Genomic DNA, 122,207 nt, shown 5'->3' on the forward strand with positions numbered 1-122,207 from the left:
TATTCATCATTGTCGTTTTCCAGTCACTTTAACTTTTTGCAATCAGATTTGTCCTGACACAACCACAAGTTGTTTGTCAATCTGTATTCATTCATCTGACAACAAACTGAGTTTACAAAATTTACAGTCACAGTCGCACCTGTGATTGGATGGTGACCAGTTCACGGTGTACCCTGCCTCTTGCCTGATGATAGATGGGAGAGGCTGCAATAAGTCTGCAACCCTAGTGAAGATAAGCAGTTCAGAAAAGAGATGGATGGATGGATGTTATGGCGTTAGCACTTAAAATGCACGAGCAGATGCATGCATAGCTATGTGGCTCCTTTGAAAATGGTGCCTGACTGGCTGACTCGTTTCCCCAACACCCACCAGTGGCTTCTTCATGACTTTTATTTACATATTTTGCAAAACAAAGAAAAAAAAAACAACTTGTTGTTTTGCCATAGCCGTCCACATAAATAATATAAAGACCTGCAGAACAGATATGTTGACTTACCTGTAAATCCAACTCTTGGTGAGTACTGTATGGTTGATTCAAATCAGAAGACACTGCTCATGGAATTACATGCACATTTGGCTGATGGCGCTGTGTGGGCCAATGTCGTGCTGACTTCAAATTGATCCCTCTGGCCAGACAAAATTGCTGCGGGGGCCGGGAGCTTGACATGTCTGTGTTATGACTGGATCAGACCACAAGACAAATTTGGTCTTTCACGATTGCACTATATCAGACTACGGCCATAAAATCTTGCCGTGTCTCAGGCAGACAATGGCAACACTACATGACTTGTATTCCAATACCAATGTAGCCTGTCTTTTTTAATCACTGGGCTTTATCTTGTCAAATAAAACACTGTTGGGGAGATATGACCAGAAAAAGTGTCATCTCTCACCCTATCTGAATACAACCATGGCCATGGTGACAAGTTTTTTTCAAATAATCAATTCCAACAGGAATGGTGGGGGGTGGGGACAAAAAACAAAAAGGGAAAAAACATGCTCAGGAGAGGACGCTCTGCCCTGTCCATTCAAGAAGGGCTTGAGCTATTTTTACATACTTTTAATACGTTACGGCTCACAAGCAGGCAAAAAAATGTTATGTAGCCAAACCCTAACGATTATCACCACCAACTAAAATAAGGTGATGTCTCAAGGAAGGGGTAATCTTTTTTCAAAACTTGAATATTTCATTCATTAAAATGTCTGATTTAAGGATTGTATATCATTTGCTGAGGATGCATGAATAGGAATAAGCGTTTATAGATCAGAGATAACTGATTCTGGGTGGTGTTATGTACCTAGTGTGCTTGCTGTAGAGTAGTGGTTTCACTTCTCCCTTCCAAATTTATAAGAAAAGGGGAGCCAAGTGTGTAGTCTTCCTCTGCGAGTACATAACCTATCCACCACAAGACCTATGTTTCAGTGACTCCACTGAACCATCCCCTGGGGAATTGTGTACCTCGCGGACTCAGACAGAACTGGTAAGGACCCGGGGGAGGTTTGGCTCCCAGGCATACGGGCCCATCGGCGTGTGGATATGCCATGGTGCCTCACGAACCAAACCCCCAGCCATGCAAAAATAGCTCTACTACTTCTTGGAATCCCAGGAGAGAGGAAGGCTAAGGAAGTAAACCTTGACAGAAAATCTGGAGCTGGAGTCCCTAAGGCGGTTCGACGCTGTACTCAGCCCAACTTCTGCAATGGCACAGGGCCCATGTGTACAGGCATATGCCTTTCCAAAGGATCATTCTGGCAAAGCGGAGAGGGGGGACCTATGCGTGTGTAACAGTCAGTTTTCCATACACTTCTACGCAGGTACTTGCACACTGGAGCGGACACGCCAACTTCACTGTATAGGGTTGACCAAGCACAGGAAGCAGCAGTCTACCAGTTATAAGTCCTCTTCTCGATTGGTGTAGAGTTGGACCCTAGGGTTGCTTCCGACAGTAGGAGAGGCCATCGTGCCTTATTGGGTAGCTATTGCCTACCTCAAGCCGGGCAGCCCCCAGCCAGGAAGATGCTGTCTTGCCGCAGTCCGTTAACCTCACTGGGTGGATTGGGTTTAGGGGGCAAACTGATGAGTGGATCGTCACCTGTGCACCAAGCAATAAGAAGACCAACAGAAAGACAAAAGCAAATGCATTTGCTGTCCTGAACCTTGCCACATAGAACATTTGAACAAAGACATCGGGTTTCTCAGACAATCTCCAAGACATTAGTGACACCTGCAAAACCGCCGTCATCGACTGGGAGGTAAGCAGACTGCAGATGGACATTGTTGTGCTCCAAGAAAATAGACTCCCTAGATCAGGCTCCGTGTGAGTAAAGGACTTCACTTTCTTCTGGCAGGGTAAGTCACCAGTCGAGACGAGGGAGCACCTTGTTAGCTTTGCAATCGGAAAGAGCCTGCTGGGATCCATCATCCCACCGACATAGGGAACAGAGAAAATCCTGTTCCTTCAGCTCATAACTGGAGCCGGACCAGTCACTCTCATGAGTGCTTATGTCCTAACCCTCACTTCCTCCACAAACGCAAACGACACATTACATGATGACTTCAGCTCTGTCATCAGAGGCGTTCCTGACATATACTCACTCTTTGTTATTGGAGATTTCAACGACAGAGAGGGCCTCAACCACACGACATGGCCCTCCTGTCTGGTTTACTTTGGTGTTGGATGCATGGATGCAAACAGACAGCATTTGCTCAAACTCTGGTGCCATGAAGACCGCTGCATCACGAACACCTTTTCCAACACCAAGCCACAACATTGATTCTCCTGGAGACACCTCAGGTCCAAGCACTGGCAGTACCTTGATCTTGTTCTCATCAGACATCACAGCCTACCATACATCAAGGTCACCTGCAGCTACCAGAGCGCTGACTGTGATATGGATCACTCTTTAGTGTGCAGCAAGGTGAAACTGCAGACCAGAAGAATCTGTCACTCAAAAAATTCTGGCAGACCACGCATTAACACCAGAAGCACACAATAGCCAACTAACGTCGGAGAGTTTGGCACTGCCCTGATAAAGTATCTACCAGGCCAGCAGAGCAACACAGCCTAGGAAAGATGGGAATGCCTGAGGGACGTAGTACATATGGAGGATGGAAGAATTCCAAAGGACTTACTCTATGGAGAACTGACACAGGAACCCATCCCACAGGCAGATCTAAACTTCGGTTTAAGGATGTTTGCAAGAGAGACCTGAAAACCCTTCAAATTAATGTGGACATTTGGGAGGCTATTGCCTCTGACTGACTGGTCTGGAGACGGCAAGTGAAAGAGGCCCTGCCAGTCATTGAGGTGACCCTTCCTCAACTGTTGGAGGCAAAGAGACGAAGAAGAGACCCGCTTCAACCCAGGCAGATAGAGCAGCAACACCACTCATCTGTCCTGGATGCAAGAGAGACTGCCATTCTCGCATCGGCCTGATCAGGCACACCAGATGACGTCTTCAACTCCAGCGTGCAAGCCCATATAGTCTCCCGAGACTCGGATGCCGAAGAGAGATTCTAATGTGGGAATGAGCACATGAATATCATTCCTTCATTCATGTTGATGGATAGCAATCACACAAATGATGATCTTTAAAATAGATTTTATTTATCAATGTAATTTAACAGTTTTACAATATACAGTTGACAGGACTAAGACATTTCAATGCATTTTGGCCCTAAAGGGTGAAGGGAGAAGAAGAACAGACAGTTAGATAGAGATATTTCAGAAGGTATAGAACAACTGTGCTCTTTTGACCTGTGCATTTTCTCTTGAATCCTACCATGTAACATTTCCCACACGGTAAGAACACAGCAATTCAACAACTACGTGGACCATTTCTTTCAGTAGGACCACCGCAAATGTTTTTCATTATTTTTTTTCAACATGGAAATGTGCATTCATAGTCAAAGCACACTTCCTCTTGTTGCTTGTAAAAAAAAAAGTGCATTTAAAATAATACGAGATAAATATTGGATAAGTGGTCATTTCAAGAGGCAATACTACAAGCAGGGGAATTGATTTTGTACAATATGAGCAACTTTTTGTAGCTCAGTGTGCTTTTTTTGTTCTTTTTGCATTAAAGTCTGCAGCGCTAACCATATTAAAAATACCTCATGCAGAATATACCACAGACTGCGAAATGAAAAATGGGTCCTGAAATCTGTGGAATCATTCTTCAACACTCAACTATTATTGTTATCATTGATATTAATAGTTATTATTATTTGGTGTTTGTTTTGCTCCGGTTTTGAAATCTTGAATGTTTGGGATTAGTGTGATAGTTAGTGACCACTGTTGGTAAAAAAAAAAAAAAAATAGAAACGGAAACAAAGTTATGTTGCTGCAACCACTGTCCATGCACGAGACTGCTCACTATGAAAAGAGATCATTTTTCTTTAGTTCAAGTTTCAATCCAAAGATTTTTGTTTGGCAATAATCATATAATACAACTGGATATATCTTATGTATTCTGCTAATATACTCCAGAAAAAAAAATAGTATCATGGAACGAAAATAAACAATGACTGAAATCATAAGATAAAAAGGTTAATTTCTTTCTCTTCTCGTAGGACAAAATAGTTTTAGAAGACGGGGTTGATATGATTAGCAGAATAAGACTCAAGATTAGAGGTACATTGATATTAACTCAACATCTGCTCTACGTGCAGACTCAAAGCTAATCCACTACATGCAGTACACAATACATGACATCTTCTACATTACACAACTAGAAATGACAACTCCAAAGGAAATTACTTTGTAACCCATAACTCCCATACTCGCCACCCTCAGATACACTTACACAGTCATTTATATAATTTGTACATTTTCTATACAAAGGTCAGAAGAGTTGTGGGGCAGCAGATTGAGCAGGGGTCGGGGCAGGGTGGGATAAAGAGCTAATGTGACATGATCTTACTTATAACTGCATTAACAAAGAAATCATTTGAGCTCAAACAAACACTGAAAAATGAAAAATATATCTTTAGAGAATATAACACATTCCCACAAAAAGATGTTCCAAAGAGTACTTTGTTATCAAGGATTTAATTAAAATACTCACCAAAACAAATAGACATTGACTGGAAGAGCTTAAAATAAAGGCATCCTTCTCATCATTGATAGACATAATGTTACTTATTTGTTTCTATCTTCCATGAAGCGTCTGGTTTGTGAAAAATATATGTGTATAGATATTTTTTTTAAGTTTTAGGAAGAATTTTGTGCTTGTTTTATACCCAGGCACCCCGTATTTCGGCAAGTCTATCTTTGGCCACATTGGGACCATTATTGTGACTTAACTGCTGTGCATGTCAACATGAGTCCATCTTGTGGGAAAATGGAGCAACTACACTAACACGTGCCAACCACAAAAAGAGGATACTGAAAGTGTTTTCATTGCCTTTTTTCAACAGAAGAATTGGATAATAGCTGGCTTGATGGGGTCAAATAAATGTGGCAAAAACCTTTCAGTAATCACTATTATTATTACTTCGTACTCATTGGCTAAGGACTCAAGTTCACACTTTTCATTGTACAATAATAAACAATGCACTGTTGCACGATTCCATAATGTCTAGATTGCAATTAACTGTATAAAATACCATATCACATACTGTTATAGTGTTCTTGCTCTGAAAATAGCTTGGACATATGAAGATTCATCACAATACACACAAGAAAGTAGTCAAATCTGCACTCGTGGACTTTCAGGTGTCCGCAAAACATACCAAAGATGGAAATACAGAACAATCATGTGAAACACATACTTAACAGTAATGTAGTTTTGTGCAGGATTGTAGCAGGACAAACCTCATTTTTTTTTTTACATTTAAAAATAACATCAATTATTCTCTCTTACAAGAAATCAATCAGAACTGAAAGAGTAAACATGAATATTTAGTAGTCTGATTCAAGTTTTTATTTTTGTACAAAATAAAACAACTGTCTTAATCATGATTTGCTACACTATTACAACAGTGAGATGTTTAAATGATACTTCTAGTCCAAAATGATCTAACTACATTTCACATTTATGATCAAAACTAAAAAAAAAAAAAAAAAAAGCCAGTGATGTACTGGAAATAAGCTGCCCGTATATTTTTTATTTATTTATTTTGTTGCTTTAAAGATCACATCACGGCCGAACTCACAGCCTCAGAACACGATAAAAACTTGTGCAGACCTGAACACAGGACACAGCACATTGGGTGGACTGCTACAACCACACAAATTAAGACATGATGAAAACCAATGATGCCTTCACTGGTTACCTTCTTATAAAATTCTCCCTCGTGCACATCCCAAAATTTTATTTCACGCAAAAAGGATTGCTGGAAGACAAGAGAGGCAATCTCACTTCTTAACACATCAAGTACTGTACACAGATACACCCAATGTGTGAGTGTGTGTTGGGTAATATTATATACTGTAGAATGTATCATTTCTCATGTCTCCCCAGGCACACCACCTGAGAATGGCCCTGGAATTTCTTTTAAAAAATTTACCTGTTTGTGCAAGGACTGTGCGGTATACAGTGTGTGCATGTACAGTATGTGGGAAAGGGAGACAGTGACTAATGTTTTCAATTCAAGCAGCAGCTCAAGTGGTGAAAAACACTTTTCACAGTCACTCACCAAATTGGAAGCTTCGGTTTGTCTCAACAACGCCGTAAAAAAATGACGACGACGACGACTCATCTTTCAGATCAACTTTGTGTGATGTGACTGGATTGTAAAATATGCTTTTTGAATGACCATTTTAAATTAGTGTTTGACCAGTGTACATGAGCATTTGTAATTATAAACCTAGCAAGCTGTATTAATTTGAATCAGCAGGTCCAGGATAAGATGACAGGCGTGTTTCTGTGCTGCTGCAAGCCCAAAACAATCAACTTTACAATCTAATCGTACCATACCCTAACCTGCATCTGAATATGGCATAAATGTTTTTACAGATAAATGTAAGGAAAAACAAACAAAATTATTAAATTATCTGCAACACAAAAAATGCACGCACACACACACACACACACATAAAAACGTCCAAACTAAATCTTTTGGACAGTGGCCCAATTTATTCTTTTTCTTTGTATTTTTTGCCTTGATTTTTTTTTTAACGTAAAGATGACGCGCAGGTAGCTAGCAGAGGTTAGAATGAATATAATAAGCCTTTACAATATGTAAAGGTCTCCAGCAAAAAAAGGAATCTTCCCCACAGAGGACTGTAGGAAAGTGCGGTGCAGATCGTGGAAAAGGGAGATATGGCGTCACTAGTGGGTGGCAGAGGGGGCGCCATCTATGCACTCGGGTTTGGGGTATTGTGTGTGTTGGTGGAGCCGTTGCTTCCCTGGAGGGTGAGGCATATTTCTTCCTTTCTCTCATTTTCCTCCTCCCGCTGCTCCTCCCTCAACTCATCCTTCTCCTTGAAGGGATGAGCTTCCACATTGTCTTCAGAGGCCGTGGTGGCGTAGCGACCCGTGCGGTGCTCTTGCAGGGCTGGGCCCCACTTTGGATGTGCCTGGCAGGCATTCTTCAACCGCTGAGCACCAATGGAAGAGGACAGGTGATTTAGAGGATGATGCGGTGAATAAATGGACACGGCACGGTGGAGCAGCTGCAGAGTATTGATCTCACAGTTCTGAGGACTGGGGTTCAAATCCTGGCCCCGCCTGCGTGGCGTTTGCATGTTCTCCCTGTGCCTGCGTGGGTTTTCTCCAGGTAATACAGTTTCCTCTCACATCCCAAAATTGCCCCTTGGTGTGATTGTGAGTGAGACAGTTGTGTGTCTCCATGTGCCCTGCGATGGGCTGGCGACCAGTTCAGGGTGTACACTGCCTTCTATCCAGCACTCCTGTGATGCTCGTGAGGCGGCTAAGAAAATGGATGGATGGATGGATGGATGGATGAACAATATGAAGCCCTATAGACCAAGTTCAGCATTGACATGATAGGGAACCCCAAAATAAATCCATCCATATTGCATACTGCTTATACTCTCACTAGGGTCAGGAATGTGTTGGAACTTATCCCAGCTACCTTCAAGAGAGAGGTGAGGTCCACCCTTAACTGGTCGCCAGGCAATCTTAAGGGGGCAACCATTGACATTCACATTCATACCTACGGGCAATTTAGAGTCTTCAATCAACCGACCTCGCATACTTTAGGGATTTGGGAGGAAATCAGAGTGCCCAAAGAAAACCCACACAAGCACTGAGAGAACATGCAAACTCCACACATGTGAGACTGGGATTTGAACCCTGGTCCTCAGAACCGCGAGGCAGATGTTGTCCACCATGTCGTACCAAAAATAAATATACAATCAAAATCTCGGGAAGTAGAGGGGAGGACTGTAGTAATACAGTATTATTGAACTGAATGACAGGTTTTATGCAGTTTGTTTTATAAATCCATATATATTATTATTTGTATTATCAGAGCCTCTGCACTGGGAACCTTGTGGGGCCGTGCCTCTTGGGGTCCTCAGTGGCCATTTGTGGCTCTCCCAACGCTACTACACTAAAACTCCACGCCAGGACTCTGTAGCCGCTTTCTGTTATCTGCTCCTGGTGCACACGGCTTCTTGAGATGACCTTCCTCACTAGGTTAGGTCATAGGTCATTATTTTCTTACTTTTATTTAAGTATGTGTGTGCATGTGTGTACACATGTGCATATGTATCTGTGTAAGTGTATTTATAAATTTTTGGGGGTGAGCCTTGTCCTTTATTTGTTAAAAAAACAACACCACACACCAAGACCAAAGCCATGTTTATTATGGCTTCTCTATTTACAAAATTATAAAGCCATCTGTCTATCCATTTTCTGAGCCACTTATCCTCGCGATTGTGCCAGAAGTGCTGCAGCCAATCCCAGTTGTCATCGGGCAGGAACCAGGGTACACCCTGAACCATGTTTATTCTAAAAGGTATGACTTAAGTGTCATTTAGGTACCAGGCAGCTCTGTTGAATTGACAGGACGCCTTCATTTAGTCAGGCCGTAGCTTTGTCTATCAAAAAAGAAGTGCTATGCTGCCATCTTGTGACTTTCATAAGCAATGAAGTCTGCTAAATAAACCCTAAAGCTCAAATTCTCCATGTCCCCTAATGAGTATAGTTAATGAACAATTAAAATAATGACCAACTTTTATGGATGCCATCATTAGCTCACATATTTTCACTGTTTATGGCAGGGTTTAGTCTCGTCATAGTGCGGGTTTCCTCTAAAGAATACTATTTCAATATGATATATCTTGCCAAAGTCTTTGTAGCTTTGTGAAGAAGCATTATGGGGTATTGTCACATTGTGAGTGTTGTACATGAACAAGCACACAACCACCACACATTCAAACGATTTCTTTTTCCTTTGCCAATTTTCATACATTTGAGTAGGATCACCTTGCTATAATGTTGCACACTGCACTTGCACGCTCACTTCTTTGTAAATTTGTGTCTCTAACTTTGTTTTTGTGGAACGTGAGGGTGACACTGACTCGGTTACAAGTTACTTGTGTGTTTCAACATTGTGACGATTAAAGAACAAATTGGGCCTAATTAATTGATGTAAAACATTAAAACAATTACATTGTAGTGTAGCTCTTTAAAGGGCAAGTAAAAATGTTTAAATTAAACTGAAGTCAAAATGAAAGCCACAGGCCTAACAATAATGTGATTTGCCCCAGTCACTCAACAAAGTTATGGACAATATTTAAAACGTCATTGTTGTGTCTAGTTTTCATCTGAGATAGTCCTGCTATTGGAATTTTCTTTTTTTTTTTTTTTTTTTTTTTTTTTTTTTCAAAAACTGTCACAGCATCAAAAACCATGGGGTTTTTGGTCCACAGTGGGTGGCTATTCGTACATTATTTGGACAATAGTGTACGTTATAACATACCTAGATATGACTTTGCCACACACGTTTTCTGGGATTTTAAAAAAATCCTTCTTTGTAATTCATTGAGTCTCCAATCACTGGTTGGCTTTACCCTACAATAAACCTATTTGCCAAAGGATTTATACAAACAATATCTTGAACTTTGCACTGCAGTGTGTTGAGATCAATAAGTAAATATCAAAGCTTGTGTTACCTCTCTGAAGGTGGCCCCCGGGGACCTTGAGATCTTGTAGAAGGCATAGATGGGTATGCAGACCACCGAAGACAGCGCCATCGAGAAGCCAATGGCCAGAGACCAACCGGGATACACGTAGTCATTATAGGTGATAGGTTTGTACTGGATCACAGTGAAGATCAGGATGAACTGTGGGGACAAAAGTGGAGCAAGTGAAGAAGTGAGTGTCGCAGAAAATGTGACAAATATACAATCACTGACCAAATGTAGTAGATCTAATTCAACCAGCCTTTTCAAAGAAAATCATGCATTGTGGATTGTCCCAAACCAGAGTGGGGTCAAGTTATTAATTTTCATTCACTTTTCTAATTTTACAGTTTTAGTTTTATCATTATTTTGTATTACATGGTGCTCATGAGTATGTCTGGATTAATGTATTAGTTGTAAACAGAAAAGTAATTAAACATTTCTGGAGTGACGTAACATAAAACCCCAGTTAGATACAACACTGACACTAATTCACTAATAAGTGAAATTTTAAAAGCACAACATTCAGCAATTGGTTTGATTCAATAGAGCTCTGGAGAACTTTTTTTTTTTTTTTGTCGTTATGGAGAGGGTAAAAATGGCAAGAATCTGACCAGTAATCCACAACAATGAATTTATTGGTTCGCCTAGCAGCTTAGTGGACAAATGCTGCATGTGTGGTTGGAAAATTCTACTGATAGCAGCTGCTTTTGATTTGGACTCCGAAGTTAGAATTGCAAACAAAGCCCAACAGATTAGCTCAAAATGTAGGTCATATTCCTAAAATGTGCCAGCGGGATGCAGACGCTGGTTTGTTGTGAGCGTTAACTTACAGAGATAATAACAGGGGAGATGAACCTCCAGCAGACTTTGAAGAAGAGCGGCGGAGGGAAACCCAACATCATCTCAACATCTTTAAAGTACTTCCGGTGACCTGAATGAAAGAAAATAAAAAACAACGACGAAGTGATTTCGGATGATAAAAATTGAACTACTGTACATTAAAATGACAGAAATAAAGCAACAATGTGAATGAACTGAAATGTTAAATGGCAAATATGAAATTATGTCTGAGGTGTGGGCATGTAATGAGTAGACTACTGTGCAACCTCAGATCACCTGCAGAAGTGACAGTACATACCAGTGTCAGGTCTGAAAGCTATTTTAGATGCTATTGCTACAGTTCACATTTCTCTTCAGTGGCTTTCAGCGAATGCATGTTTATCACAATTGGTATTATCCTGTTATCCTGGATAAGGTGAAGTAAATTAAGTAGGACAAAAAGAAAACAACTACCCCCTTCCCCCTTGCCTCTCTTTGGATATACATGATTGCAAGAAGAAAAAAACTGTGATTGTCTCACAAAGATATTAAAGGAGGTTTAGTATCTTCCTCAATGATATACAAATTTGAGGGAAAAGTCAGGAAACAGACTACTGATCCTGGAATCTATACTTCCAACTTTGTTTTTCCAATCTACTGTAATTAGAGCATCCATCCATCCATTTTCTTTCCCACTTATCCTCACAAGGGTCGCGGGGAGTGCTGGAGCCTATCCCAGCTGTCAACGGGCACGAGGCAGGGTACACCCTGAACTAGTTGCCAGCGAATCGCAGGGCACATGGAGACAAACAGCCACACTCACAATCACACCTAGGGGCAATTTAGAGTATCCAATTAATGTTGCATATTTTTGGGATGTGGGAGGAAACCGGAGTGCCCAGAGAAAACCCACGCAGGCACGAGGAGAACACACAAACTCCACACACGAAAACTGTGAGGCCAACGCTTTTACCAGCTGAGCCACCGTGCCACTAATTAGAACATGTAGCGACTTAAAAGTTCAAGTGACAGAAATGGTAAAATGTAACGTAAAATGGCACACCACTGACAAAGATAAGAAAACTAGGCCAAAATAAATAAATAAATAAAAATTAATTTAATAAATAAATAAATCTGAAATAAAAAAGCATGTCTTTTTGTTTCCAATCAAAACAGTAATTCCCAATTCCGCAAGAACAATGAATAGTTTAAAAATACTTCCAATGAGCGTTCAGGCCATACTACTTACCATAAACATACATGACGCAGATACACATGATGCAAGAGATGATAACCAGAGAGAAACTAGCAGCGTAGTTATCCATCAGTAGCAACCAATAGATTCCTGCCTGCAGACAGACATAAATAAAATAATTGAATTAAAACAACTCTTCATTGCAAGACAAGAAATGTATGGCCGTGTATGATCACATATTCTTGGTACATTTCATAAAAGTTGGTTAAAAAAAAAAAATCAGGTTGCAATGACAATGTCAGACAAAATAAAAAAACATTTCAAATAAGAAACACAAAACTTTTGAATGACATTGACTCAACAGTATTATAGGGCTGTCCTAACCCAATCAATACTCAAGACATGGATAGCATTTTTGGCCCATGTTGAGACTTCAAATACTATTGCAAACACAACAACACTGAAGTGAATTCAAATAAAACAACCAACCAATGTTTTCGATGGAGGATGTGTCTAAAATATACTACAAATTCCACAGTGGGACGCAAAAATGTTTCCATCCATGGTGTGCATGTGACTTGGACTTACCTGAGTTGTTAGTGGAACTCCCAGGAGAAATCCAACAATAGCCACAGACAGCGTAACTACAGTCTTGTTCCTAATGATCCAGTCAGTGCCAATCTCATCAACAATGGCCGTCACCAATGTCTCCAATAAACAGAACTAAAGGGAAAAATAAAGAGTGAAAATCAGAAAGCGTCCAGGTAGCTTTACACAAGTTTAGTATAATGAAAGCAGTTTATCTGTACAGGTCTGTATATTAAGTTTTGGTCTCACTAGCACATGATTATGTTGTACTTTTTTTTTTTAAGGTAAAGCATGACCATGGCATACCATTGTTTCATATGATGTAAATCTTGACATTGACTCAAAATATATTTGGAAAATATTTAACTGTGAAGAAAAAGTTTCTTTGTAACAGACAACAGATACATCTGGTCAAAAAGGGTTCACTTTCATTTAATCATTTGTTTGACACAGAGGGGCCAGGAGCCAGCTCTCACAGTGAGGCCTCCTAACCCTTTTTCCTTGGGAAAACCACTTATTTTTTATCATTACTTCAACCATATGATAGGCGTATGTTTAAAAATTATTGCACAAGTTTCCCACCACCATATAAAAGTACCACTTATGATTATTCACACTATTTACCAGCAAAACAAACCACTTGACCTACTTAAAATCATAATAGCAATTGTTAGTGTGACTTGTCTATCTCCATGCCACTTCAGGGTGTATGCTGCCCCGCAACCTCGTGAGGATAAGCAGCTAAGAAAATGGATGGATGAATGGATGGATAACGCTCTTACCAAAACAACTTTGGTCTTTATTACCTTGAGCAGTCTACTGCATGTGCGCTCGCGCTACATAATATATTTAAATTACACATCATGTGGTGTATGGAAAAAAAATTACAATGGCTGAACTTGTGTTCAAGCATTACCTGCGTTCCTAGTCCCAGAAGGATTAACATGAAGAAGAAGAGTAGTGACCACAGGGGTGAAATGGGCAGCAGAGTGAGGGCTTCTGGGTAGGCTACAAAGGCAAGTCCTGGGCCATGGTCCGCTACCTCTGACACGGGCACGTTGAGGTGGTGTGCCATGAAGCCCAGGATGGAGAAAATAACAAAACCAGCATACACACTGGTTGCACAGTTGGTGATGCTGATGATGATGCTGTCTCTGTGCATAGAAACACAAATTAGACAGCAATTACACACCTGCTGAGGCACATTATTGCACACATAACCACACTTTTATAGACCTTATTCTATTCTCTGGGTCGGAGACATGCTGGCACAAAGAACAACATTCCATAAAACGTTAACTTTATATCCACATACTGTGAATATAAAAAGTCTGCACACCACTATTTAAACACCAGGTTTTTCTGATGGTCAAAAAGATGACACCGTGTGAAAATAAAATAATCCAACTGATGTCATGGTCTTTGTTTTGGTTTAGTCAGTTTTTGCACATTTTTTTTTAGTGTTCCATGTCTTGTGTTCAGGCGGCACAGTGGGGCAACTGGTGAGTGCAACTGTTTTCTGTCTCCAAGATGCCTGCGATTGGGTGGCAACCAGTTCAGAGTGCACCCTGCCTCCTGCCTAATGACTACTGGGATAAGTTCCAGCACTCCTATAACGCTTATGAGGACAATTGGCTCAGAAAATGGATGGAAGGGTGTCTTGTGTTCATTATTTGTGTCCGCCTCTTCTCGTGAACCTCTCAGCTCCCTCCGCCCACTCGCGTCTTATCCAGGTGTTCCTCATTGTCTAGTTATTGTGTGTATTTAGCTCCCTAGTTTCTTTGAGTTCTTGTCGCATCCTTGTCTATGTCTGTTAATATTTGTTTGTGTTTCCCTGTTTTTTATTTTATTTCATTCATTTTTTTAGGTTCTTGGATTCCTGCCTTTCCTCCCTGCTCCCCTGCACTTGGGTCCTCCTTTTCTCACGTTCTCAAATCTGTACCGTGACACGATCGTGACATTTAACCTGTGCAACTAATCTACAACCTAAAAACCTACGATAACCTTATTGAGTGAATGTGCCCACCCATAAACTATTACTTTGGCTTTTATAGAGCACTCTTTTTGGGTAGGGGTCAACCAGAGTGGCACTACAAGACGTGACATTATTTGGCCAGTCTTGGCAGAAAAGCTCACAATCTGTCAGATTGTGAGGGCGCAGATGCTGGAGCTGATTCTGTTATCAGGTTTTTTCTACACTGTGGCTGGGCCATTCTTAAACATCCAGTGAGGAAGGGCTTCCATTGTGGACTTTGATATATGCTTTGGGTCATTGGCATGTTGAAAGATGTTCTTCTTTATTTTCAGCTTTCTATGAGATGGGTGATGGTTATGTGCTATCACTGACTCATATTTGGAACTGTTCATAAATCCCTCTACCTTAACAAAGACCCAAATTCAAGTTCATGTAAAGCATCATGCCACTACTATGCTTCACTGTTCTTTTGGTGATGAGCAGTGTTGTGTTTGTGCAAAATATACCTTTTGGAATTATGGCCAAAATTTTCAACATTGGTTTGATCAGATGCTAATCATTTTTCCATCATATAATGCATAAGTGTTTTTATAGAATGGAGCCAAAGTTGGATGTTTTTCTTTGTAATGTAAGCCTTCTGTTTTGCAACCAAACCACATAACCCAGACACATAAAGAAAACTGGAGATTGCTGCCACATATACTAAATATATTGCCACTACTTGCTGAACATTTTTGTAACTCCTTAAACGCTGCAGCTTGGCAGCATCCCTGAGCTTTTTTCTCCTTTTTCTTTCTTATTATTTCTATCGATTTTGGTGGGTCATCCAGTTCTTGGTGATGTGCCATACATATTTTCTTCTCTTGATGATAACTGTCTATACACTCTTCCATGGTAGATTTAATCCCTCGGAAATTCTTTTGTACCATTCATTGTACCAGAGCCCTCTGACTGCCGTGGAAGCTTTATTTGGAGCATGGGTTGTACTATAGGTTGTGATGAGAAAAGCTTACTAGAACAGTTGAAGTTTATTTGGGGTTCATCAACGGTGCTTAAAATGGTGGCAGTTGGCTGGTTGCATTTGTATGTGATTTGTTAATTCTGGATAGAGCCATATCCCGAGTTAGTGAAGGTGGTGGACACTGTTCAAATGATTTCAGTTGTTCATGTTCACGCCCGTTCTCTAAAAGAACTCTTTTTTTTTTCAGCTGAGTTGCACAAGATAGGGTTAGATCACACCACTTATTGGTATTCCATGAATTGAAAAGATTTATCTTGGTCTCTATTTTAATCACAAAAATCAAGTTTTTGAAGAGGCGAGTGTAGACTTTTTAAATGGACTTACTGTAAGGAATAGCAGTACTTAGAGGCCTTAACCTATTGTGAGACAAATTTTCTTGTTTGCAAACAATAAACATCAGCAGAGATTCTTGCCCTGCCTTCCACCTGCTGGTCCAATTGATGTGCACCAATCTGTGACGTTGCAGACGAGTCCACGGGGACCACACCGCTGAAGCAGATTAGTCTAGAGTGCAGCTGTGCGCACAGATAACTTCAAGTCAGTTCACATTTTCAGCCTTTCTCCCCCTGATGCCCCTGCTCTGTCAGCAAGTGTGGACGAGCTCAGGAGAGTAAATGAAGTCCTTTGTTTCCTTATCGCCCTTCATTGCCCACTCCCTTGGTGTTCAGGGCAGTTACAAGTTTGCAACAATCTGTGATTCTCCTCCTGTTGTGACCCATCTCATGTCGCATTGTTTTAGATACAAATCACTTTTTAAGCATTCAGCCTTCAACTTGGCTCGGTGGACAAATGTCATATATTCCTGTCCAGTTGTCTCGAGTAGTTTTACGTTTTCTTCCTAAAATTGCCTTTTCTTTTTTGCCTCTTTATCATTTTAAGCCTCGCTAGCCTCACAGCCTATTTGCAAATAATATGATGTGTCGAGGTCAGCCCAGTCCACAAATAACCTGGAAAAGGATATTCACAAATGCAAGACACATACTTCTTTTCTTCTTCTTTTCCTTTCGGCTTGTCCCGTTAGGGGTCGCCACAGTGTGTCATCTTTTGCCATCTTAGCCTATCTCCTGCATCTTCCTCTCTAACCCCAACTGCCCTCATGTCTTCCCTCACCACATCCATAAACCTTCTCTTTGGTCTTCCTCTCGCTCTTTTGCCTGGGAGCTCCATCCTCAGCATCCTTCTACCAATATACTCACTCTCTCGCCTCTGAACATGTCCAAACCATCGAAGTCTGCTCTCTCGAATCTTGTCTCCAAAACATCCAGCTTTGGCTGTCCCTCTAATGAGCTCATTTCTAATCCTATCCAACCTGGTCACTCCGAGCGAGAACCTCAACATCTTCATTTCTGCCACCTCCAGTTCAGCTTCCTGTTGTTTCTTCAGTGCCACCGTCTCTAATCCGTACATCATGGCCAGCCTCACCACTGTTTTGTAAACTTTGCCCTTCATCCTAGCAGAGACTCTTCTGTCACATAACACACCAGACACCTTTCGCCAGCTGTTACAACCTGCTTGGACCCGTTTCTTCACTTCCTGACCACACTCTCCATTGCTCTGTATTGCTGACCCCAAGTATTTGAAGTCCTCCACCCTCGCTATCTCTTCTCCCTGTAGCCTCACTCTTCCTCCTCCACCTTTCTCATTTACGCACATATATTCTGTTTTACTTCGGCTAATCTTCATTCCTCTCCTTTCCAGTGCATGTCTCCATCTTTCTAATTGTTCCTCTGCATGCTCCCTGCTTTCACTGCATATGACAATATCATCTGCGAACATCATGGTCCAAGGGGATTCCAGTCTAACCTCATCTGTCAGCCTATCCATTACCACTGCAAACAGGAAGGGGCTCAGAGCTGATCCCTGATGCAGTCCCACCTCCACCTTAAATTCCTCTGTCACACCTAAGGCACACCTCACCATTGTTCTGCTGCCATCATACATGTCCTGTACTATTTTAACATACTTCTCTGCCACACCAGACTTACACATGCAGTACCACAATTCCTCTCTTGGTACTCTGTCATAGGCTTTCTCTAGATCCACAAAGACACAATGTAGCTCCTTCTGACTTTCTCTGTACTTTTCCACGAGCATCCTCAAGACAAATAATGCATCTGTGGTACTCTTTCTAGGCATGAAACCATACTGTTGCTCGCAGATACTTACTTCTGTCCTGAGTCTAGTCTCCACTACTCTTTCCCATAACTTCATTGTGTGGCTCATCAACTTTATTCCTCTATAGTTCCCACAGCTCTGAACATCCCCTTTGTTCTTAAAAATGGGAACTAGAACACTTTTCCTCCATTCTTCAGGCATCTTTTCGCCCGCTAGTATTCTGTTGAATAAGTTAGTCAAAAACTCCACAGCCATCTCTCCAAATTGCTTCCATACCTCTACCGGTATGTCATCAGGACCAACTGCCTTTCCATTTTTCATCCTTTGTAGTGTCTTTCTGACTTCCCCCTTAGTAATCATTTCCACTTCCTGGTCCTTCACTCTTGCCTCTTCAACTCTTCCTTCTCTCTCATTTTCTTCATTCATCAACTTCTCAAAGTATTCTTTCCATCTATTTAGCATACTACCAGCACCAGTCAACACATTTCCATCTCTATCCTTAATCACCCTAACCTTCTGCACATCCTTCCCATCTCTATCCCTCTGTCTGGCCAACCTGTAGAGATCCTTTTCTCCTTCTTTCGTGTCCAACCTAGTGTACATGTCTTCATATGCCTCTTGTTTAGCCTTTGCCACCAATACCTTTGCCCTACGTCGCATCTCGATGTACTCCTTTCGCCTCTCCTCAGTCCTCTCAGTATCCCACTTCTTCTTCGCTAATCTCTTTCCTTGTATGACTCCCTGTATTTTGGGGTTCCACCACCAAGTCTCCTTCTCCCCTTTCCTACCAGATGACACACCAAGTACTCTCCTGCCTGTCTCTCTGATCACCTTGGCTGTCGTCGTCCAGTCTTCCGGGAGCTTCGGTTGTCCATCGAGAGCCTGTCTCACCTCTTTCCGGAAGGCCGCACAACATTCTTCCTTTCTCAGCTTCCACCACATGGTTCTCTGCTCTACCTTTGTCTTCTTAATCTTCCTACCCACCACCAGAGTCATCCTACATACTACCATCCTATGCTGTCGAGCTACACTCTCCCCTACCACTACTTTACAGTTAGTAACCTCCTTCAGATTACATGGTCTGCATAAAATATAATCTACCTGCGTGGTTCTACCTCCGCTCTTGTAGGTCACTATATGTTCCTCCCTCTTCTGGAAATAAGTGTTCACTACAGCCATCTCCATCCTTTTTGGAAAGTCCACCACCATCTGTCCCTCAAAGTTCCTTTCCTGGATGCCGTACTTACCCATCACTTCTTCATCGCCCGTGTTTCCTTTACCAATATGTCCATTACAATCTGCACCAATCACAACTCTCTCGCTGTCTGGGATGCTCAGAACTACTTCATCTAGTTCCTTCCAGAATTTCTCTTTCAACTCTAGGTCACATCCTACCTGTGGGGCATAGCTGCTAACCACATTATACATAACACGCTCAATTTCAAATTTTAGTCTCATCACTCGATCTGATACTCTTTCGTCTCATCACTCGATCTGATACTCTGAAATGCAAGACACATACATATGCCAATATTGCAACGCTTGATCACCACATCTGTTTCGGCAAACACTGTCATGGTCTCTACTTTAGTATGTGTTTGGGTTACTTTCATGTTTTCCTGGTTTCAGTTTTTCATATCGTGTGCACACTTAATTGTGTCCACTTATTCCCATTAACCCTCTACCTTGTGTTGACCAATCAGCTCCATCCAGCCACACCTGTCTAGGTGTTCTTCATTGTCTCGTCAATCTGTTTGTTCTATATGTAGTCCCCTGTTTCCTTCAATTCTTGTTGCTTCGTTGTTCATGCAACTGATAATGTCAATGTCCTTGTCCATGTCATTAATTGTTAATATCAGTTTCTCTGTCTCTCTATGCCACATCGTGTCTTGTTTCCAGTTTAGGTTTATTCGAGATCTTCTTTATTATTTAGTTTTTTGGTTTTAGGACTAAGTTTAGTTTGCCTCCCCTGCACTTGGGTCCTCCACGTCTTTGCTTTGTCTTCCTCACCTTCGCAAACACTAACTGTGACAAACATTTTAGTAGCACCATGTGAGACATGACATGAGATGATATAAATAAATGACATTTTTATTTGCTTATCATTAGTTTAGGAAATATATACGGTACTCTACCATGTGATCGTTGGTCACATTTTGATTACTTCCATTCTGTAATGAGGTCAAGATTTTAATACTGCTTGATGATTATTAAAAAAATCTATTTTATTGACACTTGCATAAAATTTATTGAACAATTACCTTATTTTCCTGCTTGTAGTTAATAAATATTCTTCCCCTTTTATTATAACCAAATAAGGCGACACAAGTTCAGAATAGTATACACGCTACTTACATGGTGTAGGTCAAAATCAAAACCACAGAGACTAAAAAACCACTAATGCTGTTTCTAACTAAGGTTATTTTTGCAAAAGAAAATGAAGCAAATAAAAGTAAAATTAAAAAAACGGAAACTACATTATATGGTAACAAAATAAACCAAAACTAATGATAATTATAGCAAAAATATCCTTAGTTCTCATCTTTAAATTAATGCAATTAATTGATTTAATTTAGACAAATCATCAAAAGCTTTTGGAGTTTAGTTTAAATGTATTTATTTCGGCACGGCCAAACAGAACGTGTAAGATCAGAGAGGGATTCAGGGATCTTTTTTCTTTTACTGTGAGTTGCCTAGAGACATTGATTTAAAAGTAGTTCAAAATACCTGAAACAATTGTTGTGGAACTTGTTATACGAAGCCATGGTAATAAGACCACCCCAAGCACATCCCAGGGAGTAGAAGATCTGTGATGCAGCATCTCCCCACACCTAGAAAAATAACAACAAATTAATGACAGTGTGTGGAAAGGTTAGTGCAAAGACAAATTGTTCTTTCTATCTGTATAATTGACCCCTCGGTGGATATTGCGCAATCCGCGTCACTGACCAATCAGAGGCCAGAGATCTGCATAAACCAAAGCCCGTTTTTGCTCCCGCCATTTTCTCAGACAATATTGCATGGTCCAGTATAGGTTTAGTGAGCGTTTTATCGCGTATTTGGGTTATTTAACAAAAAAAATGGTTAAGAGGTGTAGTCACGGACTTTGTAATAGTGACGACGGGTATCCTGAAAGGCTAGTTGGTGGAGTTCCATTCGTACCCTTTCCAAAACCGAAGACCCAGTACGAAAAATGCCTTCGATGGATCAAACTTTGTGGAAGACCGCATCATCAACTAACTCCATCTAATATCAACTGGAACAGATATGTTTGCACGAAGGTATGCCCTAAATTAGATTTTTAATACACGTCTCGATTAAATGAATGAGACGTTCTCCGCTAGCATAACACCGCTACGTGTGAACGATTGACACACTTATTCTTTGTTGAGCGATATTTAGCGATGATCGGACTGCACAAACATATTGATTTCGTGCTGGCTCGCGACCGAAGCTTAACCAGACTGTGTTTGCACGAAGATATGCCCTAAATTTGATTTTTAATACATGTCTCGTATAAATGAATGAGACGTTCTCCGCTAGCATAACACCGCTAAGTGTGAACGATTGACACACTTATTCTTTGTTGAACGATATTTAGCGATGATCGGACTGCACAAACGTATTGATTTCGTGCTGGCTCGCGACCGAAGCTTAACCAGACTGTGTTTGCACGAAGATATGCCCTAAATTTGATTTTTAATACACGTCTCGTATAAATGAATGAGACGTTCTCCGCTCGCATAACATTGCTACATGTGAATGATTGAATGAAATCAGAAGCATGGCGTCTCTCTCAGTTAAGAATGTATTGTATTTAGAATCTATAATATTTCGTTGATTTGAATGAAATCAAAAGCATGGAGTCTGTCTCAGTTCAGAATGTATTGTATTGTATTTGCCATTTTTACTGTTTGTCTTACGTGTGACGTCACTTCAGGGGGGCGTGGTTAAGTGCCCCTGTACGGAGGGGTCAATTGCGAGCCAGCAAGAAATCAATACGTTTGTGCAGTCCGATCATCGCTAAATATCGCTCAACAAAGAATAAGTGTGTCAATCGTTCACACGTAGCGGTGTTATGCTAGCGGAGAACGTCTCATTCATTTATACGAGACGTGTATTGAAAATCAAATATAAGGCATACCTTCGTGCAAACATATGTGTTCCGGTTGATATTAGATGGATTTAGTTGATTATGCGGTCTTCCACAAAGTTTGATCCACCGAAGGCATTTTTCGTACTGGGTCTTCGGTTTTGGAAAGGGTACAAATCGAACTCCACCAACGAGCCTTTCAGGATACCTGTCGTCACTATTACAAAGTCCGTGACTACACCTCTTAACGATATTTTTTGTTAAATAACCCAAATACGCGATAAAACGCTCACTAAACCTATACTGGACCATTCAATGTTGTCAGAGAAAATGGCGGGAGCAAAAACGGGCTTTGGTCTATGCAGATCTCTGGCCTCTGATTGGTCAGTGACGCGGATTGCGCACTATCCACGGAGAGGTCAATTACAAGAGGAGGGGATGGGGGGGTTCTCCCTGGATTTTTCAAAGCTGTTGATAGATCAGCATATAGATCAATGTTGTGATCACGCTTCATCACAACCACAACAAAGCATGATGTGCTTCTCATTTTGTTAATTTTTAATTATTCTCAATTATAATTCATCCTTGATGCTTAAGTATATTTAGGTTTAAGATGTTATTGTTTCTATTTTAAACCAAACAGACTGCTTCATGCCAAATGTATTTGTATATCTTTGAAAACAAAGCAACTTTGTCTTCAGACATGCAGATGACAATCACCAACCTATTCATATTTAAATAATATTGAATACAAAAGCTGTATCAAATGTTTGGCTTTTGTGAGGGTAGCTATTCTTTTGGAAACTGGATTCTTGTTTGCAGGTACACAATTACACCGCTTTGTATATACAGTATACTGTATATACAGTGCTAAACAAATTCATACCCCCACCCCCTTTTTGTCTCATAGACTATCGATCATCATGAAGTGCTTTAATACTGACATTTTTACCAAGTTCTCTGTCATTTTATTACAACTTCAAACTGAAATCACCTCTTTATACTCAAATTTGAGATGGTTTACTGGGCTTCTCTGAGGAGCCAGAAAAGAATCAAGCATATCATTGAACTATCCATCCATCCATCCATCTAAGGGTCAAGGGTCGCGGGAATGCTAGGCCTATCCCAGCTGTCAACCGGGAGGAGGCTACACCCTGAACTGGTTGCCAGCCAATCCCGGGGCAAATGGAGACAAACAGTCACACTCACAATAACACTTCGGATCAATTTAGAGTGTCTAATTAATGTTGCACATTTTTGGGATGTGGGATTAAACCCGAGTGCCCAGAGAAAACCCATGCAGGCACGGGGAGAACATGCAAACTCCACACAGGCGGGTCCGGTATTAAACCCGGGACCTCAGAACTATGAGCCCAATGCTTTCCAGCTGATACACCGTGCCGCCATCAGTGTACTACTACTACTACTACAAAAAAAGTTACATTGAGAAATACAAATTTTAAAAAAATGTTTGACACACTCAATAGATATGAATATTATTTTTAAAATGGTAAATCTTTGAATAACTATCTTCCAGTATTAAAAATCTCATTTCACTTAATGAGGCTGTCAAATTGTACTGTGTATTAAATATGAAAGAAATATGTAATGTACATAATTCATACAAACATCCATCCATCCATCTTCTTAGCCACCTATCCTCACAAGGGTCGGAAGAATGCTAGAGTCTATCGCACCTGTCAACAGGCAGGAGTCAGGGTACACCCTGAACTGGTTGCCAGCTAATCGCAGTCATACAAACATAAAAGCCCATCACAAAACCTGTGTCATCAAATTCTACTGGTGTGTTAACACACACACACACACACACACACACACACACACACAGTACTGTATATGATATAGTCAATTTAAAAATAAAAGAATACCTTTGCATCAAGCACCTTTTCCCACTGTGGAGTCAAGTAATACATGATACCATTGATGGCTCCATCTAGAGTAATCCCACGAATGAACAGGATGGTCAAAACAACATATGGGAATGTGGCTGTAAAGTACACCACCTGTAAATGCAAACAAGTACACAACCACTGAATGAATTCTGCAAAACCCAATAACGAGGTAAGAGGAAATCTACTTGCTTGGTGTGTTTCCATCATGTCTATGGAAGGAAATACAGTGAAGAAAATGAGTATTAGAATACCCTGCCATATTGCAAGCTCTCCCACTTAGAAAACATGGAGGGGTCTGAAATTTTCATTGTAGGCGCATGACACCTATGAGAGAGATAATTTAAAAAGAAAAATCCAGAAATCACAATGTATGACTTTTTAACTATTTATTTGTGTGATACAGCTGCAAATAAGTGTTTGAACACGTCTATCAGCTAGAATTCTGACCCTCAAAGACTTGTTAGTCAACCTTTAAAAGTCCTCCACCACTCCATGTATTATCCTGAATCAGATGCACCTTTTGTGAGGTTGTTAACTGCATAAAGACAACTCTCCACCCCATAAAATCAGTAAGACTCAAACTTGTAACATGGCCAAGACCAAAAAGCTGTCCAAAGACACCAGAGACAAAATTGTACAACTCTACAATCACGCATGGCACGGAAGGTTCCCCTGCTTTAACCAGCACAAGTCAAGGGCTGTCTTAAGTTTGCCGATGACCATTTGGATGATACAGAGGAGTCATGGGAGAAAGTTGAAGACGAATGATGAGTTCCATCCCAAGAACACCATCCCTACTGTGAAGCATGGGGTGGTAGCATCATGCTTTGAGGGTGTTTTTCTGCTCATGGGACAGGACGACTGCACTGTATTAAGGAGAGAATGACCGCGGCCATGTATTGGGAGATTTTGGGGAACAACCTCTTTCCCTCAGTCAGAGCATTGAAGATGGGTTGTTGCTGGGTCTTTCAACATAACAATGACCCAAAGCACACAGCCAGGAAAACCAAGGAGTGGCTCCGTAAGAAGCATATCAAGGTTCTGGCCAGTCTCCAGACCTAAACCCAATAGAAAATCTTTGGAGGGAGCTGAAACTCCGTGTTTCTTAGTAACAGCCCAGAAACCTGTCTGATCTAAAGAAGATCTGTGTGGAGGAGTGGGGCAAAATCCCTCCTGCAATGTCCAAACCTGGTGAACAACTACAGGAAATGTTTGACCTCTGTAATTGCAAACAAAGGCTACTGTACCAAATATTAACATTGTTTTTCTCAGGTATTCAAATACTAATTTGCAGCTGTATTACACAAATAAATCATTAAGATATCATACATTGTGATTTCTGGATTTTTCTTTACAGATTATTTCTCTCACAGTGGACATGCACCTACGATGACAATTTCAGACCCCTCTATGTTTTCTTAGTGGGAGAACTTGCAATATAGCAAGGTGTTCAAATACTTATTTTCTTCACTGAATGTGCCACCAGGATTTGAATTAAAAATCCCACTCAAAGACACGTGACGTCACATACTAAGAAGGCGTAACTGCATTGGCTGGGTGTTGGGTTCTGACCTGAAGTTACCCTGCCTTCTTAATACTGAATTTAGACAGTGAATTTCAGGAAGCGAATTGTCGCCAGTTGAATCTCAGGAGACTAAAAATATTGCGTTTGAATTTTAAAGGTTGAATTTTTTTACATGGTGAATTTGTTAACATTGAAAACTTAAACTGAAATACACTTATTGAAAATGTGATCACTTTGAAATACTGTGAATTTTACAGCATAACATTTTCTGTGGCATTTTTATTTCAAATCCTGGTGGCACATATTTATTTCCATACAGGTCCAAAAACTCTCAAGCTCTCCATATTCACAAATGTTTGACTGACCTTTCCAGAGGATTTGACGCCCCTGATGAGGCAGAGAAAGACGACCACCCAGGACACAGCCAGGCACCCCAGGATTGGGAGACGTACTTCTCCAAAGTTCCCAATGTCATCAGAGATGTCCAAAACATAGTGTCTAAAATAAAAACATGTACCTTTTTTCAAGCATGTCAGGAATCTTTTTTTTTTTTTTTTACCTACTAGGTTGCTGCATTCAAAACTGCTTTCTCAACTTCAACCTCCTCCATTAATTTCCACACCATGACTGAGTAACACCAGCTCACATTTGCATAACACCAAAATGAATTGGATTTACAGTTGTGCATTTCATGCATGTTTTTGGTGCACTAAACATAGGTCATTGTTTTATTTGATTCAAATTCATAAACTGGGTTCATACTGTTCACAGAGTGCTTTTGAAAACAAATCACACCAACAGGAATACAAAGGAAAATAGATATAATGTGTAAAGAGGACTGGTCATTAACATTTTTGCTTACCAGTCAGTGTGTTTAGTAGTTTCAAAGATTTACTACCAACTAAGCATTTTTGCTTCACACTTTCTCTTGGATAATAAGATTTATAGATAACCAACGTTTAGGAAAACAAGTCAAAACATTTGATGAATCTGCATGTTGACAGTTATTCTCCTTTCTCAGTGGTTTATATCGAAGTGTGCTGCCAAACACCACTTGATGCTGACTCAAAGAAGGCATCACAATAAATGCCCATAGACAGATGTGTGGCTTTTCCGCCTTTATTTTTTTCCCTATTCAATTTACACTCCTCTCTTTGTCTATAAACATACGTGTGTGTGTGTGTGTGTGTGGAGGAGGGGGTGGTTTTCTAAGACACAAGGACAAACGAGTACCAATAGTCAAGTGCACAAAACATAGGATATGCAGTGCTTTACAAGGTAGATTTAGCAAAACACTGTTCAGGCAACATGAACCCAGAGTCACAGTAGTTCCAGTACACTACTTAGCAGACTGACGCTAACTCACGGCAACAAGCTTGACTAAAGAACATCACATCAAAGAGTCTTACAAACCACACTGATAAAATGGTCGATGACAATACAAGCACATCTATATGAATGATACCAGTGTTTCCCCTAAATTGACAATTGACTTGGGGACATAAAAACAAAAATAAAAATGGGCACAATAATTTCTTTTTGCATACAGAGCACAAACGTACACATGATGTCACCTCTGCATTGAAAAAGGTGCGAGTTGATTGATTTGTGTGTGCTTACAACCGAAGGGATGACGTTCATTATTGGTGAGTTTGGCAAAATACTATTCATAGATGATGTACACATTATGGCAGTCGCTTGTGAGGGCTGCAAAAGAAACAAGATTGCTTTGTCTGTGTGGTTTCTTTTTTTTTTTTAATGTACTGTATTTTATTTTAACCTTCTTGGATGGCGATCAGTATACATAGGTAGACGCTTGAGTCAAGCTTATGTCAGGGAACACTGCATACTACAGGTACTTACAGATCATTGTGGCACACTGATGAACAAACTCATAATACTGTGCACGTTATCCTCAAATACTCAGCTTCTCAAGGCACACATGCCACAGTGCCATCCATGTGACTGAAACTTTTCAAACATTATCCAAATGTTTACAAAATTAATGTGTGTTAAGTAATGTATATTTAACCAAGGAGGGGATGGTGAATACTGGTTAGCACAAATCTCTCACAGTTCTGTGGACCGGGTTCAAATCTGGTCTCCTCTGTGTAGAGTTTGCATGGGGAGCTGGAGCCTGTTCCTGCAGGCTTTGGGGAAGAACCTGGGTACACCCTGAACAGGGTGATTGTGAATCAGGGCACATACAAACAACCATTAAACTATACATTCGCACTCAAATCGTCAGCTTAGAGTCTTCAGTAAACCTAAAAAAGTTTTTAAAATGATGCGGTAAATCAACATAAGTAATGGCAATATCATGCGCCACACAGAGAACCAATCTACCATATATTAAATTTAGTAATTAATTATTTGTTTAAAAACTCATTAGATATTAACTAAACTGACCAGAAGGGCCATTTCTGTGAACAGCCAGAAATGTTTACACACTCAAAACATCTTCAACAGTCCTCATCTTAACACAGGTATAGATTTATGCTCCTAATATTACAATTGTATTCTTTTTTTAGGTTTGGAAATCATTGGTTTAGAGCAGGGGTGCCCACAATTTTTGGCTCCAAGATCTACTTTTGAAGCAGCCAGCCTCTCGCGATTTACTAACGAGGAGGGCGGGGGGTTTTGAGTGATGAGTGTCTCGTCGCAGCGATGTCGGGGGGCGGGGGCACATCACTGCAAGTGCTATGTAGATAGCAAGAGACAGACGATAAATAAGAATGGGAAGCCGGCTTGGTAGAACCCGCTTTTATGTGCACATATGCAGTGACACGTCAGAAGAGGCCAGGATTGGTCAAACCGAATGTCCAGCAATCTACCTGTGCCACCTCTGAATCAAGCAACGAGATGGATCAGATGACATCTTTTTTTTTTTTTTTTGGCATGTTGTCGACCATAACTGCCTCGGAGATCCACTGAAACATCACGATTGATGCTTTGGGGATACCTGGTTTAGAGGTTGATGTTCTTTTAGTTTGGTTCCGAAATAGTTACTAGTTTAACTACTATTTTATTTGAGGAAATACTAAACAGGACAATTTTGAATTTTGGTTAAGTCTATTCAGTTATTGCCAAAACCACATTAAAATAAAAAAACATGTCATCTAAATGAATATGAATCATAAAAAAGAAAAACACAGCAGTTAAAATTGAAAAGAGGGAATCAGAGTACAAATTAAGATAGGCACAGTAATTACCATCATATTTCATTAATTAGTGAATAACACACTGATGGAACTAGCTGTGCTGAAGACAATATTTTGAAAATACAGCAATCCTGTTTCACACAGTGCTGTCTTTCGCATATCATGCCGGTACCAAGCACGTGTATCATCTGCTTGTCTGGACCCAAGAGTCATTTTGTTTGGGTGCTTGGAACATTTATGGATTGACCTGAGATATGGAACAATGTCCGTGTTTGTATCAACTTTATTCAGTATGAAGGCAAAGTGGATGTAAATGCTGAAAGAGCAGTAATGTTCTTCAATTGAGACAAGTTTTGCATTTTTTACTTGCGTTTTTACTTGTAAAAAATGCTCTCTAAAACATTTTTGTATCAACAAGTGGCCAAAATTATCAGTTTTTACAGACAACTTTTGATATTTTTTTTAATTTCAAAGCAAAGTGGCTGTTATAATACAGTAATGGGGCTGTTAAAAATTGATGAAAGCATCTTGTCCAAATATTTGAAACAAGTCCGCTGACGGAAAGTACGTGTGAGCCAACATTATCTAACAGGTGCATGTTGGACCTTGAACACAACAAACCAGAGTTCGAATAATTGCATAATGGTTTCGTTGTATGGCCTCCAATGGCATCCTTTTCCCGAAACACGCTGGTCTTGTCACCAATCAGGCAGTATGGACACGAACTAGCTAACCTGAGCACGTTTTTAGAATGTTGGCGCACACCTACGCAAGCACAGGGAGAAACATGCACACTAAAAACACGTTGCTCCCACCTGCAGTTCAAACCTACAATTCTTTAACAGCGGTGTAGATAAGTTAACCACTCGACAACCGTCTTGCCCAGGATTCAAGATATTCACAGTGTTCTGAGACTTACTTCCAGTATTCCTCACTGGGGCTGGTTCTCTTGGTGCGGTTGACGAACTCAGTGACTCCATCCACCATGCTACGAGTGATGTTAGCCATACTGCCATTGCTTTGCAGCACCACTCCGCTGCAGTCAGGCGTATTCCAGGGGTTGTTGCAGTACGTCCATGGCAGTACGTTTGTCATGGATGTGAAAAAGTAGTAGAAGGCAATGCAAATAACCACATTGTAATAGATCCCAATATATGTGGAGACCACCATCATGCCATAGCCCACACCTGCATGGAAGAAGAGAAAATTACTTTGTGCTAAATATGCTTGGAAAAACAACATTAAACAGTAATACGTAATTGCAATAATAAAAATGAATCATTCTCACTTTTGTACCTCAGACTGTATGTATTAGATTTACTTTTTAAACTTTTTTTTGTTTTATCTTAACTTTTTGAATAAAGTGCATTTTGATTTCTGTTTGTGGTTTTCACATGCAACTGAAAGGATTGAGACCAGGTTCAAGTGGAGAGGTGGCCAACCCTCAACTTAAAACACTGCAGTTGTGTTGACCCAGGTCAATACAACTCTGAACTTTGGACATAGCTGCGCCTTCCTTATTTGAATTCCATGAGTCACATTTTGGAGAAACTTTGATAAACTCTGTGAGATTGTTTACTGTTCGAAAAAAAAATAGTTTGTTTTTGAAAAAAACAGTGATATTTTCTAGCAAAAAAAAAAAAAAAAGATAAAATGAAATAGATGGGCAGCACAGTGACTCAGCTGGAAAGCGTTGGTCTCACAATTCTGAGGTCCCGGGTTCAATCCCAGACCCACCTGTATGGAGTTTGCATGTTCTCCCCATGCCAGCGTGGGTTTCCTCTGGGCACTCTGGTGTCCTCCCACATCCCAAAAACATGCAACATTAATTGGACAGTCGAAAATGCCCCTAGGTGTGATTGTGAGTGCGGCTGTCTTGATGTGGCCTGCGATTGGCTGGCAACCAGTTTATTGTGTACTAGGCCTCCTGCACGTTGACATCTGGGATATGCTCCAGCACAGCCGCATCCCTAGTGAGGATAAGCTGTACAGGAAATGGATGGATGAATGAAATTTAAGCCACAACACCTGCCTTCCCCTGAGATGCATAACCATAGTTTGTTTTTTTTTGTTTTTTTTTAATCAGAATCAGCTTTATTGGCCAAGTGTGTAAAAACACACAATGGTGGGGCTTCAGGCTTAATTCTAGCGAACAGCTCTTGGGCGAAGGCAATTGTGTTACGTGTAAAATTCATGACAAGACAAGAGCTAACAACACTGCTATAGTGTTTTTTAGAACAGTATTTCCGTGGCAGCTGAAAAGTTGGCTCATGTTGAAAGGTTGAAGTGCTTCAGAGGTAATAGAGCTCAATTTTGCACAATTTGTACAAAACCACGTTTATCGAGGCTTGTATTGTGTTTTTTTTTTTTTTTTATGCTAGCAATGCTGTTTCATCCAACTTTTCCATTTTGGAAGACGAGCTCTGACATTTGGGTCAGTGTAACTGGGGAACCTGGGAAACATGCAATCACAAAGGCTCCACATTGGTCAGAACACAAAATGCGATTAAAATCTGTTACAATTTTATGAATTCATTTGTTGTAATAAATTGATCATAATTAATATGTTAATATTAATCACTGATTAATATTATTGTACTGTATAGATTAATATTAGTTGGTGGTACCACCACTGATTAAAAAAAATGTTTTAACTAATTATCAGGTTACAATAAATCATAAAAACTTTTACTTCATTGAAATAGGAAAGAATGCAGTAACATTATAACATGGATGTGGCAAAATGCTATTTCTACCAGTCTGCGACTACTTTAGCAATGATCAGTTTATTAAAACAAACAAACGAACTAACTAACTAACTAACTACTAAAACAAATTTTATTTGAATAACAACTGATAATACTTTATATAACAGTACAGTTGTTAGCGCTTGTCTTGTCATGAATATTACACGTAACACAATCACCTTCGCCCAAGAGCTGTTGACTAGAATTAAGCCTGATGCCCCACCATTGTGTGTTTTTACACATTTGGCCAATAAAGTTGATTCTGATTCTGATTAAAAAAACTATGGCTATGCATGTCGGGGGAAGGCAGGTGTTGTGGCTTAAATCTCCTTCATCCATCGATTTTCTGTACCGTATATCCTCACTAGGGATTCGGCTGTGCTGGAGCCCATCCCAGCTTTCTTCGGGTGAAAGGCAACGTACAACCTGAACTGGTCACCAGCCAATCCCAGGGCACATATAAACAAACAACCATTCACACTCACATTCAAACTTATGGGCAAATTTGAGTCCTCAATCAACCTACCATGCATGATTTTGGGATGTGGAAGGAAACCAGAGTACACCCACGCCGGCACAGTTAGAACACGTAAACTCCACACAATTGGGGCCGGGACGAGGAAACCCAGGCTTCAGAACTGTGAAGCGGATATGCTAACCAGTTGTACACTCCACCATGCTTAGATTTCAATGTTATGGAAGTAACATACCCTCATCCCACTCTTTTTCCTTGTTTTCGAACAAAAATGTTGTTTCCACTGCCCTTGTTTGTGGAGTATATTGCGACTAGACGTATCATTTGTTAAGAAATTTGTTGCTGGAACGATTCACAGTGATGCTCGTGGTGCTGAACAAAGTCTGGTTCAACTCTTACGATGTCCGGTGCCAAACTGTTAGCTCTACAAGTTACAGTAGCTCAACAATGACATTCATGAGACTCACATAAAAAGACACAAACCTTTGAACATTGGGCTAATCTTCCAGACCCCAAGACACCCTTGGCTGGCGAACTGCCCGAAGGACAACTCAAGAAAGAAGAGTGGAATGCCACAGAAGACCAACATGATGAAGTACGGGAGCATGAAGGCACCTGGAGGGGGAGACAAAACAGTCACAATTCAGTCAACACAAACTTGTAAAGAAAAGAAGATTGCTGATTATATTGATCCAACTTGGAACCAAACTTATATTATGTACAAAAAGAATAATGAAATGTGTGTGGGCGTGGGGGGGAGACATGGCTATGTTGTACATAAACATCTTGTTGGTAGCAGAGGAAGAACTGAAGTAGTAAGTGATCTGTAATCATCTGTAATGTAACTTCATCATGGAAAACAAAAGTTATACTAGTCTAATGTTGTCTACTCTATGATGGTGGCATAAACAAAATCTTTGACCATAAGATAATGACTATTGAGGGAATTGACTAGTTCCACTTTTGTAGAAATTCCTCAAAAAATTACGAGGGCTGGCTATTGAACACCATCATCAGTATTAACAATCTAAGGAGACGGTGTAAGCATTTGTGTTTGTTTCTATTAAAGTTATAGTCCACAAATTAATTTCTGTATTCAGTGAAAACCCTAGTAATGTCTGGTGCTGGCCGGCTTGGTGGCACCCTGCAAATAACGGCAAGGAAATGAGACGTCCTTCAAAGAAAAAAACTCTTAAAATATCACATTCAAGGATCATAACTGCACTGCTTGCAGTTAATGTACATGTCGACTCTAATGACATAAACCAACAACAATCATAGCTTTGTGACCTCTAAAAGTCTACATTCATCTTTCACCCAGTTCCACTGCTGTCCAACGCTACTGGATGATTAAGTTGAAGCCTCGGTTTCAATGCTTGGCTCCAGTCAACATGCACTGAACAAAGCATCAGCTTCATTGACAACTGGACCCACCTTTCTTTCTGCAGCCCAGCAGACATAACCCCAGCAAACTTGGCAATGGTATGGTAGCCTTAATCTCGAGGGTAATACCCAGACCATTGCTTCTGGATAACTACCTGCAATCACAGCCACATTCTGTCACCATAGTTGACTATGCTTTGCCCCCATCTCCACAACCATCCCACAACTCTTTAACCTCCTTCTTCAGCCCCTCTTCTTTTCTCCCCCTCCAATCTCTAGCATCAGACCCTGCCAGACTTAGACTGGCACCCACTCTTCCCCATAAAAAACATTTCCTATTCTATCATCCTTCCGTTAAGATAAAGTCATGTCCATTTGAACAATTTGTCAGAATCCTCCTCGCACAAATCAACTTAAACAAGTCCTTTTAGACACACGAATAAAACAATGAATAAATATAAAACCAACATAATCACTACTGCATAAAAATTAAGAAATTAAACATGGACTGTTAATATTATATCCCAATCAAACAAAGTAGTCATGGAGAATGGTCTGATCTCAAACTTTCACATAGATCTCTTCTGTTTGATTGAAATTTGGTTTAGTCAAGATTAATATCTTAGACCAATTGCCTCTACCCCTCTGTAAAATAATAAACTTACCTTGAACTCTTTTGAAAGTCTTGTTTTCAACTTTCCCCATTGTTGACGGGGCCCAAAAACATTGCCATTATTTGTCATTTACCACCGTGACTAAGTTCTTAACGGAATTCTCAGAGATTCAATCAAGCCCAATTACTACTATTGATAAGATGTTCTAAAAGAAAGCTCATCATTTATTCGAAGCAGTTGAGGTTGCCTTGTTGAGCAAAACAAACCAAATTGATTTATATAGCACTTTTCATTTTTCAACCTTGTAACTGAATGTGCTACATGTGATTAAAAGCATTAAAAAACAAAGAAAAACAACAAAAAAAACATTTTAAAGCAAAGACAACAATTTTCAATAAAAACAGCACGCAATGCTGAAAAGAATAAAAAACATTTATCCCTGGGACTGATGCAACTTCTGTTAGCAACTTTTTCCATTTGTGTGCAGAATAACAGCTGGATGCTCAAATTCACCATTTTTCTTTTGGACTCTGTGCTCCATTATTTCAACTAAGTCTGTTGATCTCAGAGTCATAATTAGTTTATATTCAATTAGCATTTCTTTCATGTGTTCAGGACTTAACCATTTATTGGTTCATAGACCAGTAGCAGAACTTTAAAATGTGTCCTAAGCTGACTGGGAGCTAGTGTTGAAACTTGAGAATTGTAACATGTTCTGAAGTCTTTGCTCTGGTTCGAACCTGAGTGCCGCCATTCTGAATGAACTGAGACTGTCTAATGCGCTTTCGGAAGAATCCACTAAGAAGACCATTACAGTAGTCAAGTTGACATGAGACACGCAAGAACGGGTTTGTATTGAATGTCAGGTTGGAACCTATCAGTACATTAAGCTTTCAGACTTGGTATTTGGTTTACAGAGTGACTCCAGTATTTACTAACAGCAATCCTCTGTCATATCCTATCAAAAACACTTGTCTCATTTTTGTTTTGGTTTAATTGAAGAAGGTTATTGATATCCAGTTATGTTTGAGACAGTAACAAAACACATCAATTGAACTGGGGTTATCTGCTAGATACAACTGTGTGTCATCTAGTTAACTATGATTGTCAACATTAAAGTTATGAAGAATTTGACCCAAGGGTAGCATACGCAATACAGGCAAAAGAATAGGGGTCTAAGAACTGACCCTTACGGGACCCCATAGGTCATTGTCATTCAATGAGATTTCACACTTCTAATTCTTATGAAACACCTCTTTTATCCAGGTAGGGGCTGAACCATTTCAAGATTGTTCCATTTAGTCCGACTCACATTTCCAAACTGTTAAGATGAATGTTATGATCTATGGTATCAAAAGCAGCACTGAGACCCAACGAGACCAGAATTGACACCTTTACTGAGTCAGAATCATTTAGGACTTCGATAAGAGCAGATTCTATACCAATATGGGTTTGGAACATAGCTTACTACATAGCTTACTAACATGAAAGCATGCAGTGTTGTATTTTTTAGGAGGCTTGATTGCAGCTCCTTTAAAAGCTTCAAAATACTGCCTGACTAAACTGAGCAAGTAATGTTTTGCTGCAAATCAGCTAGCACGTCACAATAGTTTTAAAAAAGTAGAGACCTACTGTATGACTTTAACATTGATAATTTAACAATACAGTATTCCCACAAAAACAATACTATGCATCACCGAAAAAGACAATATCAACACCAGTTTCAGCCCAGCTAAAATGGATGAGCTTGTAGATGATGTAGCGAGTTCACTGTGGGTAAATGTCACACCTCTAAGTCATAAGAAAAGAGACTAAAAGAAAGGAATCCCTGAACTGCCAAACCTGCAAACTAAAAACAAAATAATAATAATAAATTAAAAAATTATCAATGAAAGAAAGTCCCTCCGTGACATCTATAGCCTATTATTCAGCCACAATCGAAAACAATAACATACAATTACAATTATTTTATTTGGACAAACAATTACAACCATTTTTTGGTGCTATGTCGGGGGGGCGGGGCACGTGTGACCCTGAGGAACATGCTTTTTTTGCCGTACTAGAATAAAGTGTAAATGCACACCCACTACAGTAGTTGGCAGTGACGCTCTCTTTGTCAGTGTGCGCAGGGAGTATTAGCTCTGTAGGTTGTTTTTTTTTTTTTAATTGCACCAAGCAGGGAATCTGATGTACAGTAAGTGAACCCATAACATACACATACCCCATAGACAACATGAAAAAACTTTTTAACATTGATGAAAAGCAAGGCTGGGAGAGGCGAAGATAATAAGACAAAAGAAAGTCACCCGAAAACTAAGACGAGGAAATATGACGAAGCGTATGTAGCAAGAAACGAGGAAAGACGGCTGCGTTTACTATGTCTAAAAATGTTGGCAACCGACAGCATGAAACCAAATAAATTAATGCACCACTTAAAGAAATTACACCACAGTCATGCTGATAAGCCGCTGGATTTTCAGCGAAAATGTGCCGAACATTGCCAACAATCATCCCACTATGTGAAAGATCCTTCAGTAAACCAGCGAAAAATGTTAGTGCCATATCAGGTAGTGTACCAAATTGCTCAATTTTATTCAGTTTTGTTTTGTAAGTTGAAGTGTTTTATGTATCGTGCTCCTGAGCTAATCTTGCTGAACTGAATTTGTAGTTATTTATTGATTTTATTTATTTCTAAGTTTGACTATCAAATGGTGCAATAAATGGGTCATAAATGTTTACAGTTTAAACGAGGAGGCAAAGTGATAGTCGTAAAATCTTTTCTGTTACAGACTAAAAAGCACTATATGATCAGGCACTGCAATGCCTTAAACAGCTTGTGATGTCTACCAGAGCACTATAGTAAACAAAGCGCACATTAACTTAGGGTCCCAGAATCTAAAAGGGAAAAAAAAGAAGAAATGGGAAATGGAACTTTCAGTTATTAGGCTCCTGTCCTACAGAACTGTCTTATAGGGTTGGTCCACAAGGCTGACACTATTTCACTTTTCAATAGAAAAACCTTTGCTCACTGCAGGTTTATCATATATTTCATAGACTACTGAGTAAATAAATACACGAGTACATTAAAACGAGATTGTCATAATTTCAGATTTCATTTCATCTGTGACATTTTTGTTTGGTGGTCTGCCATGAGAATATTCTCGAGAAAAATGGGTGCCTGTACACCATAAAATTGGGGAACACTGAAGGAATACAGTCAAGAAAATAAATATTTGAATACCATGCAACATTGCAAGTTCTCCCACCTAGAAATCATGGAGGGGTCTGAAATTCTCATCATAGATGCATGTCCACTGTGAGAGAGATAATCTAAGAAGAAAAATCCAGAAACCACAATGTATGATTTTTTTAACGATTTATTTGTGTGATACAGCTGCAATTAAGTATTTGAACACCAGAGAAAACCCATGTTAATATTTGGTACAGTAGCCTTTGTTTGCAATTACAGAAGTCAAACGTTTCCTGTAGTTGTTCACGAAGTTTGCACACACTGCAGGAGGGATTTTGACTCACTCTTACACACAGATCTTCTCTAGATCAGACAGGTTTATGGGGTGTCGCTGAGAAATACGGAGTTTCAGCTCCCTCCAAAGATTTTCTATTGGGTTTAGGTCTGGAGACAGGCTAGGCCACGCCAGAACCTTGATATGCTTCTTAAAGAGCCACTCCTTGGTTTTCCTGGCTGTGTGATTCGGGTCATTGTCATGTTGAAAGACCCAGCCACGACCCTTCTTCAATGCTCTGACTGAGGGAAAGAGGTTGTTCCCCAAAATCTCACAATACATGGCCATGGTCATCCTCTCCTTAATACAGTGCAGTCGTCCTGTCCCATGTGCAGAAAAACATCCCCAAAGCATGGTGCTACAACCCCCATGTTTCACAATCGGGATGGTGTTCTTGGGATGGAACTCATCAGTCGCCTTCCTCCAAACAGGGTTAGTGGAAAAAAGTTCCATTTTGGTCTCATCTGACCACAAAACCTTCTCCCATGACTCCTCTGTATCATCCAAATGGTCTTGGGCAATCTTAAAGGTCAGGTTTCATCCCTATAAACATTCTAAAATAGTGAAAGGAAAAATACGTAACATTATTCACTTCAATGTCAACACGAAAAAATAATTGACCCCTCCGTGGATAGTGCGCAATCCGCGTCACTGACCAATCAGAGGCCAGAGATCTGCATAAACCAAAGCCCGTTTTTGCTCCCGCCATTTTCTCAGACAACATTGCATGGTCCAGTATAGGGTTAGTTAGCGGTTTATCGCGTATTCGGGTTATTTAACAAAAAATATGGTTAAGAGGTGTAGTCACGGACTTTGTAATAGTGACGACAGGTATCCTGAAAGGCTAGTTGGTGGAGTTCGATTCGTATCCTTTCCAAAACCGAAGACCCAGTACGAAAAATGCCTTCGGTGGATCAAACTTTGTGGAAGACCGCATAATCAACTAAATCCATCTAATATCAACCGGAACACATATGTTTGCACGAAGGTATGCCTTATATTTGATTTTCAATACACGTCTCGTATAAATGAATGAGACGTTCTCCGCTAGCATAACACCGCTACGTGTGAACGATTGACACACTTATTCTTTGTTGAGCGATATTTAGTGATGATCGGACTGCACAAACGTATTGATTTCTTGCTGGCTCACGGCCAGAAGCTTAACCAGACTGTGTTTGCACGAAGATATGCCCTAAATTTGATTTTTAATACACGTCTCGTAAAAATGAATGAGACGTTCTCCGCTAGCATAACATTGCTACGTGTGAATGACTGAATGAAATCAGAAGCATGGCGTCTCTCTCAGTTAAGAATGTATTGTAATTAGAATCTATAATATATCGTTGATTTGAATGAAATCAGAACCATGGAGTCTGTCTCAGTTCAGAATGTATTGTATTGTATTTGCCATTTTTACTGTTTGTCTTACGTGAGCGCGCGTGGCGTGACGTCACTTCAGGAGGCGTGGTTAAGAGCCCTGTACGGAGGGGTCAATTATGAGCGGAGAGCAGGTCATCCATGCGGAAATTTGCGGAAGTCTCATTCGACATCCAAGTGGTCACCATATTGGCTGCATTTACTGTCCGTGACGTCACCCCGGATATACGCCTTTGAAAACACGCTGTGGCCCCTACTGTGGGACACGCCCCTTCAGACACGGAAGCTTTTTTCGAAGAAGAGAACATCTCACAATCGAGTCAAGTATCCGGGGCAATATTATCCTATCGTTTCGAGTTATATTTTGATTATATGCGGATCACTTCTAACTAACAACAGACTCCCCGACAGTATGACAGAATGTAGCGTACTTAGCTGCGAGCGATCACAATGCCACGGCCTGGGTGCGATGAGCCGAACCACAGCGCCGAACCGGGCTGCTTTACGGTGTTGTCGTCGCTCGTGGCTCAGTGCGCCATAAACAATTGCTTATCGCTGCCGCCATCGTCGGTGTTGTTCATCACGGACGACGGCGGCAGCTATGAACAACCCTGCCGGCAATGGCGCACTCAGCCGCGTGTGATGATAACACCGTAAAGCGGCCCGGCTCGACACCGTGATAAGCCACCTCAGCGCCAAAGATGAGCCACCCAAGCCGAAACTGTGACCGGCAGACACGGCACCGAAGCCGTGACCGGCGGCGACAGAGTCCCAGAGAGTATGTATGAACCAGCCCGGCCAAAGCCGTGGTCGTCCGCGAGGCACGATGCGGCAGCCTTCACTGGCGAGCCGTCTTGGCAGCCTTCGCGGGCAAGCCGACACAAAGCCTTCGCGGGCAAGCCTGACGCGGAAGCCGTCCGACGCATACATCGACACATTTAGCATCACTGTCATACGTACGCGGATCTTTTATTACATTATGAGAAACTGATTACGTGGTCCACCCCAAAAAAAAAAAAAAAATATATATATATATATATATATATATATATATATATATATATATATATATATATATTTTTAGTAGCTGTATACACACCTACCTGTCATTTGGAAACCATGGAGCTTTCGTCCTTTGCACCCGTGAAATTAATTTTTCATGACGAACCGGGTCTCTTGCAAACTTATAAAGGATAAATCCACCCCCCGAGTGTTCAAGCAATGTCCAGCAACCCAACGAGCCAGCATTGTGGCTAACATGAAGGAACAACGAGCTACCATCCCAGAGATAAAACTAACAGAAACAAACGAGTCCACTTGAGGGTGGTCCTGCCATGTATGTCACTTCCTGCTCTTTCTCGAAAACAAATCCCTCGAGTGGACTTTCATGGCGGGAGTTACAAAAAGCTCTATACGTCAAAATGATGTTTTGTGGTGAAAAAACGCATGGGTCCATGTCGGCTGCCATTTTTTCATTGACAACATACTAAAAATCTTGCATTTCATGACAATGGCCTTTTAAGATGGGCCTTGACATGTGCTGGTTTAAGCAGGGGGAACCTTCCATGCCATGCATGATTTCAAACCATGACGTCTTAATGTATTACCAACAGTCAACTTGGAAATGGTGGTCCCAGCTCTTTTCAGGTCATTGACAAAGTCCTGTCGTGTAGTCCTTGGCGGATACCTCACCTTTCTCGGGATCATTGAGACCCCACGAGGTGATATTTTGCATGGGACGCCACTCCAATTGAGATTAACTGTCATGTTTAGCTTCATCCATTTTCTAATGATTGCTCCAACAGTGGACCTTTTTTCACCAAGCTGCTTGGCAATTTCTCCTTAGCCCTTTCCAGCCGTTTGGAGTTGTACAATTTTGTCTCTTGTGTCTTTGGACACCTCTTTGGTCTTGGCCACGTTACAAGTTTGCGTCTGACTGATTGCATGGGGTGGACAGGTGTCTTTATGGAGCTAACGACATCACACAGGTGCATCTGATTCAGGATAATACATGGAATGGAGGTGCACTTCTCAAGGTGGACTAACAGGTCTTTGAGGGTCAGAACTCTAGCTGATAGGTGTTCAAATACTTATTTGCAGCTGTAGCACACAAAGAAATTGTTAAAAAAAAAATCATACATTGTGATTTCTGGATTTTTCTTTTTAGATTATCTCTCTCTCTCAGTGGACATGCATCTCCGATGAACATTTCAGACCCCTCTTTGATTTCTAAGTGGGAGAACTTGCAATATAGCAGGGTGTTCAAATACTTATTTTCTTCAATGTACACGGGCTGTACTCTGCCCTATAAAAGACAAAACTTGCGGCTCTGTTTTCATCACTTGCACAAATCCAGTGTGATGTCACTCTGTGAAAGGGTGGAATAGACTGGGTTGATGTAATCCCTCAGATGCGCACATCCGGGGTATTTAGCAAAAGTAGGTGTGCCAATCAGCCGTATTTGTTCGGGTTGAAGCTGTGCAGCCTAGACTAGCCTAGACTAGCTCCTTAAAATCAAGTCGCATATGTAATCAGATATTTGCTGAGGAGGTAAACATCAAACGCTAGTACTTACACGACCAACAAAACCTATATATCGTAAACAACGAAGACCGTGAGTACTTATTAGGAAGTTGGCGAGTGGAAACGTAAACTTAAAAGTATCTTTTAGGCCCAGACCACTGTAGCTTAGCAGGCTAACAACGAGACAAATTTGTGATCACTCCATGCTGTGGAAGAAGCATCAAACGTGAGTAACTTCATAACTTGTACAATGAGAGTCGTGAGTACTTATGGGAAATTTAACAAGTCTTACCTTGGTACCCAAATTGGAGCCATATCGTTCCCACTGAAGCTGCTCGGCCTAAGTTAGCCTATCTTAGCGCACTGACAACATTACTTTCACTGCGCATACAACGAGGGCCAAACATTGAACGTGGACCCAACCCAGCCTTCTGCAACTAGAGCAGTGATTCCCAAACAGTGTGCCAGGGTACATTAGTGTGCCGTGAGCGCTCTTCAGGTGTGCCGTAAGAAGTTATCCAATTTAATGTAATTGCTAAAAAAAACATTTATTCCAAGAAATAACGTATCTTTATTCATCTATTTATGCCAGTGAGGGACAATGGCTGACAGAACAAAAAATCCTCTTCTATTCGATGGCAGGAAGTACATACAGTATTTAATCAATTCATTTTTGGTGACATTTACTTTTGTTGGTGTGGTGTAGGATTTTTCAAGTGTAAAATATGTGCCTTAGCTCTATAAAGATTGGAAATCACTGTACTAGAGTGAGGGCCATTGTGGTTTGAATCCCTTCTATCCACATATCCTTTAAATCGCTATTTCCTTTATATTTTCACACAGGTAGTACGTGATTTGCGTACCTTAGGGGCTGACTGTGTTTATGTGATTGCTTTCATTTGACCTTAACTTCAACATAGATTAGGTAGTATGTGAATTGTGTGTCTTATGTGATGACTTTGTTTATTTGATTGCTTCTTCTTTTTGACTATCTGCAGCCCATTGGCCAGCACAATCTTGTGCTACCTGTCCCAAGACCAGATAAATGCAGAGGGTTGCGTCAGGAAGGGTGGCACGGTGGATCAAGTTGTAAAGCGTTGGCCTCGCAGTTCTGAGGTCCCGGGTTCAATCCCGGACCCGCCTGTGCGGCGTTTGCATGTTCTCCCCGTGCCTGCATGGGTTTCCTCCAGGCACTCCGGTTTCCTCCCACATCCCAAAAACATGCAACATTAATTGGACACTCTAAATTGCCCCTAGGTGTGGTTGTGAGTGTGGCTGTTTGTCTCTATGTGCCCTGCGATTGGCTGGCAACCAGTTCAGGGTGTACCCCGCCTCCAGCCTGTTGACACCTGGGATAGGCTGCAGCACTTGGGGTCAACAATAAAGACCAATGGTGAGTGTTGTAAAGAAGTGAAGAAAAAGGTCCAAGCGGGATGGAACAGTTGGCGGAAGGTGTCTGTTGTTCTATGTGAGAGAAGAGTGTCTGCTGGGTTTGAAGGGCAGAGTTTATAAAACAGTGTTGAGGCCGGCCATGATGTACGGATTAGAGACGGTGGCTCTGAAGAAACAAAAGAAAGCAGAACTGGAGGTAGCAGAAATGAAGATGTTGAGGTTCTCGCTTGGCGTGAACAGGTTGGATAGGATTAGAAATGAGCTCCTTAGAGGGACAGCCAAACTTGCCCCCAGGTGTGATTGTGAGTGCGGTTGTTTGTCTTGATGTGCCCTGCAATTGTCTGGCAACCACTTCAGGATGTACCCCGCCATCTGCCCGTTGACAGCTGGGATAGGCTTCAGCACTCCCGTGACCCTCGTAAGGATAAGTGGCGAGATAAAATGGATGGATGATAAGAATGCATAAAATTATTAATTTGTAGAATACTTAAAGCGGTTCGGATGCCCACTGTTGAAATCATTTGTCCTCCACCACATACGTCTGAGGATCTCAAATAGATGCCAAAGCCACAACTTATGTTTTTGGTCTTCCCAGGCCTCGGTTCTTACAGACTTTCTGTGGAGCAAAATCTCACTCCGCTTACTGTACGAGGGCACACCCGCGCTGCGCCAAAGCCAGCTCAGCGCAGACCCGTCTGGAAAGTTGGCAAACACGCACAACAAGCCTTGCGTGGGCATGAATGTCAAGATGTGCACCATTTGCTGCGGTTCACACTGCACAGTCTACAAATATGGAGCCCCTGATGTTTAAACATAGCTTTGAGCTGAATTGATAGAGCTACTGGAATGTCACTCATCTCACGACATTAATTACAACTGAGAAATGAAGCAAAAAGCCAGGTGAACGCAGAAATGTAGTGTGTCATAACTATCTGAATCCATGTGTGGTTCTGTGTTTCTTCACCATCGCTATGAAACCCTTTTTTTTTTTTACATAATCTTATTTGTTTTGTGGAAGCATTCATGCTCTAGTGAACTAAAAAATTACATTTGATTCAGGCATCATGTCAAAAAACATTGCTAAATGGAGCTCTAAATGCCTGATTTGCATCCAAATGATGGGTTCCTAATTCAATTTCATCCAATATACTGAGGTAAATAGACATTGCACTGTAAGCATGAGTAGATACAAGACTTTACTGTTCAAGAAACGAAACAAAAATATAAAATGTAAATATTTTCTTTTCGTCTTAATTCAGTTAATTATTCAATCTGTCCTGTGTAAAGTTCATTATACAGCTTTTCATGCAATATGTTTCTGATAAAATGCGTACCTCCTCCATTTCTGTAGCAGAGGTAGGGAAATCTCCAAACATTGCCTAGGCCCACAGCGTAGCCAACACTCGTAAGGACAAACTCAATTTGGTTCCCCCAGTTCCCTCTCCGGGAGTTTTCATCCTTCTTCACTGGCTCACCTGGAACTGCTCCATTCTAAAACAAAAACACAGTGAAGGTGAACTCATGTGACAGCCAGTCGATGTGTTACACGTGTCAGCGCTGCAACAAGACATTCCTTTTACATGGATATGGCCACCCAGGGGACCATTATGCCAATCTATCTATCTATCTATCTATCTATCTATCTATCTATTCTATCTATCTATCTAATCTCTGTTTTTCTCCAAATGTACATCCATCCTTCCACCCATTTTCTCAGCCGCTTATCCACACGAGGGTCACGGAAGTGCTGGAGCCTATCCAAGCTGCCATCGGGCAGGAGGCAGGGTACCCTCTGAACTGAATGCCAGCCAATCGCAGGGCACATCGAAACAGACAACAGTCACACTCACAGTCACACCTCGGGGCAATTTAGAGTGTCCAATTGATGCATGTTTTGGGGATGTGGGAGGAAACTGGAGTGCCCGGAGAAAACCCACGCAGGCACGGGGAGAACATGCAAACTCCACGCAGGGGGCGGCAGCAGTTTGAACCCCAGTCCTCAGAACTGTGAAACCAACACTCTACAGCTGTGTCACCTTGCAGAAAATACTGCACTAGTTTGTGTGAGTTTTGTTAAATATAAATTAAATTGGTTTACAGCCAGCGTACTCAAAAAAACATCTACTATGGCATGTCTTCAGTTTCGTTTTATACAGGTACTCAGGTTCAATAGATCTAATATGGGAATAAATAATATAAAGGACTTTCATTTGCAAGGTTAGCATGAAGTGAATTCAGTGGAGCAAACAGGATCTAAAGTGAAATTATCGCCTTAAGAAGAGTTCAGAAGCATTTGGTCTTGTCGTCCTGATTTTAAGCTTCCATCTGCTGCCATCAGATGTTGGTCGGTCAGTCTTCTCTCTCGGCTGATCTCCTATAGAGAGAGAGAGAGCTCGAGAAGATCTAGAGAGAGAGAGAGGAGAGAGCGAGAGAGAGCGAGAGAGAGAGAGAGAGAGCTCGAGAGGAGAGAGCGAGAGAGAGCGAGATAGAGAAGAGAGCGCGCTCTCTACTCTATAGCGCTCGATCTCAGAGAGCTCTAGAGAGGAGCTCTCCTATCTCTCTCTCTCTCTCTCTATCTCTCCTCTCTCTCTCTCTCTCTCTCTCATCTCTCTCTCTCTCTCTCTCTCTCTCTCTCTCTACTCTCTCTCTCTCCCCCCCACCCCCTGCTCTTAAACCTCAGCTCCCGTGCTGTGAAAGAGTATTTACTTCCGGCTTTCTGATATCGTTTGCATGTTTATCACGCTTCAATATTTCAGATCAAACAAATTTTAACATCTTACAAAGATATTGCAAGTAAATATGAAGTCTAAAAATTTGATGATTTAGAGAAAACATTCTGTAGTCCGCCGGCAAGGTGGATCAGCTGGTAAAGCGTTGGCCTCACAGTTCTGAGATCCTGGGTTCAATCCTGGACCCACCTGTGTGGAGTTTGCATGTTCTCCCCGCGCCTGCGTGGGTTTCCTCCAGGCACTCTGGTTTCCTCCCACATTCCAAAATCATGCAACATTAATTGCAGACTCTAAATTGCCCGTAGGTGAGGATAAGCAGTGAAGGATTCTGTAGCCCCTGAAACTAATACCTGATTGAACCACCCTTACCAGTAATAAATAAAATCAAACATTTGTGATAACTGTCAATAAGAATTTCTCATCAGGGTCGAGGAATGTTGGCCCACTCTTATTTGCAGAATTATTTGAAGTCAGTCATATTGGAAGGTTTTCGAGGAAGGACCACCCATTTGAGGTCATAATATTGCTTCTCAATTAATTTAAGTTCGATCTTTGGCAGGGAGAGTTAAAACTCTTTGTTAGTTTTTTTTCCCCCTGCCATTCAGAGGTCAACCTCCTAGTATGTTACAGTTTAGTCCTGCTGCATAACCCAATACAAATTGAGGTTGAGGGCACAAACTGATGACTGGACATTTGCCTTCAAGATTTTCTGGTAAAAAAAAAAAAAAACTGCAGAAGATGCTCAGTTTGAGCATTCTCCTCTGAAAATAGGAATGAGATGAATGTCCAGCAAAAAGTAAATATGGTAATACAGAAAGTAGGTTAAATCCTTGGCTATGAGTTCCTTCAATTAATTAAACAGGTACAAATTGTTTATGACTAAAAAAGGACTTCACATGAAAAGCTCAGCATGAGCATTACTTATCTACATATTGTCATACAGCAAAGGGTAAAAGGCTTTTTATAAGTATGGTGAACTTTGACATTTAAACTACTGAAACCCCTCAATCCTCATTGAAGCAATAATGACTCAGCATCAGGTATACTGTAAATGACATTTTCAAAGGGAGCTGAGGATCAAACCCACATCCTGCAGTTTGGGTGTTTGGCCACTGTAACCTGTGAGACACGAACCTCGCTGTGGCTGAGAGAAGTTGGTTTCTATTAGGAGTCTTCTTCTTTTCCTTTCGGCTTGTCCCGTTAGGGGTCGCCACAGCGTGTCATCTTTTGCCATCTTAGCCTATCTCCTGCATCTTCCTCTCTAACCCCAACTGCCCTCATGTCTTCCCTCACCACATCCATAAACCTTCTCTTTGGTCTTCCTCTCGCTCTTTTGCCTGGGAGCTCCATCCTCAGCATCCTTCTACCAATATACTCACTCTCTCGCCTCTGAACATGTCCAAACCATCGAAGTCTGCTCTCTCGAATCTGTCTCCAAAACATCCAGCTTTGGCTGTCCCTCTAATGAGCTCATTTCTAATCCTATATCCAACCTGCTCACTCCGAGCGAGAACCTCAACATCTTCATTTCTGCCACCTCCAGTTCAGCTTCCTGTTGTTTCTTCAGTGCCACCGTCTCTAATCGTACATCATGGCCGGCCTCACCACTGTTTGTAAACTTTGCCCTTCATCCTAGCAGAGACGCTTCTGTCACATAACACACCAGACAGCCTTCGCCAGCTGTTCCAACCTGCTTGGACCCGTTTCTTCACTTCTGACCACACTCTCCATTGCTCTGTATTGTTGACCCCAAGTATTTGAAGTCATTCACTCTCGCTATCTCTTCTCCCTGTAGCCTCACTCTTCCCCCTCTACTTTTTCATTCACGCACATATATTCTGTTTTACTTCGGCTAATCTTCATTCCTCTCCTTTCCAGTGCATGTCTCCATCTTTCCAATTGTTCCTCTGCATGCTCCCTGCTTTCACTGCATATGACAATATCATCTGCGAACATCATGGTCCAAGGGGATTCCAGTCTAACCTCATCTGTCAGCCTATCCATTACCACTGCAAACAGGAAGGGGCTCAGAGCTGATCCTGATGCAGTCCCACCTCCACCTTAATTCCTCACACCTAAGGCAACCTCACCATTGTTCTGCTGCCATCATACATGTCCTGTACTATTTTAACATACTTCCTGCCACACCAGACTTACGCATGCAGTACCACAGTTCCTCTCTTGGTACTCTGTCATAGGCTTTCTCTAGATCCACAAAGACACAATGTAGCTCCTCTGACCTTCTCTGTACTTTTCCACGAGCATCCTCAAGGCAAATAATGCATCTGTGGTACTCTTTCTAGGCATGAAACCATACTGTTGCTCGCAGATACTTACTTCTGTCCTGAGTCTAGCCTCCACTACTCTTTCCCATAACTTCATTGTGTGGCTCATCAACTTTATTCCTCTATAGTTCCCACAGCTCTGAACATCCCCTTTGTTCTTAAAAATGGGAACTAGAACACTTTTCCTCCATTCTTCAGGCATCTTTTCGCCCGCTAGTATTCTGTTGAATAAGTTGGTCAAAAAGTCCACAGCCATCTCTCCAAATTGCTTCCATACCTCTACCGGTATGTCATCAGGACCAACTGCCTTTCCATTTTTCATCCTTTGTAGTGCCTTCTGACTTCCCCCTTAGTAATCATTTCCACTTCCTGGTCCTTCACTCTTGCCTTCAACTCTTCCTTCTCTCTCATTTTCTTCATTCATCAACTTCTCAAAGTATTCTTTCCATCTATTTAGTACACTACCGGCACCAGTCAACACATTTCCATCTCTATCCTTAATCACCCTTACCTGCTGCACATCCTTCCCATCTCTATCCCTCTGTCTGGCCAACCTGTAGAGATCCTTTTCTCCTTCTTTCGTGTCCAACCTGGTGTACATGTCTCATATGCCTCTTGTTTAGCCTTTGCCACCTCTACCTTTGCCCTACGTCGCATCTCGATGTACTCCTTTCGCCTCTCCTCAGTCCTCTCAGTATCCCACTTCTTCTTCGCTAATCTCTTTCCTTGTATGACTCCCTGTATTTTGGGTTTCCACCACCAAGTCTCCTTCTCCCCTTTCCTACCAGATGACACACCAAGTACTCTCCTGCCTGTCTCTCTGATCACCTTGGCTGTCGTCGTCCAGTCTTCCGGGAGCTTCGGTTGTCCATCGAGAGCCTGTCTCACCTCTTTCCGGAAAGGCCGCCACAACATTCTTCCTTTCTCAGCTTCCACCACATGGTTCTCTGCTCTACCTTTGTCTTCTTAATCTTCCTACCCACCACCAGAATCATCCTACATACTACATCCTATGCTGTCGAGCTACACTCTCCCCTACCACTACTTTACAGTCAGTAACCTCCTTCAGATTACATCGTCTGCACAAAATATAATCTACCTGCGTGGTTCTACCTCCGCTCTTGTAGGTCACTATATGTTCCTCCCTCTTCTGGAAATAAGTGTTCACTACAGCCATCTCCATCCTTTTTGCAAAGTCCACCACCATCTGCCCTTCAAAGTTCCTTTCATGGATGCCGTACTTACCCATCACTTCTTCATCGCCCCTGTTTCCTTTACCAATATGTCCATTACAATCTGCACCAATCACAACTCTCTCGCTGTCTGGGATGCTCAGAACTACTTCATTTAGTTCCTTCCAGAATTTCTCTTTCAACTCTAGGTCACTTCATACCTGTGGTGCATAGCCGCTAACCACATTATACATAACACCCTCAATTTAAAATTTTAGTCTCATCACTCGATCTGATACTCTTTTCACCTCCAAGACATTCTTAGCCAGCTCTTCCTTTTAAAATAACCCCTACTCCATTTCTCTTCCCATCTACTCCGTGGTAGAATAATTTAAACCCTGCTCCCAAACTTCTAGCCTTACTACCTTTCCACCTGCTCTCTTGGATGCACAGAATATCAACCTTTCTAATCATCATCATGTCAACCAACTCCTGGGCTTTTCCTGTCATAGTCCCAACATTCAAAGTCCCTACACTCAGTTGTAGGCTCTGTGCATTCCTCTTTTTCTTCTGACGCTGGATCCGGTTTCCTCCTCTTCTTTGTCTTCGACCCACAGTAGCTGAATTTCCACCGACGCCCTGCAGGTTAGCAGTGCCGGGGGCGGGCGTTGTTAACCCGGGCCACGACCGATCCGGTATGGGATTCTTTAGATGAACGCTCATATTTGTTTGGCACAGTTTTTACGCCGGATGCCCTTCCTGACGCAACCCTCTGCATTTATCCGGGCTTGGGACCGGCCTACAGATTGCACTGGTTTGTGCCCCCATAGGGCTGCATTTTGGTTTGTATTAGGAGTAAAGCCTTCATTTAGAGGAAGGCCTTTCTTTCAATCAAATCTATTTAACCAAAATAATTCAAGCATCAAGCATCCATTTATTTTCTGTGCTTTTTATCCCGTTCAGAGTCAAAGGGATCTAGAATCTATCCCAGCCAACTAGAGCAAAAAGGCATAATGCACCCTAGATTGGTGACCAGTCAAATAGAGGGCACAGAGAGACAGACATCCATTTACAGAAATGCACACAATCACTGAGTGACTGCAGTCCCCATATGAGATACACAAATGTACCACTATGTCTGTGTCTTGGTAAATAAAGTCATAATTTTCAGCCAATGTGCACCTCACTTAATTACTTCCAGCTGCTTTGTGGCATAAGCTTTTCTCTGAGGGAAAAAAAAGACAGTGTTGTAGTAACCCACAAGAGGTGTGGATCTCCACGGAAGGGGCAAGATATCAAAATACAATGGGGATGTTGACTTCAAAGGGAGTGGTAGGCTGTTTAATGTGAAAACACGACGTAGAGAGTAAAGTAACGTGACTGATTTTCATTATGTACTCCATAGACAATGTCATCGTACATTTATTTATTCAATTTATTTTTATAAAGGATCTATTGCAATAGTTTAGGTTGAATGATAATGAAGCCACTTTATTTATGTATTTATTTTTTTGGGAGAGCATTGGATGAAACCAAGTTCTGATGAATAGGTAAATGTGTTTTGGTGCATACAAAGGAAAGGACTAAAGAAAATATTGTAATTGAAAGACAACCACAAGAGCAAATTGTACACTTTACCTAGTAGAACTGCAGAGAGGCATGAGTAAGGAAAGAGAGAGCTGGACACCCACATATCAAAAACAAGTTCAAAAAGTAAACAGGAGACATTTTTCTCTCAGAAAGTCTTTTAAGTCTGGATGTGGTGTAATGTCAGAAAAGTCAAATAAAGGGCTTGTATTTAGCATCCCAAGATCTTCGAGCAGGTGGAACAAACACACATAGAGCAGAGGAAACAAGTGTTGTTGAGGAGATTGCTTAGAATGAAACTTGTCCCAGCAGTCTGGATGTGCCCTCGCAGCGGTCGGAGGTTGATTTTGGAAGGACACAAAAAGCTCGAGACAGACTGCAGCTGCATGTTTCTTGTTACAAATGAGACATATTGTAATTCTGACTTGGCTGTCAGCAACTAGGTGTGCCTTCATAAAATATACACACACAGATGCATAAACACAATATCTAATATGTTGCCTCGTGCAAAAGTCTCTAACTAAAAAAAATACTGTAAACACTGGGAATGGTATTGGAAGGCTTACAGAGTACATAATTTGGTATAAACTTTCACAATACCGATGATATCCTACCATTAACTAAAATGAATCATTATTAAAAGTTAATTGTTGTTAGTTAGATGTTAAGATGTGTTGCATTGAGATGGATTTCAGTTTCAATACAATTTTGTTGTGGTCAAACTGAAATTATACTTTTTCTATTCAAAGTAACACCAGCAACTTTCAAAAAGGAATATACTATACCACGGTGCTTTGTTTTCAACTTCCAATGTTAGCATGATAACACTAACTAGTTTGGAATTCTGTTCATTTTATAATTAGTAAATAACAAGTAAACAAATTACTGAGATAGATTAAACTGCCCTGTAGTATGCTGGGTAATAGGTGTTGGCGCAAACCTTCCATGGGAAGTTTTTGGGGAACTATTAAAAACTGAATGTTTTGAATATCAGGTCATTTGAAGGTACTATTTGATATCATTTTGTTTTGGTTTTTTTTGCCAAAAGCAGGTGATCATATGAAAACAAAAACAGGCATGTTTATGTTTGTTTTATCTTTACCGCTTCTCCTCATTCGGATCGCGGGCATGCTAGAGCCTATCCCAGCTGTCTTTGACCAGGAGGCGGGTACACCCTGAAGTGGTTGTCAACCAATCGCAGGGCACATGGAAACAACAAATCATTTGCACTCAAAATCACACTTACGGACAATTTAGAGTCTCCAATTGATCCCTCCGTAGAAATTGCATCATCCGCGTCGCTGACCAATCAGAGGCCAGAGATCTGCATAAACCACGCCCCTTTTGGACCCGCCATTCCCTCAGACAACGTTGCATGGTCCAGTATAGCTTTTGTTAGCGTTTTATCGCGTATTTGGGTTCTTTAACAATAGATTTGGTTAAGAGGTGTAGTCACGGACTTTATAATAGTGACAACAGGTATCCTGAAAGGCTAGTTGGTGGAGTTCAATTCGTAGCCTTTCCAAAACAGAAGACCGAGTACGAAAAATGTCTTCGATGGATCAAACTTTGTGGAAGACCGCATGATCAACTGAATCCATCAACCGGAACAGTTATGTTTGCACGAAGGTAAGCCCTATATTTGATTTTCAATACATGTCTCATATAAATGAATTAGCAGCTCTTCGCTTGCATAACATAGCTAAGTGTGAATGATTGACACACTTGATCTGTGTTGAGCGATATTTTGCGATGATCTGACTGCACAAACGTGTCTCTGTTCGGCGGTCCCGAGCTAAGCTAAACCGGACTTTGTTTGCACGAAGGTATGCCCTATATTTGATTTTCAATACATGTCTCATATAAATGAATTAGCAGTTCTTCGCTTGCATTACATAGCTACGTGTGAATGATTGACACACTTGATCTGTGTTGAGCGATACTTTGCGATGATCTGACTGCACAAACGTGTCTCTTTGTTGGCGGCTAGCGAGCTAAGCTAAACCGGACTAGCGAGTACTAAAAGCCTTCGACGTGCACCGAGACACCAAGACTGAAGGAAGGATGTTTGAGGACACTAAAGTAGTGATTGTCGTATTCGGTCGGGACTTACGTAGGTTCGGCACTAATTCAAGAATAATTATTGAGGGGAGTGTGTGACGTTACACAAAGAAAATGAGAGAAACAACTCGTAAATCAAGCCTCGCCTTCTTTTCCTTCATACGGCGGTTCACAAACGGCTATACAGATACACATACAGATTCTGCACACAAGTGTGATAGGTAACACGAAAATAGGAAACTGTCAATGACGAATTCGTCTTTGGGTTATAATATATTATGTGGCTTCTCTGTCTTCCTCTGACTCTGGAAAGATCTTGCACTAATATCAATGGTTTCTCCGTCGATATGCATGTAAATACCATTGAAATACCCCTCGCTGAAATACTTGAAGCCCTGCTGTCTGCTTTTCAACGATATTTCACTGTTAGCTAAGAATCCGAGTGAGAAATCAGTTGGTAAATCGGACAGTTTCGCTCTGGCCTTGTCTTCCTGCGCTGCCATTTTTGCTAATTGTTTGTCTGAGGTTAGCACACGTGGGGTGATGTAACTTCAGGAGGCGTGGTTAAGTGCCCTGTACGGAGGGGTCAATTAATGCATGTTTTTATGATGTGGGAGGAAACTGGAGTGCCCAGAAAAAAACATGCAAACTCCACACAGGCGGGGCCAGGATTTGAAGATGCTCTAACCCAGTGATCGGGAACCTTTTTGACTGAGAGAGCCATAAATGCCAAATATTTTAAAACATAATTTCAAAAGAGCCATGCAATATTTAAAAAACGAAATACAGGTGTATTTGCACATTTATGTCAAACCAATACTTTTAGAGTACAATACAGTCTTTGAATTCTTTTAAATAACATTATTATGTTGGTAACCAATGATGACAAAAGCACTTCTTACCATTAATGCGACTTCAGGTGCTTCCTGGTTTTGCTAATGCTTGACAGTATGTTTCATACACTGTCAGATTAATCTTCATGCAGGCGTTGAGATTTCCATCCGTTAATCGTGAACGTAATTCAATTTGATTTTCTGTCATCCTGGTAGGATGGTGAACAGTTCTTGCCAACAAAGGCGTGTCTTTTATTCGTTTGATTATTTTCTCTTGATGCGAACTTGGCAAAATGTTGATTGGCAACGTCGAATACGAACGCGTTGGCATACTCCACATCTGTGGATTTAAACACACAGCAGAACCCTCCATCTCCACAATGGCTGTTCATACTTGTTAAAAACTTCGGTGGTTCTCGTATTCTTTTCTTTGAGCGACGTTTGTCAAAAGCGTTTCCATAAATAGTTGTTCCGATAAAAACAGTATTAGACCCTTCTGCACCACTGGACTTCGACTACCACGCAAAAACTACGGCAACTCACTATGGCAGACACCTAACTACGGCAACGCCACTAGGACAAACCTTTTCTGCACGACAAATATCACATGGACAGCATGTCGTTATGAGGGCTCGGCGAGCCATATGCAACCACCAAAAGAGCCAGGTATGGCTCGTGAGCCATAGGTTCCCGACCCCTGCACTAACCAGTTGATCCACCATGCTGCCCTTTACAAACCAGTGAATTCCAATTTTGAAAATATACCAATTCTTTAAAAGCCTACAATGCTAAACGTAAGTTGTGTAATGTAAAAGTACTCGATTTGCCAGCTTATATTCAGAGAACTGCTTTCTCAGCTTTAACTGTTCTATATTAATTGTCTTACTTTTGTCATGTGGTTGAGTAGGCATTCCCTTTGTGTACTACGTGTTGTTTTTTTCATTGAACTACAATACCTATTCTACTGGTTGATTACCATAAAATGAAAGTGTGCATTTGAATTCTCATTTCGGCGTAAAAAAAAGATTAATACCAACTTCACAATTACTCATCTGTGATGTTTGGGGGGGAGTCAAGGTATTCCAGAAAACCATATGATATCTTCTGTATGTGCAATAACGTTTTTTTTTGTTTTTTTTTCAAATTGAAGTCATGTTGAAATGTTTAGAATGGGTTCTAAAATCTACCAAAATGTTTTTTTCCTGGCTAAGAGCCAACATAAATTAGAGAAGAGTAACCTTTGCTTAATTGCTGGACCCCCTGGGCAAAACTTGAACTTTGAGTTTGTCATTACATGTTTTCTTACTATATGACCCCCGATGTCTCGACCCAGGTGTTGTGGCCCATGGTGTTTGCTCCTGTGAGCTGTGTGGTCAGTCAGACAGTCAATACTCCATTTCGCTGTCACGTTTTTTTTTGTTTGGTTTTTTTTTTTTGAGAGGGGGGGGACCATCTGGGGTTTATATAAGACCACACATGGTCTTTGCCTCCTTTGAGCAACTTTCCTCTATTTTCAAGGTCAGTTTTGAGACCGTGTTTAGTTTTATGAAGCACATGTAGATCTGTCACTGTCATTTTGATGCCCTATGCTTTGTGACACCATAAAATAAATACTGAAAGAGTTATCTTGAGAGTGAAACAGCAATGCTCCCCTAAAATGTTAAGTCAACTATGCATGCTCAACTGAGAAATGTATATTTTGCCATAATTTCATAGTGGTTAGGACACACAAAAACATTTAACTGAAGAAAAATCCAATGTTAAGATTCAAGCTGCTATCACCAAAAAAGTACATTGGAAATCCTGAAGTAAATTTGAAAATGCTCCAACACTTCTGATAAACTAAAACATAATGCGATGATCACCTCCCTTGTCTGTCAACTCAACTCAAAGTCTGTCAACAAAGTTCCAATGTTGGAATCAAATCCGAGGCCAGCAACGTGACAGGACAAGAGGAGAGTTGAAAGACCGCACCTGAGCCCCGTGCATCATTTTTGAGCAATTATGTGCCTCCCTCAAGTCGAACGTATTACGCAAGGTTTGGCTTTATAACATTAAAGCATTTCATTCACATGAACAAGAGTGAGGAAAAAAGGGTCCTATTGCACTACAAGGGAATAAATGAAGTTATAATGCCCATGATGGAGATTTAGATGACTGAGACATTTTACACAATATATTTGTGTATTACATGAGGTGAGTTCCCAATTTAAACTAGATTTGAAAAAATAAATAAAATAAAATGGGATTAAACCCGTAAGCACGGTGGTGCAGCTGTAAAGCCTCACAGTTCTGGGGACCGGGGTTCAAATCCTGGCCCCGCCTGAGTGGAGTTTGAATGTTCTCCCGTGCCTGTGCAGGTTTTGTCCAGGCACTCCGGTTTCCTCCCACATCCCAAAAGCTTGCATCATTAATTGGACACTCTAAATTGTCCCTTGGTGTAATTGTGAGTGCTGTTGTTTGTCTCAATGTGCCCTGCAATTGGCTGGCAACCAGTTCAGGGTGTACCCTGCCTCCTGCCCGTTGACAGCTGGGAAAGGTTCCAGCACTGCCGTGACCTTCGTGAGGATAACCAGCTCAAAAATGGATGGGTGGATGGGACTAAATGTTCTGATTCTTCGGCATATCAAGCACTTTATCACAGTTCAAGTACCATTCATTTTTTCCTTTCATATTCATTTGCTCCCTCAAATATTCGTTTGACAAATAAAATTTTGAATATCTTTAAGTACAATCGGAACAAGGGACAATAGTTGTTTTCAATAAGCCTTCAACCCTTTGGTTGAACAAATCCACATGTTATTTCCCATTGAAAGATCATGCCTCAATAATTCAATATGCCCACTGGATTCCCCAAAAAAGACACTGTTCAAAGCTTTCTTTATGAGCGAGCTGTGAGGTGAGAGTGATAGGCCTAAAGACAGTGTTGACTGTGCCCTCTCAACCTGCTACCATTGGGACCACATACCAAAAGATCCTCTTGGACAGAGACTGAATTAATCCTCCTGCATGCTTGAATAATATCAATCAATGGGTGCGTTGCCAGGCATAGAAAGGTTAAAATGATGTCTATGAAGGATTGCTCATCCAAACGTTTAAGGTCCACAAGATTTCATCAGTCCATACACTCCAAATCTGACTCGGTATCTTATTATCAAACTGACGATCATCTGCAAACACGAGCAACACTTTAACATTGTGAGTTATTTTTATTTTTTATCAATTTATGACACAATTAAAATTAATTAAACATTCAGTGGTCAAATACCATATTTAAAGAGAAAACAAAATGGAAAAAAAAGATAAGTGACAACTGGAGTTTCTTGCCATGTTGTGATTCTACTGCATGTATATTATTTTGTGCATGATACCTTACTATAGCATGTTGGGAGTCTGTGAGCAGTGTTTACCAGCATGCTGTACACTGTAAAGTTTACAGGGTTGAGAGGCAGTGGGGTTGATGGAGCTTTATTTATTGAAATGTGATGGTCCTGAAGTAGGAGTGCCCATACTGCTCTGAACACGCTTGTTGATTTTGCTGCTCATGTACTGTAGATGTTCCATTTGCATGAGTATTAGCGAAATAAATGACCCTTCAGTGTTGTACTGTCATTGTACACAAGGACACAAATGTAAAGTAATGCTGAGTTTACTATGCAATATACCTAAAAGTTGACAGACAGGCCTCTGATGTCAACTTGGGGCTAATTGGTGATCATTAATTTATGTCAAATTCAATGTGTGATTATTTACTGTTGCCTTTTCATAGGGGTACATGATGTTGAAATTAATTCATTCATGTATCTTCCATACTGCTTATCCTCACTAGGATTGCGGCTGTACTGAAGCCTATCTTAGCTGACTCTGGGCAATAGGCGGGGTACATCCTGAACTGGTCATCAGCCAATCGCACGGCACATATGCAACGATTTGCATACACAGTCAAACGCACGGGAAATTTTGATTCTCCAGTTGACCTACCTTGCAAGTTTTTGGAATGCGGGAGGAAACTGGAGGATCCCGGAGAAAACCCACAAAGAGAAAGGGAGACCATGCAAACTCCAGACAGGCAAGGCTGGATTTGAACCCAGGTCCCAAGAAGTGCAAGGCAGACATGGGAGCCACTTGTTCACCATGTTGGACAATTCTTATAGTATATAAAATATCAATGAGATTTATATACAGTAGACATATAGCAATCATATCTGAACTTAAGGCTTACTGTCACGTCTGTGTTGGCACCAACACTACTGAGTGGATTTAGTAAGATTTGTACATGTACTAACTTCCTGCTACTATTGGACCTTCACGCAACATGATGGCGTTGTGAAATACCTACCCCCTTGAGGAGGGGGTTGCAGGCTAGTTATGTCTGTTTGTTTCTTTGTGAAGTACGAAACATGGTTGTCCAGGGTAGGTGTGACCAAGAAGCAACCAGATCTGTTTTGAGGTTGGGACCAAAGGCACTGAGGGGAGCCAAACATTTAATGTTTGACATCAATGCATACAGAAAAGAATTGTGGACATGAACGTGTGTTTATTCAAGTGTATCGAACATTAATTACACTACGAGGAGTTTTAAAGAGAGTTGTCACAATTAACTTTCTCATAATTGTTAGTAGCAATGATCACATAGACATCAATACCCTGAAGACTCGACATGTGCACACAAACAGACACTCAAACAATGCAATGTGTATTTTCTTACACTTTACACCTTAATTTCACTGGGTGTAAGGGTGTAGGACGACATTCTCGTTCACACAAGAAGCCTCAAAACTCCACTATGACACAGTAAAGCTGTTTCAGCATAAAAGGGATGCAGATTGTCCATTCTGCTTGGTCTAACAGCTGCAAAGGACACACAAAAAATATCATCTTCTCCACAAAAATGTCTCCGTCAAGCTTGTCATTACGTTACATTTAAAGGAAACGAGAGCAGGCAATTTGATGGGTGGCAAATGAAGTCAGCTGTCAACACACCTTCATTGGCACATCTCGCTTAGTACTGAATCCACCGGGCTGCACCAGTCTATGTAATGGCCAACGCCAGTCTAATCTACACCCGACACACAGTTTTGGTGCTCATTACACAGGTCACGGTCATGGGGCCGTTTATGTCCAGCGTATTTTGGGGAACCAGTGCAAGGTACAATCTTGCCTTTTTCACAGAAGCAGCTATGTCTCGTACTATTGATATTACTACTACTTGATGTGTTTTTTTTTTCCTTTGTTTGTTTTTTAAAGTGTTACGCTCGCCTGACTTTGGTGTGGGCACCGTGGGTTCAGTTCCCACTCAGTGACTGTGTGAAGATGAGTGCGAATGGTTTTCCGTGTCTATGTGTGTCCTGCGGCTGACTGGCGACCAGTTGAAACTGTAGTCGGCCTTTCGCCCGTTACCTGGGTTAGGCTCCAGCGCCCCATGACCCTAACCAGAATAAGCGGTGTTGAAAATGGATAGATGGTTGGACATTACATTATGGGAAAAACGACAAATCTCCTATCAATGGAGTATTCTCCAGTCTGTGTTACATGCATAATTGCATGTTTTAGATGATGCAAAAAGACGAAAAAAATAGACACAAACCTGGACACAGACACACATTTGCCATTGTAGTTATTCCTCATTTTAGAAGGAGGAAATTTGAGGATAATCTCTAAATCTCATCCTGTTCTCTAATCGAGCAGACTGTCAACATGAGCATGAGCAAATGAAAAATAGGATGAGGCAGGCTGAAATAGAGATGGATCCTGAGAGCTGTTTAAGGGGGAAAAAGACTGATCATCATAACGTATAAAATAGAAGCATTTGAGGATGACAGACAGTGATATTTGCAGACAGTCAGCCAACTACAGCCATGTCCCCCATTCCACAACAACCCCCCTTCCCACTTTGCTTATTCACTCATTTGCTTAACAAGTTCACTTGTGCGTAGGCCTTCATTGGGTATGGCTGTCAACTGATGCGCGAGATTGGCCTGCGGAGTTGTTGGCTCTCGCAAGCTGTTCACCTGCATCTCCCTAAACCCTCCCCCTCTCACCACATGCACACACACACACACCACACACACACACACACACACACACACACACACGCACACCTCTTTCCTTTTTGCATGCTGTGCTCAATTATATGAGCAGTGGAGCTGAAATGCATTGTTGTAAGGCTTGCTTTGTCAAGTAATTGATTTACACAGGTTAAAAGCTAAATGGCATTGGTTTCCACTCTATACGTGTGGGGCATTTTTGCATTACTTGGAGGGGGGGGGGGTTTCAAGCCTCTTTTTCAGACGAAACTTTCATAAAAAATAAGTACAGTAAACTGAACCAAAACAATAAAAGTGGTTGAGCAGAAAAATTACTGGAAGAAATGATAGCCCCTGCACACAAAATATATACACATTCTGAACTTACAAACATGAATTAAGTAACATACATTCGACAACGGCGCAATAAATCATATTGCTTCTCCAATGAGTTCCGAGAAGTTAAAACTTTACTGCCTCCATCTTTAAGTAAGGGCTTGTCGTTTCTATGACTACTTCATGATTGTGTATGCCATAAGTCTTCCAACATGGATATCGGGCGTGAGGTCCGGAGTAGATTCAAACTGGATGGAGTAGACATTGGAACTGAACACACCTATACTTAATCCAGAGCCAACTCAAAGTCCTTGCAAACTGACTGCTCAGAATCTATTGAATACACTTTGTCAGCATTTATTTGGGTTTAGACAGAGAAAACTGAGAGGAAGTGTTGGCTAATGCGTTCCGGCAAGCCTGGAATGAACACTTAATATGTCTTCCTGTTTTTACAGTACAGTAATCTCTCTCCACTCTCTGCTTCACCTTTTGCGGCTTCAGTCCATCAGATTTTTTTGCACCCTCAGATCAGCACAAAGTATGTACTGTATTAGGGAAAACACATTGATACAAGGCAAATGATGGGCTCCGGCATGACATCGACCAATGAGAGCATCTGTGGATTCATCTCATGATCTGATTGGCTGCACATCATCGTAGCCCCACCTATCAACTCTCCCTCCCTCCTCTCCATTGTCCTTCCTATCTGACATTTTCTACGCTGTTGAGTGTGTGCGTGATAGCCTCTGTAGTTCATAATGCTGCCAAAGCACTGTGGTGAGGTTAAAGCTTCCTCCAAAGCACCCAAGCGGAGGAGGAAGATACGAAATGAGAGGATCGTTCGAAATGGTAGCTGTGTTTGCTTTGTGGAAAGCGGATTGCAGAAAAACAGCCTGGTGATGATGATGTAGGGGTTTAGGATGAGGAAGATGATGACAGCAACAAAGTACAACTTTTTGATACGTTTGAAGACAGCTTTTGTGGCGCCATTATGGTGTGAATGAATCAGTGGTGTGCGCCGTAAAGAATGATGTGGTAAACATCCATAAAAATGCTTCAATAACCTTTAATAAGGAAGCAAAATGTGTGACAATGAAGAGGCTGAAGAAAGTGTTGACGAACCTCAAGCTGCAATGAAGGATTCATCCTCCCAAGGATGAGACTTTTCGGCAAGGAAAGGTTGGTTTGAAAAATTTCAAAAGCGTTACAGCCTCAGAAACGTGCGACACTATGGTAAGAACTGTTGAGTTTAGGAACTGACCTGACAGGGTTATGTCCTTGTACAAGGGAATTTTGAAAAAAAAAAGGAAAAAGAAAGCCAACAACAGGTTTTCTCAAAGATAAGAACCTCAGTTACACCGTCAGCACTGTTTGATTACATAAAATTATCTCATATTTGCGCTCTTGTTTTGCTCTTAATGTATGATGCTATAAGTGCTTAAAGCCCGGGTGTCATCCCTATAAACATTCTAAAATAGATATTGTAATGAAAAATACATATATTATTCACTTCAATGTCTATACGAAAAAAAAAGTGAGCGGAGAGCGCATCACCCACGCACAGAGTTGCGCAATTGAGTGTCCCTCGACATCCAAGTGGTCGCCATATTAGTCGCGTCCTCTGTCCTTGACGTCATCGTCACTTCCGCCGCTGAAAACGCGCAGTGCCTGCTACTATGGAAGCCGAACAACAAAGATATTCGCATTTTTCCGACGCCCCTTCTGACACCAAAGCTCTTTTTGAAAAGGAGAACACCACACAACCGAGTGAAGTTACCGGCGCAATATTACACTATTGTTTCGAGCCCTCAGGGCAATATTACACTATTGTTTCGAGCCATATTCAGATGATAGCCGATCACGGCCAAACTGCATCCCGTCCGATCCATTGTGGCTCATCGCAGCCGGCCGGTGTGGCTTATGACAGAGCCGAGCGGCGCTGCTTTCGTCACAGTCGAGCTGGGGCGCTTTAGCGCACACGCGACTGAGTAACGCATTCTCGGCTGGGTTCTTCAGAGTGGACTCCATCGCAAAGCCCGACACGCAGCCTTCGCAGAAGCTGTGACCGCCGAACGCGGTGCCTCAGCCGGTGTGGCTGAGTTTCGGCACCCTTGGTGGAATATAAGGAGGAGGTGGAGCCTAGCTATGTTGCTTTTAGGGGTATGTTCAAAGTCGCCGCAGTACTCGATGAACACTATCGAGACATTGTTGGCTGGGCGATGTGCACATCGACACATTTCATACGTGTATCTTTTGTTACGTTATGAGAGAGACCGATTACATGCTCCGCCCCAAACTATTATTTTTTTTAGTAGTTGTATGTGCACATCAACACATTTCATAAGCGAATCTTTTACTACGTTATGAGAGAGACCGATAACGTGGTCCGCCCAAACTATTTTTTTTTTGAGCTGTATACACCTACCTGTTATTCGGAACCCACAAAGCTCTCGTTCTCTGCACCAGTGCAATCCATTTTTCACAACGAACAGGGTTTCTTTCAAACTTATGAAGGGTAATTCCATTCTCACGAGTGTTCAAGCAATGTCCAGCAATGCAATGAGCCGGAATTTTGGCTAACACGAAGGAACAACGAGCTACCTTCCCGGAGATAAAACTAATGGAAACAAGTCCCCTAGGGGGCTTCTCTGTCCTGTACGTCACTTCCTGCTTCTTCTCGAAAACAAATCCCTCGAGAGGATTTTCATGGCAGGAGTTACAAAAAGCTGTATACGTCAAAATCATGTTTTGTGGTGAAAAAAAACACATGGGACCATATTGGCTGCGGGTTTTTCATTAATAATATACCTAAAATCATCCGTCTGACGACATTTGACCTTTAAACAATGTGATGCAACAAAGAAAGGCACATTGTTGGGACGAGGTGGCATCACAACGGTGCGTTGGGAACATTCTGCGCTCGCCAAGAGAAGACATCACGCATTTGTTTTGTTTGTCACTTTCTGTACTGCAATAAAAATGTTTTAATTATAAACTGGATACTTATACTGTTGTAATTTTTGTCTTAAGTAGGCAAAGTATAAATGTATAATGTATGTATAAATTTTAAACATTCTAGAAACCACACACAAAATCGGCAACGCCTCCAGTAGAAGTCTCCGAGCAATGAATGTTAACTATACAGTAATATAATACAGTGTTTTAGAATGTTATATCCCTCCATCCATTTTCTTAGCAGCTTATCCTCACAAGGGTCATGTTAGTGCTGGAGCATATCCTAGCTGTGATCAGGCAGGAGGCGGGGTACACCCTGAACTGGTTGCCAGCCAATTGGAGGGCACATGGAGACAGGACAACACTTGCACTCAGAATCACACCTACCGAGAATTTAGAGTGTCCAATTAATGCATGTTTTTGCAATGTGGGAGGAAACCGGAGTGCGCGGAGAAAACCCACGCAGGCACAGGGAGAACATGCAATATATATATATATATATATATATATATATATATATATATATATATATATAAGGTTTTATAATTAAATGTTAAATGTCAAATATGCAAAGTAGAATACCGTTTATATATTTTAAACATTCTGGTACCCACATAAACATACATCACCCACTACTTTGTGGTTTTTCACTTTTCGCGTGTGGATCTGGTCCCAATTAACTGTTAAAAATGAGGGATTAGTGTACACCATTGAGTCTGTTGATATAAAGGATAAAAGGTATGAAGAAATATCAAAATTTTTCAGTTAGAATGCAAATTATTGGCCGAAACGGACATTGACCCAAAGCGGCAAATGGTTTTGGTGTTCAAATGTGGAATATTTTTAAATACAGTGAAGAAAATAAGTATTTGAACACCCTGCTATATTGCAAGTTCTCCCACTTAGAAATCATGGAGGGGTCTGAAATTTTCATCGTAGGTGCATGTCCACTGAGAGAGAGAGATAATCTAAAAAGAAAAATCCAGAAATCACAATGTATGATTTTTTTTAACAATTTATTTGTGTGATAAAGCTGCCTATAGGTATTTGAACACCTGTCTATCAGCTAGAATTCTGATCCTCAAAGACCTGTTAGTCTGCCTTTAAAGGACCACCTCCACTCCATGTATTATCCTGAATCAGATCCACTTGTGTGAGGTCATTAACTGCATACACCTGTCCACCCCATACAATCAGTAAGATTCAAACTTGTAACATGGCCAAGACCAACGAGCTGTTCAAAGACACCAGAGACAAAATTGTACAACTCCACATGGCTGTAAAGGGCTACGGGGAAATTGCCAAGCAGCTTGGTGAAAAAAAGGTCCAATGTTGGAGCAACTAAACATGACGGTCAATCTCAATCGGAGTGGAGCCCCATGCAAGATGTCCCCTTGTGGGGTCTCAATGATCCTTAGAAAAGTGAGGAATCAGCCCTGGACTACACGATAGGACTTGGTCAATGACCTGAAAAGAGCTGTTTCCAAGTTGACTGTTGGTAATACACTAAGACGTCATGGTTTGAAATCATGCATGGCACAGAAGGTTCCCCTGCTTAAACCAACACATGTCAAGGCCCGTCTTAAGTTTGCCATTGACCATTTGGATGATACAGAGGAGTCATGGGAGTAAGTTTTGTGGTCAGATGAGACCACTAACCGTGTTTGGAGGAAGACGAATGATGAGTTCCATCCCAAGAACACAGTCCCTACTGTAAAGCATGGTGGTGGTCGCATCATCCTTTGGGGTGTTTTTCTGCACATGGTACAGGATGACTGCACTGTATTAAGGAGAGATTGACCGCAGCCGTGTATTGTGAGATTTTGGGGATCAACCTCTTTCCCTCACTCAGAGCATGGAAGATGGGTCGTGGCTGGGTCTTTCAACATAACAATGACCGAAGCACACAGTCAGGAAAACCAAGGTGTGGCTCCGTAAGAAGCATATCAAGGTTCTGGCATGGCCTAGCCAATCTCCAGACCTAAACCCAATAGAAAATCTTTGAAGGGAGCTGAAACTCCGTGTTTCCCAGCAACAGCCCAGAAACCTGTCTGATATAGAGAAGATCTGTGTGGAGGAGTGGGTCAAAATCCCTCCTGCAGTGTGTCCAAACCTGGTGAACAACTACCGGAAACGTTTGACCTCTGTCACAGCAAACAAAGGCTACTGTGCCAAATATTAACATGGGTTTTCTCAGGTGTTCAAATACTTATTTGCAGCTGTATCACACAAATAAATCATTAAGAAAGCATACATTATGATTTGATTTTTCTTTTTAGATTATCTCTCTCACAGTGGACATGCACCTACGATGAAAATTTCAACACCTCCATGATTTCTAAGTGGGAGAAATTGCAATATAGCATGGTCTTCAAATTCTTATTTTCGTCACTGTATCTTGTAATCGGGATCTATATTCAAGCACAGCTGCATTTATTGTCAATTTGTAGACCTAAGACTTGATAAAAAGTCCCTAAGCATAAGGATAACAAATCAAAGCAAATAAGATGCATTACAGTAGATGCAGTACAATAATAGTTAAAGGAACATGTTACGTTCTCGTCTTTGAGATGACATTTCCTGTTCTAAAGGCTCAAAGAGTAGAAGAATAAAATACGTTGAAAAATGACGTGATGCAAAACACTCTAGTGTCACAATGCACTTCGTCACTTAAAAGTACAAACTATACACTTGACTTCATTCCATCTAAACTAAATAATTTTTTTACGCACCAATACAGATTCTGAAAAACTATCACGCTCAAATCATTACATTTGGCAATCCGTAGCCCAAAAACACTGTTCCAACAGTCTTTTCACTCTTCCAACGTATAAATTGAGCTCATCACACTGGCCAGCCACTCACAAATGTGTTCTAAGTTTGCTGTTTGTGTGTTGTGGAATTTGAACATGTTTTTCTGCAAGGTAGCTGTGAGCCTGGAGCTTAACTTCAAGTCAAGTCGGAGTGAGATGGAAGGTTAAAGCCGTCCTTGAAAGCTGGACGAAGTGCACACTCGCATGCGCGCACACACATCTTTTCTCATTTTCCGCATCTCTTATATGTATTACTTGCGAAGCCTTGGTGCAACGAGTAAAGAGAGGTGTGTTGCATTTCCATCCCATAAACTGCACCACCTGTCCTCTGATAATTTTCTGTACCAATATGGTCCCCTGTTGGAATATATATTTACATTTAATAACAACTACAAATGTTACATCATGTTTTATGTCTTAAAGTGGGCAATCTCAATGAAGTAATTTATCTTATGGAATTTGATTGCGCCAATGATTGAATTAATGAGCTTTAGTTGCACGTCATCATTGCCTTTATAGTGTAAAATTGCTGTGTCCTATATACACTGTAGCAAACAGCTCGGGATATCATTAATTTAGCTCATAATACTTTGCCGCCTAAATGTACAATAAAAAGGTTAACAAAGGTTACACATCAGGAACATTGATTGCGGGCACAGCCACAAGAATGTTGGTTTGCACATTTGATTGTCAAAAGGTTTAACTTGAAGTCTTAAAGTACTTAAAAATTACACTTTCATCAGAAAACATTCCCGTTACAAGCGCTGCCTTTTAAAATAATATCATTCTTTTTTCAGTCCAAACAGTGAAGACAGAAGTCTTGGGCTGTCTCAGAAAGCACACTTAGTGCTGGAGCACCACAAGCGGTCTATCTGTGTACCTGCCTAGGTAGAAGGTGAATGCATACAATTAGATTTATGAGCACAATCTGGGAGAACAAGCACTTGAGGCACGTGTGCATGCTGTTTCTTTAAAAAGCAACTTTGTCAGCTACTGGTGTGGCTTGCGTATTCCAGCAGTATATGGTGTTTTTACACGTACTCCATTTATTAATCGTGAAACTTTTGACAATGAAGTGTCCATGACAAATGTTGCCTTTCTGTACAAACATTACATGGAATCTATATTAAATACGCATGACTGAAATTTTAAGGTAAGGGTGATTGTTTAAAGAGAATCTGGCATCACTCAAATTATCAGTGTGAAACCTTACTGAACTCCCGGGGTGACGGGTTAAACATGTATGTACTGTATGTTCAAATAGTACACATATGTGCATACTGTATGTGTATATGTTGATATTGGAACTAAACTGTTGAATCCCGGTACTTTTCAACACAACAGGCCTCATTATCTTCTTGGCACAGTACGGTGTAATGCAGAAAATCTGCTTATGTACAAATTGATAATTTAGGTCAATCTGTTAAAGCTATTCTTTTGTTTGTTTGATTCTTTTTCCAAATTGGCCATGATCAACTGTGCTGCTAAAAATATCAATAATTGGAGAATACAAGTACAAAGTGCAGTGAGCATGAACACGTAATTTCCAGACAAACGTAAAGAACAGATTTAAGTCACATTTAAACCCCTCAAAAATGAAGCTTAATTCTTTCAGACGATGCAAAGTCAAAAGTAATAACTGAGCAATTAGCTGTGATGATTGTTCAGAAGTTCTAACGATCTCGTCTAATTCTTTAATCCAGGGAGAGGATGTCAGAATTTATCACAGGAGACTCACTTAATTGAATTCCTGTTTATCAGAACTCATTACTTTAATTATTAGTCAAGCATGTCCAGAAATTAGAGGACCTCTGACTACTTTCTAATACCTTGAGGTCATTCTTGTGCTGAGAGGAAGCATCCGAATACCCAAGCCTAGTGGAAGGAATTTGGAAAATGTGTACAGTAAACACAGTAGCTGGAGAAAATGTAAGGGAGGGGCTGGGGGTGGGTGGGGGTGGGTAATTGCCAAATGGATTGATGTCATTCAAATGTCTGAAATGGCTATGTACACATTACAAGTCCGAACCGGTTGATCACAACTAAAACAATATTGAATGCTGCAATGACAATTAAGAGTAAATTTATGATTAGCGACATAAATTGTTGTTGTCTTTTATGCCAAGGAAAATATGTGCAGTCAGGTGCAGAGTTCAACATTTTTAGTTCATATATCTCAACAATAGGATTTCTCCATTAAGATGTGATGTCAACTGAAAAGTTTTTCCAAAAATGGAACATTTCAAATTTAAGAATTACAGACCTTTCACAGCAAGAAATGTGATTGTAATATCAAGGGCTCAAATGTATCTGAACGATGTAAAAAGTTGCAAATATAATCAACATATGTATTATTTGGACATTTGCACAGGAACCATGAGAAACAAATGTTAAATATGTGATTTTTACTTACTAATCCATGTCAGTGGTTAATGTAAGAGTTTTGTCGGAAGAAATGTTGCATAATATCTTAATCTTTTCAACTTCCATACTGCTTTGCTTAACCAGAGGAATAGATCATTGAAATAAAAGGGTCGGTTTGTTTTACAGTCATTTAGAATGTGAAAAAAAATACCTGATTATACAGTTTGTGAATTTACTCGATGAGCAATTCAATGACGGCATGCCATTTAAAGGTCGATTGAATTGAGCTCTTTGATTGTTTTTTTTTTTTTTTTTTTTTTAAAAATATAATTTCAAGACGCATAAATTGAATGAATGACACCGAGTGTTTTGGAATTTGATTTGACCAGTTTGAATACATCGGTACAACTTGATTAACTAAAAACAAAAGAACAATGTTCTGATGGACCTGGTTGAACAATTTTATCTGCCAAAGAATTTAGGGGGAATCGAGTTTTTTTTTTTTTTCAACACTGTAAATGTTCTTTGACATACAGTGCTTAATAAATATAGTAGCTCATAAACTAATGTGGGTTTTATGTCACAGCTAAGTGTGTTATGCAGCACTCGGGACCTTTGACATGAGCGGGGTTAGAGAGATCCTGACCCTCCCTCCACGGGAGTTCTATAGCAGTCATGCCAGTAACAACTGGCCACTGTGGATTCCACACTTCTGTCTCCTAATGAATGCAATGAGATGTACAATCTCACTTTTGTGTTGCTTCCTTTTATTTTATTTTTTAAACACATGCCATATTTATTGTTTATCAATATTTTGGAACCAATATTGCCATCCATACGCCTACATGTGTGAATTGAAAAAAACTATGTGTATATGTCTCAAAGTCTGTGTACAAGTGTAAATATTTGCGTGACAAGCTGATTCAGTTGACCGGAGATATCGGAAATAGGAGACAAGGACTTGGCTCAAAGCGTTGCATGGCAGCATGGTGGGGTCCACACACTTTTTGTTTAATCCGACATATCATAAATAATCTGTTTATCCTCAGAAGAGCAGGCAATTTAATTGTTTCAAAGTCTTTCAAAGTCAGCTGCCATTTTAAGAAAAAAGGACGACTGTGTCAATGTGTGTGATTATAGTGGCTTGCGGGTGGGGGAGGGCACCGTGGGCATAAATATCTTCCTTTTCTGGAGTCTTCTACTTTTATACTCTGTCAGTCTTATTCACACACACGGCGGTACAGCCCACTTCCTTACCAGTCCCATCTCTCACAGTGCAAGCCCAGACTTCCCACTGCAATTACTTATAAAAACTTTTCAGGGCCGCCACACGTGGTCAGGTTTTTAAAAAGCTGTGTCCCCCTCCTCACGTGGTGTGGGGGGTATTGAGTCGTCACAGACCCCTGAATGATCGCCGAAAAATAAGGCGGCGTAGACAATAGCTCGTCTTGATGAATTCAATTCTTTCAGGAGCCCGTACCGTTGTCCAGGCAGCTCCGGGCAAAACAATCATTTCTTTGATAGTCCAAGAAACACGCTCAACTTGGTTGCGCCTATAAACTGCCTCTAACTACTTTCAAATTAGGATTTAAACGCAGTTCACCTCTAACCTGAAATCTACTTTGCAAAAGTATTGTCCAAGACTAGACCCCTCGTGCTTTATCCAGTGGCGAGAGTAAAAATGACAAGCTTCAAGAAGAAAAAAAAAAATTCAAACTACAAATGAAAACATCTGGGACTGACCTGGTCTGCAGTGGAAGCAGCAATGGTGTTCGATTCAGACATGATGTGATGCTGTGATCCAGTGGTGCTACTCAGCTGGACCCTGTAGGTTCCGTCATTCACACCTTGGCTTTCAGGTCCTCAGCAAATAAGAGGGCAGAAAACACAGTATTTGCTCCCTTTTGCTCTGGCTTGATTAATGCTGAATTACTTTCACCTCATTTCATCGGATGGAGCTCAGCTTCCTTTCCGCCTCTCTCACTCATTCGGCATGGTAGCCCACTCTCTCTCCCGAACCCCCGTCCCCCTCCCTCCTTCTGTGATCCCAGTTCTCCCTCCCCTCGCCCTCTTGGTTTTTACTCACCCCAGTCTCGCTCGCTCCCACTCATTGATTTACTTTCTCTTTTTTTACCCCTTTTTCAGTCGCATTTCACCATTTCAGGAATATGCATCCGCCCTCCTCTCCGCCACATTCACAACCCGCTTTTTCCTACAGCCGCCCTCCTTCCAAAAAAAAAAAAAAAAAAAGACACAGGAAACATCCACAGTCTTTCTCCTCTACCTCCACAATGAATGGCCTGTTGTCACTCCAGCACCTTGGCAGAATACATAAGCAGAAGAGAGGAGGAAGGATGGAAGAATTTGTGTGGTTTGTGTGTTGTGTTGCACTTGAACACTGATTGGCAGAGTAAAGTACAATGTGTCTGGAGCACGTAAGGGCTGCGGCCAAGGACTTTTTTCCTTCACTTTTTCTCTCAACAGATTAAAGTTAGGGCCACAAATAAGTGACGTCAGACTCGTCTGCCCCCCTTCAAGCTCTTTCTCTCTGTTTCTCTTATTTCTTCCACTTGTTTTCAGAGGCAGCTGCTACAACTCTGAAGACCACCAACAACCTCTCTTTCAGTGGCACTTGACTCTTCCAAATCCTCGTCTGTCTCTACAACCTGACATTGCCAATGCCCCCCACCCGCTGCACACCGAACACACACATACACTCTCCGCCGTGACACAGCCCTCCTACTTGGTCTTGTCTGCAACATGTCCACTGAGTTACATCCTTTCAAATTCAAACTCTTGCCTGTGGCCTGTCTTGTGCTTGTTTGGCAGAAAATGGCAAATGTCAGCTTTTAAAACAAAAGCAAAAAAAATCCAGAAGGGAGGTAAATGTGGATATGGAAAAAAATGTTTTTAAAAAATGTTGAATTCAAATAACAAATGCATGAAGCAAGATGCAAAAGAATATAAGGTCTTCTAATTTATTGTTCAGTGATACAGTTCATATGACATCAAAAGCTGATGGGCAACTGACAGATTGCCTCTTGTGTTTGAAGGTTTCGACAATGAGCACTGCAGCTTGAGTGCATCACATGGGAAGTTAAACCAGAGCAAGATGTCACTCATTTGTGTTCAATTTAAACCCTCAAAATCTCATACTGAATCTTTGAAATATCATATTTGTGCCGGGCCAATTATTATAATATATTACACAATGCTAATGCACTCACTATAGCAGACTCACTACGCTGCACTATTTGCACAATTGACATTGTCCCAGATGATCACACTACTAGTTACTTTAAACTGTGTATATCTCTTGACAACTCGGTGCTCTTTCCACAGTGGTCATTGCAGTGGACTATTTGCTCTATTAGGGATTAAACTGCTGTAATTGCTCGAGGATAGAGCATCTCTTTGCACAATAGTAAAAAAAAAAAAAAAAAAGTGTACCACCATTGCCGCATTACAAACATTTTATTGTTCCTTGAATGTTCTCACAATGTTTTGGTGTTCCAAAAGTATGCTCTCTCAATTGGCTGTCTTGCCGTAAGGGAGTGGCTCCAACTACCAGAGACAAATTACCACGTGCATTTTTGACATACTTGGCAAAATAAAAATCATTCTGATTCTGAAAACCTTGGAAGCATAATGAATCAGTTTCAGGGTCAAACTGTTTGCCATCTGAAATATTTATAAAAGGTATGGCTAATGTAGCATTCTTATTGACCAAACAAGTGTACAAAAATATTAAGATAATCACTATTAATAGTAAAACCTAACAACATTGAACAAACTATTTAAAAAAGCCTTTACTGGAATGACACATGCATACTTCAATGACACAGACATGATAAAAACATCCATCCATCCATTTTCTGAGCTGCTAATCCTTACGAGGGTCATGGGAGTGCTGGCGCCTATCCCAGCTGTTATCGGGCAGGAGGCAGGGAGAACACTGAACTGGTTGCTAGCCAATCGCAAGACACAGAGACCAACAGTCACACTCACAATCATACCTGAGGGTAATTTAGAGTCTCCATTTAATGCAGGTTTTTCTGGGGGGATATGGGAGGAAACCGGAGTGCCCAGAGACAACCCACGTAGGTACGGGGAGAACATTCAAACTCCACACAGGCGGCGCCCGGATTTCAACCCTGGTCCTCAGAACTGTGAGGTCAACATTCTACGCCTAACCCACCATGCTGCCAATAAAAACATACAGTACATATTAAATAAAAACATATTATGGGTGTTGGAGAAGAAGATGCACGAGATAGGCTTAGATGGAAAAAGATGACACGCTGTGGCGACCCCTAACAGGACAAGCCGAAAGGAAAATGAGTTTGTCCAATAGCAGAAATAGACTTGTGCTGATGACTAGGGCCGACGAGAGGGATAATAAACTGTCTTGAATCAGAGAAATCTACTGCAAACTTGGAAGCCCACACAAGCCTCTACAGCAGGGGTCTCAAACTCATTTTTAACCACATTGGGATTATAGTTTCCTTCAGAGGGCCGTTATTACTGAAACCATAAAAATCTTTAATCGCTTCATGATATTACACATCAAATTTATGAACTAGTTTTGGAATCAGAAACCAAGGGTTATGTTCTGTTGCCAACTATTGTTGATGTTTGGTAACACAAAAATGCTTTCAATGTCTCAATGTTATCATTTATGATATGAGAATTTGAAATCTTATATTATTATACTTTATTATTTCTTATATATTATACATATTTTAACAACAATGATGGGAGTTGCCACACATGATTTGCCTTCGCGGGCCATATTAAATCATTAGGAGGGCCAGATATGGTCCCCGGGCTTTGAGTTGGACACCTGTGCTCTATCGGGAAGCAGACATTCTATTGTTTCTTTTAGAAGCAAACCTACCTTCATCAGCAAGCCATCTAATTACTCTTGCTAATTAGTGTGGCAACTGGTGTAGGTATGTACCCATCGCCAAAAACAAATACACCAACTCTGTTATAAAAAGTAAATTATCAAATGGTAATATGTGCATCTTACGAAACACAATTCAGAACTGTTTGCCTTTTGGATTTGAGGTTTTTCAGGCAGTGTACGCTGGTCATCGCTAGAAAGTGGCTCTGGCTCTTTTCCCCGTCTAGCTTCCGAGTCAAGGGCAAAGAAACTCAGCAAAGAAGTAGCTATTATGTAAAATTCAGAATGGGTCACTTGATGACTCATTTTTATTTAGAAAAAAATGTTTACTTGACTTTTCAATTTCATACTTTATAGGTAACGGGGTGATTGACAGACCCCAATGATTTGAATCGAAGCAATTAAAAAGTCAATCATCACTAATGTATCCCTTTTAAGTCCACCACTTGCATCCACTGTTTTAAAATTCTCAATTGTCACATGAGTCGACTTCACCGCTTCCCTTGTACTGCACATTCTTCTTCTGATGTTTTCTAAACATGTGAGGCTCAACTTGTATCAGCAGTGCATCTGCGCTGCAAAGCAAAAACTGTCATATCTTGATTTTGGTGCAAACGCAAGCCTTGCTCCACCTGTTTGTCAATTTGGTGAACAGGTTTGTGACAGGATGGGCATACAGGTGCAATAAGAGCGTGTCCTTTGACATATTGAGTGCATGTGACAATTTAGTGGAAAAAAGTCGGTTTAAACTTTGCCTGCTGAGACCATGTCCAAGTCCAGCTCTGTGGGTGGACCACTGTTCCAACATGTTTATGGTGGATCTTAACAGGACACAAGCAATCGGAAACGTAAGCTTTGTGGACATGTGTGAGGGATGTCAGACGTATTCCATTCATTAGTGAACAGCAAGCAGCAGTTTGAATCATTGCAGAAATCAATTCATCGAATGCAATATTTTAATTATTGTCATAATTATATTTTATACATCGCTTCACTGGCCACCACAGGAGACACACAAATGATCAAGGGTGGCGGACTGTCTCCAAGTGCCTCCCTCCCGGTTCAGATCTGTTATCGGCTGGAAAGTGCACTTTACATCATCCACCTGTGGAGGTCTGTTTGTTTCGTATAAATGTACTTTGCATGCGTAGACGTCACAGACTCGAACAAACCAGTGTCTACTTGAGCTGTGTCAAAGACTATCAAAGTGCTTCCGCCGTGCCACTTTCAAAGGAAATGAGAAGAGCCGCTTCAATTGCATGTGATTCAAATTTTTTTTCTGCAACTCCCTCCCGAAAGTCTTCACACTCCCTAAAATTCACCACGTTCAAAAAATCTTTCATAACGCATCCCACTTTACCTCAAAATTGCCTTTCAAAACTTTTTGTTGTCGTAATCCCTTGTATTTCCTTCAAAACTTGGGGAAATAACATGACTAAGATATAATTTATCACACTGCAATAAGTGAATGTTTAGCCAAGATTTTATAAACAAAGAAAGTGTAAAACAGATAAAAGTTGTCGTATTAATGCTACACATTAAACCTGAAGTCATTTCCTATGGACTGGATGTTCTTTCCCACTTCAGTAAACACACGAAAGGTGGGCTTTGTGTGACTTTTTCCAAGGGAAAGTTGCCAGTGGGCTTTAAGTGTCAAATGAAAACAATGCATAAAAGATAAACTGTTTAAAAAGACATTCCCAAAATACAACTATTGGTTAATGTTTGGAAATACAGGGTAGGACAAAGCTAAGAAACCATTTGACAATTCAGAATATATGGCTGTCTATGTAATTTGGTGTCATGTAATATCTATTACGAAACCTTTTTCCACCTTGTCCACTAAAAACTCAAACTTAAATGAGGACAACTTGCAGCTACGCTGATTCCATCTTCCTCAATCTGTATATATGTCCCTTAAAACAATTAGGTTAATATTTCTTCACCTCTTATCAGCAGAGCATGCCTGTGATGGGACCTAGAACTGTGACAACGGGCCTTAACTGAAGGAAGCATTCGTACGACTGATCTTTTTCAAGAGTGACTCACATGAGAGAAGAGTAGAAAAGAAAAGACAGAATGAAACAAGTGAAGGCAAACTAGCATTGAAGAAGGCTAAACCAGAAAGAACACAAACTTGCAAGGTTGAAGTTCACAATAGGACACGCACTGTCAGAGCCATTGAAAAGAAGGAATGATAGAACTCTAAAAGCTCAATTTTGCATCAGCAGGTTAGCATTATTGAACATGACAAGAAGGACAAAATGTGTTCAACTGCACTGGGAGCTGACTAAAAAAATGGCATTTCTTGTTTAGGTTTACCAAATCCCGTGTCTATCTTTGGCTGGACGCAGAGGAAGTGTAATAAAGGAGTATCAGTGCTGTAAGAATTTAAAAATAAGCAACTGAGAAAATGAGGACTTTGATGGTGGAAGGATCATATAAATGATGCTGGATACTTGTCCAATTGACATGACTGCCCTGGGTCCCCAAGTAAGAGAAGAAGCACCAAGAGACAGACGAGATGAAAAAAGTGAGCAGGAAGACATTTTCATCGCTTGGTTTAACCTGAAGTTTCTATGATAATTTCTCTACACACTCCCCGACCCCCGCTGCTTTGGCTGGGAGGGCCCCAGCTGTTGGGTCTGTATAAATAGCGTGAGGCTTCGGCCTCGGACCCCCAGGGAGAGCGGGGCTCATCGGAGGGAAAGCAGGGGAACAAATCAGGCTGGAAAAAACACACCACACACATTTTGACAAACATATGGGACCATTGCTGGGAATTAAAGCAAGGTACATGTGACTGAAGTTGGACACACGTGCCTGAAGTCACTGTCGTGCTTGTAATGTGACAAAGGATGGGGAGGGCAAAAAGTCTGCATATCTGTCCCTCACCATCTTCAACTACCGAAAAAACAATTAATTTTATTTTGCATGCAATGATTTAAAAATAAAACTTTCTAAAATATAGTACGTTGGTGAAAGATCTCTCGATCACAAGACATCTGGTTCAGTCCGTACAACGTTTAATGACCATTTTCAACTGGGGTTAAAGCAGTGAAAAATAGAGACCGACAAAAAAATACTACTCAGGAAGTTCAGGTATGCAATTTTTTATTATCAATATTCAATATTTTGAGAGCCAATACTAAACAATTTAGCTTTTGATAAAATGATGATAGTTTGATGTGAAAAACAGATCCATACTCACAGTTCAGCACCTTCGGCTTTATCTACTTGTAGATTTTTGCGCGTAGAGAACTTGAGAGAGAGAGAGAGAGAATATTTTCCAATTTTTTAGTTTATTTTGTATTAATTCCCCTGCACATTTTCACTAATTGTGGTCTATTCCCTTGCCCCAGCAAATAGCATGGGTCAACTGCATTTTCATTGCTGTGCTTGTCCAGTATTTGCAGTTATCTTGATCTGGACTACAGCATACTGAGGGATGATTTAGGATAAAACAGTTCCATAGAACCCCACACTACCATTGGAATTAAAGATAAGATAATTTAAAGTGTTTGGCATTTATCGAACCATGGGAACAACACAAAACAAGACAAAGGTACAACTTTGATACTAAAGTGGAAAAAAAATAAGTATTTGAACACCCTGCTACGTTGCAAGTTCTCCAACTTGGAAGTCATGGAGGATTCTGAAATTTTCATCGTAGGTGCATGTCCACTGTGAGAGAGATAATCTAAAAAGAAAAATCTAGAAATTACAATGTAATATTTTTTTAATGATTTATTTAAGTGATACAGCTGCAAATAAGTATTTGAACACCTTAGAAAAGACGTTAATATTTGGTAGAGTAGCCTTTGTTTCCAATTACAGAGGTAAAACGTTTCCTGTAGTTGTTCACCAGGTTTGCACACACTGGAGGAGGGATTTTGGCTCACTCCTCCACACAGATCTTCTCTAGATCACACAGGTTTCTGATCTGTCGCTGAGAAACATGGAGTTTCAGCTCGCTCCAAAGATTTTCTATTGGATTTAGGTCTGGAGACAGGCTAGGAGAACGCCAGAACCTTGATATGCTTCTTACGGAGCAACTCAGTGGTTTTCCTGGCTGTGTACTTCAGGTTATTGTCATGTTGAAAGAACCAGCCACAACCCATCTTCAATGCTCTGACTGAGGGAAAAATGTTGTTCCCCAATATCTCACAATACATGGGCGTGGTCATCCTTTCCTTAATACAGTGTAGTCGTCCTGTCCCATGTGCAGAAAAACACTCCCAAAGCATGATGCTACAAACCCCATGCATAGGGACTGTGTTCTTGGGATGGAACTCATCATTCATCTTCCTCCAAACAACGGTTAGTGGAATTATGACCAAAAAGTTCTATTTTGGTATCATCTGACCACAAAACCTTCTCCCATGACACCTCTGTATCATACAAATGGTCATTGGCAAACTTAAACGGGGTTTGACATGTGCTGTTTTACGCAGGGGAACCTTCCGCCCCATGCATGATTTCAAACCATGACGTCTTAGTTTATTACCAACAGTCACCTTGGAAACGGTGGTCCCAGCTCTTTTCAGGTCATTGACCAAGTCCTGTCGTGTAGTCCTGGGCTGATTCCTCACCTTTCTAAGGATCATTGAGAATCTGAGAGCCGACGGCAAGGACTTTTAAGTGGTTCCTCATTTCGTTCAAGATCCATCGTTGAGGCTCCCGTTCACTGAAAGACTATGCATTGTTTTTGTAAAGTAGAAAATCCAGGGAGATTTAAAAAAAAAAAAAGGAAAAAAAAACATTCATTTTAATTTTCACCTACCTACTATAGCTCTCGCTCTCTCTCTCTCGAGAGAGAGAGAGCTCTCTCTCTCTCTCTCTCTCTCGAGAGAGAGAGAGAGAGAGAGAGCTCTCTCTCTCTCTCTCTCTCTCTATCTCTCTCTCTCTCTATCTCTCTCTCTTCTCTCTCTCTCTTCTCTCTCTCTCTCTCTCTCTCTCTCTATCTCTCTCTCTATCTCTCTCTCTCTCTCTCTCTCTCTCTCTCTCTCTCTCTCTCTCTCTCTCTCTCTCTCTCTCAACCAGGTCAGGTTGTGTCTCGTTGAACATGAATGCAGCAAGTTCAGATACCGACCATCCTTTAGGTCCCCTTATGTCCAGCTCACCTCTCGCCAGCCGGTATGACTTTTCTGAATTATGGTGCATAGCTTCGCTGACAACAGTATTTGCCACCCAGGCTTCCTGCTCACTCACATTACTGTTATTGGAAAGTGTCTTTGAGTGTTGAGAAGCAATATATAAGTTTATCCATCCATCCATTATCCAAGCCGTTTGTCCTCACAATGGCAGGTCAGGTTGTGTCTCGTTGAACATGAATGCAGCAAGTTCAGATACCGACCATCCTTTAGGTCCCCTTATGTCCAGCTCACCTCTCGCCAGCCGGTATGACTTTTCTGAATTATGGTGCATAGCTTCGCTGACAACAGTATTTGCCACCCAGGCTTCCTGCTCACTCACATTACTGTTATTGGAAAGTGTCTTTGAGTGTTGAGAAGCAATATATAAGTTTATCCATCCATCCATTATCCAAGCCGTTTGTCCTCACAAGAGTCTCAGGACCCCGGGAGCCTATCCCCGAATGTGCAGAATAACTAAACTCCAAATTGGCTATGACCTCTACAGACAATGCCTTTGTAATGTTAACCAAGAGTTAGTGAGGGCTAGACAGCAACACTTTTCTGAACCTCAGCAATACTCGCACTCTGTTTGCTGTGGTTGACAAGCTCACAACCACTCCCCTGCCCCCAAATCATATAGCTCCTGAATGAATTTGTAACAACCGAAAAATGCATTGAGTTTGCCTGTTATTTTCGTGAAAAAAAAAGTCCGTCAGGTCAAACATCAGCAGAAATCAGCAAAATGATAAAATGTTTCTACATCTGAAGTCACCCAATACTTACTAAAAGTTGATACAGTTGACCAAAAAAACTGTTGAGAAGTCTGTTCGGTAGCTGAAACCATCAACATCCATTAACCATCATTGACCCAATACAATCTGACTATTTCAAAACTATTATGAAGTCACAGCTAGCCGATTTGCAGCAAATAATCAATTGCTCACTTCAGTCTGCCGAGTTTCTGAAAAGTTCTTAGAGTAGGTGCTGTTTCTAAAAATGAGAGGCCTGGATTATCCTATGTTAGCAAACTATAGACCCATCTCTAATCTCCCTTCCATAGCAAAGATTGTTGAGAAAGTTATTTTCAATCAACGCAACAATTTTTTTTAATTTAAATTGACTTTTTGACAAATTTCAATCAGGTTTCCGAACACATCACAGTACAGAATCTGTTCTTATCAAAGTACTAAATGGTATAAGGTTGAATAATGACTCGGAAATGTTTCAATTTTGGTCCTGTTGGATCTCAGTGCGGCTTTTGATAGAGTAGATCATAATATACTGCTAAACAGGTTGGAAACGTGGGTATGACTAAATAGAACAGTCCTTAATTGGTTCAGGTCCCACCTAGAGGAAAGGAGCTACTTTGTAACCATTGGAAGTGCTCAATCTCAACAAATGGCAATGAGCGTCAAGGATCAGTTATTGGACCCCTCCTGTTCAGTCTGTATATACTACCCTTGTGTCAAATTCTTAAAAACAATAATTATGACTATTTTGGCTATGCAGATGACACAGTTATATGTAGCAGTGTCTCTAGATTGAAGTGTAATAACTGAATCAGCCAAACTTTTATTCAATTCAACCACAACAAAACTGAGACAATTGTTTTTGGCAATAAAGAAAAGAGAATTGCTGTTAGTAAATACTTGGACACACTATATTTAAAAAAAAAATCCACCCATGCATCGAGTTTCTGAGCCACTTATCCTCACAAGGGTCATTGGTGTGATGAAGCCAATCCCAGCTATTTTTGGGCAGGAGGCGGGGTACACCCTGAATGAGTTACCAGCAAATCGCAGCGCACATATCCACAAACAACCATTTACACTCATATTCACAACTAGGGGCAATTTGTAGTCTTCAATTAATCTACCATTCGTCTTTTAGGGAAATGGGAGGAAGCCAGAATGAAAGCCCATGCAGGCACATAGTATTTGAGAAGGTATTGCCTGTACTTGACAACACAGAAATTATACAAAGGGACTATCAGAGGAAAGGTCATAACTAACACGGGAGGACTCTGTACAAGCTGGACAGGGTTGTCTTGACATATGAAAATCAGACATCATCTTGTTTTAGGCCGACACCTGCTATTCACCTCTTATGTAAACAGAAGGGAGCATATTAGGTTCAAGTGTGACAAATTACCTACATATGATTCTGTAAAGACTTGTGAAATCATTTCAGTTGGAAACCGTAGAAAATTATTGTGCTAAATGAAGCTGTGGAGGATTTAAGAGCCCTGTTGTGTGAGGGCCCACAATTTTAGAGACTTCAGGACATGGAGAAAACCACAAGAGAAAGGAGAAGAAAATCTGAAGATTTTTTTCCAGCAAAAAAGTTATGGTCTGAAGAAACATGTACTGTATTGTGGGCTATTGTGTCTAGTGATATTGGGTTACTTTTGTGCCCACCAGTGGGTGTGTTGCCAATTGTGGACCTTGTCCATCAAATCAACATAAGCTACCCCTGGTCACTGCCTGTGCTTTATGTTTCCTTCTGCGCTCTGAATAGCTGCTTTTGCCCTGCTCATGACTTCTAAGACTGCCTGCACCCTGTACTGGCACCTGTGCCCTGTACTGCCACTTGTGCTCCGATCAGGTGCCCTGCAAAAGTGCCAGTGACATGTATGCCCCGCACTGCCCCCTGTGCTGTGTTCTACGAGAGTACCTTTGCCCTCGATGACTTCCCTTGAAAGCACATGTGGCCTTTTTGAAGCATGTTCCCAGTACAACCGCTTATTTGCTTAATGAGTGTCCCTGTCTTGTACAACATTGTTTGCGCTGCACTAGCACAGTGCACTGTGCAACCACTTGTCCCAAGTACAACAACCTTTGCCTGTACACTGCATAACTGTGTTTTTATGAAATCCCATGCCACTTGAATGTGTTTCGATCTTGTACTGACCCTGTTCCTTGTACATCTACCTGTGCAAAAACTTGTACGCTGAACAGATGCTAATATCTATCCTAAAGCCTATGGTCAGCATGACTCCTTATGTCCTGTACAACTTCTGTATATGTGTCACTACTGGCTCCTGTGCCCTCTATAAGTTGTACCCTGTATGACCAAATGTGGCTGACATCCAGTTGCCTTCCCTGTGCCCTATAGGACTACTTATGTGTCTTGCACTGTCACTAGACCCCTATACACCTACCTGTGTCATGTATTACAGTCTGTGCCATTGCAGCTACTTTTTACTGTCACCACTGTCCTGCGCATTTTACTCTCCCCACTGTTCTGTACAACTGTGTATAGTGACCTGTGCTCTATAAAGAAAGCTGCACAATGTGACATTGTATGTACAACGATAAACTAATGTGTTTAGCCACTCGTTCCGACACAAATGTGCAAATGCCACCCCTGGACACTGCCTATGAATATACTTCGCCACTTTGTTGCTGCCCACGTTTTGAATTACTGATCTCTGCCCTGTAACGTTACCCATGACCTGCAACACTTTTTCTTCTTCTTTCCTGTGGCCTGTATGAGTGCCCTCACAGCTACCTCTGACCCTTAACAGCTGCTTGCGTTTGCTTCCCCTCCTCATTCAGCTGGCCTATCAGGTGGGTGAGATCAGACACTCAAATTATGTCTGACTTCTCAACCTTCAAATGCCCGCACAAGACTTTCTCTCTTCATTCACATCTGTTTGTTGCCCACTCATCCCGGCGGCAGTCAACACGCTTGCTGAGCACTGCTGTTAACTCAACTGCCTGACTAGAAACTCAGTATGTCCATTACATAACAAATTAGAAGGGAGACACAGCAACTGTCAACCTATACCTGTAGTGACTGTACACAAGCAACACATGTAGCACACTTATTTTTATTTGTGAATTGGTTTGGAAATAAACATTATTCATCCTGTGATACACTGTAGAGTTACTGGGTTTTAGTTTTGATATATTAACACATCCACCTTTGTGGGATGAGCATGCATATGTGTTGGAATTTCAAAAAGGCTTGTGTGTTGTTGTGGACTTCAAGTGAGTATTTCATCTGACACGGTGCATTGTGACCCCAGGGAGGTATGGAGCCGTGGGTTCCACTATTTCTTTTCTTTTTCCTTCCACTTCACAGCCTACAGCACACATTATCCACGGTACCCCGGGGAGACGCTGCATGCGCGTGCACACACATACACAAAACACACACACAGGGTACACAGGAATTGCGCAATTACAGTTTTGTAAAAATCATCTGGAAAAAGAGGGCAGTCACAATTACTGTCGTTAAAAATGTGGCCTGTGACCAAACGACTTTAGCTTCAACTCCATCAACTGGCGTCGATAGCTAGGATCATGTGTCCTGGAGCAAAGCACCCAATTTCCCAAAAAGACTCCCTTGGAAAACGGCTTACTGTTCCAGTGTATGGCCCAAGGTGAGGAATTATTAACTTCATAGCTATGATAAAATGCAGAAGCCAATATGTGTGACATTTATGACGATCTTTCATGCCATAAACACATCAGGATTTTTTTTGTATGTGTCTTCTGTTGTTTATCTACTTTCTATTTTGTACAGCTTGTCCCAATGAGGTCCGAGCTGTCATTGTGGGGGAGAAAAAGTGCACCACAAACTGTTCGCCGCTCAGTTGGAGAGACGATATGAAATGACAACAATTCACACTCATATTCACACCAATGGGAAATTTAGAGCTTTCAATTAACTCTATTTTTGGAGGGTTGAAAAAAAAGCACGGGGAGAACATGCAAAAATAAAGGATTCGAGATTGAAAGTTGGAAATGCCTTAGAAATTATGTGTCAACATGCTGAAAGACTGATTCATAACTAAAATCTTACTTCTGACTTTGACTTTAGAAATAATAGCCGCAATATTTTGGAACCAATAAATGACATAATTGAGATATAAAGTAACACGACTGCAAAATAAGTTTTTTTTTTTGACTAATGTTCACTCTTCAAGGAATTCCACTATCAAGCTATTAAGGATTTATAAAACTTGCAACAACTTGTTTTGAAGGAAACTGGAGTCAAATATTATGCATGTTATGTAGATTAGAATGCAACATTGTTTCTTAATGTTGAACACTGTATGATAAATTCATTCTGTGGCAACATTTGTGGGTAAAACACACAAGTTTGGTGAAATTGATTGTATAGAAACAAAATAATCAATCCAGCAGTACTTTTGTAGGTAATTATGTAGTCTTTTTTTCTATTACTTTGCACCATGCCTTTTTACTCCTATAGTCGGTACAATAGGACATTAGGGTCTACACAGCCAGAAGCACTATGAATAACAGTGTTATGCAGAAAATGATCAAAACCTCAGTTTGCACCTTTTTCTTCTCCCTCTCCTCACACATCCCTTACACACACATCTACAGAGAAAAACAAGAAATGGAAATAAGTAACCACAGAGTGAAAAACACAAAGCGACATCTATCCATCCTAAAAAAAACTTGTGCCAATGCACCATCTGCTCATCTGTTCAGTGGAAGTGGTGGCTTCCAGGGCAGTCAAAGACGTCCATGTTGGAAGATTGACGGTGCGTGTCTCCTTTGAAACGGGAATTCAGTTAGGACAGAAGAGAGGCGGCAGAATTCCACCAGCCAAGCAGGAAGCGAGTGCCTTTTTTGTTCACAAGATTTACAGTGAGGGGGTCTCTCCACCAACCATTTGTAACAAGCATAAATTAATACAGCCAGGATGTAATAATGTACCACAGAAAATGAAATCATTTAACTACCAAAAAATACAAGCAACAGAATCAGATGTAAATTTGACAAATAAAGTGTTCATAACAACTATGAAAAAGAAAATGAGGAAAGACAACAGAGAGAAGAGAAGAATGAAAAAGAAGACAATGCATTGCCAGTTGGTGACAGGAACCCAGGAGCACACGTAGACGCATGCACGCATGCACACACACCATCCAAAACACAATTGAGTTATGTGTGGGTATGACTTAATCTACTATTTCTATACGACATTTATATTTTAATTTCTGTCTTTATGCTACTTGATTTTTAGCTAGAATTACTATCGCCATCTCCAGCTGTGTGTTGAGTTTTTCTAACACTTTCACCTGTCTTGTGAACATTATGCTATTAACCGTGTGCTTTAATAGATGCAGACATCACTGCATCAGAGTATTTCCACTAAAATGCTCAAATATTGTAAAGCACAATTATCTAAGAGATGTAGTTTACAATAATGTCCAAATGAAATTCATCAGTAAGGTGCAATTGGTTATAAAGTTGTTATACAGCCATCTGTACTGTCCAGTATGTGTATGTGTTTTATATTCCTAGATGTGCTTTGCTCACAAAAATTACTTTAGGATGGCGTGCGAAGAAATCAGTCAGGCACAATGAATTTTGAGAAGACATTTAGTTGGGGGGCAGGGATTCAATGATTAACGTATTTTCTACGCCACCCCTCTCACACCTCACTGCCCTCCCAAGCACACATACACTTGTATTTTTTTATTTCCCATGTTATCGTCATTTCAATGTGTTGATGGAATGTGGATTATAGAAATAAAGAACAATTTATTTTTTCCATATTCATACCTCCTACCTGATGGCAGGTACTCAGGTCTAGAGGAGCTGAGTCTATATGGGAGAGACTTTGTACAAATGCATTCATGTGTCATCAACTACAACACTAAGAGCTTTATGTGACCTGATAGATACAGCTATTTTTAAATTCTGCTGATCTTAGCTTAGTCAATGCAAATCTGTTAACTCTAATCATTAGCATTTACAGTACTGTGTGACATATTTCGTTTTGTTTTGTTCCCCAAAAGCAGTCGTTCAAATACAAAGACACTTTATTGAAACTTTGAAGCTCACTTCAATTTCTACATAAAGTTCTTTGCTTTCCAGCAGTTTATAACTAGGCCCTTAGCTTGTGGCTCAATTATCCACTCACACTCTCAAATGGCCCTGAAAAGCAGAAACCTTATCTCTTGCTCTCCAACTATCTTCTAATATTTAGAACTGAAAGGGAGAACCAAGCAGGAGAGTTTGATAACATTCTCGTGTGAAGTATAAAAAAAGAGTCTGAAGTTGTGGAGCCAGAAATGATGGAAAGGAATTAACAGAATGTCATTATGGAGGAAAGCTAGCCTTCAGATAAGTCTAAATGTCAGAAGAGTGGTGAGGTCCATCTCTGTCTTGAGGAGTTGGAGTAAATGTAGCAACAGCACAAGAATTCCTAAAATAAGTCTGGTTGCACTTGGCATTTTAAACTGAGTTGCAATGCACCAAGAAATAAGAAAACCAAATGATGGTTTTCGGAGAAACTGATTTTTTTGTGTCCAAAATTGTATCTTTTTAGGGGAATTTTGATGTCATATATAAAAAAAATATAGTCAATCTTGACAAATTTAAGGACAATTGTATATTATATATATATATATATATATATATATATATATATATATATTATTTCTCAACAATCTAAATCCTTTCTTTTCATGTTCTACTCAGGAACCCATTCTCCAATCGAATAAAGAGGATGACGCAAATATTATGCTATGTGCACTTCTCCGGTAGGTAAAAAAATGGTAAAAAAAATAGACCTTTAAAATGCTAAAGGAGAGGGGATGTGTTGAGTGTATAAATATGACCACTGAACTCACCAGTATCCCTGTAACCTGCTTCTCTTCCATCCTTCAGGACCTTGTGGTCAAAGATCCTTGCCTCTGTGATGCTCCCTCCCTCTCTCGGATGAACTTGACTGCCCCGTACAATCGAGAGTTTGGAAGTTTTTCTGCGCTGGCCTTCGTTCGAGTGTCTTCACCCTGTCACGTCACTCTCTCGGCCTCGGTCCCTCCTCTGCCGCTTCAAGTGTTGTTTGGGAATGTAGCTGGAGTGGCGTTGCCCCTTTGTGTTAATTCTGCCCTAATCCAGAAACTTTTCTATGCTGTGAAAAGAGCATGTGACAGGCAGAGAGGGATAGGGTGAGTTGAGTCGTGAGGGTTGGGTGGGTGGTGTGTGGGGGGGCAGATGGTGGCGGGGTTGAAAAGACTGAGGCAACACTTTCCAAACACTTTTTTTTTTAAATCTTATGCTTAGTTATAATAAATGCCTACAAAATAAATAAATTAAAAAAAACTGCACCCTGACTACATGGTATCGAAGTATGAATGTTGACAAAGAAAAAATAATTATAGAATTGCATTGTTTAACAAAGCAGCTGCAATAACAAAGTGGCCTTTTGTGTGATGAGATTAACTGTTGGAGGAAACGCTTGGACTAGCCACTGGCTCCTAGCCCCGAAACAGCAATAAATATTTAAGATAACACTGAAAGCAAGTGTCATAATTTCATGTGTACTTTTTTGTCCCTTTTAAATACTATCTATAATGGTTGAATACCTTTTTAAACGGACCAGAATTTCTGGGGACACACAAAACTTCACTGCAAATTGATCAGTTCCTGATTTGTAGGGATTTCTTTTTTTAAGTCACACTGAAAGGAAAAAATGCATAGTTATGAGAATAAGGTCATAATTATTCATAAGACTAAAGTTAAGTTAAAGACTAATGTTGGCACAGCATTACCTGCTTTAAAAGATGAGGACTATCAAGATGTCACATTTAACTAGTTTATCAAATAATGAAATGAATTATTATTCATCATATGAGTCATAATCATTATTATGAATTAATTAATTTGGCGCATGAACACAACTTCAGTCTGAGCTGTGTAATTTGAAAACATTTTAGAAAGAATTACAAACATTTAAATACTTTTGAAATTGCTTCTAAATTTCACTGAAACACTACTTGTTAAATATTGTCACTAGATGGAAAATCTAACCAGCTAATATAAATCATTAGACTGTTAGGATCGTACCATGCCTACTGTTTCTGACCCCACAGTGGACTGAAAGATAAAAACGTTCAAAAAGGTACTAAAAAGGTCAAAAGCAAAATAAAGCACCCACTCTTTCTGTGTTACATACAATTAGACACGAGCGCTTAGAGGGACACAACAATCCCCTGGGACAGCCAATTTACAAAAACACATTGCACAGAGACAAAAGATCTCCAGAGACAAAACTAAGTATTCATTCATTCCACTTACCAGCCAACGTTCAAATACATGAAGGAAGTCAATCATGGAAAACACAAACTTCAGCATCAGCAGCTAAATGGTGAGTAGTGTGACACAGAACAAGTCAGGAGTGAACTGGGTCCATGCAATGGTTCAACTCTACTAATATCTATGTACACAAAACATGTGTGCAGACTGGAGGCGAGTCTATTGGACAATTCCTGGAGGAGTGGCAGTAAGTGATTACCGGTACGTACAATAAATTCCCCCAGAGACCTAATGTGTTTGTTACCTCTGTGAGACAATTGTTAACAAAGATTAAGAGATTTTTTTTCCATTTTATTTTAATGTCCTACTTTGGTCAAAATGTAAAATAAAAGGGCTCACCTTTATAGATGCCTTACTTTAAACATGCTGTGTTTGAAAACAGTCAATCATGCTCATTTCCAGTCTCCTCTCATCAACTTTGAAATGGGTTGAAAATGTAATTACTGTGCTTAGAATAAGATCGGAATCATGTCTGACTAAAATGAGTACAGTTCTTCAATTTTCATACACAAGTTCAGCCTATTGACAAGTATCACACATTACCTATCTGCATCTAAATTATTACCATGATCACAAATGTCCACTTTCAAGAGGGATAAAATTATGATCAAATATAATCAACACTTTTTAACACTCTGTAGATGGAAAGATGATCGTGATTGGTCTGTCCTAAACCCATTCCCCGTGTCCCTACCGCCACCACCCCCACCCCGTGCACATCGCATATTTGAAGTGACTATTAAGTATCTAAATGTGTTGATGTTACTTATTTATTAGTTTCAATGCAAAAAAATGTGGAGAAGCCAACTGATTTTTTTCCTATATGTGCCCAAATGCATTTGACAAAATTATTAATTATTAGACAAATTTAAGAAACAAGTGGTTGGTTAGGTGTCGTAATCATGAGCCAGTGTAATGTAGTCATTTTAGTATCAGATACTAATCTAAACAGAACACTTTTGAAAATTATTAATAGCCAACGTAAAATAATCAATGACTGGAAAAAAACAGATTAACTATTTTGTTTGAAGTTTTGCTCCATTCACTGTCCAAGTGGTGGATGCCCATTTTCATGGCAACACTGAGGTGCTATGAGACTTCATGCAGATGATATATCAGACAATTTATGCTAGCCCATAGAAGTTCTTCAATACTCGAGCGTTCCTCCTTGATGTGTATTTAAAAAAAAAACCTGAGACACTCCTTAATCCAGCAATGTCAGAACAACTTCTGAGTCATCTTCCATGCGTTTAGGAGCAAAGATCTATGTTGACATCGAGACTTCAGATGAGCCTTCTGGTTAAAGTCTGGTTAATGTCCTATAGCACCATACTGCCTTCCACAGGTCAGTTTTGTTATAACATCAGACTTTTGCTTTAGGGGAGGAGCTTCAAGATTGTCAGTGGAGATATTGTGCAGCATGCTGTATTCCTCTTCTCGAGTACAACACACATAAGAGCAGAAACCACACAAGTCAATTGTTCTCTCGTCATGTGGGGACTCACACGTTTGCTTCTAAATCACTACAGGTGGTAAATCTTAGTGTGTGTGTGTGTGTGTGTGTGTGTGTGTGTGTGTGTGTCCGTGATTTACAGTAGGTACAGAAAGTATTCAGACCCCCTTAAATTTTTCACTCTTTGTCATATTGCAGTCATTTGCTAAACTCATTTGAATTAATTTTTCTCAATAATGTACATGCAGCAACTCATTAACAGGAAAAAATATGGAATTGTTGACATTTTTAATTTATTAAAAAAGGCAAAACTGATATGTCACAGAGCCATAGGTATTCAGACCCTTTCTTCAGTATTTAGTCGAAGCACCCTTTAGAGCTTATACAGACATGAGTCACTTGGGAAATTTTTGTATAGCTGAATTTGGAGATCCTCTGTCATTGCAGATCCTCTCCTGTTCTCTCAGTTTGGATGGTTAAAGTTGGTGGAGAACCATTTTCAGGTCTTTCCAGAGAGGCTCAATTGGGTTTAAATCAGGGCCCTGGTGGGGCCATTTTATATTTGTCACAGCATTGTTCTGAAGTCACTATGGTGGTTAGGGTCTTGTTGGAAAGTAATCCTTCAGCCCAGTCTGAGGAAGTTTTTCATCCAACGTATCCCTGTACTTTGGGTCATTCATCTTTCCTTCATTGCAAACAATCATCTTGTCCCTGCAGCTGAAAAACAAACACATAGCATGTTGCTCCCTTCACCGCCTTCATTGCCGGGACTGTATTTGACAGCTGATGAGCAATGGTTGATTTTACCCTCACATGCCAGTTAGAAATAAGGTCAAAAATCAATCTTGTACTGAGGAGAGGCTTATGTCTGGTCATTTTGTCATAAAGCACAATTGGTGGATGGCTGCACAATGCTTGAATTTCTAGAACTCTCTCGCATCTCCCAACAGTATCTTTGTAGTTCAGGGTTAGGTATCTCTCTCTTACAAACGCTATTTTCCCCAATTTCTCAGTTTGGCTGGACAGCCAGCTCTCGGAAGGGTTCTGATTGTCCCAAAACCTCTTCTATTCAAGGATTTTGGAGGCCACTGTATTATTAACAATCTCAAGTGTAGCAGAACTTTTTTGTGTACCTTGGGCAGATCTGTGCCTTGCCACAATTCTGTCTCTGAGCTCATCTGGCAGTTCTCTGACCTCTAATTCCCATTTCATCTGCTGAGAGCTGTAAGGTATTCTATAGACTGCTGTGTGGCTTTCCTAATCTACTCCACTTACCAAAATCAAACACAGATGGACTCCAATAAAGGTGTAGAACTATCTCAGGTATGATCAGAAGAAATGGACAGCACCCAGGATACATGTATGTGTCACAGCAAAGGGTCTAAATACATGTGGCTGTGTGATATTTTATTTTTTAATAAATCTGCAAAGAAAATAATTTCATTTTGTTATGTCAATCAGGAATGCTGTGTGTACATTAATATGGAAAAATGAACTTAAAAGGTTTTAGCAAATGGGCGCAACATTTCAGGGAGTTTCAATACTTTAAAACCCACTGTAGCTAAAAGAACAAGAACAACACTGCCAAGTTCTCAGTGAGTCTCCCTAAAAATAAGTACTATCCCATCATCATGGACATTAAATAGATCAACCCTAAAGCTCAATAACAATTCTGATTTTGTTGTGAAGATTTTTCTTGTAAAGCAGTGCCCATATGCAATACTCATTTGATTAAGTCTCACTGGTGTCTTCGTGACAGATAACACCAGCTGTGTTTATTGAAGAGAGTGTTTTTACCTAAAGTCCACTGCATTAGCATTTGTGGCCATTTGTGGACTGTTCCATGCATTTGCAGCCTTTGCGCAGCTGACATAACCATTGAGTACGAGAAGATGAACAAAAAATATAAACATTCAGTAAAGCCTGTCATTCATTCTTATCTTTCTTAACACTTCCACTCATATTGGCAAGGCACCCACTTGGTGTGGTGGTAAACAGGAAGCTGAAAATTTATTTTGCTTTGAACTGAATCTATGTGGTACAATAATACCCACCAGTGTCTTTCTGAAAATATGAGTCAAATGTCCAGAAACTGAAAAAGTGAAATAAAGCTAAGAGATGTAAGTAGAAGAGGAAAAACGGTATGCGTTATCCTCCAGACTCTCGCAGTATCTTTGTGACTGGAAGGGCATCGGGGGTCACTTCCTCTACGTCACTTGAGAAAACTAATGGATTTTTTTTTTTTAAGTTAGAAAGGTACTGAAGAGGATGAAAAATGGAAAGGCAGTTGGTCCTGATGTCATATCTCCAGAGGTTTGGATGAATTTTAGAGGTGGCTGTGGAGGTTCTGACCAAATTGTTCAACTACTACTACTACTACTACTACTACCACCACTACATACTAGCGGGTGAGACGTCTAACGAATGGAGGAAAAGTGTGCTAGTTCTCCTTTTTAAGAACAAAGGCAATGTGCAGTGTTGTGGGAAGTATACAGGAAAAAAGTAGATGAGCCTCACAATGACGTTATGTAAAACAGTAGGTGAGGCTGGACTCAGGAAAGATGTATATGCAAGAAACAGTATGGTTTCATGCCTACACAAAGTTCCACAGATTAATATTCGTCTTGAGGACGCTAATGGAAAAGTATAGAGAAGGTCAGAAGGAGTTACATTGCATCTTTGTAGATCTAAAGAAAGTCTATGACAGAGTACCAAGAGAGGAACTGTGGTACTGCATGCGTAAGTATGGAGTGGCAGAGAAGTATGATAGAAATACAGGACATGCATGAGGCAGCAGAAGAGTGGTAATGGAGTGTGACACGATATTAAGTGTGGTAATGGAGTGAAAAAAATGGGTCCAAGCTGGTTGGAACAGCTGGCGGAAGGTGTCTGGTGTGTTATGTGACAGAAGAGTATTTGCGAGGATGTATTGATTACAGAACTGAAGAGATAATGGGAATCAAAGCTGGAGGTGGCGGAATTGAAGAAGTTGATGTTTTCTCTAGGAGTGAGTAGGTTAGTTCTACCCGTGCCTGCATGGGTTTTCTCCGGGCACTACGGTTTTCCCCACCTCCCCAAAAACATGCATTGATTGGAAATTCTAAATTCCTCTTCGGTGTGATTGTGAGTGCAACTGTTGTCTGTCTTCATGTGCCCTGTAATTGGCTGGCAACCAGTTCAGTGTGTACCCTGCCTCCTGCCCAATGACAGGTGGGATAGGCTCCAGCACTCCCACGCTCCTTGTGAGGATAAGTGGCAGAGAAAATGGATGGATGTTTTGTGAGTCAAAACGCAACAAGAAAGAAATGGGTGTGAATGGTTACTTTTTCAGTTGAAGCCAGAAATTTACATACACTGTGCAAAAACACGTTTGACTTTTTTTTTTTTGTCTCTGTCTGAAGTCATATCAGACTAAACCACTCCTGTTTCAGGTCAGCTGGGATCACTAGGAGTATTTAATTTTGTTAAATGGTGTCATGGGCACACAGCGAGGGGCTGGACCCAAATGCAGGACTCCGAGGCAAGGACGATGTTGAGGATGGTTTTATTCCTGGCTAAGGTCATAGACAAGTCAGCAGTCAAAAAAGGCAGGAGCACAATGATGCAAGGCTACAGGCAAGCTCCAAAAACACGAAACAAGGCCCGATGAAGATGAAGCAAATCTTGGATACACGAACTGAAACCAAGACTTGACTAGGGTGGCACAGGAACACTGTCACGAAGGAAAGCACTACAAAAGGCTCGCGTACTCACACACAATGATGCAGTCCAACACAGAAAACACAACGAACTGGCAAATGCACGAGACACACTCAAGGGTAAAATGCCTGTTCTAATTAGCATCCACACGGCGATGGTGTGGCGCTTCTGCCAGAGGCAGCTCCACCCAACGCAGTGGCTTGGCCATGCCCCTGACAGAGCCCCCTCCGAAGGCACGGATCCCAAACGCGACAAACATAACGAAACAAAGTGTGGAGCTTAACTCGGTAGTTCAGGAGGTTGAGTACCACCAGGGTCCCAGCACCAGGGTCCCTATGGGGCGACTCAGATGGACATCCACGATGGGGGTCTCCATCACACAGCAGGAACAGCTGAGAACGTGTGAGGCGGCTGTGGATCAATCGCCACCGAGGCGTAGGCATGAGGCGGCCGTGGATCGGTCACCATCGAGGCATGGGCAAGAGGCAGCCGTGGATCTGTTGCCGCCGAAAAAGGAGCAAGATGCGGCCGTGGGTCAGTCGCCGCCAAAACAGGTGTGAGAGGGGACCGTGAATCACTCACAGCCGAGACAGGAGCGAAAGGCGGCCGAGGAACGTTCACCGCCGAGACCTGGATGAGAAGCGGGTGTGGAAATTCGCCTGCAGCTCGGTCGTCACCAAGGTATGGGTGAGGGTCAGCTGCACCTCGGTCGCTATCGAGGCATGGACGAGTGTCGGCTGAGGCTCGGTGATCACCGAGGCATGGGCGAGAGTCAGCTGCGACTCGGTCATCACCCAGGCATAAGCGAGAGTTAGCTGTGGCTCGGTCGCTACCGAGGCATGGGCGAGAGTCGGCTGAGGCTTGGTCGACGGCGAGGTGCAGGTGAGAGTCGGCTGTGGCTTGGTCGCCGGCGAGGCGCAGGTGAGAGACACCTGAGGTTTCGTCACCCGTGAGGTGTGGACGAGAGTCGGCTGAGGCTCAGACTCTGGCTATGACTTGGTCCGAGTGTAGCGGGAGACATAAAAATGCTCTCTACTTGGGCGCCTCATCCGGTCACCACACGGGGGCCCTGGATAGATGGCCAAACGGGTGCCAGAGAAAAGGTCAGAGAAAGACGAATCAGGCACATGGAACTTAGGCATACGGGGGCCGGAAAAACAAATTGACTGAGACTAAAAACAGGGAAAGAAAACCCAAAATCAGTCTTCGAGTCAGAATCAGGCAGGTGGTCGTATAAGTCCAGGTGCTCCTCAAAATCTGAACAATCTGAGTCTAGGAAAACATGATGAGCAGGTCGTACATGGGGAATAATCATGACACATGGGTGATGCAGCTGGCGAGGTAGGAGAGGACAAAAAGACAGACCCCACTCGGATAGGGGATGCTTGGTCAACAGTGCGCTGGGAGGCGGAACGGCGGTGTGACCGTCAACGCCGCGTTTTACTTGCTGGGTGTTGTTGTGGCCGTTTTGTTCTGTCATTGGTACGCAGCGAGGGACTAGACCCAAATGCAAGACTCTGAGGCAAGGACATTATGTTGAGGGTACCTTTATTCCAGGCTAAGGTCACACACAAGTAAGGAGTCTAAAAAAGGCAGAAGCACAAAAAGGTGAGGTTACAGGCAAGATCCAAAAACATGAAAAGAGGTCTGATGACTATGAGGCAAAACTTGGAAAGATGGACAAAACCAAGACTTGACTCGGATGGCACATGAATGCTGTCACTAAGGGAAGCACTACAAAACACTTGCGTACTCATGCACGATGATGCAGTCCAACACAGAAAACACAACGAACTGGCAAATGACTCACTCAAGGCTTAAATGCCTGGTTTAATTACTAATTAATCTATATGGCGCATGTGTCGACTTGCTGCCATAGGCAGTTCCGCTCAGGGCATTGGCCTGGCCTTACCTCTGACAAAATGCCACAATAAAAAGAGAATTTCTTGGAGAATTCTGTATTATTTTCTTCGAGGGCAAAAGTTTACATACACAGAAAGTGCTTTGTCTTTACAGAATATGAGGAAGACCAGATGATGGGGTCATGGCTTTGGAAGGTCCTGATAGGTTAACTGACAAGATGTGGTTGAATTGATGGTACACCTGGGATATATTCAAGGCCAAAGCTTAAATGCTTCCTTGTTTGAAACATGGGAAAATAAAAAAAAATCATTCAGGAAATCAGAGAAAAAATCGTGGAGCTCTACGAGTCTGGCTCATCCGAGGCTGCAACTTCTAGATATTTAATGCTGCCACTTAAAGCTGTTCAAACAATTATACATAGGTATAAACATAATGGGAATGTCAACCCATCACATCGCTCAGAAAGGAGATAGGTTCTGTGTCCCAGAGATGAACCAGTTTTGGTCTTAAATGTGTAACTTTGAGATGATTACTGAATGAAGCTGGGGCGGGGCAGGGTTGTCATTATCCACAGTGAAATGAGTCCTGCACTGAGATGGGCCACTCACCGAGAATGAAGCCATTACTCCTAAAGAAATACAAAAAAGACAGATTCCATTTCCAAATTCCAAATTTCAAAAGAGCTTACTTTCTGGAGACTTGTCCTGTGGTCTTATGAAACTAAAATAGATTTGTTTGACCATAATGACCAATGTTACATTTGATAGAAAAAGAGTTAAGTTTGTAGACCTGAGAACACCATACCAACTGTGAAACATAGAGGTGGCAGCATTATGTTGCGTGGCTGTTTTGCTGCTGTAGAAACTAGAGTGCTTCATAAAAAAAGTTGGCATCATGAAGAAAGAACATTACATGGAGGTATTAAGGTAACATCTCAAGACGTCAGGAATGAAGCTAAAATTTGGGCGCAAATTGGTCTTCCAAATGGAGAATGACCATAAGTGTACTGGCAAAATGGTTTTAAAAGTGGCTTGAGGATAACAAAATTAATGTCTTGGAGTGGTCAACACAAGCCCTGATCTGAATCACATTTAAAATTTGAGGGCAGTTCTGAAAAGGTGTGTGTGAGCAAGGAAACCAACAAACATGACTCAGTTAGACCAGTTCTGCCAGGAGGAATGGTTAAGGATTCCAGCAGAGTACTGGTATTGTAATAACACGGAGCATCAACTCGCTTTGCTAGCTCTCAGAACACACTTCCTGGTTACTATTTACAGCGATCCGGCGAGCATTTAGCAATGTTACATTCATGCTGGATTGAGGTGGAATGTAAACACCGACTAGAATGAAAGATGTGAACTCACGTGAGTAAGAAATTCTCTCTCATTATTGTGGCATTTAACTAAATTAAATAATTTTGGTGATCCCGACTGAAACAGGAGGGGTTTAGTCTAGTTTGACTTCAGATCGTGAGACAAAAAATGAAATGTGTGTTTTTGCACAGTATATATAAACTTCTGGATTCAACTGTATGTCCTCTGTGATTGTCTAGTGACTACTTCAAAAGTCCTCCAACCACAGTTATCTGTGATAGGCTCTAGCACGTTTGGAGGGCAACAGATGGAAATTGTATAAATCGAGATTTTTATAAAGCCCGTGACCAGAGAGGTTCAGCAGAACGGGACATGAGTGAACAGATAAATGTTTATTGAAGGATTCAGGGGCTTTATTTGTCATACCAAAACACATTTCACATATCATATGATATGGTACTATGTTTGATATCCAAGGTCTCAGATAACCCTAATGGCTAAAGACTTGTCAAATCTAAATAGAATAAGAAAAAAAAAACAAGACAAGATATAAACAAGAAAAATACTCATTTGGAGTTATAAACATTTGCAAAAGTGCAAATGTAGCAAATATTTGGATACGCCACAACACAAATACTAGAGGCTTGAATTCCACATGATATTGACATGACATTTCAATAGTCCTTTGCATGTGAAAAGAACAAAAAGTGTTCATTGCGGAAAAATTGAATAGCCATTGGGTTGGGGAGGACTACAGAGTCAAGTCAAACAGCTTCCAGAAAGAAGTTTTTCATCAACTTGAACGTTGGATGTTCCATAGCTTCCTGCCATGGGGAAGAGGTGGGAAGTGAGGGTGAGTCAGACGGTTGGAGTCTTTGATGAAGCAGGGAGCCCACTCTCTGCACCTGCTGGAGAAGATATCTGTAGTCGTGGAGAGGCTTCCCTCCACAATTCTGAGCAGCCTTGACCACCCTTTGTAGTGCCTTCCTCTCAGCAGCAAAGCAGCTGCTGTGCCACACTGTGATACTTGTGCTGAGGACACTCGATACTCCTTGAGACACTGATCGTCAATGGGGGGGTGGGACGGCGAGTGCTGTCCCCCGCAGGATGCTGCACTGGGTGACTACCCAGAATGCTCATATCAGAAATTGCCCGTTATCATATATGTTTACTGAAGAGATCGTTTTGAGCTACAGTCAGTAGCATTGGCATTACTTGACATGCATAAAGGAATGCAATGAAAAGGTGTTTCCTGTACTTTGAACCATTTGCAGTGGAAATATTGAACATGGGACAAAAATCTGTAAAAACATGTCAGTGTTCAGTAAATAAAGGTCTGTCATTGATTCTTATGTTTCACCTCCACTTCTGTGTGACAAGGAATCTACACTGGGAGAGACAAGATGATGAAAATTATCATTGATCACACATAGATATTTGAAGTACAGAATTTGAAAAGATGATGTACAGATTTTAGCCAACCAATCACATGGAAATTAAAAATTAAAGAAATGTCATCCTAGCCTGAAAAATTGAGTAAGGGTGTGGAGGGGTGAGAATATGTACCCATTCAGGTAAGTCAGACAGTCAGCACACGCCCAAGGTGGTAAAGCTTTGGGTAAGTGCCAGTATTGAAACTCACTATATTTACTCTAACTTAAGATAAACAGATAAACGAAGAGGCAAATTCGTTTAATTTCTTTGTATAAAGATAGCATAGCACTGAGACCATCACAAGACTGGGTTTCAATTTCTGTTGGAGCACATCGTATGGAGTTTGCATATTCTCATTTTGCTTGTATGCTTTTTAACTCAAGACGCACAATACCCTTGAGAACACTCTTGATATAACAAAAGCTGTGAATCCAAATATTTGTTTGTCAATATTTGCCCAGTTATTGTCCATGTATTTATTAGCCCATGGGCATCTCCTGTGTTTCACATTATGATGAATCATTTTATAATTTTATGTTTGTTCTACTGTAGTGTAGTGCAGTGTTAATGAATAATGCAACACAAGATTCCCTTTATTTCAACAATTAAAAGGGAACGGGCTTTGTAATGTCTCAGCCCAAGTGGCAGCAGTTACATCAGGTTTGACAGATTAAAGATAAATGTTAATTTTGTTTGTGACGGAATGGTGGATGACTGGTTAGAACATCTCCCTAAAAGTTCTGAGGACCGGGGTTCAAATCCCAGCCTCACCTGTCTGGAGTTTACATGTTCTCCTCATGCCTGTGTAGGCTTTTTCCAGGTTCTCTGGTTTCCTCCCACATCCCAAAAACATCCATGGTAGGTCAGTTGAAGACTAAATTTTACGTAGGTCTGAATGTCCTTGTCCCTAAGTGCTCCCTTTGCCTGTTCAATTGCAGCCAGTGGAGTCCACTTCCACAAAGTGGCCAGGATCGGGGCAGTCTGGGCTGGAAGCGGATCGGTGGAATCTACTAGCATCATTACCAGTCTGGCTTTGACGCACTTGTACTCGTCTGCTAAACTGGAAATGGGCAGTTGTAGCATCCTGTTGCTGTAGAGTCCAATGTTGCTGGGGAACCTGGGAAGGCCAAGCCACTTCTTCACAAACGAGGTGACCAGTCCCTCCAGCTTTCCACCTTTGAGAGCAGGATCTCATAAAGGGTTAGAGGCCAAAGGAGTTGAGGATGTAGCCCATACTGCAAGAGATGGCGCCTACCAGTGTGGCAGCCTTCAGCACATTTTCCCTGGTACCGTTTATGTTTGAGTGTTTTTCGGGCATCTCGGGACTCAAGTACCTTGCTAACCATCAGAGAGTCTTCTCTGGACTTTTTTTCGAGGCCCCTCACCAATTTGCTGAATCTTTTTCCGGAGTTGCTCGTCGACGCACTCTTCAAAGCCTCGCGACGAAGATGGACGCGAGCCAGTACACAAGTTCGCCTGCGAAAGAGAGGACACCGACTAATGCTTCCAACGATCCAACTTGTTAACCTACACTCTTGGCTAGAGAGTGCCAACAAAATGGATGAATTTCAGCTTCTCATTAAGACCTGCAAATACTTTGGACGTTCTGCTGCTTCACTGAGACTTGGCTTTATGGATGCGTCCCCAACGCCGCCATCACGTGTAGACCGTGTTGCTGAGCTAACAAGGAAATCGAAAGGTCGTGGAATATACTTTTATATCAACAAAAAATGGTGCACGGACATTACACAGCTCAGCGTATATTGTAGCCCGCTTTTAGAGTCGTTCTTTTTGAGCTGTAATTCTAATTTTATTCACCACGTGAGTTCACATCTTTCATTCTAGTCAGTGTTTACATTCCACCTCAATCCAGCATGAATGTAGCATTGCTAAATGCTCGCCGGATCGCTGTAAATAGTAACCAGGAAGTGTTGTGTTCTGAGAGCTAGCAAAGCGAGTTGATGCTCCGTGTTATTACTATACCAACCATTGAGCAAACAAAAAAATAATGTACAATGTTCAAGCCTTTGAGCCAGAACACACACAAGGGGAATTCGACCTGTTGGGAGGGACGTGGCGCTGACGACGAATAATAACAGTCCCATGAAATTGACCGCGGAGATTTGATGCCTTTCTGAGGAGTTGGTTTAGATGTAGAGAATATATAGCAGGTGGCCATAGTTTTTTTTTTTTTAACACCAAGTTGTACTTTTCAAGCAGCAAAGCTTCTCACGATCCACCAGCGGCAGGGGTGGGGGGGGGGGTTGTTGTTGCACGCGCGGATTGCCATAAATAGTAACCGGGAAGGGCTAGACGTATATATCCGTCCATCCATTTTCTTGGCCACTTGATGGTCGAAGGTGTGCTGGAGCCTATCCCAGATGTCAAGGGGCAGAAGGCAAGTTTACATACACAGACACGAGGAGAACATGCAAACTCCACACACGAGGTCCGGGATTGAACAGCTGCGCCACCATATGTTGTTGCTTTACCGTACCACGAGAGGCTATAATTTAGCGGCTAATAACCAGTAATGATTAGATGTGTGCACATTTCCCCGCTGATGAATGGGCCTCAACTGTGACAGCCACAGGCTTTATCCTGTCAGGTTGACCCCACGGGAGGTTAAAGAAGGACAAATTTGGATGCATTTTCTGAGTTTTGGTGCAGAAAAAGTCGGCATCTTGGCTTAGCTAGAAGAAATGGTCTGTAATGCTAAGCACTGGCGATGTCAGGGACGGGGGTCAAGGATGTTTCTTTCGGTTTGGCTCTGAAAGCTAAATATCCAGAATTTGGTTGGATTTCAAATATATTCTTTATTTTGAACTTTGTTTTCAATTACTGTACAAAATATATGTAATAATAATATTACTTCAGATTGGAGGGTTTATTGTAGATATGAATTCTGTGGAGAGTCTTCCTATAATACCTACAAACAGGCAAGCACTTAAATGTGTGAAGCCTTTCGTAAAATCAGTTAAAAAGTAGACCAACTAGGCAAAATTAGAACTTCAAAGCTGTTTTGACTGCATAGACTGGAGTGTCTTTAAAAATTTGGCGCGCAGCTTGCGCGGATATTGTTAGAACATATGTCAGTTTCTGTGAGAAGGTGTGTTTACCAACAAAAACGTTTAGCACATTCAATAACAACAAGGTGGTTTTCAGCCAGACTCAGCAACTCCGCCAAGCTAAAGAGATTGTATATTGTAGTCGGGACATGCCCTCTGCAATCGCACTAGAAACCAGCTGACTAAAGAAATTAACATTGCAAAGTGGGACAATACAGTTAAACTGGAAAAACATCTTGGTGCTCATGACTCCAAATCAGTTTGGCATAGATTACAATCGCTCAATACAAGCAACGTTCTCCCCCAGTAGAAAACAAAGAGCAGGCTGGCTGACAACCTAAACAGCTTTTACTGCAGATTTGAAATGGACACTTCCACACCGCGTACCCACCAAGTCGGACCCCAAGCCGCACCATCTTCCACACCACCATTTGACATCCATGAAAGCAGCGTGAGACAGATCTTGAAACATCAAAAGATCAACAAAGCGCCGGGCCCAGACTTTGTGTCCCCATCCCGCCTCGAACTCTGCGCAAGACCAGCTTGCTCCTGTCTTCACAAAGATCTTCAACAGGTCTGTACAACTGTGTGAAGTACCGACCTACTTCAAATGCTCCACCATTACACCAGTCCCCAATGAACCAGCAGTCTTAATGACTACAGGCCTGTTGCCTTGACATCTGTGGTCATGAAGTCCTTTGAACACCTTGTCCTGGACCACCTCAAAAGCGTCAGAGGTCTCCCACTGGGCCACCTGCAGTTTGCTTATCGAGCTAACAGGTCTGCGGATGATGCTGTCAATATGGGTCTGCACTTCATCCTTGAACATCTTGACAGCGAGGTACCTATGCGAGGATCCTGTTCATGGACTTCAGCTCTGCATTTAACACCATCATCCCTGAACACCATCCATCCATCCTCTTCACCGTTTATAATCACGAGGGTCACGGGGAGTGCTTGAGCCCATCCCACCCATCAACGTAGGCGGAGTGCACCATGAACTGTTTGCCAGCCAATTGCAGGGCACATAGAGACAAACAACAGTCACTCTCACAATCACACCTAGGGACAATTTAGAGTGTCCAATTAATGTTGCAGGCACGGGGAGAACATACAAACTCCACACAGGTGGGACCGGGACTGAACCCGGGACCTCAGAACTGTGAGGCCAACGCTCTACCAGCTGATCCACCGTGCCGCCTCCCTGAACACCTCTCCTCCAATTTTCTCCAGGTCAGCGTCTGCCCTTCCATCTCACAGTGAATCTACAACTTCCTGATGGGCAGGACACAGCAGGTGAGGCTGGGGGACACCATCTCATCCATGCACACAATCAGCACCGGGGCACCCCAAGCTTGCACCCCTCTGCTCTTCTCGCTTTACACGAACGACTGCACCTTGTGTCATCCGACTGTCAAATTCCTGAGTTCACAGATAACACCATGGTCATCGGTCATCGGCCTCATCAAAGACAGCGACAAGTCTGGGTATCGACGGAGAAGTTGCGAGACTGGAGTGTTGGTGTGGTCAACACAACCTGGCATTAAACACTCTAAAGACTGTAGAGATTATTGTGGACTTCAGGAGGCATCCTTCACCACAGCTGTCCCTGACACTGTCCAACTGTCTTGTGTCAACCGTTGAGATCTTCAAGTTCTTGGGAATTACAGTTTCACAGGACCTCAAGTGGGAGATGAACATTAACTCCATCCTAAAAAAAAGGCCCAGCAAAGGATTCTTCTTGCGGCTTCTGAGGAAGCACCGCCTGTCACAAGAGCTGCTGAGACAGTTCTACACACCAGTCATCCAATCAGTACTGTGTACCTCCATCACAGTCTGGTTTGGGGCCGTCACAAAAAAGGACAAACTCCGACTGCAACGGACAATCAAAACTGCTGAACGGATTGTCGGCACCAAGCTATCCACTATTGGAAACTTGCATGCAACACGAACTAGATCCAGAGCAGGCAGGATCCTTTCAAATACTCCACATACTTGCCACTAGCTCTTCCAGCTCCTTCCGTCATGAAACCGCGACAGATCAATGAAAGTTAAAACTAGCAGGCATTCGAACAGTTTTTTCCCCTCTGGCAATTGAGTCATTAATTCTTGCTCACAGAACCAACTATTTTTCTGCCTTGTACCATATTAGGAGACTCACTCACATGCTTCTGGTCCAATCATTATTAGTCATATATTTAGTAGACTATCGCATGATTTGTCTCATGTTACATCAGTTATTTCATGTGTTATTATGTGCAATTTGCTTGACTTTCCAGCTTTTGCTGTAATCGCCAATCAGAGAACAAAAAAACTCCAGTATCACTATCTCGCTTTGTTCATTAAATCTCAAATGTGATTGGTTTGAAAAAGAAACAGCTGTTACCATTGTGTATGCATGGCATGGACCAGCATTTAGGGCATTAAAGGGTTTGTGCAAATTATATTGACATGGCAACAAATTGAAGCTGAAAAATACCTAAAATAACCCACACACGACTAGTAGCTAGGCAGACACATTATAATATAAAGACAAAAGACTGTTGGAAATAAATAAATAAATAAAATGTAATGTAAGTTGTAAATGTAGTTTCATGTTTTTGATAGTGTTGAGGGCAGCAGAGGAGGTCTTGAAGTCCCTAATTATACTCCACTTAACTCATTTGATTGATCATAACGAAAGTGGCATGATGTGTGTGATAGTTGTTGCACAAACACATTCATCCATTTTCTTAGCTGCTTTTCCTAACCAGAGTCACAGGAGTGCTGGAGCTTATCCCAGCTGTCATCGGGCAGGAGGCAGAGTTCACCCTGAACTGGTTGCCAGCCTATCGCAGGGTTAGGGTTATAATGGGTGGCTTTCTGGTGGATGATGAACTTTTGGTATTTCATTAATTCCTTTCCCACCATTGCATTGGATTCCTCTTAAAGGTAAAATCAATAATGGCTACATATCCTTTCACTGTGTAATTTTATATCACAATGATGTATCCAAATTACTGACCGATCATTTTGAGCTATTTAGAAGTGAAGTCAATTATATGAAGGGGTACAACACCTATGTGATGCTTTCATTTCATGAACAGCAGAAATACTACATTTAAGGGGTGGCAATATTGCCTCAGAATTTTATCACAAAAGTTTTAGGAAATATATGGCTGCATTTAAAATGCTGCAGTGTTTTCCATTTGCAGGAAGCAGCATTATTTTTTTCATTCCTTATAAAGTATTAAAATACGGTCCAAGTAGGTCATTGAAGCGCACTGCTGAATAAAGTCATTCCGCACACATCCTCTACTCAAGACTTCTGACTGCATCAAGACCATGCATCAATTTATTTCTGAGCTGCTTGTTCTCACAAGGGTCGCGGCCGTGCCGGAGCCTCTCCCAGCTATCATCAGGCAGGAGAGGGGGTACACCCTGGACTGGTTGCCAAGCAATCGCAGGGCACATGGAGACAGACAACAGTAGCAGTCACAATCACACCTAAAGCAATTTAGAGTGTCCAATTAATGCATGATTTTGGGATGTGGGAAGAAACCGGAGTGCCAGGAGTTTAAAGTCATATTTTGCCAAAGGGGTGGCACAGTGAAGGACTGGTCAGCACTTCTGCTTCACAGTTCTGATGGCCTGTGTTCAAATCCAGCCTCGCTCGTGTCTGCTACCTCAAGAGGGAGGGGAACTCAAATCGCTTTTTTCTTTGGTACAACTCCTTGAATGAAAACATCCTTCTTAAACCCCAAGTGTCGTCCCTATGAACATTCTAAAATAGATATAGTAATGAAAAATACTTATAACATTATTCACTTCAATGCCTTTACGAAAAAATAAATGTGAGCGGAGAGCGCGTCATCCATGCGCAAAGTTGCAGAAGTGTCATTCTACGACATCCAAGTGGTCGCCATATTGGCTGCCAGTTTTTCATTAACAATATACTAAAACTCATCCATTTCATCACAGTAGCCCTTTAATGATGGTACACTGACAGTCTCATCTACGGTGATGAATAATCATAGAATCTCAACATGACACAAGGCTGTACCACTTAACCTCACTAGGATAGTGGGCATGCTGGAACCTATCCCAGCTATTTTCAAGTAGGTTCCACCCTGAACTGGTTGCTAGCTAATCGCAAGGAACACAGGCATTGAGAAAAGGGCCCTATAAAAATCCATGGTGTTATCAAAAAAGGGATAGTCTGCCCATGAGGCAGCAGCTCTAGTCACTCTTCCAACATGACTGCTGAAATCTATTTATTGAATGTAGTATTGAAATAAAATTAAAGCAATTATATTTCCAAATTAGATATTTTGATATCTGTGCAATAATGCAATCTCATCACTGTATATACTAACACACACGTATACAATACTGTATTTGGTTTTGTTTTTTTCCCCACATGGAAGTCTGTATACATCCAGACTGTACTATATTAGTGCCTCTTGATTTCAGGGAATTTACTAACTTCAGAAAAAATCCCAACTTTTTCTTGCCTCTCTCTCTCTCTTTCTCTCATTTGGACTGGATGCATTAGGCCCCCACAACTTTAGTCCAACACACAATGTACTATATGTCTTTTTGGATGCATACTTTCTTTCACCAGGGTTTATTAAATACAAAAAAAAATCCAGTCTTTTTTGTGTTTTGATTTTAAGTAAGTCTTTTTAAACTAGAACTCATATTTAATAAAATGTACCAAATTTTAGATTATGAGACTGCTAAATAAATGTTCATAAATTTTAAACATAAAAAGTGACAGGTGGCCCATTTATGAGACAAAATCATTTTGATTTTAAAGTTAAAGCATAAACAGGACTAACCTGGAAGTGAACACAAACGCTTACTTTCCAAATAAATTACATTTTTTTACTATACCTTACCATATCACCATAGACATATTATTATACCCATAAACCCTACACTTGTCTGTATGAATGCTCCAGCAGTCCCTTCCTTACTGGGCAGCTTTTGTCTTCTTCTTTGGCTATCCTGCCAGAAGACACACGTCTCGTGTGCGGCAGATACCTAGATAAGACCCGGATGTCTGTACTGCACATTCTTTTGTAATAAATCCATTTGCTGTTAACTTTTTCTGATCATTGGTCATATCTTCCTTGATTCGTGAACACGCATAGGGTCCAAACTCGCAAATCCCTACACTACTTAATATCTGCATACAGGCAAGTATTTGAATCCACGATCCCTTTGGTAAAATCAGTTAAAAACTGAACCAACGAGGCAAAATGAAAACTTCAAAGTTCCTTTGACTGCACAGACTGAAATGTCTTTGAAAGTTCAACAAGCAGCCTTAATGAATTCATAGATATTGTTACTGTGTATGTCAGTTTCTTCTGAGGAGGTGTGTGTACCAACAAAAACTTTTCACGCATTTAATAACAACAAGCCGTGGTTTACAGCCAGACTTGAGCAACTCCACCAGGCTAAAGAGGTCGCAGTTCGTAGTGGGGATAGGGCCCTCTACAATCACACTAGAAACCATCTGACTACAGAAATAAACATTTGAAAGAGGGATTATGCATCAAAATTGATAAAAAAAAAAAAAAAAACATCTTGGCGCTAATGACTTAAAAACAGTCTGCCACGGATTACAATCATTCACTTATTACAAACTCCACAAAACACTTTTCGACGTAAAAAATGTAAGACCAGAAGCATTTCTCAAACTAAAAAACACCTCAGTGGCAGATGCAGTTTAAAAGCTTAACATGCCATGAAACACAAGTGCCCAAACACAGACCACAAACATAAATTTGAAACCTCTTTGAGAAATGTGCAAATAAAGCTATGGGCAGCATCTCTCTGCGATGACCCTTTTCATCAACAAATTCTTTCCACTCAGAAAATATTGAGTAAGGTCCTTTTCAAAAGCTGGCTGAACCACATGTACCTGCATCAGGCCAGCTATTGCGCCGACTCCACACATGAAAAAAAGACTTACCTCGTTTGGGCAAGTGTGCAGACTGTGACAAACAGGAAAAAGCTTGTGGTGCACATTTGAATGTGCTAAGTCTGTTAGCTATTGTCCAATTTCCAGCTTTGCAGGGAACCGGGGTGCAGCCATTTACCAGGAACACAGTATATTCCGATTCAAGCATATGAGTCTCAGCTACAACTGCAGGTGGTTGAGTTTTAAACTACTTGTGTCAAATATACCTCCATTCCCTTTATTTATTATTTAGAAAAGTTTCAATTAATTTTTTACATTTTAGTGATTCCTAGATATTAAAAATGACCAACTGTCGTATGACACAGACAGACACACACACGCACTAAAACACATACAAAATACAGACAGTAAGAGTCAAATATTACAGGTTAAGATTGACAATACTTTGTGACAAAATTAAGTGACTTTTATCCATTGCTTAACAACTCCATGTAGGATAAGGCACCTTATTGAATCTTATACTGAACCAAACACCATGGTTGATAGCACTATTGCAATAATGATTGTAAATGTAAAAGAAAAACTTGTGGAAAATTACTTGGTTGAGTCATTAATGTGGGGGCAACACATCTAAAAAGCCTAACTTCATCATGGATGCTCTGTATTTGTTCCAGAGACAAGGAGAGTAACGTTTATAAAAATGAGTCCTTTTGAAACAAACCTTTTTTTCACCCCGTATCTATTTTTCTCAAGAATTTCTTCCTTTCGACATGTGTGCAACTGCCTGAGTCCTTCATGAAAAAAGGAAACAAGCAAGCTTCTGCGTGAATCATGATTTTGTGGGGGTGGGAGTGCATCTGGTTTAGGATTGTGCTTATCTACTACCATTCATGCATGTGCAACTTCTTCTGACATACCCTCATTTGACCACCACCCAGTTCAGCAACCGAGTTGATACACCTAGATCTCCGAGACCGATACTCGTTACTTAACATAATGTAATCCAAGTACACTTTTCCTCTCAGTACAGGGGTTAGACGAGGTCCCCAATGAGACCATGAGAGAAAAGCCATATTACCTCTAAATATCATGTATAAAATTGTATAAAGTTGTTCAAATTGTGTATAGGCGGATTAATGTTGTCTTCAAATTACTCATTTTCAGCAATGAAATTACATTGGGATTTTAGATCTTGAAAATCCCTTTTAAATCAATGATAATGATGCTAACACAATTGTTCTTACAATTTAAACTAAAACCTTAACATTTAATTGTTAAGTTACCATTAATTCCAAATTAAGAATTAAGTCTGTCTGCAGCATTTGATGAACAACCCAGAAATGTTAACCTAGAAAATACGACATTTAATGTGACTTTTTTTTTTTTGCGGCATGGTGGATGACTGGTTAGCACATCTGGCTGGGTTTCAAATCGTTCTCCCTGTGCCTGTGATGTTTTTTTTCCCTGGCACTCCAGTTTCCTCCCACGTTCTAAAAACATGCATGGTAAGTTAAATGAAGACTAAATTGCCCGTAGGTGTGAATGTGAGTGTGAATGGTTGTTCATTTATATGTGCCCTGCGATTGGCTGGCAACCACTTCAAGCCAACAGTATCTCTGCCTCTTGCCTGGAGATAGCTGAGATGGGCTCCAACACGCACACCACCCAAGTGAGGATAAGCGGCTCAGAAAATGGATGAATGGATGTTACTTGACTTTCAAGTCTATGTGACTCTGGATCTGAGGAATGCAGCCACCTCAGACATCAGTGACCTAAAATCCCGAAGCGCCTCAGATTTCTGTTTCACAAACATGCATGAGAAGCAGTGAACAATCTCTTTGTAATTGAGCCTCATTAGAATTAATTATTATAGCATTTATCACTAAAACCACTGTCTAGTTTGTGGCCAATAAATGTAACATGGATCTTTTTTTTTTTCGGCTTGTCCCGTTAGGAGTCGCCACAGTGTGTCATCTTTTTCCATCTAACCCTATCTCGTGCATCCTCCTCTCTACATATTCTGTTTTGCGTCGGCTAATCTTCATTCCTCTCCTTTCCAGTGCATACCTCCATCCTTCTAATTGTTCCTCTGTCTGTTCCCTACTTTCACTGCAGATCACAATATCATCTGCGAACATCATGGCCCAAGGAGAATCCAGTCTAACCTCGTCTGTCAGCCTATCCATTACTACCACAAACGGGAAGGGGCTCAGCGCGGATCCCTGATGCAGTCCCACCTCCACCTTAAATTCTTCTGACACACCAACGGCACATCTCACCGCTGTTCTGCTGCCCTCATACATGTCCTGTACTATTCTATATAGGATCAGACTTGTGCATGCAGTACCACAGTTCCTCTCATGGTACTCTGCCCTAGGCTTTCTCTAGGTCTACAAAGATACAATGTAGCTCCTTCTGACCTTCTCTGTTCTTTTCCATGAGCATCCTCAGGCAAATAATGCATCTCTGGTACTCTTTCTAGACATGAAACCATACTGTTAGATGATAAGAACTAATAGATACTTTTCACTGGCGTCACGCCAACCATCTGTTTGTTTGTTTGGGACCGCAAGATCGCGTCTACATATCATGGCTAGGAAGCAATAAATGTATACTGTAATGTTTTGGCTACGATTATCGTTTGCTCTCTTATCTTGAAAGTCCTTTGACAAACGAACACTGTAACCACAAGTGCTTGAGGCACTTATGCTGGCGTGAGGAATAAAGAAAGAAGAACGAAAGAAGCCACATGTGAAACCCGAAAGCATTGTGTCAATGTCAGCGGGGCGCATCGAGACAGGACGATAAGGAAATGAGGTTGTTGGGGGCAACGAAATAAATATCACCCACGTTAAAAAGTACAGTTGGACTCACATCTATGTTATTCAACAACACGATGGCAAGATCATAACATGGTGTCAGAGCGACGGAAGTATAACTTCGGACTCACAGGAAAGAAAAAAACGAACCAAGATGACAACGAGGCGTTCGGTGTTCCAACTCATCCAATTTACCAGAAGCGTGGCGGAGATTCAAGCAACACGCCGAACTCATGTTCACGAGACTGCTTAAAAACAGAGTTGAAGAGGAAAAGTGCCGTTTCCTTTTGCTTTTGATCGGCTATAAAGGATGGGATTTCAGCACTACGTGAACACTGACAGGAGACGAAGATTCTTCTTCTTCTTCTTCTTTTCCTTTCGGCTTGTCCCGTTAGGGGTCGCCACAGCGTGTCATCTTTTGCCATCTTAGCCTATCTCCTGCATCTTCCTCTCTAACCCCAACTGCCCTCATGTCTTCCCTCACCACATCCATAAACCTTCTCTTTGGTCTTCCTCTCGCTCTTTTGCCTGGGAGCTCCATCCTCAGCATCCTTCTACCAATATACTCACTCTCTCGCCTCTGAACATGTCCAAACCATCGAAGTCTGCTCTCTCGAATCTTGTCTCCAAAACATCCAGCTTTGGCTGTCCCTCTAATGAGCTCATTTCTAATCCTATCCAACCTGCTCACTCCGAGCGAGAACCTCAACATCTTCATTTCTGCCACCTCCAGTTCTGCTTCCTGATGTTTCTTCAGTGCCACCGTCTCAAATCTGTACATCATGGCCAGCCTCACCACTGTTTTATAAACTTTGCCCTTCATCCTAGCAGACACTCTTCTGTCACATAACACACCAGACACCTTTCGCCAGCTGTTCCAACCTGCTTGGACCTGTTTCTTCACTTCCTGACCACACTCTCCATTGCTCTGTATTGTTGACCCCAAGTATTTGAAGTCGTCCACCCTCGCTATCTCTTCTCCCTGTAGCCTCACTTTTCCCCCTCTACTTTTCTCATTCACGCACATATATTCTGTTTTACTTCGGCTAATCTTCATTCCTCTCCTTTCCAGTGCATGTCTCCATCTTTCCAATTGTTCCTCTGCGTGCTCCCTGCTTTCACTGCATATGACAATATCATCTGCGAACATCATGGTCCAAGGGGATTCCAGTCTAACCTCATCTGTCAGCCTATCCATTACCACTGCAAACAGGAAGCTGATCCCTGATGCAGTCCCACCTCCACCTTAAATTCCTCTGTCACACCTAAGGCACACCTCACCATTGTTCTGCTGCCATCATACATGTCCTGTACTATTTTAACATACTTCTCTGCCACACCAGACTTACGCATGCAGTACCACAGTTCCTCTCTTGGTACTCTGTCATAGGCTTTCTCTAGATCCACAAAGACACAATGTAGATAAGATAAGATAAGTTTCTAAAAACTTATTGGGAAAAATTCTCTGATTACCTCACTCCAAAAGCAAACCCCATACATGTATTTGCTAGACATAAGTTTCATGAGAACGCGCAAGGTAATTGTGATCCATTGGAGGACTTTGTGACAAAACTCAAGTTGTTGCTTAAAGACTGTAACTATACAAACAGCAAAGAGATGGTCAGAGACCGCATAGTTTTTGGTAACAGGTCACTGAGTGTGCACGAAAAGTTACTCAGCCAGGGACCGGCGCTCACGCTCGAAACATGCGATCGGCATAGCCCGCTCCCACGAGTTAGCAAAAGTGCAGCTAAAGGCTATGGCTAGCGGCAGCCATGAGGTTCACGTTATTCACAGCAAACCTGGAAAGCAAAGTTTCACTGCAGATGTTGGTAGGCATAATGACAGCCCAAAGACCTCCGCAAAGATATGAAACACGTGTGGAGGATACCACAGTAAATTAGCTGAATGCCCAGCAAAAGGTAAACAATGACTGAAGTGTCAGAATCCTTTTTCTGTCTGTTCTTACAACCATAAGGCACACAATGAAATACCATGATGAAAAGGCCATTAAGATGCTTGTAAGCAAGCCAATATTCACAAAAACATCCCTAAAACATGCAAGTTGTATTGTAGTTTTGCCGTCCAGCGGGCGTGGTAAACAAAAGTCAAATGACTCATGACGTCACATAAAAAGTATCTATTGTTCAGTATTTATACGTACTTTCTTTTTGCTTTTATGGAATATAATAGAAGTAAATGGATCTCTTTATATTGTTTCATTATCCTGGAAATATGGGTCATTACAAACACTGCTGCTCGAGTCAAATGTCAGGAAAAAATAATTTTGTATGCATTGATTCAAAAGCATGAAGATGCATCAATAATTAGTACAAGTAGCTGTTGAATTCAATCACGTTGGGTGAGAGATTTTCACCCCTCATTAATTTTTAATAAGAATTTGCAGTTACTGTAGCAGGAAAGATGGAGAAAAACAATATAATTAATACACTACTTTCACTTTTTCCTACAAGTTAGAATTTTAGAATAAGCAGGCAAAGGTTTGTTTTGTTTTGACATTTTTAATTTTTCTTCTCCATCTATGAAATCTTTTTTGTTTAGTTTTTTTTTTTTACATTGAATCCATTTTACGATACATCTCTCAGGGAAAAGTGAATAAAATATGCAGGAAGTAGATTAATCCCAAACCAAATGACATACATACATTTCTTTCTTTTGAGGAAAAACCACATTTCTACATAACATGACGGTTATTAATGTCATTGTTTAATTTTGATGCAGTCGTTTAAGGGAGGTTAAAAGTAATAGCAACATGACTTAATATGACATTACACTTGAGGTCCTCAAATATCAGTTTTGCACATTTATGACAACCTTTCCACCAAATCTACATGAGCAGCATGTGTTCATCCGGTCAAATAATTTTGTTCACCGTGTCGGGTACCCACACAGAAACACTGATGCATGACACCTGTTGACACTTGATACACACACACGCAGACACACACGCACACACAGTGGCGCGTATCATCTATTCCACTCAATGTGGGGCAGAAAATATGACTGCTACTTCTTTGGGGGAAAAAAATAATATTTTATATATATATATATATATATATATATATATATATATATATACATTTTACATGTATATAATGACGCAATAAAAAACACAAAACCAGGGCAATTTACGAAGTAATCACTCATTTCATAGTAAGCCAGAACGGAAAAGTGCAAAAAGTGTTATCTTACTGTCATGACGATTCCTCCATTTGACCTATACGAGTCACATCATAGAGTATATTTCCGTCAATATGTGTTAAAAGTTGCATCATCTTGACTCCCTTGCCCTCTTTCGACCACAGCCGGGTCAACGACTACCAAGCCCCTCCTTTTACAACTCTCCTATCAACTGAAAGGGCAGCTGCAAGTTAAAATACAAACGCTTACTACACGCATGACGCGAAGCGACGTGACACGTGCTCCCACGGACCTTGTCGGGGACGCTTGTCCTATTTGCTGTATGCTGATTCCAACGCCAAACCAATTAGGCGAGTTGTCCATATTGGGGGGAACTGTAGGGAAAAAAAAAGCTAAACTAAAATGATTATTATACCCCAGAGCACTTTGTGGTGTGGCGTACAGGTGCTCTGTGGCTGAATGACTGCCGGCGTCGTTCCTTCTTTTGTGAACATGCAATGAGATGTTTGTGTGTTGCGTCCATATATGCTTGTTTAGCATTTGTTGGCGGCAGCGAGCATTCGCATCCATTCAAACGGCAGAAGAAAAGGCTGCACGCCGTGCAGATGCCGTATATGAATGCGTCAACGCAGCGTCGTAGACTGGTGTGGTAGCCCCTGGCTGCGGCTCGCACATGGAAACGCCGCTGCTGCACGGACACAACATTGATTTGTATGAATTGTGTGACGAGGGATGACGATGCAGAACAAACGATGACATGACTCTGCGAGAGTTTTGGCATGCAGATTTGGGTTTACCTTGATTTTTTTTTAGGCGCTTGTGTATGCGTCGTGTGTGACGCTGCTGGCGCACAGATGGTCAGAAGGTGGAGTGAGAGGGCTGAGGAGGGAGGTGAAGCTTCTGACCATATAGTGGCGCTCAAATCTTGCACTGCTACTCATAGTACACACGGTACCCCTAGATACAGTCGTGCTAGAAGCTTAATTTAGTCAGGCACTTCAATTTAAAACTCAAACAAATTATAGAAAGCCACTCCACACACTCGGAGAGAATTATTGCATTGATGTTGCTGTTGTTAATATCCTGCATGTGTATAATTTGGATGATTACAGTTTATAGCACACGAGCCCCCAAAATTCAACATCTCGGAAAACCAGAAATCACATCACAAACAACCAAGAATCCATGAAGAGGATTTTAAATGGAGAAAGGACGCAGGAATTTGCCCACTCAGAAATATTTCCACAATTTTCACTAAATCTATAACATGAAAGCGTACTGAAATACTTTTCTGCCCTAGTATAACTGATTGAAATACACCTGCATGTAAAAAAGATATACTTTTTTCTCAATCTGACAAAATCTGACTAAATGTTTGCTGTTTTAGGTCAAGTAGGATACAAATTATTTTAATTTGTTAAATACCAGAAAAATAAGGGAAGGATTTTACTTTTCTTTCTTCAAAGTCCAAAATTTACATTATGGGAGAAACCAAATGTTGATGTCTTGTCTTTGGGAGCTTCTGACAGGCAAATTGATAACATTTGTGTTAGAGACATAATCTGTGAATGTATTTGAAGGCACATCTGAAATCTACATTAGCATGCACTGTTGCAAAAATATTCTAATGTTCGCAGTGGGAATCTGTCAAGGGAGACCCAAAAGGCACAACTACAGACCCTTTCCAAAAAATGTGAATATCATGAAAAAGTTATTTTATTTCATGAATTCAATCAAAAAAGTCAACCTTGCATAGATTATAGATCCAGGGCCCACAATTTAAACAATTTCAAGTATCCCTTTGTTTACTTTTCCATTGAGTTTTTCCACCTCATAAAACACGCACAATCAGGAATTCAAAAAATGTTAATACCGTGACTGCTCCAGCTCACTTGTGAGGATAAGCGATACAGAGAACAGCTGTATGGAGAATACTGTGAAGAAATCAACCCAAATTTTGGGCTGTATATATGTATATATATATATATATATATATATATATATATATATATGTATATATATATATATATCCATTCATTTTCTTAGTCGCTTATCCTCACGAGGGTCGGAGGGACTGCTGGAGCCTTTCCCAGCTGTCAACGGGCAGGAGGCGGGGTACACCCTGAACTGGTTGCCAGCCAATCGCAGGGCACATAGAGACAAACAGGCGCACTCACTATCACAACTAGGGGCAATTTAGAGTGTATGAAACAGTAAAAGATTCAAGAATCTAACAGAGATCCAGAATGAGTGGAAAGAGGCAGAAATCACAGCTTCATAAACCACAACAGACGCAGACACGTCCGAGAGATGGGGTACAACTGTTAGGTTCTTTGGGGCAAGCCACTTCTCAGCTTGATCCAACATAGGAAACGGCTCAACTGGGCCAAGGAGAAGAGGGACTGAACTGTTTACCAGTCATCCAAGATCCTCTTTTCCAATTAAAGAAAAGTGGGCCATTCATTCAGAACCCAAGCTGTTTGAGCCCAATGTGAAATATCCAGTCAGGCAAGATTTTGGGTTTTATGTCCATGTTAGTCAACAATACTTTCTTGAATCCAAGGTCAATGCAACAGTCTACGAGAATATTTTAGAGGACTTCATCATTCCTTCTGCTGAGGATCTGTATGGAGAAGCACATTTCATCTTCCAGCAGGACCTGGCCCCCGTCCATAATGCCAGAAGCACAAAAACCTGGTTTGATGGCCATGCAATCACAGTCCTTGACTGTCTAGCCAACTCGCTAGATCTAAACCCGATTGAGAATCTAAAGGGTATTATTACGAAGAAAATTAGCGGCAACAGACTTCCTCCCAAAAAGAAATCTTCCATAATGAGGTCATGCCTGAATGCCACGATGCATCAAGGCAGTGATTAAAGGAAAAGGATTCCAAATATTGAAACCACATATTGAAAATCAACATTGTTTTGAAAGTGTCATATTTTGATTGATTTAATGTAACCGGAATTTATTTTTTCTGACGAAAATTGAGCAATGGTAATTTCTTTCTTCAGTGTAATATTTTTTGAAATCCTGATTTCGTAGGTTTTAATAGTTGCAAGTCAAAATTATGTAAAATTAAAACAATTTTGAAATTGTTCAAACTGTGGGCCTTGACTATAATCTATGAAAGTTCAACTTTGAATCGAATTTTTGATATAAATAAACTTTTCTTTGATATTTGCATTTTTTTAAATGGGTCTATGTATTTTGGGTACATTATATTGTATTTATCCATCCATCCATTTTCTACCGCTTTTCCAGGTCGGGTCACAGGGGAATTAGGAGCAGCAGGTACCCAGACTTCCCTTTCCCTGGAACTTCTTCGACCTCTTACGGAGGGATCCCAAGGCATTCCCAAGCCAGCCAAGAGACATAGTCTCTCCAGCGTGTTTTGGGTCGTTCACGGAGTCTCTTTCCAGTGGGACATGCCAAGAATAGCTCACCAGGGAGGCGTCCGGGAGGCATCTGAATTAAATGCCCCAGCCCGCTCATCTGGCTCCTCTCAATGCGGAAGAGTAGCGGGTTGACGCTGAGCCCGACTAAATGGTAAGCTTCTCACCCTATCCCGAAGGGAGAGCCTGGACGCCCTGCGGAGCAAACTAATTTTGGCCGCTTGTATCCAGGATCTTGTTCTTTCGGTCACAACCCACAGCTCATGCCCATAGGTGAGTGTAGGAATGTAGACCGACTGGTAAATTGAGAGCTTCGCCTTTTGACTTAGCTCCCTCTTTACCACAATGGACCGATGCAAAGTCCGCATCACTGCAGACGCTGCACCGATCCATCTGTTGATCTCCCACTCCATTCTTCCCTCAATCGTGAGCAAGACCCCAAGATACTTGAACTCCTCCACTTGGGGCACAATCTCATCCCCGACCCAAAGAAGACACGCCACCCTTTTCCGACTGAGCACTGAGGTCTCAGATTTGGAGGTGCTGATTCTCATCCCATCAACTTCACACTCGGCTGTGAACCGCTCCAGTGAGAGCTGGAGATCACGGCTTGATGACGCCAACAGATTCACACCATCTGCAAAGATGCTGAGCCAGCCTGAGAGCACCCAGACTCAGCTTCCTCGTGGGAAGATGTGTTGGTGGAACTGAGCAGGTCTTTTAAGTATTCTCCCCACTGACTCAAAACATCCCAAGTTGAGGTCAGCAGTGCCCCATCCTTAAAATACACAGTGTTGACGGTGTACTGCTTCCCCCTCCTGAGAACCTGGACGGTGGACCAGAATTTCCTCAAAGCCGTCCTGAAGTCCTTCTCCATGGCTTTAGCGAACTCCTCCCACACCCAGGTTTTTGCCTCAGTGACCACCGAAGCTGCATTCTGCTTGGCCAGCCGGTACCTATCAGCTGCCTCGGGAGTCCTACAGGCCAAAAATGCTCGTAAGGACTCCTTCTTCAGCTTGACACCATCCCTCACTGTTGGTGTCCACCAATGTGTTAAATAACGGAAAATATATTTATACACATCATACCAAGCATAGTTTGAATTTTGTTTGTTGTTATTTCATGCAACCACTCTCCTGGTTTTCTGCTCAGAGAGTGTGAATTAGATTTTTGACCTAAGAGACAGTTGACAAAACCAAGAATCGCTTTTGTTATTTAAACAAGGCTCAGGGTGCACACATCGCTTAGCCTCCATGACAACACACATTGTTACCAACACAGAATACCGATTTATTCTCCCCACCAAGTTGTGGCGTTGTCATATAAGAAATAAAAATCTTGAGTACCTTTGTGTATGCATGTGTTTTTTTTTTTTGTTTGTTTTGCAAGTTAGCACTGCCGTTTCAAGCATGTTAAAAACTAAATCATTTTTACAATGTTCAGGTCCAAAAGCAATGAGTGCATGGGCAGTTGCATGGTGGGCAACTGGTCAGCACATCTGCCGCACAGTTCTGAGATGGTGGGTTCAGATCCAGGTTTCAGTATTTCTGGGTTCATTTTGAATTTCCTCCCCACGCATGTGTGGCTTTTTTTCCAGGCAATCTGATTTCCTCCTGCAGCCCAAAAACACTTGATTTGCAGGTTGACTGAGGGCTCTAAATGATCCGTCAATGTGAATGGGCATTTTTTTTTCATTTTTTACACAAAATGTGACATCAATCCATCCATTATCCTCACAAGGGTCACAGATGTGCTAGAGCCTATCCCTGCTATCATCGGGCAGGAGGCATGGTACACCCTGAATTTGTTGCCAGCCAATCACAAGGCACAAGGAGACACACAACAGTTGCACTCACAATCACACCTACGAGTAATCTAGAGACTTTAACTAATGCATGGGCAGCACGGTGAGACAGCTGTAAAGCATTGGTTTCAATTCTGTCCGGTGGCAACCAGTTACACGTGTACGCCTCCTCCTGCCCGTTGAGAACTGGGATAGGCTCCAGCACTACTGCGACCCTTGTGACGATATGCGGCTGAAAAAATGGATAGATGGGTGAATTAATGCATGTTTGTGGGATGTGGGAAGAAACCGGAGTGCCCGGAAAAAACCCACCCAGGCACAGGGAAGCATGCTAACTCAACACAGACAGGCTCGGGATTTGAACCCAAGTGCTCAGAAGAGGAAGGCCAATGCTCTCCAGCTGCGCCACCCTTCCACCACAATGCCACATAAAGATTGTAATAATAATACAGTGGTTTTAGTCATGATGGAACTTCAGACAAAATAATTTCCCATACAATGAAAAATGTATCCTGCCTGAAGATAGCTGGGATAGGGTCCAGCACTCCACCAAACATTCTGAGGCTAAGCGCCTTAGATAATGGATGTCCATCCATCCATTTTCTTTGCCGCTTATACTCATGAGGGTCGCTGGGAGTGGTCAACGGGTAGGAGGCGGGGTACACCCTGAACTGGTTGCCAGCCAATTGCAGGGCACATAGAGACAAACACTCACAATCACACCTAGGAGCAAATTAGAATGTCCATAGAGTGTCCAATTAATGTTGCATGTTTTTAGAATGTGGGAGGAAACCAGTGTGCCCAGAGAAAACCTACACAGGCACGGGGAGAACATCCAAACTCCACACAGGCGGGCCAGGATCAATCCCAGGTCCTCAGAACTGTGAGGCAAATGCTTTAACACCTGCCCCACCGTGCCGCCAGATAGTGGATGTATAGCTGAAATATTACAGAAACGTTTGAAAGGAAAAATGAAAGAGTCAGACAGTCCAGAATTAGGTAAAAGCAGTTTTCTATTGTCTTCTTTTTTTTCGGCTTTTCCCGTTAGCAGTCGCCACAGCGTGTCATATTTTTCCATCTAAGCCTATCTCTTGCATCTTCCTCTCTAACACCCAATGTCTTCATGTCCTCCCTCACAACATCCATCATTTCTTTGGTCTTCCTCTCACTCTTTTGTCTGGCAGCTCCATCCTCAGCAGCCTTCTACCAATATACTCTCTCACGCTTCTGAAACATGTCCAAACCATCGAAGTTTCCTCTCTCCAACCTTGTCTCCAAAATGTCCAACTTTGGCTGTCCCTCTAATGATCTCATTTCTAATCCTATCCAACCTGTTCACACCAAGCTTGAACCTCAGCATCTTCAATTCTGACACCTCCAGTTCTACTTCCTGTTGTTTCTTCAGGGCCACTGTCTCTAATCCTTACATCATGGCCGGCCTCACCACTGTTTTATAAACTTTGCCTTTCATCCTACCGGATACTCCTGTCACATAGAATACCAGACACCTTCCGCCAACAGGTCCATCCCACTTGGACCTGTTTATTCACTTCCTTACCACACTCACCATTGCTCAATTTTGTTGACCCCCAAGTATTTGAAGTCTTCCACCCTCGCTATCTCTTCTCCCTGGAGGTTCACTCCTCCTCCTCCGCCCATCTCATTCACGCACATATATTCTTTTTTACTTCAGCTAATCTTCATTACTCTCCTTTCTAGTGCGTACCTCCATCTTTCTAATTGTTCCTCTGCCTGCTCCCTGCTTTCACTACAGATCATATCATCTGCGAACATCATGGTCCAAGGGGATTCCAGTCTGACATAACTTCTAACTTCTTCTTCTGACACACCGTACATCTTACTGCTATTCTGCTGCCCTCATACATGTCCTGTATCATTTTAACATATTTCTCCACCACACCAGACTTGCGCATGCAATACCACAGTTCCTACCTTGGTACTCTGTCATAGGCTTTCTCTAGGTCTACAAAGATACAATGTAGCTCCTTTTGACCTTCTCTGTACTTTTCCATGAGCATCCTCAAGACAAATAATCCATCTGTGGTACTCTTTCTAGGCATGAAACCATACTGTTGCTCGCAGATACTTACATCTGTACTGAGTCTAGCCTCCACTACTCTTTCCCATAACTTTGTTGTGTGGCTCATCATCTTTAATCCTCTGTAGTTTACACAGTTCTGAACATTGTGTTTGTTCTTAATAATGGGGACTATCACACTTTTCCTCTATTCTTCTGGCATCTTCTCTCCCGGTAGTATTCTATTGAATAAGTTGGTCAAAAATTCCACAGCCACCTCACCTACAGTGAAGAATATAGGTATTTGAACACCCTGCTGTATTGCAAGTTCTCCCACTTAGAAATCATGGAGGGGTCTGAAATTCTCATTGTAGGTACATGTCCACTGTGTGAGAGATAATTCAAAAAGAAAAATCCAGAAATCCCAAAGTATGTTTTTCTTTAACAATTTATTTGTGTGATACAGCTGCAAATAAGTATTTGAACAGCTGACAAAACCAATGTTAATATTTGGTGCAGTAGCCTTTTTTACAATTACAGAGATCAAATGTTTCCTGTAGTTGTTCACCAGGTTTGCACATACTGCAGGAGGGATTTTGGCCCACTCCTCCACACAGATCTTCTCTAGAGCAGAAAGGTTTCTGGGCTGTCACTTCGAAACCCAGAGTTTCAACTCCCTCCAAAGATTTTCTATTGGGTTTAGGTCTGAAGACTAGCTATGCCACACCAAACCTTGATGTGCTTCTCACAGAGCCACTACTTGGTTTTTCTGGCTGTGTGCTTAGGCTCATTTTCATTTTGAAAGACCCAACCACGACCCATCTTCAATGCTCTGACTGAGGGAAAGAGGTTGTTCCCCAAAATCTCATAATACATGGCCGCGGTCATCCTCTCCTTAATAGAGTGAAGTCGTCCTGTCCCATGTGCAAACATCCCCAAAGCATGATGCCACCACCCCCATCCTTCACAGTAGGGATGGTGTATTTGGGATGGAACTCATTATTTGTCTTCATCCAAACATGGTTAGTAGAATTCTGACCAAAAAGTTTAATTTTCGGTGTCATCTGACAACAAAACCTTCTCCCACGATTCCTCTGTATCATCCATATGGTCATTGGCAAACTTAAGAGAGGTCTTGACATGTGCTCGTTTAAGCAGGGGAGCATTCAGTGCCATGCATGATTTCAAACCATGACGTCTTACTGTACTACCAATAGTCATCTTGGAAACTGTGGTCCCAGCTCTTTTCAGGTCATTGACCAAGTCCTGTCATGTAGTCCTGGGTTGATTCCTCACCTCTCTAAGGATCATTGAGACCCCTACAAGGTAAGATCTTAAATGGGGCTCCACTCTCATTGAGATTGACTGTCATGTTTAGCTTCTTCCATTTTCTAATGATTGGTCAAAGAGTAGACCTTTTTTCACCAAGCCGCTTAGAAATTTCTCCATAGCCCTTTCCAGCCGTGTGGAGTTGTACAATTCTGTCTCTGGTGTCTTTGGACAGCTCTTTGTTCTTGGCCATGTTACAAGTTTGAGTGACTGATTGTATGGGGTGGACAGGTGTATTTATGCAGCTAACGACCTCACGCAGGCGCATCTGATTCAGGATAATACATGGAGTGGAGGTGGACCAACTCCTACCTTATTTCTATTAAAAACTATTTTGACTGTGTTTTATGGAATTCCCCCCAATTACCCACCCAACCAATGGTATATTTGCCGTTGGCTGTAATCTACAACCAAAAGAATTAAAAAGTGAATGAATGAATCAAAGACATTTATTGGCATTATACAATTGTACAATGAAACTGGAGAGGCTTTCCTGAGTCAGTGCATACATAAAAAATGTGAAAATACAGTATCAATAATATAAATACAAATAAAAGTACATGCAGAGTACAGATTACATGAAAATAAAATGAGTGATTTGTGAAATGCATCACTATGTGTGTATAGTGATTTATAATGTCCTTAATAACTTTCACTTTTTCAAATCTACTATTGAATTGTAAGATGGTTTTCATTACATTGTAATTTATTGAGGTGGATGTCCAATATGTGTGCATCTAACCTAAAAGAAACCAAATGCAAGAAAGAAGAAATGAATTTAACATTTGCAAAAACATTTTTTTAACCAGGTCTGTCACAGCTATTTTTAACTACATAATACAATAACTGTACAATAAAATCTGCTGCTACCATCCACTGGTTGTGTGTCGTTCCTGATTTAAGGTGTTAAACCTTGAACAATTGTATGGTACTGTATATTCTGATGATAATTATATTGTGAATTTGTTATTGCCAATTTAGGATTACACATCAAAGTTCATAATACCCTGAGAAGTTTCTGAGCTAAAACATCGTCACTTATTTTGATTTAAATATTGCATTATTATTGGTAATTAAGGGAGAGTTAAAGAGCAATAAAAAAATGTCCCTGTCATGGACGGGGCTCGAGGGTGGACCCAAATGCACGACTCAAGAGACAAGCAGACAGTGCAGAGGAAACCTTTATTCGGTCCAAGGTCTGGGATCAGGCAGACAGTCCAAACAATCAGAAGTATAGTACGGCGGGCTTACGAGGGTGGTCAGCGGACAGGCGTGGGTCGGTACAAGGAGAGCAGAAGTCAGGCAAACGCGTGCGGGAACGAGACAACAAGGACGACAATCTGGCGGAGGACAAGTCGTCCCCCGGGTCCTATATATACTGGGAGCTATCTGCTGGGACAAGGTGCAAGTGTGCGCTGACTAATTGGCTAGCCACGCCCAGCCTGGGCAGGAAGCCAGGAGCATGACACCTAACTTAACTTACAGGAAGTGCTTATTGCTTAAACAATTAATTATCGCCTGCCTGACAGCAGTGTCGAGCATCTGAAGATGTAAACATAAAAGTACATTAAATTTAAAAACACACACACACACACACATTGAAACTTTGACAGTGTTATAAAATTTAGGTTCAACATGTACAAAAGACACCTGTTCAGGGTGAGTAGTGAGTGAATATATTGCTAGAAGGGTGCTGAGGATGGAGCTGCCAGGCAAAAGAGCGAGAGGAAGACCAAAGAGAAGGTTGATGGATGTTGTGAGGGAAGACATGAGGGCACTTGGTGTTTGAGAGAAAGATGTAGGAAATAGGCTGAGATGGAAAAAGATGACACGCTGTGGCGACCCCTAATGGGACAAGCCGAAAGGAAAAGAAAAAGAAGAAGGATGGATGAAAGACAACATAGTAGCTGATTTGTTTTTACAGCAAACATCCCGCAATGTTAACAATATAAGAATTAAAAGGTCTGGGCAAATATATGACTTTGATGGCACCGATATACGAGACAATGTACACCAATGTAAAAATGGCGACAATAGTTGATGCTAGTCTGCTGGTCCTAACGTCCTTGAGGAAGACAGTTAAAAAAGTG

General features: G+C 41.3%; 1 protein-coding gene across 11 annotated transcripts; it reads right to left on the reverse strand.

Annotated features, from left to right (window-relative positions):
* Nucleotides 1–3,651: 3,651 nt before the first annotated feature.
* Nucleotides 3,652–112,875, reverse strand: slc6a9 (solute carrier family 6 member 9). 11 transcript variants are annotated; one of them, XM_061839401.1, is made up of 18 exons: nucleotides 112,348–112,868; nucleotides 111,602–112,238; nucleotides 98,180–98,273; nucleotides 97,979–98,069; nucleotides 85,364–85,647; nucleotides 69,448–69,566; nucleotides 43,878–44,034; nucleotides 32,211–32,342; nucleotides 29,425–29,692; nucleotides 25,710–25,842; nucleotides 23,796–23,930; nucleotides 20,541–20,644; nucleotides 13,619–13,856; nucleotides 12,703–12,837; nucleotides 12,169–12,268; nucleotides 10,931–11,031; nucleotides 10,089–10,259; nucleotides 3,652–7,544 (listed from the first exon to the last, which is right to left on the reverse strand). In XM_061839401.1, the coding sequence occupies exons 6-18, from the start codon at nucleotides 69,487–69,489 to the stop codon at nucleotides 7,302–7,304; spliced, it is 1,959 nt and encodes a 652-aa protein (XP_061695385.1). In that variant the 5' UTR covers nucleotides 69,490–69,566; nucleotides 85,364–85,647; nucleotides 97,979–98,069; nucleotides 98,180–98,273; nucleotides 111,602–112,238; nucleotides 112,348–112,868; the 3' UTR covers nucleotides 3,652–7,301. The 11 variants fall into 11 exon arrangements, with proteins under 11 accessions (XP_061695385.1, XP_061695388.1, XP_061695386.1 ...); XM_061839404.1 differs by lacking the exons at nucleotides 97,979–98,069; nucleotides 98,180–98,273 and having other exon boundaries at nucleotides 111,602–111,924; nucleotides 111,993–112,238; XM_061839402.1 differs by lacking the exon at nucleotides 98,180–98,273.
* Nucleotides 112,876–122,207: the final 9,332 nt, after the last annotated feature.

This window comes from Syngnathoides biaculeatus, chromosome 13 (assembly GCF_019802595.1).
Source record: "Syngnathoides biaculeatus isolate LvHL_M chromosome 13, ASM1980259v1, whole genome shotgun sequence".
Taxonomy (NCBI): Eukaryota; Metazoa; Chordata; class Actinopteri; order Syngnathiformes; family Syngnathidae; genus Syngnathoides; species Syngnathoides biaculeatus.

Bases quoted from the DNA above. Each gene is read 5' to 3' on its own strand.
- slc6a9 (XM_061839403.1), bottom strand. From the start codon at position 69,489: ATGTCTGAATCGAACACCATTGCTGCTTCCACTGCAGACCAG. The intron at 25,843-29,424 runs GTAAGTCTCAGA...TTTTTATTTTAG, and splicing joins CCCAGTGAGGAATACTGGAA to ACACTATGTTTTGGACATCT. The intron at 13,857-20,540 runs GTATTTTGAACT...TTCTATGCACAG, and splicing joins TTCCACAACAATTGTTTCAG to AGACAGCATCATCATCAGCA.